Here is a 115,377-nt window from a genome sequence, read left to right as displayed (position 1 = left end):
AATGTCAGTGGTGGCAGGAGAATCTGGGTGCTCCTGGAGCCAGAGGCAGCATATCTGGGAGCTGTGTGTGCCGAGAGTATGTGTGTGTATGGTGCTACCTTCAGAGAACAAATACAGGTAGGTCAATTTACTCTCTAGTGTCTATGTACATGCAGGTTTATTTAAGTACACATATATACAGTTCAGATACGCCATTGATTCTTTATTGCATTAAAATGTACATTAAAAATGTACACTTTTACTAACTACTCGCTATATAAATATGTTGGAAGTGTAGTTTGCCCATTCAAGGTGATTTTCTGTGGGATTTTGGGTGTACACTTGAAGGCCTATGGCTAATTGGAAGAGTGATCCCCGCTCCATCTACAGAAATGCTTAAGGACTATGGTATGAACTGATCCCTTCAAACCATTTTTCCATGCACTTAGCTGAAAGTTTTTTGCACTTGGATTGTATTTGGCCAGTTTTCCAGACAAATTGAAAAGAGAAGTCTTGTGAGCTGGAGGGAGAGTTTCCCGGTGTACACAGCAAAACCAGCCTTGAGGGCTGGAAGCAGTTGAGGGTTTTGGGCTTTGTCTCCGTGCATTCATACAAGCACAGCAGGAGTTTTCTTTCTTTTGGGTTGGAGGAATTGTAAAAAGTGGTTCCATGCAGACTCCCCTTGGCTGCAGTGGGGCTGGCAGGGCCCAGCGCGAGGGGAGGGTGGGTGTTTAGAGACAGGAAAATCAGAAAGCAGTCGAGTTCCCTTTCTAACCCCTGCATTCCTCCTTATCTGCATTTGCTGAGTTGACTTGAAACCTCTGTGAAAGCAGAACCTGAGGGGTTAGTTCTGTGGCCTCATTTCCCTGTCTGAATCTGAGGAGAAGCAGGTGTCATCGCCAAAACCAGGCTCAGGTTTTGGTGCAGGACGTTAGAAATGTGTTCGCATCTGAAACTGAAAGGAAGAAATGAGAGGTGGCTTGAGAGCCCCAGCAGCAGCTCTTCTGGTGGTAAGAGGAAGCATCACCAGGATTCTACACAGTGTGTGAATATTTATCATCATCTAATCAAAGATGACTCTCTTGATTTGAAAGGAAGGGTGTAAGATAGAGATTGTAGCCAGCATCAGTAAGAGAGGGAAATGAAATTCTTTAGCTCCATTCTCTGTGTGGCAGCAACAGGAGTAACCATCACTTTTAATCCGTGTCAATCTTGTTACTTGTGTCTCTGAGGCTGCTTAAATTAAGGGCACAATCTAATTGCTTAATGACCCGACCCCTGATCTGTGCCATACCTGGCCTACTCATGTAAAGAGCTGCTGGTTCTCCTGATGGAAGCAACATCTACTGTATTTGTTCATGTCAGCAGGCCCTGCTGTGGGATTCTAGACGTGGCTGGTTCATTGGGTACCTTGTTTTTCACCATCCTGGAAATCACTTTTTTCTTACTTTCTTTAGGAGAACACTAAACAACCCATATTTTACAGGCTCTTCTTCCCACTTGTCCAAGGAACATCGGGCCTGCAGCACAAGGGCTGCTTCCATGGGTGACCCACAGAGCTCCAGCTGCAGGTACTGGTGTGGCTGCCTGTCCCTTCCCTGGTCACCACCAGAAGCCACCAGCAGAAGCAGTTGCTGCTGGCAGCTCTGATGAGAGTCACAGAGCCTTAACCTGCCTGGGCGATGCTGGTGCAGAAGCTGGAGCTGCTTGGTTAGTGTTTGCTAGGTGTCCCCTGTCTGTTCAGGAGGAAGAGGAGGATGGAGAAGGCTGGGTTTCCACTTACGTTATTTTGAGGTTTAGAAAAAAGAACAGGTTTTGGTCACAGGTAGAAGTGTTGTATTCTGACTTCCCTGCAGCCCCTCTCTTAGAGACACTACAGAGGCAACCTGGTGGGAAGGTGATGTGTGGAGCTGGGTCACTGGGAATCAGAAGAGAAAGATGGTTTTCAGCACTTAGGCACCAGTTACCAAGTTAACGTGATGCTGTACCTTCCTGTCAAGTTGATAGCATTTGAAATGCTTGTAAACTCTCTCCTGTTGCTCAGATAATTTTGGCTTTGCTGTTTTCCAATCAGTCGATGGCCTGGTGTGCTTCAGCTCACAGCAGGAGCCTCTCTTGTCATTCCTCAGTTGATCACAAACCAGCAGGGTAAGATGAGGCAGCGCTACAAACGGAGGTGTAGGGATGAGACACTTGCAAGCTGTACCTTTTCTCTTGGCAAGTTTACTTTCTGCTGTATATTTTCCTGGCAGTGGTCCCTGCCAGGAATGCTGGGTTGGCATCACACAGCTTTAAGCAGAGCAAGGGAGCTCTGTAGCGAAGCCGTGATTTGTGTTGTGGTTTTGTTTCCTTGTTCCTGCCTGTTCCAGTGAGGAGTGCTCTGTTGGCTGATGTTGGCCATATTGTGATGGCACAATTCAAGCCACTTTTCCCCTGTACTGATGGAGGGTGGTGTTAGGAGTCTTGCTTACTGGTGGTAGTGAAGATTGGGCTAGGAATCCACGGCATAGAAAACTTCTTGCTAAAATTGCACTTTCTCTCTGCCCCATCTGGCTCGTGGTGGTGTTATGGGTACGTGGCTGTGATTCCCCTTGCACATACTAACATTGCACTAAAAGAGAGCCTTTGGGAACAGCGTGTTGATCACTTTGTTTCTCAGCAGACCACAAAGTCAGCCGAATGGGGTCTCTTTGTTTTGTTTTTTTATTTTTAATTATTGTTATTTAGAAATCATGCTGGTGCTGAATGACCTGGAATTTTTGCTTGGATTTATCCAAAGGAAAATGTAATTGTAGCTGCAACGGGACCTTTCATAAGGGTGGCCGTGCAGCTAGGGAGCAGAGCAAGGGCTCTGCTGGGTCTTTGTACCGGGGAGGTGTGGGGGGTTCCAGTGGGGTTATTATTGTGTTTTTCTTAAGACCACAGTTTTAGATGGTCACCTTGGCAATCGTGTGAGACAGGAACTAGTTTTTACTTTTGGTAAAGGTTTTAAAGAGGAAAAACAAAAAGTGAAGCTGCCTGTGATTGTGGGCTGTAGCTATTACTAGGGCTAGGGTAGCTTGTACCTGCTATGGAACTTTACCTGCTCTTATTCTGAGGGCAAGAACTCCCTGTAGCAACAATGCCACTTCTGAGAAGTGAACGGCAAGTTTCCCTTCCTTTTGTATATGTGGATGTGAGGGTGGGTGAGGGGAAGAGCTTGCTTGTACAGTTTGTTGAAATGAAACCAGACATTTTTGGTTGTTCCTAAATAAAGAGCGGAAAAGACGACCGTGACTCGACTGGTGATTGCGCTCACTTCAGGGAAGCCCTGGTGATCCCCTGGTGCCAACAGCAGGAGCTGCCCCAGGCATGGGCATGGCTGAGCTGTGCCCCCAGTGGGGAATGCTCCATCACAACCTTCCTTTTGGTTTAAAAGCACAACTTACCCACAGGGTGAGGCCAGCAGTGGGTGACCCGGCTATGTGCCAGAGCCTGGATACCTCTGTCCTAGTCATCCTTCTGCAGCCTGGAGTAGCTGCTTGTCCCCATTCCCATTCAGCAAAGCAGGGTCAGCTGTAGCACATAACCACATTAAATCTAGGGCTGCTCCTGGTTATTTCCCCCTACCAGTAGCTGCAACCTCCCTAAAGCCCGGAGGAAGGATGGAGCAGTGCAGCCCCCTGGCATGGCTCCACACCCAGGCAGGGCTGCAGTGGGGCCATGCACCAGACACCACACACATAATACTGACACTTTTATTGTCATTCAAAGCTAGAGAGGCCTTGTAAATGTGAGTTTCACTACTGGCCCGTCGGCAGTGGCTATACAGGTAGGTAGATGCGATGCCCCCAGGACAGAGGTGCTGCCTTGGTCGCTCATGTCCCCCCTTGCCCGGCGCGTTGGGAATGGCACAGCAAAGGATGATTGCCAGAGGGCCCCGGGAGCTGCACAGGAGTGGGATCGCTGGGAATCCGGGCAGAGCAGCGGTGGCAGGGGCTGGCTGGGGGAGTTCAGGTCTTGTTCTTTGCCGTCAGACAGCTGTGTCTCCCCTCAGCAGCTGGCAGGCAGTGCGCACCCGTGTGCTTTGTTAAGGGCTTGGTGGTGACGGGAGGGATTCGGGGTTGGTGTGGGTTTTTTTCCCAATATATGTTTTTTTTAGTTCTCCACTCGAACACTTCAGCGGAGAAACCGGAGAAGCTGCCTGAAAGGAGGCCATAGCAGTGCCGTTTCCATAGAAACCAGTTCACAGTGTGCCGGGAGATCCACCGGCACTGGAGGTGCTCCCACCGCCGCGATGGGCTACAGCCGGTTGTCCCCGTTGATCCGGGTCCTCCGCAGCGCCCTGCTGGGGTCACAGAGAGGGGACACGGCTCAGGCTGCCCATGGCACGATCCAGGGCAATGTTCCAGTGGCCAAAGCTGTGCCCTACGGATGGCTCAGCACATCCCCATGCTGGTGCAAAGTGCCACCGGCTGGGGGGTGGCAGCTCCTAGTCCCACCCTATGCCCACAGACCCCAAAGCAGCAGCTCCCCAAAGGACCGGCACAACTTCCATGCCGGAATGTAGGGTTTCCATGCAGCAAAAAGGCTGCAGCTCCGCTCTGGGTTACTGGGAGGAGGCTGCCTTTCTCCGCCTCCACCACGGAGACCATGCTGGGGTGGGATATGTCATGGTGGGCACTGCCCTACCTGCGCTCCCGGCTCTCGAAGTGGTCAGCCAGCTGCTCCGGCGACATGCGGAACTCCTCAAAGGGCTGCTGGTACCGTGCCTCGAAGGAGCCCTCTCTGCCTCTGCCCAGCAGCAGCTGAGTGGCAGCATCCACGGTGCGGTCCCGCAGGGCTGCCCCACTGAAGAGGTTTATCTCACCGTTCTCCTGCTTGGATCGGGAAAACAACGGCAGGAGTAAAGGGCCTGAGAGCTCAAAGTGTGTGTCTGCTCATGAGGACAGTGCTGGGCTCATGGGGTCTCGGGGGTTGCAATGGCTTTAACAGCCAGCAATGAAAAACATCCCGCTCTGAAGGAGCTGTGACTATGCCAACACAGACAGCCCCGGGCCAGCCGCGCTCATGGTCCTGAGCTGTAACCTCCCCGGAGCACAGCAGGGACTGGGAACGAGCACATCTGCCCCTTCCCTTCTGCTGAAGGGCTCTCCAGGTAAGTCAATCGCAGCCCAGGCAGGACCCTGCCTGAAACACCCCAACTCGCTGCAGGGGGCAAGTCCAGAGCTTGCCATCCCACCAGCGCTCTGTGCATCGCTCCAGAGCAGCCCTGGCAGCTCAGTGCTGCATCCGACAGCCCTGCTGAGCCCTGCAGCACCATCACCTTCTCCTGCATAGAATCAGGGAGTTATGGAATGGTTTGTGTTGGAAGAGATCTTAAAGCTCATCCAGTTACAACCCCTGCCATGGGCAGGACACCTTCCACTAGAGCAGGCTGCTCCAAGCCCCATCCAACCTGCCCTTTTTCTTCTAATCAAGTGGTCCCTTGCACTGAGGAGGTCAATCAAGCCCTTCCTTGAGCTGCGGTTTGCTAAAGTGGGTAAGCTGTACCAAAGGACTGGAAATCCAGGGCTCAGTCCAAAGCATTTCGCACCAAGAGAGGCACCAGGAAGATGGCTGAGCTCCAGGCTGCTGCACAAAGTGCATGGCACCCACGCAGGAACGGTCAGAGGTGCAAGCTGTCATTTCGCTTTCAGCTAATACTTGAAGATCCCCAACAGAACATAAGCTCCTACAGTTCCCTTTGGAATGGGCCAGCATGCCCCAGCCTTACCTTGCTAGGGAAGATGTCTATCTTAACAAGCAGGGACGCCAGCTCCAGGTTCTCGCTGTAGTTGTTCTTCAGGGGTACCGCTCGGAAGCCTACAGCAGACACAGCCCCAGCATCACTGGCAGGGACACATCTGTCCCCAGCACCCCTTCTCCCACCCACCTCCCCTCAAGTGGCAGGCAGCCCCAGTGGCCATTAACAAATGGCTTCTGCCTTCCTTGGGGCTCTGAGCTGCCATGGGGATGGGAAGGACTGAGCCTGACAGCATCCTCCCACAGCACTCAGCATCTCCCTGGCTAAGGCTGCAAACAGCATGGGGCCACCAGGCCAGCCCTCCCCACCTCGCCGAGGGCTGTACCTGTCTTCAAGCCTTTCACCAGGAAGGTGGCCTGAGCCAGGAAGTTCTCATCGCTGAACATGTCCTCCTCATACACCACGAAGCGCAGGAAGGCAAAGTCGGGGTTGCTGACCTGGAAGTGGAACTGCTTCGGGGTCCAGAGTGGGTTCAGGCCATTGTCCGCTACCACAGGACACCAGAGTCAGTGGGAGCCCAGCCCAGCCCCACGTCCCTGTGCCACCAGCGCTGGCACCAAGCGACATGCCCGCACCAGTCAGGAGGGGCAGTGGGTCACTCTCCCAGCCCTTCACTCACCCACGATCTCCGTTTTCTGCTTGGCATTGTCGTACTCGGCCCCAGACACCTCCACCTCCACAAAGGGACAAACGATTCCCCTCCCGTTTTTGGGAAGGTGCCGGGCCCCCAGAACCTGGGCACAGACCAGAAGACACTTGGTAAGGGATGGGAGCAAAGGGAAAACTATGTGTTTGCATCCCACACCAGTTTCCTTCCAACTAAATCACCCTGGCTCTGCAAATGGGAGAGAGAAGAGATGCTGCAAGCCAGCCCAGCCAAGCCCAGCCTGCCTTGGGGAAAAACAACTCCCACCCCTGGAAATGCTACGGTGTCACCCTGGAGGCTGCTTTGGTGCCACTGAGCACCACTTCGATCTATAAGCCGTCAAGAGGCAAGTGAAGTGTTCCAGGTTCCTGTCTGGTGCCTGCAGAGCCAGACCTGGGACCGCAGCATCCCACCCCATCCCATCCCAGCCTGCAGAGCCATGCTGGACATCCCCTTCCTTGCTGAAACTTGTCCCTCCTGCCTTGGCCTGAGGACAAAAAGGAGCTGTTCCGCTGCTGCTCTGCCTCCTGTTCATAGCACAGCCTGTGCTCCACTCAAATGACAACCTGCTTCCTTGCAGGGACACGAATCCCAGCTCGCTCTTGCAGAGGCCATCTGTCAGCCCGGCGTGCTGCCGGCACGCTGCTGTAGCAGGGGAAGGACGTGCTGCCAACGCTGGATCATGTGCTGTGAGTCACGCTGAGCTCGAGGCGGCTCCTCCATCCCTGAGCTGGCTGCGGTGGGGACACTTTTGCCAGGGGACAAAGGCTGAGCCCTTCTCTTAAAGGAGACAGTGATGGGCTGCGTCGCGCTGACTCGGCGCCGGGTGGTTGCGGCTGCATCCCGAGATGCGGAAGAAGTTTGGAAAGCAGACGGTGCAGGGAAATGGTGCCAGGGATTTTTAGGGAGACAGCGGGTAGAGGGTCAGTGGTGCAGATGGGACACAAAGGGGCGTCCCCATTGGGAAGGGCTGTGGCTCTCTTAGGTGGGATCACTCTGGAACAGAGGTGGCTTCAGAGGAGCTGCACTTTGTGTGTGGTCAGAAACGGGTGAGCAGCTAAAAGCAGGATGTGCCTCCTCCCCAGGAGCTGCCTGAGCTGACAGGACTTGCAAAAGAGACTGGTGACCCAGAGCTCGGCTCTGGGACCACTGGGGATGCCTGCACTGGTACAGGGACAGCCACTGGTCCAAACATGAGAGCCATGGTGCAGCTGCAGCCTCCCCATCCCTCCAGGAGCTCTGCTGGTGAGCGGTCCCCTACCCTGCAGAGCCTCGGCTGTGCTGTGAGCTGACACAGGGACAGGCCAGTCCCAATCCCACCATCCGGGAAGGAAAAGATGCAACAAGCACCTCCAGCCCATCCTCCGGTACCCCCAGCAGCAGCCCCTCCTCTTATCAACACCAGCAACACAGAAACGGGCTGAGAAGCACGCTGTGATCATGAGCATCTTCCCAAGAGAGACCATGACCAAAGGGATATGGGAACACGGAGCCCGGAGCAACCACGCGACAAGGAGGGACCACGGCGCAGCTCTGCGTTATCCCGATGGGAGCCGCCATGCTCTGTTATCCCGATGGGAGCTGTCACACTCCAAGTGAAGGGGACTGGGATGTCACCTCCACAGCTCGTGGATGCCACCTGGCGGCCCCAGGCCCTGGCGGGAGAGGTCCCATGGGAACACTGGGGGATGCTCCTGCTGGTCCTCTCCCGGCACCCGGGAGCAGCACCCATGGATCCCCCCCGCAGTGGGGCTCAGGGGCTGGGTGAGGAGCAGCTGCAGAGGCCAGGAGCCAGGAACACCGTCAGATCACCCCCAGCTTGGCACAACCCCTGGATCCACGCCGGGAGGAGGAACTGACCTCAATGGAGATGGAGAGCGGCTCGACGCCCCGCAGCGTGCTCTTGTCGAAGGGGTCGAAGATGTCATCCCGCATGTTGGTCGGCTGCAAGACGTACCCACACTGGCCACTGGACATGAACAAGGCCTGGTTCATCTGCATGGGCTTGTCTGGAATGCACAGGCAGGAGATGGAGGGAGGAGACCCCATGCTCGTGTCACCAGCCACATCACCAGGAGGATTGGTGCTTTGCACAAGCCCTTTGAAGGGGTCACAGCCCATCCCCTGGCAGTGCCTGGTGCACCAAAGTCTCACTGCAGACTGGGCACATGCTGGGCCCAAGGGGGGCCTGCACAACCTGCCCAACTGCCCACTGCTCCATGGGTCACCTCTTTTCCCTCCCTCTCCTTTCAGCTTTCCGTGTGCAGGCTCTTGTGTTTGCCAAACCACCCTGCAAGATGCTTGAATTCCCCACTGGAATGGCAAAGCCAGCAGGATAAGAGGCACATAGCTCTCTGGTGGGCTGGTGAGCTCCCAGCAGGGGCTGGCAAGGGCCAGGGGAAGGCTGGACAGGGCAGCATGAGCAGGAGTGGAAGCTGGGGCCGCGCTGGACCCTGCCTGTCACCAGGGACCTCAGGGGACTCCCTGCTCCCTCTCCACTTCATCCTGTCCTTGTGGCACGACAACCCCCTGGCTCAGCACGGCTCCTGGTCAACCCAGCCCTCTGGAGCACGTCTGCCCTGCGGCAACCATGGACGTGACCACTGAGCTTGGCTCCTGCAGAGCCCCTCCTGGGCCCCGGTCTGGGCAGGACGAGGGCAGGGTGCAGGCAGCTCCCCATCCCGCTGCCCTCACCTGGGGTCTGGAAGTTGAGGGCCACGAGCTGGCTGCCGCAGATCCACATGGGCAGCGGGTCGTAGTTGGAGGAGTCGAGGCGCTGGCCCTTGGGGTAGATGCGGGAGAGCTGCAGGCGGTTGTACTGCAGGAACTTCTTGCCCTTGATCCTGTTGACGTACTTCTCTGCCTTGGTCTCGGGGAAGGAGGACATATCCCGGTAACAGGCCCTCTCTGTGCCAATCTCTGCAAGAAGACAGCGCAGGGTCGGCCAGGAGCACGTTCCCTTTCCAAACACTTCAACCATCCCAGGCCCCTCCCTAACACCGTCCTCTCCCCCTGTGGCTCAGCACCATCGGGCTGTACAGACCCCGCTCTGACCCGGTGCCCAATGCGATGGCTGAGGCATCAAAGCCACCCCTGGTGATGGGGCACGATGCTCTCCAGCCTCAGCCTCAGCAGCTGCTCTGGATGGTGACAGATCCCAGCATCCCAGCAACACAGGGATGGGGATGGGAACTTCCACCCTCTGGAGAAGTACATTTCTAGAGCTTCAGTGTAAACTGGCTCCGGCTTGCTCCTGACACCACACTGTGGGTCTGTAATGCCTCACTGCCTGCCTGCAGTGGCCACCAGGCCAGCAGATGCTCACTCTCTTCATCAAAGGGCACAGGCCGGCAATAGACCACCAGCTCTGAAAGCTCCAGGGCAATCTTCTTCCTCCTCTCCATCATCTTCCCTTCGGAGAGCTGCCAAGAGAGGGAGAGGGAGGTGTCAGGGCCAGGGGGAGCAGTGGCATTGGGTAACTCAGCTCACCAATTCAGTCAATGGCAGCACTGGCTGCTCCTGCCCATGCTCTGGGAACCATGAGTGGGTCTGCTGGGGGTACACCACAAAAGCACCCTGATGGGTCCCACCTTCCCCCTGAAGCAGGACTGGCAGCGGTACCAATGCAGGGCAGCAGAGCCTTGCCACCCTCCACGGATGGAGATCCCAACCTCCCAAGGCTCCAACACCCTCCCAATGGACCGATCTTCCAGAGATGTCCAGCCTGAACCTCTCAACCCACCACGTGTGGCCTCCACCCCTTGCTCCATCGTCTAAGGTTGTTCTGGCTTTATCGCCTTTGTAACTGCTCTGTCCATCATCACGTGCTGCCATCGCACCAACCCTCCCCTGCTCCTCGTGGGAAGCCCAGGGTTGGGAAGGAGATGTCCCCTGGGCAGGGCTCTCGCTCACCCGTGCATCAGCTGTCTGCGCTGCCTCCCGGATCTTCTTCACCCAGTCCAGCAGGTCCTCGTGTGTATCGGCCGCCACGTCCAGGGACACGCGCGACACCGAGGCCATGCTGATGGAGAAGACGAAGAGGCGGCTGTTCTTCCCCTCGGGGCGGATGGCTGTGGGCAGGGAGCAGAGGGCAACGTCACCGCAGATGCTGAGCCATGTCCTTCACAGCACAGAGGGAGGAAGGGAGAGCACGAGGGGCTCTCGTGGCTGCCCCAGGACTTCTCAGCTAAGAGAAGCTTCCATTTCTGGTTGTTGGAGGCAGCAGATGAAGCCCAGGATAGGTGAGGATGCAGAGTGTTCCCTGAGGGGGCTGAGAAGCCTTTGTAATGCCCTCTTTCTCCCATACCTACATCAGCTTCACTCTGTGCCCTGAAGTGCTCCGGTGAGAACAGCCACCCAGACCAAAAGGGCTCAGGGGAGGCAAGGGGCAGGCAAGAGCTGCAGACCAGACCCAGCATCCCGAGCCCCTGGCAGGGAGATGGACCACACGTATGTGAGGGAGGACCAACCCTTATGGGAAAGGAGGAGCCCACAACATTGGTCTGAGCTCCCTTGCTGTGGGGCAGCTGCCCCACAGGTTTTCAAGGCTCCTTGGCAGGACCCAGATGCTCCTCAGCTGTACTGGGGCTGCAAGGAAGTGCCTGAGCCCCAAAGCCCAAAGCAGCTCCTGTGCCAGGAACAGCAGTGGAGGAGTCTCTGCCTGACCAGCATACACCATAGACTGTGCACTTCCAGCAGGCACAGGGGTGCCCGGAGGCAGTTGGAGACTGAAGCCCTGCATCCATCACAGGACAGGACCATGACCCTTGCTGGCACTCACCGATCTGGCAGGAGGGCACATCCAGGACACCCCCCAGCAGGTCTCCCAGGGGGCTGTTCTCATCCAGCTGCTGCTGGGAAGGAAGCAGAGGCAGGATGGTGCTGGGCAAGGTGCTGGGATGTGCGCACACTGCTCCTCCCGCCATCCCTCCCTGCTCCGCTCCGCACGAGCTCACCTCCCGCTCTGGCTCCAGGCTGCTGGGACCAGTGATTTCCTCCACGTAGTTGGAGGGGAACCACAGCTGCTTCTTGCCACCATAATCTCCTCTCCACCTGGAAGAGAGGGATGGGGCAGCCTCAGCACCCGCATGGGGTCCCAGAGCATCCCGACTGGGGTGACAGGGGACAGGCAGCTCCTCCATCATCTGCTTTTAGGGTTTGTGAGGCTCTGGGGCTGTGCAGCTTGTCAGCAACCCCCAGATGGAGCCACCCCTGGAGGGGACACACCTCTGCATGGCACCAAGGTTTGCACGTGTCCCGAGGGACAAGGGAGGCTCAGGACACACTCACCAGCCTCCTTCCTGCTTCTCCACATTCTGGATGATGGCATTTTTGGTGAAGGTGAGTTCATCCTCCCGCTGCGCCTTGTAGTCGAACAGGGCTTTGACTGCACACTGCAATGAGGAGGGTTCCCATGAGGCCGGGCAGCGGGTGGATACATGGACAAGGATGTGCTTGCTGGGGGGACCATGAGGCACGCTGTGTGCAGGCAGTGCCCAGCCCTGCTGCCAGGCCCTAATGACCTTGCAGAATAAATCAAGGCCCCCATTTATGCCAAACCAGAGGTCACAGGTCTGGCATGGCTCCACATTGGCACTTTCCTTTGAGCTGGAGCCACTGATGGGTTTAGTTTGGAGGGTTCAGGACAAGAAGCAGCCCAGCCCGGGAACCTGCAGCCTCAATCTAGAACATGTCTCTCCTTCGTGGTATAGAAATGAGTGTGCAAAAAATACAGCTCTTGGGCAACAGAGCTAAACCCTGCGGCCCTGCAGGCTGTGCCATGGCAGGCAGTTGAGAACATACCTTGAAGGTGGGCATGGGGTTGGCTTCCACGTAGAACCCGGGGTGGCGTCCCTCGTAAAGGGCTCCATAATCCGGCTCCTGCGGGAGCAAAGGGCAGCAGTTACAGCAGGAGAACAGGTCCCCACCTCAGGGCAGGCAGGGAGAACACCCCAGGGAGGGCACAGACCAAAGGTGATGCTGCACACAGCAAGCAGAAGCCCACACTTGGGTACTGGGTCAAAGGAACAGCAATAAACCTCACTGAAGCCCCAAAGTGCTTCCAGCCCGAGAGGTGCAGACTGTGAAGCACAGAGATGGCTCATACAGCACTGCTTCAGGGCACCAGCTCGGAACAGACCTGTCCAGCATCCTTCCAACAGCCGCCCACACTCACCGCTGTCCCGATCTTCTCCAGTGTCTCCTCGTTGATGGGGTACCTCAGCTTCATCTTGCGGTACAGCGGGTGCTTCTCGTAGTAGCTGATCAAGTCCACCAGGCTCTCAAACTCGGAGTTGCCGAGCAGCACGGTCTGGCCCTCCTGCTGCACCCGGCAGTGCTTGATCTTCCCCTCCGCCCTGGCAGGAGCAAAGGCAGAGAGGAGGAACTTGGCACCTGGCAGGAGAAGGTCTCTGCCAAGGTAAAGCCACGCGAGCAAAAGGAGCACAGCCATCCCTCAGCAAGGTCCTGAAGGCTCTCAAGGGGCTGTGGGTCTTATCCAGGGCCAACAGGAGTGAGAAGAGCTCTGGGAAGGTTCATGCCAGGATCACAGCCACTCTCCTGCTGTCTCACACACTGCAGCATCCCAGCTCCAGCTCCCACAGCCACACCAGGAACCCAGGATCTGCACCCACCACCACGGACACACCTGAAGGAGATGGCGTAGGAGCTGGGCTCGCTCCTCTTGCGCACCAGGAAGGCTCCATCCCGCGGCACCCGCATCAGCATGTGCTCAGCTTGGGCCCGCGTGAGGTTGGCGTGGTACCACCTTTCAGGAGAGACACGTCACTGTGCACGGGTCCCCACACCTCCAGCTCACCCCACACCTCTGCGTGCCACAGGGCTTCCCCTCCAGCCCCTAGAAATCTGCTTGAATCCTCAAAAGGAGGACAGGGAGATCATCATGTACATGACACTGGACAGGGCCCTCTTCTTTCAGAGACCTTTGGTGATGCATGGGTGAGGGCATCCCAGCCAAGCCCAGTACCCCTTGCTTTGCACTGAGCTTCCACCACAATCAATCAGCAACACGAACAGCAGAGCTGGCCAGCATGGCTGCTGTGACATAAAGAGCTCCACAGGGAGCAAGTGGGGACCATAGAGCCCCAGCAAGGAAGGAATGGCTGATGTGGGAGGGTGTCCCAAAAGGTCCTGGCTGCTCAGTGGACACGACCCACCCCAGACCCACACTCACTCTTTGCTCTCATGGGCATTGGTCTGTGGCACCGGCTCCGTCAGCCTCATCTCAAACTCGTTGCACCTCAGAGGCACCTCCTGGTAGTGGGTGATGAGGTCGTAGAGGCTGTCGAACACTAGGTTGTCCGTCAGGAAGAACTTGGGGCTGCCGGCATCCTGCCGCGAGTGGATGCGGCAGTGCTGCACCTTCCCGTTGCGCCTGCGCGAGAGGGAGAACCGGGGTCCTCTGTGGGGATCCTGCACCAGCCTCAGGCACAGCCCCAGCCCGGACACAGCATTCCTGCCCCACCAGAGAGCTGACATGGAAGGGTCCCAAAGGACTTGGCCCTTCTGCATGGACGATGAGCTGGCGGGATGCTGGGGCACAGAAAAAGGGGAGGGATGTGCACTGGAGCACTGGGAGCACACCGCTGCACAGGGACGGGATGAACCCAGGCCCGCAGCGCAGGGAGCAGCGCTGCAGCCTCACCAGAAGGACAGGGTGTAGTCTCCAACGAAGGTCTCGCTCTCCCTGACGAGGAAGGAGCCGTCGGGGGCGCCAGTCTCGATGCAGTACTCGGTCAGAAGCCGCTCCGCGATGTGCCGCCCGTCCCGGCCCGCTCCCAGCTTCCCGTGGAACCACTTCTCGGTGGAGTGAAGCTCCGTGCTGTTGCTCACCTGCAGGGAACCCAGCGCCCTGAGGGCAGGCTCCGGTGCCACAGCGCGCAGGGGTCTTCCCACCAGGAGCAGGGAGCTTCCCTGCAGCAGCTCCCACCCTTCCCACCCCAGGATCTATCTCCCCCTGCAGGCAGCTGGCAGTGCTCAGCCCCTTGGACACGCAAGTCATGGAATCACAGACTCAGACTGGTTTGGGCTGAAGGGACCTCAAAGCTCATCCAGCTCCAACCCTGCCACGGGCAGGGACCCCTTCCACTAGAGCAGCTTGCTCCAAGCCCCTGTGTCCAACCTGGCCTTGAACACTGCCAGGGATGGGGCAGCCACAGCTTCTCTGGGCACCCTGTGCCAGCGCCTCAGCACCCTCACAGGGAAGAGCTTCTGCCCTAGATCTAACCTAAACTTCCTGTTTCAGTTTGAACCCATCACCCCTTGTCCTATCACCACAGTCCCTGATGAAGAGTCCATCCCCAGCATCCCTATAGCCCCGCTTCAGACAGTGGAAGCTGCTCTGAGGTCTCCACACAGCTTCTCTTCTCCAGGCTGAACAGTGCCAGCTTTCTCATTCCTGTAGTCTCCTCTGGACCTGCTCCAACAGCTCCATGTCCTTATCTTGAGGACACCAGAACTGCACACAGTGCTGCAAGTGGGGTCCCTTCTCTATGTGAATGACTGACTGTCACACAAGGCATCCCTCACCTCCTTTTGCTCTTCTTCATCCTCATTTCCTTGGTCACTGGTTGTCTCCCCAGAGTAATAGATCTTGCTGCTGGTCAGGACAAAGTAATGCGGGTTCCACTCCTGCAAGGAAACAAACTCTGGGCAAAGAGACCCCCGAGGCAGCAGCAAGCTGGCCCCCACCACCCATCCATGGGACCAGCTCTTCCAGGTCAGCACGACCAGTGACGGGTGATGGGGTTTGCAGAGGAGTCACCGACGGCAGTGAATCAGCAACACTGATTTCAGTGGAGTCACAGGAGCTCCTAAGACATTGCCCAAATCCAAAGGATGTGGTAGCTCTTACATCCAAAGTGACTGCAGCTCACACTGCCAACACCCCGGCATGTAGCAAAAGGGGATGACCAAATGGAAAGCAAATCAATGCAAAAAGAAAGCACTCTGCCAGGGTCAGCACGGGGCTATCCCCAGTGAGGCTACAGGAGATGGCTATGTGCTTCACTTCCCTGTTCTCCAAAGCTGTGTTTCATTCACACATGACTTTGCCTGACCGATCCCCAGCGAAGCAAAGCCGCTGAGGGAGCGGGCTGTGTGGAAGCAGATGCGCACAGCAGAGGGGAGGGTTGGTGCTTTACAGAGCAGAATGCTTGCCGAGGTGTGGGAGCTCCGCGGGCACTCGGTAGGAGGCAGGAAATGCCACGGCTAGAGCTGACTGCAGCAACAGATAAAGAGGCTTTACACAGCGCAGCTGCAGTGCCTCAGCCCAGAGCTCCCTCTAGCTCAGCTTCTGCCTCTAGCAAGGGCCAAGAGGTGCCTAGGGGAGAGCACAGGAGAGAGCCAGCACAGAAACCCCCAGCCCTCAGGGACCCTGAGGAACAGGACAGAGCAGCGCCTCTTAGCTCCTGTGCACCACAATCTTTCCTATCAGCACCACGCAGCGCCCTGCGGAGCTACCATGGCACCTATGGGGCCCACAGCGCGGGGTTCAGGGCACGGAGACACGTACGTGGTTGATGGGGTCCTCCAGGTAGAGGATCCCGTTCTTGATGGAGTTGCTGATGTCGTTCTCGGAGTACATCACGGACGTGGGTAGCTCCTCGTAAGCGCTGCCCTCTGCCAGCTTCTTGTGCTGTGAGACAAGAGGTGGGTCAGGTACCTTGAGGGAAGCAGGCACCCAGAAAGCAGCATGGGCTGCCTAGTGAACAGCCAGGTCTGCTGCAGTGGGTTCCCCTAGACTGAAAGGACCAGGGTGGCACCCATGCCACAGAGATCATCAAAGGGCACTGAAGTCCCACCCTTCTCCCCAGAGGTGATTCCTGCAGCAGGAATACCAGCATCCCCCAAGCTCTCCAGAAGGGCAGCACCCAGCTGCTGAGCTTATTCCATAGCAGCTCCTCTGAAGCATGAGAGCTTTTTGTCTCCCATTGGGTTGAGCATCACGTCTCCCCTTTCAGCAAACCCCTTCCAGAGGTTAGGAGCTGCCTTTTTTTCCACACCGGCACCATTTTGCCCCCATTGTCTCCACTAGCTGGGGATGGGAGTTCACCTTGATGAGGATCTTCCTCCTGAGCTGGTTTGGAGAGGGAAGGCCATCAGCAGAGATATCCACAGGTTTGGTCAAGAGCATGTCCCCAAAGACCTTCTTGAAATTCTGAGCCATGTTCCGCTGCTGAGCAATGCTGCAGTGGTCCTCAATGGACAGAATGACTGGGAAACTGGGAGAAGGAAAAGAGCTGTCAGGACCAGCACGGTGTCCAGGTGGAACCATCACCTGATGGTCACAGGTCACAGCCTCTGTGCCCTCAAGGAGCACTTTGCATCCGCAGTGATCTGTGCTGCCTTGAACACTCAGTGTAACCACCCTACAGCACAGTGTCCCCCCCACTGCCGGCGATGCACATGGTGGAGAAGGACTGACACTACTGGGGTTTACCCAAAGCTGCTTTGCTCCAGCCTTGGCTCTACCCACTCCTTGCCTTCTTGGCAGCTCTGCTAGCTGCAGGCCAGGTCCTGCTGTACTCACTCGGAGGTGACAAAGGCATGCTCCTTGATGGTGACCAGGACATCAGAGAACTTGATCTTGGTGGTTAAGGTGTGCCCATGGTAAATGACTGGCATGCCATCGGGACCGTCCCAGCAATCCACTGCAAGAGACCCATGGAAGCATCTTGGTTGGAATACAGGCAGGATGAGATGGACTGAAACAAGCACTGCTGGGATCCGCATTGGAAGGTAACAAAGCAGTGAGGCGAACGTCCAGATCTTCCTGGGGAACCAAAAGCTCAGGCACCTACCACCAGTCCCACCAAGCCAACACCCTCAGCCCCTCCAGCACATCAGGGAGGCAGCGGCATATGGACCAGCAACCCGAGCCTCCCCTGACCCCCACCGGCCACCGCTGGGCACAAAGCACAGCTCCAGCACTCACGTTCAATGCAGCGGCAGCCCATGCGCAGGCAGCGCGCGTACGCCTCCAGCGAGGACTCGCTCGAGAACTGGTCCCCGGTCAGGTACCTTCCACGGGAGAGAACACGTGAGCAGAGCCACGCACTCACAGGGGCAGGGGTGCCTGCTGGGCAGAGCCACCCCAGGGGAGGTTCGGTTCTGCCCCGGCTGCAGAGGGCTGCAAGCACCATGCTGAGGTCCCGGGTGCCAGCTCTGGAGATGAGACTCAAAGAGCGGTATCAGCATCAGTGACACAAAAAATGCCCCTGCAGCAGCCAGAGAGCAGGGTCAGGCCAGCTCCTGCAGGCACACAGCAGCTCTCTGCCTGCCCTCTGCGCCTTTAAATTCGGGCTGCGGTGTTGTCACTGCATTCCATGAATGGGGAGTAGAGCCAGAGCTCATCTGCAGTAAAGCAGTTCCTGCAAGGTGCTTCTAGCAGCAGGGAAGGAAAATGGCCAGTTTCAGCCTGCCAGGATTTTGTCACATCTGTCCTAAGAGCCTCTGGAAGGTGATGACGTTGTTAATGGTAAGGAATGGCCAGAGTGACAGCCATTCACTGACCTGAATGCACAGTCTGTGAAGACATGAGCTGCGGACAATGCGCAAAACACAGACGGTTAAATGATAAAGGGAGGACCGGGGCACCAAGAGGAAGGTCTCTGCTGTACTGACCCTGGTTTGGACCCACCACTGGGATTGGGCAAGACGAGGGGAATCCCACCCTGGGGAAGGGGAGGCTGGGAGCAGACACGTGGAGGGAGCATCCCCTGGTCCTTACGTGTTGTGTGAGGAGGAGATCCAGTAATGGGAGAGGGGGTTGTTCATGTTCTCCAGACACACCATGTCCAGCTGCGAGTTCCAGATGCTGTTCTCTTTGGAAAACAGGAAGGTGAGAAACTGCTCAGGAAGAAACAGAAGCATGTTAATGATGTGGAGGAGCCGTTTACCTGCACACACATCCAACCCTCCCTGCCAGCAGCTACCCAGCAGCTACCCAAGTACCCTAAGGGGCATCAAACCAAGTGCAGCCCCTTTCCTCCTGCAAATGAATGCCTGGTGAGCACTCCCAGCTGCACACCCCCAGCACATGAAAAGAGCCCACAAGCCATTGCTTGGCCAACCAGCTCTTGTGCAACAGGGTGACCCACCACGTTCACCTCACAGCAACACAGCTTACAGGAGCTGTGATCCTTCAAGCATCACCCTGACATGTGAAGAGACAGACAGCAGAGCTGTCACCCAGCACACTGGGGATGTCACACATACTCCACCCCGCTCCATACATGCCAGTGTTCAAGATGTCTTACTTCATCCAGGGAGAAATAAGGCTCATCAATCTCCCTCAGAGGGTCTCTCAGAAAGTTGAACATGAATTCCTGTACCTGAAGGGTGTCTGCAGCCCAGAGCTCCTGCAAAACCCCAAGAGAAAGAAAGCATTGCTCAAACCCATGTGTGGCTCATCCAACCCGCATCTTTAACCACGAAGGAGGCAGCTTTTAATGCAAGACCAGCTCTGCCATGAACTGCACTGTCAGCACAAACAGCGGCTCGCACACAACTGCAGGATCTGCCCTGTTCCCAAGTGCTCTTCACTTTCTCAGTACATGCATTTTCCTCTCCAACAGCTCCTCCACATACATCTGCCACCCCTCCTCGCTCAGCAGCAAAAGCCAACCCAGCTTCCTTTGGCTTCTCCCCTCCAGTGTCTTTCATTAGGCCATCACCATGCTGTGTCTCTTTGCTGGTTCTTGCTGTGCTGAAAGACCTCAGATCGCTTCTAAATGGAAGGGGCAGATCCATGGGCTGCTCCTCAGGAGCTGCTGAGACCTCCGGAGCAGAGAGGATGGACCATGATGCTTTGACTGCTCCACACCTTCAGTAACCAGCTGAGGCCATTGGGACTGGGTACACTGCCTTGACCAGTTCCTCCCTCCACTCCTCTCAGACCTTCTGCTCTTCGTCCCTTCGCTGACCAGGGTTCCTGGCTGAGGTTTACCCTCAAGAGTGCCCTCCCTGCACCACCTCCTGCTCTAGGAATCACAGAATCCCAGCCTGGTTTGGGCTGAAGGGACCTTAAAGCTCATCCAGTTCCAACCGCTGCCACAGGCAGGGACCCCTTCCACTAGAGCAGCTTGCTCCAAGCCCCTGTGTCCAACCTGGCCTTGAACACTGCCAGGGATGGGGCAGCCACAGCTTCTCTGGGCACCCTGTGCCAGCGCCTCAGCACCCTCACAGGGAAGAGCTTCTGCCTAAAGTGTACTTAAGGGAGGATGTGCTCAGGCCGTGGCTGTGCCAGGCAGAGCACCCACAACCATCACCTCAGCCCCACTGCAGGGCTGCCCTCAGGTCCCTGCCACTGCCCATCCCATCATCCCTCCCCTGGGCCAGTGCTGCGCTCACCCTCTGGTACTCCAGCAGGAACTTCTGCAGCTCCAGCAGTGACACCCTGAAGTGCTCAGACCTTTCTCCAGCCCTGGCAAGCAGAAAGAGAAGGAGAAGCTTTGGTCACTCAGGCAGCACATCACAACCGACTGCTCCCAGCGCCCTGTGAGCGTGCAAGCGACCACCATGGTGTGTGCGAACGAGATGTGCTCCGAGCAAGCCGTGCTGCAGGGGCAGAGGGGACGAGCAGAGAGCGACAGGGAGGGCACGGCAGCAAACACACAGCAGGTGAGAGTATACATCCACATCCCAGCGCCAGGGACTGCGCCAGGAGCAGCCCAGGATTCACAGTGCCAAGGGGATGGCAACGTGGAGCTCTAGTGACAGGCAGCAAAAATCATCAGAGGAACCGACTTGTACAAGGGTGACAATAACTAAATGGGTGCAGGGCAGTGAAGAGGTGATTGTGACAGGACAGACCTACAGGGATCCAGAGGACATGGACTCAAGGAGGCAAGGCAAGGAACTAAGGTGGGAACTGATTATAGCTAATGATCTCAAAGGACTTGTCCATGAACGTACCAAGCCGCAATGGACAGCCAAGGGCAATGCTGGGGACTGACACCAAAGAAATCAGAAATGAACTGTCAGTGCTGGTCTGCTGAGGTTCCTGCCAGCTCTTTCCTATAGCTATAGGGGAAAAAGCATGGGGAAATCTGTGGACAAGGTCACAGGTCTCCCCCTTCAGCTCCCGTGTCCAGATTCAAGCCCTTTAATCCAGACACCAGCCAAGGTGCACACAGGGAAGGGCAGAGCAGGCACCACAGACGCTGCCTGGAGGGGAGCACCGCTGCAGCCTGCGCAGCCCCTGCTGTCATCGGCAGCCTCTGGGAGGTGGCTCAAGGTCTGGGTGCTCCACATAAAGCAAGGGACTGGTTTGGAGGAGGCTGAGCTGGGCTGGGTCCCAGTCTGGAGGAGGAGAGCCCCCCCTGCCCCGAGCTGGAGCGCCTGCAGCAGAGATGCTTCTTCAGGGTGCAAAGTCACAAACAGAGCGATAGGAAGAGGGACACAGCATGCCTCATCCCCAGCATGCTGCTGCAGGCACCGGAGCATGTCATGGAGCAGAAAACAGCCCCTTCCCCAGCAAACACAGAGATTCACCCACCTGTCCAGGAACGGGACATCCATCTGCAGAAGAAGAAGCAGAAGCATTAGGTTTGCCCTCAATCCAATGTATTGAAAGCACAAACTGATGTGGAAGGCAATGGGGACAGCAGAGCAGCATCTAACCTTTCCTTACAGCTGCTGCTCATCCCCCTGCTAACAGCCTAGAGCAAGGACTTCTTTACTCCCTGCCCTCCCTGGCCCAGGGCAGTGACAGCCATGGTCTGTCCCTCCCCTTCCCAGCCCTGCAGAATCCAGCTCTTACCATTTTCTGGGCGCTGAACATGAGGCTGCGGTAGAGCTGCGCGAACTGCCCGTACGTGATATCCCCGCTCCTCTGCTCCACGTCCTGCAGCAGGAAACCAGAGGTTTGACAGGGCCACGGGCAGCTCTGCGTGGCCTCAGGAGTGTCTCCTCCCACCAGGATCCCTGGGGGAAGAAGGAGGAGGAAAAGGCCAAAACCTGGCCAGACTTTGCCTCCTACCTCTGCACATCTCGGTGGGACCCACAGTGCCCAGGACACAGGCACATCCTAAATGGAGTCACACGATTCCCCCTGCTCCCCAGCCCACATGAAGGTATCAGTGCTGACAGAAGCGTTGCTGCTTACTTGAACAGCTACTAAAGGATCATTTAAACTCATGCTTGCAGAGAGCACCTGGAAACCACAGGACCTGAAGCGTGTGCTCTCCTTTGGCCTCGAGTTCAGTGCTGGTGGACACGGTCACCAGGAGCTGAGCCTTCACTCTTGGCTCTGCGGTGATGCAGTGGGGCTGCAGGACCCAGGATGCAGGAGGCAGCCACCAGCCCCGCTGCCCATCCTCCTACACTTGACCCCACCAGCACAAAGCCCTTGGCTGGGGCCGGGAGCGTGCGGGATGGGGTGAAGGGAAGGTGCTGGCCACCATGGGACCGGGGTGCAGCACCCAGCAGGACCTGGCACCTCTTCAGACCCCTCCCAGGAAGAGCCTCTGATGTTCAAACACTCCATGGGACCCAACCACCACCGGGCTCTGCTCAAAGGCAGGACACGGGCTGCAGTGAACAGGGAACATGGTCCTCCATGCCAGCAAGGAGAGCAGAGATGTCACACACTTACCATGAGTCTCTCCCGCAGGAACCTCATGTTGGGCACCCGGTAGTTGACCTGAGACAGCATGTTCTTCAGGTCCTTGGCGGAGATCCTGCAGGGGAAAGAGGCAAAACACATTCAGGAGGGCTGGGACAGAGGCATCTCACCCTGGGACTGGGACACCCAAAGGGACATCAGCTGTGACACACAAGGACGGATGCATGATCCAGAAGGATGCCGGGGCTGGGACCGAAGGCAGAGCAGGAGAACATTTTCCACCCCAATGAACATCCATGCTGCATGTGGGGAGCAGAGAGGTGCTTGCATGCCAAGGGAACTGCAAACACAGCCCCTGCAAGCTCCTACAGGGCAAGTCCCAGCACCCTCAGCCCACTCAAGCTGATGCCACCACGGGCACACAGTGCCCCCTGCTTTACAGAAATGGCCGGGGAGGGGCATTCTTGAACTGGCTGTGCCCCAGCATGGATGCTGGGTCACCAAACCTGTTCCAACCCCACTCCCTGGCCTGCAGGAGGAGGCGGACATAGAGCAGGCTTTGAGGTGGTTTGGACCCAGCTAATTCTATCAGCAAGAGAGTCTACTCACAGCCACAGCGATGCCCCATCGTGCCCCAGCCGTGCTCCCCCAGTGACTGTCTCACACACCAATGTCTTCCCCAGGGCCCTTCACACCAAACGTGCCAGTTCCCAGACCAGGAAGGGCCCCCTGACCAACCCCAAGCAGGATCCTGAGCTCCAGCAGGCAGAGATGGGCAGCAAGGAGCCCTGTTCCTTGTTCCCCTCTGGGCAACGGCCCTGCAGCGAAGGAAAACAGGAATGTCTCCCATCTGCAGGACCCAAGAAGCGAGAGGTCTGTGTGCCACCATCTTCCGTCAGCTCCTGCCCTAAAAGCAAGTCCTTGGAGCCTGCCCCAGCAAACACAGATGCTGCCTTTGCTCCCACGGAGCATGTGGGGGCTCAGAAACGTGCAGGATGCTCCCTCATCCCAAGCACTGGGCAAGTCTAACCCTGGAAACCCAAACACAAATATGGCCGGGAAGGGGAGGATGTGCTGGGTAGGGGTTTAGCCCAGGCACACGCAGTCATCGGCAGCGATGCGGAGGCGCAGCATGAACCGCATCTCTTCCACTCTTCCCTGGCAAGAGGATGATCTCAAAGGACACAAAGGAGGAGGGACCCCCAAGGAGCAGGCTGGTGTCAGGCGCTGCAGCGACCAGGGCCCCGCAGCCGGCAGCACACAGAGAGCCCTTGTTTGTGGGCTCTGAGCGCGGGGCCCCGGGACGCAGCACGGCCAGAGCCGGACCTGGCCCTGCTCCCGTGCTGTGGCACGGCCAGCACCGTGCAGGCAGTGTCCTGGGTGAGGGTCCTGCCCCTTCCCTTCCACAGCACACCCGGTACCCACAGCCATGAGCAACCCAGGATGAGTGTCCCACCTATGGGGTCCTGGGTGACAGGAGAGGACAGTGGGGCGGTGCTGGGGGGAGTGAACCAGGAGCGCAGTGAGAGATGCCACCACTGATGGGTGTCAAGGAGTGACAGCTCGGGTGGGACCCCTGATGGGACCCACTGTCCCCAGGGCCACCCACAGCAATGTCCCCTTGGTGAGAGGCTGACACTGCAATAAAGCTCCTGGAAAAGGAGCTCCAGATGCACCGAAGACAGTGCCCAGCTCAGGGGATGCTGGGCTGGACCCAGGAAGGGGGTGGACTGAGGCACTGCTCATCACGGTGTGGTGGCACCAGGAGGGGTGAGAGCAAACCCTGTACAAGCTGTGACCAGCATTTCCCTCTCTGCCCCCACAGGAGGATGGCGGATGGAAGGATTTTATTGATGGGGTGATATTAATGACGTGCAAGCGCTGCAGACCTTGGATAAACAGCTTGGTGGTATTTTGAGACTAAAAAGTGAAAAACAAATGAATAAGCTCGTTTTTCCTACGGAAGTTTTTGAGGGTTTCATGACAAACAGGCCAAAGGACTGACCCAGCCCTCACATAGGGATGGAAACAGCCTGCGGTGCCGTAACGCTGCTCCCAGCACGGGCAGCTCTCCTAGCCAGAGGTGAACAGGCTCCTCCGCACCAGTGAGGAAAACCCCAGCATCCTGTTATCCTGCTCTTTCCACCTCACGTCCCTTGGAAAAACAAACACCCAAAGGCCCAGCAGCCAGTGAAAACAGCCTACATCTGCTGGCGTGCGGGAGGCACCCAGCCGGGAGGAAAGGGCTCCAGCACCAGGAATGATCCCTGCAGCTCCCAAATCCTGCCCGTCCTGGGAAGGACCACGGGCGGTTTGGGAAAGAAGCAGTGTCCTAAAAGAACCACGACTCACTCGTCTCTTTTCAACCCCATTTCCAGGCTGAGAGGCAGCAGCAGAGCCCAGTGACACCAAAGTTAATGCTGCAGAGATTCCACCCAGGAGATGTACATACCCCTAACTGCTGCCATGCTCTGCAGACAGCACAGGGATGGCTGTAAAACGGGCAGCCGCTGCCTTGACCTGCATTCCCCCTCTGTCCTGCTCCCTTTGCTGCCTGGGCTGGAGCAGCAGCTCTTCTAATGAAACGGTTTGCATTGAAGCTCCTCCCCTTGGTGGACAGGTAGCAGTGTATTGTGTTTTGTTGCCTTAATTCTGGATGCAAAGAGATGCTAGTAATTAAAACAAGAGAGATGCAGCAGGCTGGCTTTCAGCTCTGCTGAACCAGCCTCGATGATCAGAGGGATGGAGCAGCTCTCCTATGAGGAAAGGCTGAGAGAGCTGGGGTTGTTCAGCCTGGAGAAGAGAAGGCTCCTTAAGGGGAGACTTATGTGGCCTTTCACTACTTAAAAGGGGCCTGCAAGAGAGATGGGGAGAGACTTTTCCGCAGGGCCTGTTGCCATAGGATGGGGGGTGATGGGTTTAAACTAAAAGAGGGAGATTCAGGCTGATGTGAGGAAGGAACTCTTTATAATGAAGGTGGTAAAACACCAGCACAGGCTGCCCAGTGATGTGTGAGCCATGTGTCCAGCACCACCCCTCGGAGCAGGACTGGAGGAATCCCCTTGCCCCAGGAGATCGCATTAACATGGAAATCAATCTGAGAGGTCAAGGGGCTCACTTAACATTGCAGGGGAAAAGCATGTCCCAGGGATGGATGGAGGCAAATAACAGCACCTCAGGATGAGGAGGATGGAGGGGGAATGCAGCTGGGAAAAGCAGCCAATGCAGCAGCAGCGAACAGCGTGGTGGAACTTAACTCCTTGACAGGGAAAACACAATAATAGAACAGCTTGGGTTGAAAGGGACCTTCAAAGCTCATCTAGTCCAACCCTCTACAATGAGCAAGGACACCTTGTCCCTTCTCTTAACTCCTCATGATGGATCTTGACCCAATTCCCTTCCCTTACTTCCATGATGGTTCAAGCATGACATTTTACACTTAGGGCATCACTAAGAAAACCCCACAAGTAGCGGCCCTGCTGCAGCCCATCAGCCTAGAAGCCAAGCAGGGGGATGGACCCATGGTCTCATGGACCTCAGAGAAGAAGAACAAAACAAATGGGGTGGAGAGTAACAAACAGAACCCAGCTGAGCCCTGACAGGGTGGCCAGAGCTGCCGGTTGGCTCCTCAGTGTCTGCCCCCTTGGGTGATGCCAGCTGGGGGTGAGGTGTTTCACAGTGTTCCAAAGCAAAGGCTGGGGTCTCATGGCAAAGAGGAACCCTTCCAGCTCAAACCCTCTGCAGAGGGTGTTCTCTCTCCTCTTACCTGTCCTCTCGGTTGCGATCCAGCGAGTAGAACTGCTTCCGGAGCCACCTGAAGGGAAAGGCACAGACACACACACTGAGCCCCGGCTCCTCCGCCTCCTCTGCTTCACTGCTGTCTCTGGAAGCTTTCAATGCCACTCAACCCACTCCCAGAGCCCTCCTCACCACCAGAGAACGTGGAGGATGAGGACAAGTTCCTCACCTTTCAATCTGCAGAGGGGTGGCAGCCCTTAGCGTGTCAGCCACCAGCCAGTTCAGCCCCTTGATCCACATATTGACCTCATCCTCGGAAGTGGCTGTGGGAAGTGCACAGGAGAATTGGGAAGAAGGGACATAGAAGCCGATCACCAACCAAACCTCTTGGGACTATCCCCAGCATCTTATGTCCCCTATTCCTTCCTTCATCCCCTTCTGACAACAGCTCCCTCCCACACAGATGCTCTGGCTGACTCCTCTCCCGAGTTCCTGCTCTGCTCCCCTGTGATGCCTATGGCTGCTGGACCCCATCCCCTGCACATCAGGCTCTCTCTTCCCTGCAGATCCCCTGAGCTGGGGGTTTTCTTTGTCCCCAGGCCTGGTGACAAGCCAGCTACAGCTTGGGAATGCGCCAGCTCCTCCGTAACCTCCCTGTCAGCAGCTCCTTCCCTTTGAGGGCAGAAGTGATGCCCCTGTCCCCCTGCCCCGCAGCACCAGCCACAAGGCAGATTTGCCATGGGCCATGGATGTTAAGGAGTCGGCATCACTGCCTCCATCAGTGTTGGTCTGCCTGTACACAAGGCTGTGTGCTCATAGCAGAGAAAGGGGTTGTCTGTCAGCTGAACCACCCCCAGCCTGTCCTGTCTGAACAGGAGGAGCCTCAAGGGCACAAAACTCCCCCCTTTCAGGAGCAAAACACAAGGCTGGTGCCCCAAGTCCAGGTTAAGTCAACAGACGGGGCACTGAGGAGAGCTGGGACCAACACCTCGCAGGTATCGAGGCTTCGTGAGTCCCCAGCGTTGTTTGGCTGCTCAAAGCAGAGGTGAGATTTTAACACTTCCTGCGTGGGGCTGACGGACACCAACACGCCCAGCTGAGACAGAACACTCCGTCTCAAGCACACCTTTGAATGAGGAGCTTCAGTTCACCCGACTCCTGGGTTTACCTGCCAAATTAACTGATTAAACTGAGGGGTGTACCCTTCAGAGAGCCGGTGTCACCTGCCTCCAAAGACACCTCCTCAGCTGGTGAAGACAGCACCAGCCCAGGGATACGCTCCTGCACTCGTGGAAGGATGCATCCAAGGCTGGGTGCTGTAGTGCTGAGGTGCCTGCCCACCCCTTCCCTGCACAGCCCCAGGCCACAAGTGCTTTACCTTGCAAGCTGAGGGTCTTCAGCCGGAACTCTGCGCCATAGAGGACAACAAAGCAGTGAGAGTGGTCTGGTCGGACACACGGATCCTCCTGGTACCGGTCAAAGTCACGCGAGTTCCTTCCTGGACGGATCTCTTTGATTTCACGAATATCCACTAAGAGAAAGGGAGAACAAAAAGGAGTTCAGCAAATGGCTTGAAATTCCCGTGAGGGCAGACGAGGAAGAGCACGGACAAAGTGGCTTTGGCCATCTGAAGAGCTGGATGACCACCCCTTACATGACAGTGGATGCTATGGTGCTGGGTACCAGGCCCTGGTGTGTTTCCTGTCTGTGCTGGAAGCAGGGATGGGGCAGCTGCCCGGCCCAGGCAGAGCTCCCAGGTGGCTGGGGACAGTGGTGCTGGGGCTGGTGCCTTATAGAGGGACTCACCGCATGAAGGCAGTGCTGGGGAACGGTTGGACTTGGTGATCTTAAAGGTCTTTTCCAACCTTCTATGATCCCATGACTCCATACTGTGAGCTTTTGCCCTTTAGCTTCACACCTCACGTTTTCCTCTTCCTCCACCCAATGCACATCTGCAAACTGCACATTTTTTGCCCTTCAAGACAGCAGCTCTTCTTTTTCCTTCTTACAGAAAGCTTTTTTAGCAAGATGAACCCTGTGAGGCACAGCTCCTGCCCCACTGGATGAGATCCTCTTTGCAGCTACTGCCTTACAAACACCAGAGATTCAAGATCCACTCCTTTCCAAATCCAAGTTACACACTGAAACTTGAGTTGATTCTTGGTTTAAGCAACCTCATTGTGTCCCTGCCTCCACCATCCCCACTTTTATCCTGAATTATGTCTCCGTTATCTGGCATTCCTCCATCTCCCCTGAGCACCACCCAGGGCAGTCCCCGCCTTCAGACACAAGCCACCTTCACCAAGGAAACTCCATCCTCCCCAGGCAAAGCAGGGTGAAGCTGCCTCTGTGCCCATCACCTCTGGCTGGCGTTCATAACAAAGGCACCAAACAATGCTCAGTGCAAGGATCAACCAAGCCCAAGAGATCCGGTTGTGGTGGATCTGCCACAGCTCTGGAGCAGATTCAAGTGCAACAACACCCCCTCCCACGCTTCCAGGCAGGATCCTGCTGCCCACCCCACTGCCAAACACCTCCCGGAGAGAAAACGTGCGGAAAAGCATGGAAACAGCTCTGGAGCTCATCTGAACTACAGACACCACCAGGGAGGGTGGTATCAAACAGCCTCAGCATGGGCACGGTGCTGGTCAGAACAAGGGCTGAGGGAGGTGGGACAACCGCTCAGGGCTCCCACCTCTGTTTTGTACCACACACGAATCCCGTGGACTTTGTCTTTAAATGGCTTCGTTCTGAAGCTGTGGCAGCAGCAGAGGGGCTGTTGTCGGGGGGCAAGCCCGGACTGCAGAGGAAAGCTCAGAAAGTTGCCTCTCTTACTAGATGGCAAGGATCAGGTCATGAAGGGGGTCATTTGGCTGGCCAGGGCTGTGGCTGGTTATTCCAGGGAGCCGTGCTCATTATCCTCATGCACATCCATAGCGTCAGCGTGCTTCCTCCATGGAATGGCTGAAGAGGGCAAGATGAACTGCAAGCAACCAAGCCATGGACAAACAAAACCCACACACACAGTGCCACCAGGGAGAATCAGAGAATCGGCACCACAGATCATAGAACCATAGATGATCAAGTCCAACCGTTCCCCAGCACTGCCAAGGCCACCACTAACCCATGTCTCTGAAGACCTATTCTACACGAGGGGTGAACAATTCCAGGGTCGGGATGATGCTAGGGCAGGGCAGGCAGCACCACTGCACCGGGCTGTGGGACACAGGGACAGCATCACTCTGAGGACACTCCCTCAGCTTTAGGGCTATGGTCCCATCCCAGCAGCAGCTCCCAATGGGCTAGCCAAGGGTGACCAAGCATAAGGCAGCACTTTGACCATCAGGGACAGCCCAGGGTGGTGAGAGCAGGCAGGAGGAAACCAGGCTGGGGTTGGTGAGGAGCAGACCTGCTGGGCTCCAAGTGTGGGTGCTGAGCCCAGTGGTGCAGCTACAGCATCACCCTGGCTTCTGCTGGGGCTCATGGAGAGGAGGAGCAGGGAACTCTAACCAGCAACCTTGGAGCTGTGTTCCTCTGCAAAGGGCAGTGGTGAGCATGATGGAGCTTTGAACGTCAAGCAAGGAGAAGAGACACTGGTAAGGGAGAATGTCCCCAGAGGAAATTCTGGGAAAGGACTCTCGTTGCCCTCAAACAAAGAGAAACCAACCACAGCTACAAGAAAAAAAAAACAACAAACCCCAAATCTTTGCTTCCTGGAAAAACAGTTCCTTAAACGCTCAGGGGAATCAAATAACAATATCTCTGAGTCACGTTTCCAAAGCAGATGATGCTTCTGAGCAACGCAGGAGGGAGATTACTGCAAACCTGGCGTGTAATTCATCCCAATTAAACTCCACTTACCGCGCTCGCCTTTCACTCCAATGTGCTGCTGTTTAACACGAGGCAGAAATAGGACCTGCTCATCACCTGCAGCAGCACTGAGCTGCAGCACAGGATGCTGCTTGCTCCAGACAAGCACCACAGCAGCCACACACAGGGCCTGACTCTGGGGACACTTGGAGACCCTACACGAGGAATGTGGGATCCTCTCCTGATGGGATGCACCATGCAGCACCATGGGTGTGCATCTGGAGATGATGGCAGCCTGGCACAGAACTTATCCAGACTGATCACTGCAGTAACCCGATCTAGTTGAAGATGTCCCTGCTGACTGCAGGGAGTTGGACTGGACGAGCTTTGAAGGTCCCTTCTAACCCAAACTGTTTCATGATTCTATGACACCCCTCCAAAGCTCATCAACCTGGGGCAAGAACACAGCAGGACCCAGTTCCTTGGGGCTGCAAAGGGAGGACAGACAAGCTTTCAGGAAGCAAGGGTGTGACTCCTTAAGGCTTCACCTACCCTTCAGGAATGAGCTGGCTGGAAGTTCAAACGTTAGCATGCCCTGCTGTAACCTGCCCATCGCCTCCATCCCCAGGGACACAGCGTGCTAGCTCATATCTCAGCTAAGGTCTCAGCATCCAGAGCAGGCAGGGCAGGGCTGAAGTCAAACCCCGCCTTTGAAGGATGCAGGGCTCCACCAACGCAGTGGGGAAGAACCGGCCTCAGGATCTTCATGGCCGCAGCCGCTGCAGGAAGGTGCCAACGCTGCACACCGAAGATCCAGGCGGCGGCGATGCCCGGGGCAAGCGAGGCGCTCACCAAGGGCAGGGGCAGGGGCAGGGGCACCGACTCAAGGCAGTGGGCGAGAACCCACGCGCCCGCTGGGGCCGGCTCCTCTCATCCTCCCGAGGTGCCCGCGCAGAGCCGGCTCAGGGCTGGCTCTGTGCGGCCTCCTCCCGCCGCAGAGCAGCGCAGGAGCCTCCCAGAGCCGCGGCTCAAGGGCCTCAAACCCCTTCTGGTGGCGGGGAAGGAGCTCGCTCTGGGCAGGAAGCGCAGCGAGCACAAATGCCCCCGCTCGCACCAAGCGAGTGCCGAGACGCAGAGCCTGCCTCCAGCGCCCGTCTGCCAGGCACCACGGGCAGGGCAAGGGGCGATGAAGCCGCCTTCCATAGCCATGGGGGGTCAGCCCCGGGGTGACCCCCAGCTCTGCACAGCACCAGCCAGGTCCCGCTGCCGCCGTGGGGCAAAACCTGCTCCAGTGGGTTCAGCAGCTTGGGTTGAGCTCTGCTCAACCTCAGCATTGCTGCCAGCACAAAGACTGCAGGCAACGGAGGCAGAGCCCACAGCCCATCCGCCCTGCCCTCCCCGGGCCCAAACCAATCCCCCTCCATCAATCCAGTGCTGCTCTCCCCATGCTCCCACCGCTGTGGCCAGATGCATTATTCCAGGCAATAAACCACACTCCAACCCATAACTACCTCCACTGCAGCATGTAAGAGCCCCACACCAAGCTCAGCCACCTCCTGATGGCAAACAGCAAACCTGGTGCCCAGCAGCCTCCTGCCCTCCCACCTGGGACACCTTTGTCTTTAAGCCCCCCCTTGCCTGTACCCACCACAGGACCAAACGTTAGGGGCTGCTGATCCCACACACTCAAAACTGCTCATAGTGTCTACAGAGCCCCATAGCTACGCAAAACTGCAGGGAGGAGTGTGGGGGGAACCCAGACCCGCTCTTAAGCAGGGGGTAGCAATTCCAAAGGAGAAGGCAGACAAGTTGGGAGCTGGGAGCACAGCAGAGAATCTCCACAAGTGCAGTGGAAGGAGAGCTGCAGAGTCCGACCATGGCTCCATCACTGCTCCACCATCACGCTCCCCAGGTGAGCAGTGTCGTGGTGACAGCGGCTCACGTGTCCCACCATAGGTCTGCACCTTGGGTCCGTGCTGGCAAAGACCTACCAAGGATGCAGCCCAGCTCTCTCAGCCTGGCTCCAGAGCAGAGCTGCTCCAGCCCTTGCAACATCTCCGTGGCCTCCTCTGGCCTTGCTCCAGCAGCTCCACGTCCCTCTTGTGCTACTGCCCCAGAGCTGGACCAGGGCTGCAGGGGGGGGGTCTCCCAAGAGCACAGCAGAGGGGCAGGATCCCCTCCTTCTGCTGCATGTGGTAAAAATGCTTTCGATGTGCATGTGTGTAAAAATAAATCTATTATACCACAGCGTGCAGAATGAAGCAGCACTGCCTCCCTGTCAGTATTTCAGTGGATATTCAGGCCAGCACAAGGGAATAGGAGAGGCAGAGCCTGGAGGAGGATCACAGCCCTCCTCCTCCTGCCAGCATCATCCCAGCACCCTGCCCAGCCTGGGGCTGCTCCACACTCATCAGCACTTGGGACCTGCTGAGTGCATCCCAGCACTGCCCACCACAGAACCCAGCACTCAGAAGCCCTGCGGTCCCAGGGGAATCCCGAGCATGTGCTAAGTGCTCCACTGGATGGGGGCCAGGCTGCAGCCCTGCTCCTGCCCTGGGCTCTTCACCAAGCCCCTTCCACGCACCAAGCTCAGCCCCATCCCCATGGGCACCGGCGTTGCTGGGGAGTGGGCTGACAGTCACCACCTGAGCTGCAGCGTGGCTGCACTGCAGAAGTGAAGGTGGCTCTTACCCAGCATTATGTTGTGCTCAGCTCATAATGAACACAAGAAGCAGGGTCCTGCACTTTACAGCCCCTCTGCAGGAAGCAAATCAGGAACCCAAACCCACCCAAACCTTTCAGAGGGAAGAGCTGTGTGTGTCTCATAAGTGCAGGTTTTCACAGTGACCATAGCTCGGCCTCACAACCTCCCCAGCTTCCCTTAATCGACAAGGCTAAAGCAGACAGTGCGATGGTGAATTAAATGTCTGTGCACAGACACAGCGATGAGGTTACCGCATCCTCCTCCCGGCCGTGCCATCAGCGCTGCTGTGCATCAGTTATCATGTTTCTGAAGGACAATCCCGTGCCATTAGCAGATGGATTACACAGACAGGACAAGAAACCAGCTGAGGACTCTCATTTGACCTTACTCTTTTTCAGAGGACAGGAAGCTGTGCTGAGGCACCCATGGGGGCCAACATCAACAGCAAACCAGCAGCTCCCTGTGCCCCAGTGAATCCCCCATCCCCTATGAACTGAAAGTGGCCATGCTGCCCTGCCAGTGAGGCACCAAAACCCCTGTAAGAGGCTCTGTCACTCCCACTGCTGCCCCAGGGAGGGACACAGCCACCCTGGTGTTCAGGACCCCCTTGTGTCCCACCGCTCTTGCTGCTGCAACACGCAGGTACTGCTCTTGCCTCAGGAGAAGATGCAAGTAAAGCTATTTCCCCATCCAGACTCAGCTCAATCGTGCCTCGGGTTGCTCCAGCAAGTTGCTTCATCTCAGCTGCCACCAGCATCAGCAAGCAGCAAGTTTCACTCTGAACCACTGCGTTTTGCCAGGAAGCAACTGCTGGATTTAGCTCTACCCCAGAAGCAGCGACATCCATGCAGAGAGCACCCTGGGAGAGAAGGTGCTGGGAAACAAACAGCTCAGCGGGCTGGAGGTGGGATTGGAGCAGTTAGCCAGGGAGCCTGGGACAAGCCTGGCTCCCAGCTCAGACCCTGGCTCGCTTCTCAAGGATCTCAGTCACTGAGCATGGAGCAGAAGGACCTGGAAGAGGTGAAACTGCCCTGGGAGCGCAGCAAGCAGCGGGGCACACTGGGACACAGCGGCTGCTCTGCGGGCACCCCCGCTTCCTGCCCGTGTCCCCGCTGCCGCTGCACCCTGCACCACGTGTGCTGTGGCTTCTGCGCTCCAGCTCCTCCCTCCTGTCCCCCCCGAATCCTTATCAGCTGCAGAGAAAGACAGAGGAGATGCACAGGGAGATTAGAGATGCTCGGCTGCTGCTGCATCGCTCTGTGGGTCATAGTCACAGCCTGGTTTGGACAGGAAGGGACCTTAAAGATCATCTGGCTCCAACCCCTGCCACGGGCAGGGGCACCTTCCACTAGAGCAGCTTGCTCCAAGCCCCTGTGTCCAACCTGCCCTGGACCACTGCCAGGGATGGGGCAGCCACTCATGGTTACTTAGAGGGTGGTGGAGAGGATGGATGGAGGAGAAGATACAAGGAACTGCCCTTCCTCCTCCATCCCATGCATCCACGTTACAGGCTGGAGCAGGGAGACAGAGGTCTTGCCCAGACATCACACTGCTCCCACAGGGCACTGAGGACCTCTGCCCAGGCCGACCCAGGCCTTTCTGCTGCACCAGCTTTAGCCTCATGCAGGTGGCCTTCAAGAGCTCACGAACATCCTCCAGATGCTAGAGGCAGAGGTAGCTGTGGGCTGGGAGCTGCCTGCCCCGTGTCATCAGCACATCTCTCCTGCTCGCTCAGCTGCAAGAAAAGGCGAGTGAAAACCCCAGAGCTGATCCCCCACATGAGCGGAGCAGGATGTGCTATCTGAGAGCTCTCCACAGCCCCACGCCGGCGGGATGGCAGGGCTGGCAGCTCCCACTCTGCTGGTCCCACCACAGCACCCATCACCACCACAGTGCAGCTGAGGAGGTGGTGCTGGACCCGTGTCTGCCTCTGCTGGGCTGCACGGCCTTAGGCAAAGCACTCCAACTCTTCTCCAGCCCCCTTGGTTGTAGCCCTGGAGCTGTGGGGATGAGGAGAGCGTGTCACCGGGTGAGCGCATAGCCCAGAGCACTCTCTACCCAGTGCCAGCGGATGGCCAGCAGCTGAGCAGCAGGGAACGATTGCACCCACCCCAGAGGGACTCTCTCTCCACTCTCCCCCTCTGCACCCCGAGGTTGCAGGATGCAAAAAGCAAATGTTGCCCCAGCCCCACATCCAGGCTCTCCTGCCCCAGCAGATGATCTTCTCCCATGGAACGCTACGCTCACACCGGCTCACCCAGTTTCTCGCATGGCACTGGAAAGGTAACATCCCATGCAAGCTGGTCACAGGGCTCCCTTCACAGTGCGCGCTTCAGTCCAGCTCCACTCAAGCGCACAAGGGAGGTGGGAAGAAACCTCTCTCCCTCACCTGAGCCATAGCTCGTCACTGGGGTGGCCAGCAGGGAACACGGTGGAAGGAGCAAGAGCAGGGCGAGCCTATTTGGTTACCTCCCACTGCCCAGACCTCTGCAGCTGGGGTCTCTCTTAGAGGTTAGCATATCTGACTACAGCAGGGTGCAGGCACCCAGTTTTGGGACAGCCACTGAGAGCAAGGGTGAACCCCAAGCAACACAAATAGGCTGTGAAAGATGAAAGCAGAGTCACAGCTCATGGTGCAGAACTCGCCCAGTGCAGTGCTGGGCCTGGGAGCACAAACTTCCCGCTGGCTGGACACCAGCAGCCCTGTCCCACCAGCAGAGCCCTGCGAGGGCAGCTCCATGGCAAACACCCCTGAGGGCCCAGCAATCCCCCTCCCGGGATGCCTCAGGGGTCCCTCTTGTCCTCCATGGAAATCCCATCTCTGTGAAGCTGGGGGGTTTTGTACCAGGATTTCGGGATTCTACTAAACCCCAAGCTGGGCATCCAGGGTTGCTCAGCGCATCCAATCCCATGCTCAATCCTGGCAGCCACAAGAGCACCTTCACCACACGGAACACAGGAGCATGTTTCCACCCCAAACACGTGCAGAGCTGCTCCACGCAGGGTAAAGCCCTGGACTTTGCTTGCACAGATGCTGCTCTGAAGAAGTCTGTGTCCTTCCCCTGATGAAACCAGGCCATGGCAGCCACCCTGCAGTCACCAGCCTCCTCATTTTGAGAGGCACAAGCTTCCACTGACTCAACTGGAAAGGGGAAGCTCAGCACTGGTGCCTCTGGACAGACAGTCTGTCCAGGGATGGCTCCACGAGCCACCCCAAGGTGACCTTCTTCCTGCATGGCATCAAGGGCTCCATCCCCCTCAGCCCTGCCTGGTGGATGGAGTGACCTTACAGCAGTGAACCAGGAGGATGGGGAAGATGAAGGTCTGCGAGCTCAGCTCCTGCAGCCCACCTCTCCCTCTGGGGTGGACACACAGCACTCAGGAGATCCAAGAGGAACCGCAGAGGGCAGGGATGGATCGAGGGACACCTGCACAGAGCCGTGACTCGGCACAGAGCGGGATGAGGAAGCTGCTCCACAGGGAGAACGTCTGTGCCGCATCTCTGCGTCCCTCTCCTTGAGCTCTTCCTCCTGTCCCCAGTCCTCAGCACGCGTGAGGACCCCCACCCACTGCCAGCGCTGCCGGGAGGGGACGGGACCGAGCACACCAGCATGGAACAGGCAGGAAAAGGGGCAGACACGGCCACGCAGCAGTCCTGAGTGCACAGGCAAGGGCACAGCTCACAGCTCTCAGCCTGACAGCAGGGCTTGGCTGGGCCAGAAGGGAGGCTCTGGGAAGCCCTGGCAGAGGTGGATGTGGGGACCTGGGTGTCCAACAGCAGCAGGAGCTCCTGGGAGCTCCTCGGGGACTTTCACACTCAAGAAAGGCACCTTCCCGACTCCTCCATGCCCGGGCACCGTGCCCCATCACAAAGCAAGTGCAGACGAGGGTGACCACGCACTGCCCTCAGGAGAGGGCACAAAGGCAAGGGGTGAAAACTGAAGGACACAAAAGCAAATGGCAGTGCTGCTGCGATGGCTCAGTTCTCAGCCGTGCCACCAGACGATGCAGTCAAGCTCCTGTGACAGCAATTTAAGAGCAGAGATCACTGCTCGGCCAGGACATTCACCGGGCAGCAGGGAATGGCCCAACCGTGTCCCTGCCAGCGCTTGAGCTCTTCAGTGTCACAGAACAGCTGGGAAGAGGACAGGGTGAAGATCCCACGTGCTGCTGAGCCATTCGAGGTCACCACAGCAGCCTGACCTCTTCCCCCACCACGCTCAACGCGAAAGCTGTTTTGAGCCAGCAAGGACTGAGAACTCCCGACAGCACAGATGTGATTTCCAGATGTGTGCCATTATCTGCAGGAGAGGCCCCAGAGGGCTGCACCGGCTCCACTGATAACACAGGGAAAGGCAGAGGCACCTCCTCCTGGAACTCTCCATGCCATGAACGAGGAAGATGCCATTACCAAAGCGGCTGAGGGTGGAATCAAACCTGCTCTGTCCCAGAGTGCTGAACAACGGAAACACTGAAGGGAAAAGGAAAACTCCTCTTCCCTTTTCACCAGTTTTGCTCTATGTGCACTAACCATGATGGGACCACTGGTGGTGCTGGCTTCACCTCCCATCGCCCAGGCAAGATGGAAGATAACCGTGGCATCTTCTTAACAGCACCATCCAACTGAAGGCACTGAGCAGACATTGCCTGAGCCACACACCACCATAGCAGGAGGCATTATCTTCAGTTTACGTGGCAGAAGCAGGAGCTCCTGGTGATGGTCTCCACACGAGGCTCCTCTACCACTTGGGGTTGGTGTTTCCTTAATGACCTCACCTGGGCTTTATTTGGTGCCCAGAACCAGAGACCTGCTCCTGGTGCCACACACCAACCTGCTCCGGGGCCTATGGCAAACCACGCTTCAAAGTTCCATGCTCTCATCTCCAGGCCTTTGCACAGCATGCCCCAGAGCCCGAGCTGCTGGGGACCACAGGGGCGGAACTCCAACAGCAGCAAGTCCTTGAGAACAGGCTGGCACAAGGCATTAATATGGTGTGATTCAAGGCACTACTCTGTGATTCTACAATTAAAAGATAAACCAATTCCTGCTGCTTTGCTGGGATGGAGAGGCCAAGCTGTGTCCCCAGGGCCCAGGCAGCCTGCAGAGCACGGCACTGCTCAGAGCCTGCTCTGACCCGGGACAGCTTTTTGGTCTGGAGGGCTGCAACCTGGCAAGGATGAGCAGGACAAGGATGCAGCTCAAAGAGAGGGGGGTACCCAGAGCACCTGGCCAGCGGGACCAGGGCTGGATGAGTGATGCCTGCAGCACTGGCAGAGGTACCGGGACGAGGTCGCAGGCTCCCTGCTTCTGCTCCTCTGCAGCCCAGGAGCCGCGTCCTTCGCTCACAGGGAGCAGGACCACGTCAGGCAGCACCTGAGCGCTCAGCAAACAGCAGCTCCCACCCTGCACCAGCTGGGAGGCAGCTTCACAGGGCAGGGTGCCAGCGGGTGAAAGTCCTCTTGGACATCCCATGCCCCAGCATCGCAGCCACCCCCATTCTCTGACCCGGCTTAGGGCTGGGGACCGCATGTGCGGGGACAGCCCCTGGAGAGGGCGAGGAGGGATGAAGGGTATCCCAGCACACGCAGGAGGGTGTCCTTCAGTCACAGCAGTGGCACTTCTGGAAGCGAGTAAACAGGAAAGAGCTGCTCAAGCAGCTGCTCTACCCTGCAGGGTACAGCTGTGACAGCCATCCCCGATGTCCCCGCTCAGCGACAGCCATTCCCAACCCCGGCTGCTCCGGTCGATGCTCAAACGGAGCAGGACGGGGCCCTGTGCAGCACAAACCTGGGAGGAGAGGCACAGAGTGAACTGGGGGAGCTCCAGCAGAGGTGCAGAGCAGGACAGCGCTGTGCTGGGGCAGCTCACGGTGTCAGGAGGCATCAGAGCAGCCTCTCCCGCTCCCATCCCTGCACCACAGTCCTGGATGGACCGCAGCACGCTGCCGCTGCGTCCAGCTCCTGCCCGGTGGGTTTGAAGGTAGAGGGAAAAGGCAACCCCAGTTCTCACGGACGATTTACCCTGCAGGTCACCACCCCACGTGGGAAGGCGCACAGCCCTCATGCACCTCATGCAGGTAAAGGCAGGGGGTGAGCAGAGGGGCTGAGCTGCACACACGGGGCAGCACAGCTCCGGGTGTGATGGTTCCGGGTGCGAGGGCAGGAAAACAAAAGGTCCCATTCCAAGAAAAAGAAAACAAATACGTTTGTAAAGAGCTGGGGAGAAAAATCACCCCGGAAGGAGCAGTGCTGCCCTGTGCCAAAGCCAGCTCACCCAGCAGCCCCTCGGGGCACCGTCACCAGGACACGTTCAAACACGAGGTGGGTTTGCCACCCGCGGGCACTGCATGGGCAGCACGAGGCTCCTGCAAGCACGAGGCAGGAGCTGCAGAGGGAAGCACGGGAGAGCCTGTCCCATCCCCTGGAGCTTCCCCACGTCTCCAGCCAGCCCAGCTGAGGAGCCCCAGCTCCCAGCCGAGCTCAGAAGCCACAAGACCACACAGGCAGCAGAGACGAGGAGCAGTTGGAGCAGCCAGAGACGTTCAGAGCTATGGGAAAGCTCTGCTGACTTCCCCAGCTGCAGAGCTGCGAGTCCTGCTGCAGACGCCAGCCCTCGGCCTTTGGGGGGCTCATGGTGCTCCACAACCATGTGCGAGGTGTTTGATACGGGATGGGCATCTGTCAAGAGTGCCCAGAGAGCTGGGGCAGGAGGGGTGAGCCCGGCACAGCTGGTGGCAGAAGCAGACAGCCCTGCCTGCAGCTCCGAGCGCTGGCCCATCTTTAGAAAGGCAGGAAACCTCAGAAATCAGGATATTTCTAATTTAAATCAATGTCCAAAAGCTTTTTCCATGTAAAAGAGCTCTTTGTGCCACACAAAAATCCTCAAACCTTAAAGATTAAACCCATGTCAAAGGAAGGCCACCTCTAGCACTGCAGAGTCACTTTGCAATGGCCATTGTCACTGTGTCCCCTCCTGATGTGCCACCTCCAGCAGGGAAGCCGCATCCACCATAGGGATGAGCAGCGCTGGTGGAGCCATGAGGTCCTCCCCACCTGGCAGGATGCAGCCGCTGTGCAGAGGATGTGCTACAGACCAACCCCATTGCAGAGGTGATAGCACAGGAGAGCCCAGCACACACCAGGGGCTGTGTTTGCTGGGGCAGTCACAGGTTCCTGTGAGCTTGCACACACTGAATCATGTTCTCCATATGGCTGCAGGTACCTGGGGAACAGAAACCTTTCTTCTTCCATCCTTCTCTGCAGAGGCATCCTTCTGAGAAAACCCATTTCATCTGTTCTCAGAATCAACCAGGTTGGAAAAGATCTCTAAGATCACCAAATCCAACCATTCCCCAGCACTGTCAAGGCCACCACTAACCCACGGCACCAGCAATGGGCATCGCTACCAGCCGGCACATCCTCAGGATGCTCACAGGGCGCACATTGATGAGATAACTGCTGCGATGAGAGCAGCAGCCCCTGGGCTACAACAAAGAGCAGGAGGAAGGCCACAGGTTGGGCTGGGCTCAGCCAGGGATGGAGCACATTAGCAGTCCTGTACACAACAAAACTGCTCGGTGCTCCTCTGCAAAGCCAGATGTTCAGGCCCAGCTTACGGAGATGCTCCTCTCACCACACATGGTATGCAGCCAACTTGGCTGCCTGCAGGCAGGGGGAAAGCCAAGGCACATCACTTCCACCCTGACAAACCTGGAATCCTCAGGCCCTCGGCAGAGGTGAGACAGAACCAGGCCAATGCTACACAAAACCTCTCCAGTTTTAATTAGTGGGTTAAACCCATAAGCCAATACCTTCCACGTGGCTGACTGGTAAAGGAAGGAATGAGATGGATGGGCAACGTGGGCACAGGCACCACAGCGGAGCATGGCTCTCCCAGCCTTTGCTGCTCTCTGGGTTGCAGAGAAGCTTTTGAGATGCAAAGGGAGGAAGTAATTCGTGATGTGTCTTATGCTGCATGAGCAGGGGACTTGTGACCCGTTCCTCCTGGAGGGTGCTACCAAGGTGAGAAAGGAGATGACAAAGGGACCTAAAGAAGGGGGAGAGGCGGTCCCGGTTTGGAGGTAAAGGCAGGGCAGAGCACGCTTGCTTTCCCAGCTCAACACAAACACCCTGTAAGCAGGAAGGGGAGCGGTAACGACACAAAGCCCCTAACCTCGAGAAACTGCCTCAGCAGGGGAGGCTTTAACCCCGGGGATGCTCACAGCCATGCCCTCACCCTCCCACTGCAGCAGTTCCCTGCCCGAGGCACCTCAGTGGGAGCAGGAGGGACCCGCGGTGCAGGAGCTCCTGCATCCCAGAAGACCCAATGCTGAGGTTGGTTCAGTCTCCAAATCCATCCCCAGCTTGCTCCTCATTGAAAAGGCCTCAAAATAATCAAATTCAACCCCAAAAGCAGGACTAACAGAGGGCTTGGGGGGGAAGGGGAGCACGAGCCACCCTTCAGAGCCACTCGGTATCAACATCTTACAGCCCCTGCCTTTCCTTGCACACAACCAGCAGCTTTCCTCCACCTCCACAGGCCGACCTCACTTCACTGAACGCAAGACCACAAGCAGGGCTCTGCAGAGGGGGATTTTCCTCCCCTCTCTATAAAACCAACATCTGCTCCAAATTTCCAGCTCGCTCTCGAAGCAAGCTCTGGGCTTTCTGACGTGTTTCAAGGCAAACGGCTCAGTGAGGCGCCGGCCCATGCCCCCTGCACGGGGCTCCGAGTGCTCACGGTGAAAGGAGTAAAAACACATAGCACAGCACAGGAAGTTAAGAAAAAGAGGCCCAAAAGACGTGAGGGATCGGTGCTGCTTTGCTCTGGGTGAGCAACAGAAAGAATGGAAAACTATGAGAGCTCTTGCCATGGTAAGAGCTGGGCCCTGTGCAGAGGGATCAGCAAGAAGCCATCACTGGTGACTGGAGGTGGCTGAAACCCTTTGGATGAAAACGATGTTAACTGGGGAAAACGGTCATTTTTTTTGCACAAAGCAGGATTGCATTTGGCACAGTGTCAGTTCAGCAGGAGGCGGTGAGGAGGTGACCACCTCCCAAAGCAAAAAGCTTCTTTGCCCCTTCCTCTCCACTGGTTCTGAGCCACGGCTGCTGGAAAGAGCTGAAGAGGTTAACAAAGAGCAGGAGATGGGTCCTCTCCAAGGGAGAGGGTCTTCACTGGGAGCCCACTGCACCACGGGCACAGAGGATGCAGGTTTGCATGGACCCTCCTCCTGCCTCCTCCTCTCCACTGGTGGGGTGCCCTGATGCCTGCTTCTGCTCTGCCCCCCCGTAAGCTCCAGGTCAGCAGCCACCAGAAAGCCAAGCACCACCAAAACACAGCTTTTCACGAAGGTGAAGGCAGACAACGGCCATTGCAACCAACAGGCTGCCCAGAGAGGTGGTGGATGCCCCATCCCTGCAGCCATTCCAGGCCAGGCTGGATGTGGTTCTGGGCAGCCTGATCTAGTTGAAGATGTCCCTGTGCTCACTGCAGGGGGTTGGAGCTGGATGAACTTTGAAGGTCCCTTCCAACCCAAACCAGTCTGGGATTCTATGAACCACCCAGAGTTCAGGAGAGATCACAAGTACTGCAGACAAGCACTCACAGACCTATGGAGGCAGCAGCTCCTCCCAGCAGGGTCAATAACAGAGCCAGGTCCCACAGCACTGCCCCTGGGACAAACACGTATCTCCATCTGCAAACCCACCAGGTGCAGAGAAAGGAGCACAGACCCCCCCATGCTGTGGTGTTTGTGGAGAGAGGCACCTCTCTAAGACATGGCCATCAACACAGGCTTGCCCGAGTCAGAGACCTCCACATGTGATGTATTGTGGATACACGCCCCTTCCAAAGTGCCTAAAACCCCAGGATCATTCCTACCTGGACAATTAACTTGTGTCCAGGGCGGGCTGAAGCTCCTTGCTGGCCCGCATGTCTCAAGAAATATTATGCCTTATCCCTTGCAGTGTTCAAGGCCAGGTTGGACACAGGGGCTTGGAGCAAGCTGCTCTAGTGGAAGGGGTCCCTGCCCATGGCAGGGGTTGGAGCTGGATGAGCTTTAAGGTCCCTTCAACCCAAACCAGGCTGGATTCTGTGAAACACAAGAACATTCATTACTGACCATGAGCACAGCAATCTTTGCTCTGTAGGACACTGCCTGGTGGGGATGCCACTGCAGGTGAGGGAACATCTCCCCTCCTGGCTGCTCTCCCCTGCTCGTGCCCTCACTCACATTGCCAGTCAGGGCCTGACCAGAACCACATCCACAAGCAAACCGCACTCTGCCCCAGCCTCCTGCTCCCCACACCAGTGGGGTTTGTCTGCATGGGGAGACCTGCATCGGTCGCTGCTCGTGGCTAAAACTACCACTAGTCAACTCCAGATGACTTCTGCCTGGTTCCCCCCCATCCACGTGAAGCCTGGTCTTGCAGGAGGACGTGAGCAGGAGGGGGTACATCAGTGTATCTGCCACGGGAGCTGGAGCCGTCGCACACCTGCGCTTTCCCAGGCATCCTTTTTCCGCACATCCCGACAAAACTCGGGCAGTTGGCCAAGAACCCGGATCCTGCTGGCCATTGACGGCGTGGCTTTGCCTTGCCTGCCCAGACACAGTCACCATCTGTGTGCATAAGCCAGCATTCCCACCTGGAGCTCCCATCCTGCTGCCCAGGAAGCACTAAAGCAAAGCCCTACCTCTCAGCCCTGTGAAGGAAATGGGTAAGAGGACAGGTGCTGCTCAGGGTGACAGCAGAGGAGGGGACCGAGGACAGGGCGAGATGCTCAGGAGCAGAGAGGAGGCCATAGGGAAAGCACCCAGCCCCACAGAGGTGGGGCTGAAGATGCAGCAGGCCTGCAGGCTCCTGTCCTGTTTCCACCTCGGCTCTCAGGGGGCTGTGGAACACCACGTGTGGCAGGAACGTGCTGGGAGCCCAGACCCACGGCCACCAGCCCGAGGCCTCACTGCAGCACCGCAGGGGAGCCCCAAGTCATTTTCACTGTCACATCTAAAGGAACACGAGGGAGGCAGCTGCCCCGCGTTGCCCAGCTCCTGGTTTCCCTTTGCTAGAAACCTGTGGATCCTATTCCCGGTCCTGGGACCTCTCTGTTGTTACAGATCTACAGAGCACGAGTCCTGGCGGCCACGTTATCATCGCTGTTACCACCGTGGTTTGGTGCAGAAGTTAAAGTTCTCTCATCGTCCCCGAAGTTACGGTCCCAGCTTCACAAGGACAGCAGCACAAAGCTTAGGTCTGTCCATGGGAGCAGTCACCCATGAGGACATCAGTGGGGACCTCTGTCCTACTATGGGCCCATGTGGTCTCTGCAGACGCTGCCAGAAACCAGCGCCTGTCCAGCAGAACAAACGGGTGCTCTGCCTTAGTTTGAGAACATCTTAAACCCAGGGACCACGAGCACAGCATCTCCTTCCTCTCCCACTGACTCAATGCTCAGGAAAGCCATGGGGCAGCTCCACATCCTGGGGATGCTGAAGGAGCCCAAGGCTGCAAGATCTGCCTGGAGACTCCAAGGGTCTCAAGGCAAGCCGAAGCCCCAAACCAGAAGCACCAGCACTTTGCGGTCCTGCCATGGACACAAACATCTTCTCCATCTCCTTTCTTCTCCTGAGCACCCCTACCACCATCCAACCTTTCCACTCTGAGCCAGCAGCACAACAGCTCCTCCATGGCCCCAGCCACATCCCTCAACGTGGGGAAGGGCAGTGCCAAGGCCAGCACCAGGACTTGCATCACCTCTCATCACCTTTGTGCCCTCCTCCTCGCCTCCAGCATCGAGCAGGGCCCCTGTCCCGTGCACGCTGATGAGGAGCAGCAGTGACCTGGAAGCCAGCGCAAGGTTTGGAGTTTCCCGGCCGGGGCCTCCCGCGCTCTCCCCCTTCCCACCCATCTTCCTGGTTCTACACCCACATCTCTTACGCATCTTCTCCTGTCCCTGCCCCTGGTTCAGGTCCACGCACAGGGCAGAGGGAGCCAGGAACGCTGCTGTGCCCGTGGCCGGCCGAGCCGCTTCCCAAGAAGCCGCCAGCCCCGGGCACACACACGGAGGAGACGAGGGAAGGACATCCCCGGGTTCGAGTTCTCTGCTTTTCTCCCTTTCCGCTTCACCCCATCTGTTGCTCCAGCCCCGAAACGGCTCAAACGGATCCCGCCTCCTTCTGAGCCTCCCGACGGCTCTTAGCCGAGGTGCCGCCCGGGAAACGGCACCTCGCTGATCCCAGGGGAAGTCCGATGCCGAAAGGGATGCGGAAAGTTGGGAGGCGGCGCCGGCCATGGCGGTACCCGGCAGAGCATCCCCCCGCTGCCGGGTACCGAGCGGCGGGAGCCGGCCCCGGGCAGGGAAACCGGGCACTTCCCGCGGGCACACTCACCCCGAGCCCGGGATTTACCCGTCCAGTTCCCCCCTCCCTCTCCGCACCTCTCGCGGGCCGGGGCCGCCCCGCACCCATCGCCCCGGGGGACCCGCAGCCCTTTTCCTGCCCTCCCCCGGCCGCTCCCGCACTCACCCGCGCCCTCGGTCTTGTCGGAGCCGCGGCTCCAGGTGAGCTGCCGGGTCTCCAGCTTCACCTGGAAAGTTTTCCGCTCGGGTCGCTGCGACTTCTTGGAGTAGAAGAGGGTCATGACCGTGCCCACCTCCAGGCTGCGGCAGAGCTGCACCGCCTCCGCCTCGCTCGGGGCCCCGGCGCCGCTGCCCGGCCCCGCCGCCATCGGCGCCGCGAACAAAGGGAACGGGAAAGGGAATGGGAATGGGGAGCGGGAGCGCCCGGAGCGGCGCCGGCTCCGCGCTCAGCACCGCCCGCCGCGCCCCACGGCCGGGGGGGAGCGGGAGGAGGGGACGGGGGAGGAAGGAGGAGGAGGAGGAGGAGGAGCGAGGAAGAGGAGGGCAGGGAAGCGCCGGGAAAGGGGCGGAGCGCGGCCCCGCGGGGCGGGCGGGAGCGGGAGGAGGCAGCGGCGGGTGCTTGGGGCTAAGTGAGGGGTCCCAGGGCGGCATCAGCCCCGGCCCGTCCCGGGCAGGGTACCCACTGCCCCACAGCACTGGCACCCTCACCCTGCAGCACACCCGCAGCGTCGGGGCGTCCCGTACCCCACAGCACACCCAGGACACCGGGACACCCCGTGCCCCACAGTACGCCCCAGGCACTGGGGTACCCCCGCACCCCACACAAAGGTCCCCAATGTTCCACCTCGCACCCCCCAGCACAGGGCACTGTGGGGCCCTGGCCCCCCGCAGCAGTTTGTGGGGGGTCCTGCATGTGTGGCTCACACAGTTGAAGCCCGTGATTTCCCATCTACATGTGTGTATGTATGTGTGCATACGTATGTGTATGTGTCTGTGCATGTGTACATGTACACACACACGTGTGCATCCGCAGGCCCGTGACTGAGCTGCCCTTATCTCCCCCTCCAGCCTTCAGGCAGGTAGGGAAGGGGCGTCATTTGCTATGTCACCAAGTGCACCCCACACACCAGAGCTTCCTCTCCCCCACTGCTCCCAGGACATGTGCACACACAAACACACACATGCACACACATGTACAGACATGTACACACACACATGTATATACATATGTGTACACACGTGCACAGACGTGCACAAACATGTACACACCTGTGCACAAACATGTACACACATGTACACACACATGTATGCACACACATACACCCATGTGCACAAACATGTGCACACACGTGTGCACACGTGCACAAACATGCACACACATGTGCACAAACATGTACACGCACGTATGCACACACATACACACATGTGCACAAACGTGCACACACGTGTGCACACGTGCACAAACATGCACACACAACACATGTACACACACGTATGCACACACACACATGTGCACAAACATGTACACACACATGTACATACACATGTGCACAAACATGTACACACACATGTACATACACATGTATGCACACACCTACACACATGCACACAAACGCACACACACGTGTACACACCCACGTGCACACACACGAGGGCCCTACGAGGCCGTTTAGGATCCTCCCCGGTGTCTGGAAATGGACGAGACGAGGCCGAACACAGCGGAGCTGCTGGTGCCCGGTGGTGGCCCAGGACCCTCGGCTCCGTTCCCGCCGGGCTGGCTCCCCGCTGGACACCGGCCTCGCTCGGGACCGGCAGGAAGCAGCCGGCTCCCAATGGGCTGAGAACAGCCGAGCGCGATGGGCACCCCCTTGTTTTGGAGGGCGAAACCTGCGGAGGGAGCGTGGCATCGGCCCCGGTAACCGCTGCTCCCCAGCGCCTGATGGAGGGCACCCGTCCCAGCCCAGCCCAGCCGCGCCGCGCCGCGCCGGAGCCGCACATGGACAGGATGGGGTCCGCGCTGGAGGTTTCCTCTTCCCGGAGTTTGCCTTCTGAGCCCCGCATTGCCCCTGAGCGCCAAGAACCGCTTCTGCCGGCCCGGCCGGTGGCCCCGGCACCCACCAGGCTGCAGCGATCGCCGCCGGCCCCGCCGGGCACTGGAAACCTCCATCACCTTCCTGTCATCCCGCTCGGCGCTTCCCGGGATTTGCTCCGCAGCGGGGCAGACCCGTTCCGCTTCCGAACACGTTCCCCGGACCCACCGCACGGCGGGGTCGCTTGGGAGCCCCTTTGGGATCAGCTCCGGGAACAGGGGCTTCCCCCTCCGAGCGGCTCCAGCGCCTTCCTCTGCGCAGCGAGGGGCTCCCGGGCGGGCGGGCAGCGAACGGGACCGCGGGCCGGAACAGCCCCGGGTGAGCGAAGGGTCCCCACAGAGCAGCGCCCCCGGCTGGGAACGGCGGCTCCAGGGGGCCCTGTGCAGGGAGGAGGAGCCCGGGCCCCATCCCAGCATCGCGAACCCCCAGGAGCCGGGCAGCGCCCGGGTTCGGGTCCGCTGCTGCTCTGCGCTGCGCGCTGGGGACAAACGGGAAACCAGCCCCGGCGCTGGGGAGAGCTTCCCCTGGTCCTGCGCGGGGCTGGAGCTGCGGAACGCGGTGCCGGTGCTGTGTGACCGACACCGAGCAGCGCCCATCCACTCCTCCTCCCGGCCGGAGCCCGGCTGGTCCGTGCTCCTTGCTTCTGCTGCCTCTGGTCACTTCCTATTTCACTAAAGCAATGGTCTCCACTTCCTAGCACCTCAAAGGGCCCCAAATGCAGATGTTAAACCATGTTCCTGATGTTCCCACTAACCCACAGCAGCACAGCCAATGTGTCCCAGGCAGGATCTTTCCCCAGTGCGCGCAGCCGTGCTGCAGAGCGAGGGCAGGCAGCAGGCTGCTGCGCAAAGACAGGCTCCAGTTACGGACCAAGGAGATTTTTAGGAGGGAGTGAAATCCCTCAGGCAATTCCTGCTGGGGTGGGAACAGGAGCTGGGCATGCTCGGGGAGCCTGGAGGGTCAGGCTGCAGGTTTAGGGTGCATTATTCAACCACGCATCCCCTGGGGCTGCACAAACCAACCCAGAGCAGCGGGAGGGATCTGGGAGCCAGAGCTGAGGAACCACCCCCAGCCCCAGGTTACCGTGAGCTCAGGAGCAGCAGCAGGACCACGGGTTGATGCGATGCTCCATCAGCTCCTGGTGCCATGCCAGGGCTCCAGAACACTCCTCGTGTGATGCAGGACCAGCTTCTGCCCCCACCAAGGGTCTGGCTGCAAGAGCACAGAGCCACCAGGCCTGTCATTAGTTACCAAACCATGAAGGCAACATTGGGCAATGGCTGCCCAGAGGAGCTGTGGCTGCCCCATCCCTGGCAGTGTTCAAGGCCAGGTTGGACACAGGGGCTTGGAGCAAGCTGCTCTGGTGGAAGGGGTCCCTGCCCGTGGCAGGCGGTGGAACTGGGCGAGCTTTAAGGTCCCTCCCAACCCAAATCAGTCTGTGGTTCTGTGATCAGCAGCCATAGAAGCATTTTCCCTCCCAGAAGCCTGGTGTTGTTTCGGATCAGGGGCATCCCTGCGAACCCACGTGTCCCAACTCAACCTGCTGAAGCCCCCAGTGGGTCAATCCTACCCCCTGTTCCCTGCCATGGCCTCGACCTCCTTCCTGCAGCCCCGTGTGAAGGGCTCGGGGCTGCAGGGAGCCGAGGGGCTCGTGGCACAGACCAGCCAGACACCAGAGCACAGGTCAGTTGTAGGAATTTATTTTAAATAACCTACAGTTGATTAAAAGGGAATTCATGATAAAAATAGAAGATACTTGTTGAGGAAAGGCTGCGGGAGATGGGCTTCGCACACACACTACGCTAACAATGCCTCTAAGACTAATGATTATAGCAAAAAAAGGTTTCACATTAAAATTCTGCTTTTTAATTTTTTAAAATTTTTTTACACAATTACAAAAGAAAAAAATAAAAGCCCTAAAATCTCGATTTATTTCCTTTTTTTTTCTTTTTTTTTGTGGTTTTTTTTTTTTTGGACCAATGCTCATTTCCCTCGAAATTTATTGACCTGTGAAACATCTTTTTTACATGATAAAATCTTTCAAGTAAAAGAGGGGAGCGGGGCTTAGAAAAAAAGGGGGGAAATAAAGGACACACAGTCTGACCGAGCTAAGTAGAGTCATGAAGCGTTCAGAGCGTGTTCAGAACAAAGGGTGACGGGAATGTCCTTTGCTGCCAATGTCACTTCTCCTCAGCCCCACACACGGCCCTTCCCCCCGTTCCCCAAAGCTACAACTGCTTGAAGAAAACAAAAACAACCCCCCCAAACCTATTTAAATATTTTTAATAGACTTAAAAGAAATAAAAATTCACATTTGAGAAAGGAACACTCGAGTTGAGAGGCCGCCTTCCCGTCGCGCTTTGCTCTGAACACGGGAACACGGGGGGAGGTTTGGTATTCACGTGCCAATGGCACGACTGCTCCAAGTGACAAATTGGGAAGGATTTGGGAATTCCCATGACCATGGTGGCAGCTCTAAGAGGTGCGTTGGGTTCCTTACATTTTGTTTCTTTGTTAAATCCTGGAATGGGGCGGGGGGGGGGGGGGGGGGGTCAGGAGTCCATTTTCTATTAAAATATAGAAGTTATTGCAAAACCCTAACTGTAAAAACGCACCAATATAACTGGAGTTTGTATACAGTAGCTAAAGAGTCCCACGCGCTCAGTGTGATGGTGAATTTGCCTGGCGGAAGGTTGACAAATCCCCCATCCACTTGCCCTGCCTCCAGAGAAAACCCACCCAAACCAGACAGATAGAATTTGGATCTCTGAAACATGTTAAATAAGTTGTCCATAGGACAACTGGCTCAGCAACTTTATTTCCAGGTTATGCTTTCTGCAAGATGTTGGCTGTCGTATCTGATGCTCACTTGCCCCTTTCCTCCCCCTTCCCCAGCATCCAAGGACAAGTAAGGCTCACAGTTTTATCAATCTCCCTAAAAACCAGGCTACTCCCTTTTCCCATAAAATTCAGCTCATTAAAAACAGGTTAAAACTCATAGTCCTCCTCTGCCATGTCGATAGCCCACGCAAACTTCTCCCGCTGGGTTTTGTTATAAATCTTCTCTATAGGAATTCCCCACTTCTTACACCTGCAGGAGAGGAAATGCTGTTAGAGTCACATCACACAGGCACATCCCAGTGCCCCAGCAACTTCCTAAGCTCTGCTCATCACAAACACCACCCAGCAGAGCACAACCAGACAGCTCTCCCACCCATCACCTCCCAGCATGGTGCTGGTGGTGGCTGCCATGTCACACTTGCATTAAGAGACTTGTAGCCTCCTAGAACCATCTGAAGATACAAGTGAAGGCCACAGAGGCAGAGGTGGCTGGCAGCTCTGCCACAGCCCTTGCCTCCTAACTGGGGGGGACAACACAGAAGTGAAGGGATGGTTCCTTCCAGCACACCCCAGGCAGATTCTTACCAAGCAACAGAGATCCTGGGATCCAGATAGTTGAGTTTGGAGGTGCCCAAAGCAATCTGCTTGTTCTCTTCCCTATCTGTAGCCTGAACCTCCAGCTTCATCAGTTGCTCCTCAATCCTCTGCACTGCTTTCTTCTTGCTCTCCAACGTCCTAGGGTGGGAAAGAAGCAAATCACTTAATTCCTCTGGGCCCTGCTAGGCCAGAGCTGGCAGCACTGTGGGAACCCCAAGGGACTCTGCTCAAGGTAAGCAAAGCCACCAGCCACAAAGGGCAGCTGTGTAAGCACAGATGGTGACACAAACCACTCAGCACATGCAATGAAGAACTGACATGTTCCAAGAGGCACAGCAGAAATCCTCAGCAGCAGTTTTGTTTTAAAGGGTTGGAAGCAACAGCCTGAAGTGTACTGGTGCTATATCCACTTCAAACCCCTCCTGCAGCAACAGCCACGCTCTCAGAGTTCCCTTCACTCAGCACCCCTGTAGCTACCCTGCAGAGCCCCATGCAGAGTCCATCATCTGCACAGAAATGTGCATGTGCAATCGTGTACTCATGGCTCTCCATTACAACAGCAATGCTGTACACTGGAGACAGTTCTCTGGCTGCTCCTCAGCAGCAGGGTGCTTGAGCACTGGCTGGTGCTCAGCTCAAAGGGCTGAGACACAGAGGAGATGTCCTGGGGGAGACCAATGCCAGTGACCATATCAGGAACTGCAGCATCAGCATGAAGGCCATTTCTTCACAAACAGAGCGAGGAGGGAACAAGAAAGCCTGAGGAAGCCTTCCCAGATCACAGTCTGGGCAAACAGAATACAGGGTTAAAGACCCATTTGGAGCTGAGAGTACTGGGAGCAGTGCACAGCCTAGTTAACAACAGCCTTACTTTTTAGACTTCTCATCCCTCCGGACCTTGGCATCAGCTTTGGCGCTTTTCAGTTCTCTCCTGGCATCAGCTAACTGCTCCTTCTTGGCATCGATCTAGGAGAGGCAAAACCAGACAGCAGCAGTGTGAATAAGCTGCTGACAACTGTGGCAGCATCACCCAGGGAGCGAGTCTGTGACCACGTTCAGCATGTAGCAGTGGTCAGACACACTCCTGCGGGACAGTGAGGCCATTTGCCTTCACAGCAAAGCCTGGTGTGGTGAAAGATTCCCCTCACAAAACAGGGCCCCACTCGTTTCTGAAGACAAGGTGGTGCTGGGAGCTTCCTCACACCACTATAACTAAGCAGGTGAAGGAATTGGCTTGGCCTGGGACTGGCCAACAGCCCTTCCTTGTCTCCCTCCACTGCATCCTGCCAGTACCAGCTCTCTGACGGTAGCACAGGAGGATGACCCCTGTGCCCTCAGCAGGAATAAGTGATTGCCCCAGACCCTACAGGCTGAAAACTGTTCAGGCTTCAGGCAGTTCTTCTCCAGTAAGTTTAGGATTCAGGGAGATTTAGCATTTTGCATCCCCTTAAACATCCCCAAGCTCTATGGTCTATGGTGAAGGCAGCCATGTTAGGTGTTACAGAAGCAGGGGACACTGCAGTGCCAAACCAAAGTCCTTATTGTGAAGGTTATTCTAAAGCCAGACCAGGAACAGACCTAACCCCTTTGGACCTCATGGCCTTCACCAGAAACAATCTGCAAAGGAAGAGGTCAAGTCAGAGTGGCATCATGTACCATGTACACAGCCTGCCCTGATACCGGCCTGGGAGCCACGCAACAGGAGTGGGTGCCCACTCTGGGTTCTTGAGGGGACACAAGTCAGAGCTAGAGGCTGCTGCTCTGAAGCTTCAGTGGCAGCAGAACACAGCGATGGCATGAAGGGCACAGACAGAGGGCCTGGTCTTAGTCTTTGTAAGTAAAAGACAACTTCAGACTGGAAGGTGCCCCTTTCAGCTCACTGCTCCTCTCAAAGTAGGCCCAGCTGTGGCGTAGCACTGACAAACTGCCGACAGGAAAAAGCTTCACCGCAAGTGGAAGGAAATGTGACCCCCAAAATGCAGCCCTCGGAGCCCTGCTCCAAGCCAAGAGCTGGGCAGGAGGGGGGTACCTTGCTCTGCAGGTTCATCATGGACTTCTCGAAGGTCTTCGGTGGAGCCCTCTGATGGTTACACAAGATGGCAACCGCTCTGTTGGCACGGTTGTAGGAGAGGATCTTGGCTGGGATGTTGTCGTCCGCTGCAAAGCACAAGGAAGTGGTGAGCAAGTGGGTCCTGCAGAGCTATGCAGCCTCAGCCAGGGTCCCACTGACTGCAAGCTCACAGTCACTGCAGAACTGACCTTCCTCTGATGGGCCAGTCTCAACTCTGCACTCTAATCACAGTCAATGAACCTGAACACTTCCATACGGGGCCCTGACTCCTTCTGCTATGGTTTATTCACTAGTAACAAAGACACCATTTGCCATTCGAGAGAGGGGAAACACTTCCATGCTCAGCAGAGGACAGCAGAACCATACTGCTCAAGACACTGCTGGGCCTCACAGATACAAGATGCCCACACTGTAAAGCTGTGAAAGTGCTCAACAGAGAAGTTGTGAATGAGCAGACAAGAAACACGCAGCTGTTGCAGATCCAGCTGCCCTGCCTGCCACCTACACCCCAGAAAGCAAGAGACAGGGTAAAGAACAGGGACAAAGCAGCAGGCACACCAGGCCAGCTCTGCCCTGCCCAGTGCTGGGTTGTTCCATTACCCCACAAGACTGTGTGGCAGCAGATTTTGGCAGATTTGAGCTGACCTCAGCTGTCTGACATTTGCACTGGAACGTATGATGCGCATGAGGAAGTGGTGTAGATATAAGACTTGTGGCTAAATCAAGGAAGCCAGGTCTGTGTGGCAGGGTAAGATCTGTTCCCCTCACAGTTTCAAGGGCAAGACTTACGATTGGTGAGCTCCTTGAGCTGCTGCTGTAGCGTGATGGAGGCATTGTAAGTACGGAATACCTTGGCTGTCAGTCCCTCCATAAGGTCTTGAAGGTGTTTATTTAAGATACTGGTCTAAGGAAGCAGAAAGGAGATGACAGTTAGCAGTACACTTGGCCACATTTGTGAAATCTCTGCACACGGCTGACAAAGACATGTAGCTCGCAGCTGAGGCCTGGTGCACACAGAGCTGACCACAACAGAATGGCCACAACATTACTGAAACCACAGGAAAAGTGAACAAAAAGCCATCAAGTATTAGATTAGGTATCAAGTAACCACAAATAGCCAGAAAAGTCTTCTTCAGTGCGGAGGTTTTGCTTCCCAGTAGGTAGAAATGTGCCCGTCCCATCCCAGGAAAGGTGCCTGAGCCACCACCATGCTCCCATAGAGGGAAATGTGCAGATGGGGATGGCATCTGAAAGCATCACCTCACACAATCATCACGTTCCAAGTCAGAGCCAGCCATGATCAGCAGGACCAAAGCCATGGATCTGTGGGCACAGCACAAAACAGGCACCACACTGAGACACTCCCTGCTCTGAGGTCAGCTCTGGAAGAAAACTGCCACTGAAACCACTGCTGGAATAGATCAACTCCTACTGCCTTGAGCAGAGTGAGCCTGTTCTGGTGCTCTACCCCATCCCTCACTGTTAACCACATGCTTACATTGAGGCGGTCAAACAGATCATCCTCAGGCTGCTTGTTCTCCATGAAGAGCTGAAGATTCTTAAACACCTGCAGAAAAAGCAAACCAGACACATGGAACAGACAGCTCTTGGGACCAGGAATACATCAGGAACAACACTGCTGGGAGCCACTTCCACTGCTTTCAGGAGAAGTGACGATGCTGGATGTTACTTCCCAGCAGGCAAAGACCCATTTTCTCAGTACAATGCTTGCGTTGAAGGTTGCTCACCAGCAACAGGAGTCCTGAGCATTCAGTGCCCTTTATACTCATCCTTTAGATCAAGACTGCAGGAGACCCAATTCTGCTTCAGCTTAGCTGCCTAACAGAGAGAGAGACCCTGAAGCTACCACCCTTCCCCATCATTATTCCAGCCAGAGACCCCAGAGCCATACCCCATGGAGTGAAGCTACCAAATCCCAACCCTTCTCTCTGCTGCATTTTTCACAGTTTCATTCTGAACAAGTCTCTCTGAGGTAGGGACAATAATCAAACCAGCTTTGATTATAACAGAGACCACAAACCCCAGCTCTGCGTGCTCCAAATCCCCAGACCCAGCTTCTCAACAACACTCATTTTTCTACTGTAGACACCTAATATACAAAGATTTGTAGTTCTACAATAATCAATTCCCCATTGTAAGCACTGAAGACACCAAGAGATACCAACACCAACAAATTTAAACAGGAAAAAAGTTTTCTTCTTTAATCAAGGAAGTACAAATTCCACTCTATGGCAGCCACAGTTTGGGTCTGCTCCCCAAAGGCTGACATTTACTGCCAACTGTCCTTACAGCTACCCCAGCATCGTACCTGCGGTATTTAACACACTGTGCTGCCCGCAGAGCTGCGGGCCACATGCAAAGCTCTTACACCCATACAAAGTCTTTCTGGATGGTGCCCTCCAGGTTCACACTGCTGGATGGGGATTTATCCTGGGAGGAGGTCAAGATCACAGCAAATGTGACACTGGTGAATGACCAAGAAATAAAGGAACACTGCCTCAGAATGATGTCCTGGTTGGCAGATACCCAAGTTCATAGGCCAAAAGTATCAGTGCATCTATTCTGTATGCTCTGGAGCACCTGAGATCAGGATCTCAGTGAGGGCTCAGCTCCAACATAAACAGAACTGTGACAGAGGAGAGAGTACCATGAAAGCCCAAGTCAAAAAGCTGCTCCAACAGTGACACCCAGCACTCTGCTTCAGAACCTCTTATGCTGTTACTTGTCATATGGGCCTGGAACTCTCCCACCTACAGGTGACAAAGGCAACTCTGCTGATCAGAACAAGACCCAAGAAACTCATCTAACAGAGCTGTAAGAGTTATGTTATGCCAACTCTTGATACTGAGATCACAGGAAAGAGGAGTAAGATCTGTATCTCATCTGCTGAGTAATGTCACACCGCCTCGGTGTGTGTGCAGGTTCATCTTCTATGGCACTGCCAATAGACAGAGAAGGACATTAACTGACTTATTTTCTGGCTAGGAATCTGACCAGTGATGAAGCACCTTGCTATTGCCATCAAAACTGTGCTGACCGCATTACTGCACCATTCAGGCTGTGTGTATGTTGGTGAGGTGCCTTACCCTCTTCTCAACAGGGACTTTATTGTAGTATCGGATGGAGTCTTTTCCGAGGAAGTCAAACTCAACCACGTATTCCTGGCCATCCAGTTCAGGATGCAGCTTGATGTGTTCTACTCTCAGGGAGCAGCAGCCCACGGTGTCAGCTGTCTCTCCTTCTTCTTTTTCATTACCAGCTCTCAGGGCAAGCTACATTTATATTAAGGCAAGAAAAGTCAGAAGCATTCCAAACCATTCCTGTAAATGTATAGATGCTATAAACTTTCTGGGATCAGCAGTGTCCATAGGAGAAGGGAAAGGGAGAAAATGCATTTGAGTGGATTAAATTGACACTTGTAAAAATTCTAATAAAAACAACCTCAGGTTATCTTTAAATCTGTCTTAAATAATCCCAAGGCCACAAATCTACCAATCTACCAGAACAGAACAAAGGGAGATTCAGGTCAGGTGTAAGGAAGCAGCTTTTCCCTGTGAGGGTGCTGAGGCGCTGGCACAGGGTGCCCAGAGAAGCTGTGGCTGCCCCATCCCTGGCAGTGTTCAAGGCCAGGTTGGACACAGGGGCTTGGAGCAAGCTGCTCTAGTGGAAGGGGTCCCTGCCCGTGGCAGGGGTTGGAGCTGGATGAACTTTAAGGTCCCTTCCAATACCAACCAGGCTGGGGTTCTGTGATTCTACACCTCATTTTTAATTTCAGTTTAAAGCAAGATCTTTACTAACTTCTGCTCGTGAGGTAACTCAAGCTGTGGGACAGCTCTTTCAATTTCTAATGGAAATCCATTTCAAAGCACTTGGTGTGTTAAAATCCAAACTCACTTCCATGCGAACTGAACCTGATGCAAAATCGCACAGTTCAGGTGTTCATCTTCTTGATCCTACCTCTGCACTGCATGCTAAATATACACACTTTAACTAGCATACAGAGCACTTGGAGTTAAGATACGTCACTTAAAGGCTACATTTGGCTGCATTAACATTGTTTAACAGCAGTGGACAAGCCAATTTCTCATTATTTTTTTTTTTTTAGGAATAACCTTCAGTGTTCCTATGAAACCACAATTATTCAAATCCAATCCCCTGGTTTCCAGCAATTTAAAACAAAACTGGTTAACTCAGGTGGTCATCACACCACCAGGGCAACAGCTCTCTGGGAACCAGCTTTAAGCAGCTTTAAAGCATCAAGACAACTGCATTATTATGAAACCTCACAAGTGTGACCTCAAACTGAAGAGGTGACAAAGCAGCAGAAATTCCCAGCCGGAAAACTGAAACAGCTGGAGACAAAAGGTCCACACAAACCTCCCAGTAATCCAACCGGGCGGCTCTGGAACCAGGCTGTGAATTTTGCCTGAACTAAAACAATGCTGCCTGAAATAACCACGCTCAGTACAATAGTTTAGTGCTCTGGATTCCAGGTAATGGGAAGGAAAAGGAGACGGGAGCCTGCCCACCAGGAAGTCTCAGGATACCTCGGTAACTGGCTCAATTGTGCCTTAGGAGCTGCCCAGCAGCGTTCCAGCAAGCCAGGAAGGTAAGAGGGGTGCGCTCACTTTGTCGATGAAGTAGAGGGCCACGGCCCGCTGCCGCACTTTCATCTCTTTGGATTTCCAGTCTTCTCGATACTGGTTTCGGATTTTATCTACGCACTTCTTCAATCTCCGAGCTGTCTCATACTTCTGCCAGTCCTTCTCACCCTGCACAAGACATTAGAACACGGTGTTAGCAGGAAAAGGCCCAATTCTGCTCTGAAGCTCAAGCCTCTGCAAGTCTGCGTGTGGCAAAGGGGCTCAGAGGACAAAGCACAGCTCAGCTTCAGACTGTGCTGCCACGCAGCTGTGGGGAATGCTGATTTCCATGATATTAAATGCTTCCATGGAAGCCACTATAAAGACACAAAAGATATTATGTCTTTCCTGCTTCTCAGCATATAAATGGTTTCCTCTGCTTTATTCAGATGACACTTATGCTCTTTCAGCTGTGTAATTAACATCCATAAAATGTAAAAGCAACTTCAACAGTTCATCATCATTATTATATATTCGGGCCATGGCAAAAAGAGGTCATGAACCCCCAGGGAACAGAGACTTTCCTTATATTTGCAGGAGAAACCCCTTGCTTCCATCCAGGAAAAATTCTCTTCTAAAAAGACTTAATGAGAGGAATTTCAATCCCAGCCCTGATACTGAAGCCTCATCATCTTCCAGCAGGTTTTCAATGCTTGTAAGGAATTGATCCATTGACTGGTGACCTGCTCCCACAGCAGACTTTGCTTTCCTTCAGTCCTTACAGCCTTCTCAGCCAGCAGCCTGGCCACATCTTTCATTTTACAACTGACAAATGAGCAGCCCATAGTCAGAACTTCACCACCTGAGCAGGCAGAGGCGGTCAGGGCCAGAAGTAGGTGAAATATCCACCAGAGCAAGTCTGTCCTTGGGTAAATTGCTTCCTTTTACATTTACACAGGGCAGAGATTTCTACATGGAATGACACAATGCTGCCTTTCAGCTGCCATCCTCCAGATTCCATCTGCTCTCCTGTGCAGGAACTCTTTTCTTTCTTTTCAGAAGAACAGAAACTTTCTATGTTTTTTAATCAGAGGAGGACGAAACAAGCCAGCTTTACATCCTGTCCCTGTCCCAGCCAACAGCTACATTTGCTTCTTGGAGACATGACCTGTAACACTGAACTTAAGTAGATCCTTACCTTGATTCTTGAGCTAGGGTTCAACATGATGTACTTGATAGAGCCTTGGATGTTCTCAGTCCACGACACCAGCCAGGTAACCTTGTTGTCATGCCGGACCTCCTTCCATTTGTGTCCTGGTGGAGGGGGAGGGATCTTGGAATCCCTGCAAAACAGTAAATAACTATTTAAAGAGACTTCCATAGCATCAGAATGAAGAAAGTAACAAATACCACCACACAAAGAAAGCACAGGGGAAGAAGCCTGAGGCAACTTCACTCCTTGTTCCGCAAGCAGGAAATCAATGAATCAAAGTGAACAGTCAAATCTCAGGTATGTAACTGCTATCAGTGTGTGCCTGATGTGTGTAACATAAGTGGGAGCACACCCTGCAGGGACCAGCTTTGGTCTGTGCACACTGTGAGAGAGTGGACACTTATCAGGGCAAGACTGAAGAAAAGCCCAGCAGAACTCAGCCTTCAGCATCAAGGAAGACAAAGTATGGCAACCTACCTAGGTGAAAACTCCTTTCTGGAAATACCAGCAGGAGAGGCTGGGTTAGCAGATTAAGCTGTAGGCATGAGGAAGAAAATATGTTGACAGAGTTCTACATGAAACCCCTGATAGCCTTGTTCAGTCTTTGCTTGTGTGACTCAGGTTTTTATCCATGTAAGAGTTAAGATAAGCAGCATGTGTGCTGTACATGCTTATCAACCCATGCAGGGGTTTAAAACAGAAGCTATTCTATCTAGAAAGCAAAGGCAAGGTGAGAAGCACCCAGTGCTCACTTGCTGCAGTTAATGATGATGTCTTCTGGCATGATGCGTCTCTTCAACATGCCCATTTTGGGATGGTTCCCACGACCTCGGAAGAGACCTGGGGGTTCAATCTTGAAGTTGGCAATCCTCTCCTTGTGGTTGTCCATCACACAGTAACCATATTCCTTCAGTAGCCGCTCATTCTCCTCTTTGATTTTCTGGAAGAAGCCAAAAGCAAAGATGACCTGGTATACCCAGCACTACACACATCTCTACATGCCAACACTAATGCTGAAGACCCAACTCAAAAGCAGATCCTCATCTTGCCAAGTGCTGCATCAACACCCAGAGCAGCAGACTGCCCAGAAAAGCATTCATAAAATGCAAGCAGCACAAACAAACTGGGAAAAGGGAAAGAATGTGGAAAAACTCTCTGAACACTTGTATTTGAGAGAAACAGATCAGTGCTGGTGCAGACAGCTACAATTTTGCCCCAGCAGAGACAAGTACCTCTGTCCACGTATCACAGCTACAAGGGCAGCCCCAGCACAGTACTGCTGCTTTATGGTCTCTATTCAGCATTTGACACTGGACTTTACATCTTGTTGTTTATGTGTAAAACCTCAGACTTGAGCGTCTGAACTCAGCATTGGAACGCAGGCAGAGGAATGTCTCCGGTCTGCCGCATGCCCAGCCTGTGTCAGCAACTGGGCTCGTAAGCAGAAAACAGGCTCCCAAGTAAAAAATGCGCTGAGATTTCAGTGCATACCTCTGTGCTTGAACTCTGATTATACAGAAACAGAAACACCGCAGCTCAAATGAAACATCTGACCCACAGACAGCACTGGGGCGCCAGCTAAGAATCTGAGATAGAAAACCACTGCTGCTTCCTCACAGCAACTACCACAGACAGCAACTGAGAAGGGCTCACCCCATGTTTATCAAATGCAAGCAGCAGTAAGACATGGGTTCTCTATTTTGGTGGGACTCCTCTGACCCCAAAGGCCATGATTCCAAGCTACCAGGCCCCTTGTTCAAAGGACAATGACTGAAGCATTGCAAAAGAGAACTTGGGGCGAGTTTCTAACTTCCATTGCAGGAATCTCAGTCATTTCATTCTCTCCCCACAAGCCACTGTAGCTTTCCAACTGAAAAACAGAGTTTATTCTTATTCAGAAAACTGCACTACCTGGTATTTACGATTTGTTCTTTCATTTTAATCACTAATATCATTGCTGCATCCCCTCCACCATCCCAAATTCCGTCCTCCAGACCCAAGAAGCTTCTAAAATTATAATCTGTCCTTAACTGAGTGTCTGCTGCTCACTGCAGGCCAGGGACTAAGGCTCCAGTGGAGGCAGTACCTCTCATTCTCTTGATCAGGAGCCTTAGCCCTAGCAGTATCATTTTAAGTCAGGATGAAGATTCAGCTGTGCTTTGCCATACCTGGGCTGCACAGTAATGACTCTGACAGTTCACATGAAAGCTAGTGAACACTGACCTACAGGCAGCAATGCAGGCAGAGGAATGATTACATAAAGATGTTTACAAGCCAGCTAAGAAGCAAGATGTCTCCTAGAATTCCCTCCCATACCTGTTTCTCCTCCTTGGACATCTGTTTCCTAGCTTCCGCCTGAGCTTTGAAATACTGGCTCATGTGGGTGAAGTCACACTTGCTGAGGCTGGTGATAGTGCTCTTCTCTTCAGGGGTCATTTCCTTGCAGAAAGAAAGGAGCACATTCAGTTTGCATACACACTAAGTTTTTACACATGGTAGAACTTACCCCACAGACAGGTTCTCACAATAAACCCCCAAACTCCTGCACATGCTGCTTCTAGCTGAGGCCAAAGCAAGAAGCTCAAGAACCCAAGCACGTGGTGTGCTGGTCCTCCTGCAGTCTGATCTCTGCAAGCACGGGGCAATGCCACTCCACCTCCCAGAGTGCTCTCACTGAATAGTGGCTGGGACTATTGAGGCATAGGGAGACAAATCCAGTAATCCACCTAGGAAAACTGCATCACCTGATCCCAGGGTTTGATCTCACAGCTGATGACTGAGGTGAAGTTCTGAGATTTAGGTCTTTGGAAGGGGTTTCCTTCGAATATAAAGCTGGCTCTTCAACAAGGGAAGTAACATAAGAGTTATACCCCATGTCGTACAGAACAAGCAAATTGGGTTGGGAGAAGTATGACTTGGCTGGTTTAGAAAGTATTTATGACACGGTCCTTGTGGTGAAGCTCCAGATGAACTGAAAACTCACAGCTACAGTGAACCTTCCCGTGCATGGAGCAGTTGTCCCTTTTCCCTGCCTGGTGCCGAGGGGACCCTGGCCATGCAGAGCCACTGCACCAGGACTATGTGCATACCTTCCTCCAGTCTTTGAAGAAGTTTTTCCTGAAGATTTCCTTTGTAGTGTACTCGTGATCAAGCATTTTTGCAAAGAATGTGGCAACTTCTTCTGCTTTGGTACTCAGCTTCATGACTTTACCTACGAAGAAAGAAAAGATTTCCATTTTTAAAGCAAACGCAAACCAGGAATTGAAGCCAGCAAGAGGCCACAATAACTACTTTAAAGGACTCTCTATTTTTACCACAGGGAGGTTTTGCTTAAAAACGTTGCATAATAGAGCAAATGGGATGGCCAAAGGAAACAGAGGAGCACAATTGCTTGACTTTCATCATAAACATTTGGAGAAAGGTTTCCTCTGGAATCCAAACATCACAAAAAAGCAACAGCAATCTGCAGTGAGAGCGGGCTGAGAGACGCAGGGCAGGAAAGGGAAAAGGCCTCCTGCAGAAAAGCCCATGTGGGACACCCCAGTGGTGTGGATCTGCTGTTTGAAGTGAAAGAGGCACAAGGTTCTATCACATTTCACATTCCAGCACTCAGACCTAAAGGAAATACAGTCTCTGTGTTCCTCTTTACCCACAGAGGGGCTCCGCTCTGGAACACCCCTTCTAGCCTTCAGTTGTTTCTAGCCAGGAAGAGCCCTTCCTATGGATATACCGCGAATAGGCTGTAAAGTGATGCCAAATATTTAACCCTCCTTCACTGCAGGGCAATGGTTCCCTCTGCTGCAGGAATGCCCTCCTGTGCCTCCAGACCAGACTCAGCAGCCTCTGTCACTCTAAAGACAGAGGGAGCTTTCAGTGAATGGAGAGGTCACATTTCAGCTTATCTGCAAGAGTGCAGTGCACAGTGGAAATGCTGGGAGGGAAGATCTCAGAACACAAGGAAAAGAGACTGCAGTGACATAGAAGCCATGGATCCCCATCAAGCACCTTTTTGGTACCCAGACCACATTCCTGCCGACACGGGAAGTGGCAGTGATCCCCGGGAACGACTCTGCATGCAGCTCACATCTCCAGCTAGCTGCAAGAAGTGTCTGAAGTGCCACTGTGCAGGCAGGCAGCACCTGGGGACTTTGTAACGCTCACTGCACTGCACAAAGGGGAACACAGGAACAGCACTGCTGCCTCTGTGCTCCTGGGAAACAATACCCCACTTCTGATTTACTACGTGTTTGAAAGGTTGCATCATGGCCCATATGAAAGCATGGGAGTCAGCCAGAAAGCCTTAAGATCTGCAAGTCCTCATAAAACAGGACTTAGCAAAGGGTCCTCCCAACAATCTGAGCGCATTCCACATTAAAGCAACAGTAACTCTGCCAATTTTTAAGCTGCAACCTAAAATACAGCATTTATTTGCTTGTAACAGGAAATGGGGGAAGGCAAACACTTTTCCAGGCTGTGAGTCCAGCTCAAGAGAGGCCATCAAGTCGGTAACATGTTATGGGGCTAAAATGACCGGTATTGTACCCAAGCAGCTGAAGGCTCAGTCCCCTTTTTCTAATCACTTTAGAATTTATTGCACTAGATTCAGTTTCCTCCTTTTTAGAAAGCTTTCAAAAGGCTCTTGGTGACTGGGGTGTAAAAAAAATGAGGTTTATTCCAGTCATGAATATCAGTAACCTGCCTCAACAACTGAAAATCAGAGAGCAACCAGGGACATCAGGAGCAGGAGAGACACCACATGGGCCAGGACTGAAATGCAGCACCACCATCTACACTCTCACCTTGCCCCTGGTACAGATAAACAGGCAAGTTCAAGCCACTTCCAGGGTATGAGCAGTGCTTGTTAGCCAACCATCACTCAATCATCAAACCTTAAGATACAGCTTTGGCTGCTTCTTCACTGCCTCTGCTATTGCACCAGCAGCAGCTGCTGCAGTCATTATGTTCGAGTCATGGAATCCCAGCCTGGTTTGGGTTGGAAGGGACCTGAAACCTCATCCAGTTCCAACCCCTGCCACAGGCAGGGACCCCTTCCACTGGAGCAGCTTGCTCCAAGCCCCTGGGTCCAACCTGCCCTTGAACACTGCCAGGGATGGGGCAGCCACAGCTTCTCTGGGCACCCTGTGCCAGCGCCTCAGCACCCTCCCAGGGAAGAGCTTCTGCCTAAGAGCTCATCTCAGTCTCCCCTCTGGCAGGTTCAAGCCATTCCCCTTGGCCTGTCCCTACAGGCCCTTGTCCCAAGCCCCTCTCCAGCTTTCCTGCAGCCCCTTTAGGCACTGGAGCTGCTCTCAGGTCTCCCCTTCAGGAGCCTTCTCTTGTCCAGGCTGACCCAGCCCAGCTCTCTCAGCCTGGCTCCAGAGCAGAGCTGCTCCAGCCCTCGCAGCGTCTCTGTGGCCTCCTCTGCACTCACTCCAACGGCTCCAGATCCCTCTTGTGCTGCTGCCCCAGAGCTGGATCAGGGTTACGGGGGGGGTCTCCCCAGAGCGCAGCAGAGGGGCAGGATCCCCTCTCTGAGGGGGTGCAGCCCAGCACACGAGGGGGTTCTGGGCTCAAGCGCACACTGAAGCTGAGTCATGGGGAGCTTCTCACCCAACACCCCAAGTCCTTCTTCTCAGGCTGCTCCATCCAGTCTCCCCCAGCCTGTGTTTGTGCTGGGACTGCCCCGACTCAGGGGCAGGACCCTGCACTTGGCCTTGCTGAGCTCCATGAGGTTCACATGGTTCCACCTCTCCGGCCTGCCCAGGTTCCTTTGGATCCCAACCCTTCCCTCCAGCACGTCAACCACACCACACAGCTCAGTGTCATCACCAAACCCACTGAGGGTGCATGGAAGCAGGGATCTCACCACGGTGCAGTCACTAGGAAAGGGAAAGACCCCTCCAGTGAGAGCTGGCAGCTGGCTGGGCAGCCACATTGTGACCTGGGCTCCACAAGTTAGCCTGGGGTAAATCCTGACACCAGACAATGCCTGGGGAGCAGAGAGCAGCTCTCAGCAGCTGCAGGGTAAACCTAGTTTCTCAAGGAAGACAGCCTTGCCCCCATTCCATCCCATAATTGTTGAGTCAATTGATGAATTTCTGCCATGACAGAGACAGAAGCTGCAGAAATCCATGCATTTCCTAGAGGCTTTGTGAAATACACAGCCAGATAGGAGGCTCTTGCTGCCTGCACTCAAGCAATAGCTACAGTGCAATCTCCTCCTCTTCTCCAGATATCACACATTCTTCAGCGGAGGAGGGGAAATCCAACTTCGTATCAAATTCTTATCAAACCCTAAGAAAGAACCTGGTAGACACTCCTGCCCACTGTGCTGCTTGCTTGGAGATAGCCCATAATAGGATGCAATACACTTGCTTCACTAGATTGTTGTTGAAAATGAACGCCGCCTCTTTCTCAGCACTGAAAAGCACTGTGTCATGTCACATGAAAGCAGCACATTGCTCCAGGAAGAGTTCCAGATGTCCCCTTCACCAAAAATGAGGTTTTCATCCATTCAAATGCCTCCCACTTAATTCAGTCCTGGGTTAATGTGCTCCTTCATTTAACATGATCACAGCACGAGAAGGAAGCACACGGGTCATCACACCTCGTCTCCAGCAGGCATCACATTGTGTAATCCCTTCCACAGGAGCCTCTAACAACCATCCAGACCAGTGGGTTAGAAACCCACATCAATTAGTTCTACCACACAACATGCTCAGTGAGTGGGACCATAATTGACACCAGAGGACTGTGTCCTTGATGCCAGGCTCATCCCATGCATTCCTACAAGATTCTGCTCATCTGTATCCCAATTCAATTGTCTCACGCCCCCAAATGACCACGAATTTCATCACAGATGACGGAAGCTCCAATTAATAAAGTTAAACAAGCTTAAAGGTGACCAGTGATGAAGTAGCTACAATTACGTACTCTACCGTTAGACACTGCTACTTGCAGGTGTAAGACACGCTCACAGTGTTAAGTAACCTGAGAGATTTACCACTGTAAGGGAGTGAGAATAAGTCCATCTCCATGTCAGCTTGGTTAGCAGAATCCAGCAGGCTGCTCCTTTGCTTCCAGACATTGTTCCTTCACTGCTGGGGGAACTTCTTTTAAGGTAACCACTGAAGTAAAACCACCTCCTCATCTCTCAGTCCCCGGAAGACCACCACAATACCCTGGGAAAGTTTACTTCTCTTCACAGCAAGTGGAAACATGGAGTAACTCACCATCGTAATAAAACTTGACATTTTCAGGCAGAGGTTCATATGGTGGAGCAAATACAGGACCTTTGTGCTCTAGGAACTTCCATTTAATGCCTTCAGGGTAGCGCTCTTCTTCCCACCTTCAAAAGAGAAATAGAAACCAATACAGTTTTAAGCTCCTGGTCTTCATTTGATTACTATGTGGGTATAAGAGTATGATAATCAGCAAGCAGTCACAGCCTTGCCAGGCACAGACCAGGTACAAGTGTGCAATGCACTCTCTACCATGACTTTGTTTTTCCCCTCTCTCCTTCTTGTAAAAGAACACAGCCACATCCACGCACAGGACACTTGGGTCACAGGTTATCTGATGACACCATGCTCCTCACCTCCCACTGCTGCTCTTGTCACTGAATCCCTCAGCTGAAAAAGCTTAGAACTTAAGAAAATGAGGAAGTCAATCATAAAAGAGCTGGGATCATGCCCAGTGAGAACCAGCTGTGATCTCCCAGCAGGGCCAGCATGCCTGCTCAGCAAAGGCAAGCAGTTGTAGTGTTACGCAGCTGCTTTCAGATGGGGCCAAGTCTGCCATTAAGGGCAGAGATAAAGAACCAGATGTTCATTTACAACTTAACTGAGAACAAACCTGCTTGGACAAGAAAGCCTAAAACCTGCTCTGTCATGTGAAATTCATTCCAGTTCTTGGGTAAGAAAAGCATACTTGAAGAAAAGCAGAGCAGCACTGGAAAACTGTAAACCTGCCTTAAAGCACCTCTCTAAAGATGTTGTGCACATGCTGCACTCGTGTCACACACCGGGCATCTCCACTCCTGTGCTGCAAGGGAACAACCTCCCAGGATCACCCTTGGCACCCTCCGCCCAAGCCACTGGTTCCACACTCCTTTCATGATCACCAGAACATCACTGCTCCATGCTGCTGGCACAGGATCCCATGCAGAAAAAAGCTGTTCTACCTTAGTGATCAACCAACTTGCATTCAGCCTCTGAATTGCCCATGCAACTCTGTTGAGCAGCCAAGACAATAAAAAGAGGGTTTCAGCTTCCCTCTAGTGCCAGCCCTATGGAGCAGCCCCACTCTGGGTACAACAGCAGCTGGGAAAAGATGTACATATCCTACATGTGTCCCAGGAATAGGGACACACCAATGCAACACTTCATCCCTGCCAGGATAACAGGAAAAAGAGCTCCTGCTACAAGACACTCAAAATGCTTCACTGGTGCCTGCACAAAGCCAACTGCCTGGGTCGCAGCACTTGGCTGCAGTTAGAAAGGCACATTCCTGACCGCAGCAGCAGACCTGCCTTTTTGTATGGGAAGCACAGGAACATCTTCCCCAGCAGAGCTCACAAATCCCAACTCTCAGCACAAAAGCTGCCCGGCAGATCGCAGTCCCCACGTGAGAGGAAGGCTTGAGTAAACTATGCTGATACAAGTACCTAATAGTGACATTTGAACTTTAGATCCCTAATATTTACATTCATATGGACTGTTTCTGAAATCCATTAGAGCTACAAATGGAAATGTTTTGTCAAACACAGGCCTGACTTCTTCCACCCAGAAGCTGCTCTCAGCAAAATGAACTGAAACCGTTCTCCTCTCCTCCCAGCCAGAACACAGTGATCCTCTCTGACACTGAATGGTTTTACTCCAGTAAGAAAGAACGAGGGGATGATTCGAAGTAGCTACTACTCTTACAGGACAGGTCTGCGGCTTTGGAAGATTCATCACTCTTGTATTCACTTGATGAGAAATCCTGTTTCTCTACCCTGTCCTTGTACAAAGGACACATGTAAAAGGAGTACTAGAAAGGTAATAGTCTAAACAGAGAGCTGAAGCACACTGTGCCTTTTGGGAGGGCTATGAGGACACATGGGATCCGTGGGATGGTTTCTAAGCCCAAAGCCACCAGAAAGCAAGAACCACAGAATGATTCGGGTGGGAAAGGACCTTAAGATCATCCAGTTCCAACTCCCTGCCATAGGCAGGAACACCTTCCACTAGAGCAGGTTGACACACAAAGATCATAAACCATCCCAATCCCACTTCCACCTTCCTAAGCTTTGTACAGCAGCATTTAGACAAAAGGTTCAAGTGAGCCTCCTGAGATTGGTCAATTTTTCATACTCCTTTGGTTTTAAACAAAGCATTTACAGCAGCACTGCCCAGGGCAGCTCCTCCTCCTAAAGCAACGTTCTACACATGCTTTTGTGGGAGTGAGGAGAATGCTGCCTGTCAGGAATACTGCATTACTGACATCAGCACACACTGTGCTAACAGCTTCCTCGATTAAATCCCATATCAAACCTTTCCAAGGATGCCAGGGTGCTCAGGAAGACAGGCTTGGGGAGGGTTTTCAAGTGAAATGAAAATAGAGAAGATTCTTAAGGAAAAAAAAAACCAAAGCAGAATATACCTCAGGGATATGTTATTCCAAGGAAATGAACTTGCTGTAACACAAGGTGGGAGAAGTGCTCGGAAGGTATCCTTCTGGATCACATATTCTTCACACACCAACAGGGTGTGAAAATGACCTCTAAAAGAGCTCCACATGGTGATGAATGAGGCCAATGCCTTGGGAATGTGTAGCATCAAGTATTCACAGAAGTGAGGAGGGAAATGCTCAAGGCAAGCATGTGAGGTACCAGACACCCAGCAAATTGACTCAGATGAACACCAAATGCCCTTAAGAGACGGAAGTGAAGTGCAGATGAAACCCTGTCCAGCAAAGACCCACTGTACAAAGCTGCAGATGGATGACAGGACATCAGCAGAAGGATGCAGGTACCTACTGCGAGGTTTTGAAGCACATGCTTTCAAAGGCAGCTCTCCTCAGCAGGAAGCGATCACAGAGCTCGACAGAGCTACCTGGGGCTCTGCTGCCAAGGCAGCTGAGGGGGAGCAGGACAACTTCCAAGTACAGCTTTGCTGCTGAAGGATACAGACTACAATACAAGAGAGCTGGGAAAACAGAGTATTAAGTTAGACAGAACCAGCAAGAGCAGCTGAGCCAAAGCCCGAAAGACAACAGATTAAGGCTTATAGAGACCTTCTGTAGCTTCCACTTGCTTTGTGTCCCTGTGGTTTGCTAATGGCAAAGCACATGAAAAATACTGTGTCAAAGGGCTGAGAACAAAGCGGAGCGCTCAGTAAAAAAACCCAGGATAGTTTTGGGGAAGTGCCTGAAACCCACATTTCTAACAGAACACAAGCATGAAAAGCCATGCAAGTGCTGATGTTCTGAAGAAGCTGTGACAATCAGAGAAATAAGCAAAGACTATAAACACAACAGAAGAATTTTTCTTCTTAAAGGCGGATCAGTAAGAGTGATGATAAAAGGGTAAAACAGTGACTCTGAAAGGACTAAGATTGCAAAGGCAACACAACAGGTCTATTAAAAATACAAGAAACACTCCTGTAAACATCATCCCCAAAAGGTCCTAAAATACATCACAGGAGATTACAGGAGTGCAGAAAACACACGTGCTCCTGAAAACTAAAGATGCATTAAACTGAGGGAAGCGCCAACATCCAAACTTCCAAACACACCAGTAACAGCTCCTCAATGTAACAGTAGCTTAAGTCACTGTGGATATCTAAAACCAACCCAGCACATTTCTTACACAGAGCACTAGTGACGCAGCTCAGGCCTGGTTTCCAAAGGAACCAGAAAGCACACATGTATTTAAACAAGGTTCTAAAAACACGTAAGAGTGAGTGAAAGCACAACTTCAGCTGCTCTGCGGTGTCGCTGTGGGACCCTGGGCAGGACAAAGTGTGCTTTCCAGTTCAAATTTGTTTGCAAAAGTCATTTCCAAACAGCCCAAGTTTAACTGGTCGCTTGACCCAACCGTCATTTTGACCTCAGAGGCAGGAGCAGCTCTGGGAGGCACAGAGCTGACACGCTGCTAGAATAAAAAGATGGACACTCACTCATGTTGTACCCTCTACAGAACACTATCAAACACTAGTTAACACATCTGCACTTCTTTATATATTCCTGCTGATATCCCCAAGCCTACAAGTTTTCATATAGGTCTGAAAAGTGTCAGCAAGGAGCAGGCTATGGGTACAATACTAATGGTGCTAATTACAGGTAGCCTCTACATACAGTAGATGGAGGGAGGGCAAAGAACAACCCCACAAAAAGCTTCTTTCTTGTTTCAGAGGATGAACACAGCGACTGAGATGTCCGTTTAGAGCTTACCAGAAGGTAAGCCAATTATTCTGAACAAATCCTCATGAATCGAGGGAAGAGGAAGCCAGAAGTGCTTCCTCAGCACGGGAAGTGAGGAGAGCCCAGGTGCAGAGCAGCCTCCATCACTGATATATAATTACCATTTCCACTTCTGCTCCTCCTCTTTCTTCGGCTTCTTTCTCTTGTCCGCTTCAGGGACTTTCTTATCTTTGCTCTTGTCTTTCTTTGCTTTGCTGTCCTGCAAAACAAGGAAGAATCTGTTAGAACCAGGGACTGTATTTCCCCTCTCCCTGAAAACATGCTTTAAACCTAAAAGACTGATTCTTGGGGTATATAAGTTTGATCACAAATAACTGAATTCCTGTGGCCTCACCATGTAAATAAGCTCTTTGATCATCTTGTCAAGCTGAACTGCTGATGTCCCACTTCTGGGTTAAGTCACATTCTTTTTATTTTATACCTGGGACATGCTAAGTGCACACAGTCAGTTATTCTGCCTCACCTGATAGGTGGCAAGTCTGGGCCATAGTAATGTGATTGCTTGGTTACAGAAACACCCTCCTTGGCCTGCATCAGTGTACCCAGTCTGGCAGCTGCTACAGAGCTCACCTGCACCACTGTGAGGAGGCTTCTGGAAACCTGCTGGTGTAAGATCACTGTATAGACACTTTCACTGAAGGGAAAATTAGCCTTGTGGCCAGGAGGTGCTTGCAACATGTGCCTCACAAAGGCAGCTTTGCTAGATGTGGAGTGTAGTTTGTTGGTCTCAAATGATGGATAACCTCTGGGCCAAGTCCCTCTCCAAAGACATTTCCAACCCAGGCTCTGTCTAAAAGCTTTAAGCATCTTTTTAGCAGTTCATCTCAGTTTCATCTCCTCTGCTTCTGCACTGTGCTACATCATCTGTGCAACTACCAGATGTCATCAGTGAGGCTCCTCTATCTTCTGTGAGCTACTCAACAGGAGGACTGTGAATTGCCTGGAACGTGCTGACAACCTGGAGGCACCTTCTCCATCGTGTTTTAAGAGTGGGAGAGGAAAAGTTCTCCTGGCTACTTATACAAAACAGCTCAGACAAGTTAATCCGCACTACAGGTGGGGACCTGCCACATGCACCTTTGTCCCAGGCTGGCCCCTGCCTCTTCACTCATGAATCAGATTACCCCTGCTCTACATAATCCAACACCAACTTGCTTTTTTTTGACCACAAACTCATCTTTCGTGTTACCTCTTCTTCCTCTTGTTTCCTTTTCTTTGCTTTTTTGATGTCTTCTGTTTTGATTTTCTTGGGTTTGTAGTCAGCACTGCAAGAACACACAGACTAGCTGATGAAAATGATCAAATAAAGAGAAGTCATACACAGACTCATACATCTTCATTGATGAGGAATTGCTTCAGAAGCATGAGTAGCCACCAGTGATGGGTGGCCACCAGGGATGCGATAAATGGGCAAAAGTTTAGTGGCATGTTCCACCCTCAACTCCTTTCCCAGTCATTGGTCTGGGATCTGCCCACGAGGCTCACTTTTCTCATCCCCCACCAGTTTAAACAATAGCAAAATTAACTACTGGCGAATTCTTAATCTTTCCATTGCAGACATGAGATGGGAGGTCACCAAAACTCAGCAGAAGGCAGCAATGATTACACAAAAGAAGAGGTGTCACACCCATCCCTCCTGGAAACAGAAATACCACCCAGGGACAGAATGTCACCATGGTTAAACCCTTCCCACCTCTTACCTCCAGACTGCTAATGGGGTCACACTATCTTAAGGAGCTGGATGCACACAGGTGGTGACAGATGAGTGGGATGGAGCTGGGCTTTTATTCTTTAGGGTGGGTCATTGTACCAGCAAACATTATGTGTGCTCCTCAGTATAACCCATGACACGTTTCAGCTGTAGGTGAATCACACCAAGCAGTGCAGGCAAACCTCCCACCAACAACAGGCTGATGCTTTATTCCCTTGTGCAGTCATCTCCTCACTCGACAGAGACCACTGAAGCCACTTAACCAGCACTAATACCTCAGGTTTCACAATCTTCACTGATCTCTTTACCTACCTTCTGGGGTTTGGGGGTTTTATTTATCATTATCCTATGATTCTATTTACCACCTCTGCAACATTTCACAGCACCACCTGCAGAAGGTGTGTTAGTAACGCTATGCCACCTTGGACACCACAAATACCATTCCTGCCCTGCTCAGAAACCCTGTAACAGGATCAGAATCCTGGTCTCAGACCTCCAACCACCCCCCTCAATATTATCTTCCTGAAACTAAAGGCAAGCACCCAAGTCACCAGCGCCCATGGCACTTACTCATCGTCTTCTCGAGGTCTCTTCAGGGGTTTGGAGTCCTCTTTAGGAGATGTGTAAAACCCATCATCATCTGGCTCATCTTTAATACGTGGTGGACTACAAAAGAAGCAAAGAGAGGTGGTTCTAGCTTTGAAGAAGAAGTCTCTTGGAAACCAGCGACAACTCAGTTTTGAGAAATTCCCATCTGCAACATCTTCCAGTCCTGGAAGAGCCCGAAGACCTGAGGTGTGTCATTCTCTGAGCATCCACAGACAACAGAAAGAGTCACTCCCTGTTCTCCATATTTGCCATTTCTCAAGCAACACCAAGATCAACTCCAACTGCTCAGACTTCACTGCAGTTCTTTGAGGTTTTGAGTAAAAACAACTGCAGCTTCCAGCCCTTTCAACTATCCTTAAGCCAAAACTGAAATGCACGCGTACATCATTTAGTTTCAACTCAATACCGTCATCAAGCCTGGTAAGAGAGAAGATTATCAACTAAGCAAAGATTTGAAAGCCATTCCTCTGAATCTTTTGCCAACTCAATAATGAGGCTTGTGAAACCCAGAAAAGGAAACAAAGGTCTGGCAAGGTTCAACTGATCCATCTCTTCTCACTGGCCAACTGTGGGAAGATACAATCCCATCCCTCTCAACACACCATAGACATCAGGTTATTTTTTTAGCTGTAATGTCCCAAGACATCAGGAATAAGAGTCTGCAAGCAAGAGACACTATCCCTTTAAACAGACTCATTGTTTTGAGACCTCACAGACATATTTCACTTATCTTCATCAAGAGAAGCATGTCTCAGAGTCCAAAATTACACTGTGAAGCACTTAGTGCTGCTCCACGCAGGTAGAAAAAGTAACAGTGCCATCTTGGGCTTTCCTATTCATATTCAAGCAGCTCCAATTGACTCACTTTCCAAGTCAACATGTGGACTCTGCCATTGGATGAAGTGGGATTAAAAAAAAGCAGCAGCATTCTGCTTTGTAGACTGCAGTCAGCAAGAGACATTCTGGAGCCTGATTTTAGCTGGTGATGTGTCCATGAAGCAGAACAAGCAGTTTGCTTCTTCACAGCTGTAAAGCTCTGCAGTGCTGGCAGATGCAGCTCAGGGGAAGTGGCTACGTGCTGCTCTAAGAAGCCATTTCTGTGGCACTGCCTCTGATTAACTCAGACACGAGTCTGCAGCACAGAGACAGTTGCAAAACACTGATGGAAAAAGAGGTATTTATCCCATTTCATTTGGTCTCCCTTCCAGGCAGGAATCCAGAGCTACTGTTGCTGAAGCTGCTGCAGGAATTTTATCTCATCTATTTTAACACTGAAACATCTCACAACGTTTTGTAATAGAGGGAAATAGTGTGGTTATTAAAAGAAAGGAGCTGTGTGACCAAGCTGAACCCTGACTTGCCTTGTTTCCGAGACTGTAGCATTGCTCATCCGACCAAGTCTTAAGGAAGAAAATAAAAACCATCTGAGTGAGAACATCTTGTAAAAGGATATTTCAGCAGGGAAAAAGAAGAAGATCATTACTTTGCTCTTAGGCAGCTTTTAGCCCCGAGGGAGGCACAACTGTGATGGCTCCTCCAGGCTTTCCTCAAACACAGCAGACAATGCTCTTGCACGTAAAGAGGACCCAGTTATGACAGCACCCAATGGCCCCGGTAAGATTAGCTCACATGTGAAATGCTGCTCAGCAGCAGAGGCTACAAAGAATTATTATTAGCTGGCTCCCACACCATGGAACAATGGGATGTCATCGCTTTGTGCTTCCAGAGCATCCCCAGCAAGGCCTGGAGAGGGCGCCTCGTCCCTGCGCCTCAGACAGCCACAGACTGCGGGTTAGAACTAGCTCGATGGAAGAACTGGCGTCAAGAGGAGAACTCATGTCAACAGGGCACATTCAAAACACAGAGAATAACTACAGGCATGGATCAGACTGGGGGCTTCTCCCAGCCTCTCTGCAGCCACAGAAAGTGGGTATGTACAACTGGACACGACTGAAAGCACATGCAGCCACCACTGCACAGACCTCCAGTAAGTCAGTGCACCTGATTTACCGCCTTAAAAATAACTGATGGCTGGATTTAAAACAAGCCACAAGAGATCTTAGTGGTTAACTATTAAAAATGTACTCTTGTATTAAGTGCTCACTTCAGGTTTTTAATAGGACTACTTGGTGACGCCTGGTACCACACTGAAGTCCAGGAGGCTCTGTCAGGAGCAGGAATTCAGCAGACTAGGCACCTAGGCATTTTCTGCAGGTACTTCTGATTTTACACAAGCACCCTCCTTACTCATCACTCCTCTGCAAAGGCTTTAGGCTGTACGGGCTTAGAGAAGAGACTTGGAGGCAGTCTGGGCTGTCTTCACAATGCCCTGTCTCCAGAAGACTGCCTGCAGGCTTCAAGTACTAATGTTGCAACAAAGGTTCTTTCTACTCCAGCTACCAGTGTTCCCACAGTTCAGTGTGTCCTCAGTGGAATCCTATTTAATACTTGGACAAACCCAGCATGTGCAGGCAGACACCAGCAGCTCCCACCTGCAGCTATCAGGTAGGCAGATTGATTACCAAGACCGTAACTGAGATGAATGCATCGTCTGGAAGGGCTGAAAGTGTTCCAGTATCTACCCAGAGACCAAGTCCAACACTGAGCACCTAAGAAAAGCCAAACTGCCACCTTTTACAGATCATAGACCTGATTTCTTACCTGGAGAAACCATTTTCCTTTTCCTTCTTTATTTTTATATCACCAGAAGATGATTTCATCTGAAAAACATAAGAAGTAGTTGCTAAACAGCACTGCCCAGAGCACCTTGTTTTCCAACATGCAACACAGGCAGGAGATTTAACTTGGAAAGGAACCAAAGGGCACTGTGACTGTATCTTCATCCCCTGCAGCCTTCAGTGTCCTACATGACACACTAAAATGGTAATATTTTATGAAAATCTTGGTCAATTCAGTATTTTCTGATCCTCAAATTTCTTCAGCAGATTTGAGCTGAGTGTATAGTTTGTCCCTGCACGGAATGAACATCATCTAACAGATTTATCTCCCTTGTCTCTGAATCTAAGCTTGGTGCAGTGAAAAGTAACAGAGGAAGAAATGTGGAGTCAGCGGACACAGCTTCACTGTGGAGGTGTTTCCACTCCCAATACCTGCAGATAAAGCCCTGACAAGTTCATACCCAGCACTCCACAGACCAAGTCTTGGGGTTAGCCCTGGGCTAATTCACTGCAGTTTGATAAAATCTTGGAAGTATAAACTACATTTAACCCAGGAGTTTGCCCCATTCCGTGGTAAGAGACCAGAACCATCCTCTTGTCCCTCCTACAGGATTCACCTACCTTCTCTTCCTTTCTCTTCTCCTTGTCTTTATCTTTGTGTTTGTCTTTGTGTTTCTCTGAGCTGCCATCTTTGTGTTTGGTTTTCTCCTTGTCTTTGTGTTTCTTTTCCGAGGAATCTTTGTGCTCACTGCAAGACAAGAGAGTGTGGTTGAGAGGGGAGCAGGGGGAGGCAGGACTAACCCAGACAGCTTCCAGCGGGGAGAGTCACAGGTTCTGATGCTTACAACCCCTACAGAATAAAGGACCACTGTGATAGGGAGATCCACCAGTCTCCTGTCACATGTTCCCCATCCTCCTTGGGAGGAAGAGCTACCACAAAACCACAGCTGCCAAGTGCTCTGCTTGAGGAAAGCCCCGTCAGCCTGGATTGCTGTGGGAGCCAACAGCTCCTGCATTTAAAGCTCAACATTCCAGGTTCAATTCCCACTCTCTTTGCTTCTCCTCTTTTTCCTATTCCACATTAAAGGTCACTGGAACAGAGCTGCCAGTCCCGTCAATGTCAGCTTTTGCTCAGACAACAACAGTCTGTCTCTGTAGCAGCTCTCACCTCAGGAACTGGAAGAGAAAACCGCTGATCTCTATTATTCCCAAACAGATGGGAAAAGCAGAGCAAACAGGAGATGTGGTGTCCTTGTGCTCATGCAAAGTCAAACAGAAAGGGCAGGGATGCCGCAGTCCTCAGCTAAGCCTCACTGCATGGCCAGCCCCAGCTGAGCCACCCTGCGCATGGTGCTGCCAAATGAGACCCTGCTCTGCTGCCTCCCAGAGCCTGGGGCTGTGGGTTAAGTGCTCAGAGCTCAAATACTCACATCCTTTGGTCAGAAAAGGAAAAAATGCCCCCAAGGAAAACAAAATGAACCTTTTTTTATTCTGTGTTGACCCCCTTCTGGTCTCTGAGGCATTTGGGTAAGTCTGGATCAACAATGTCAAGTTTTTCTTATCAACCAGAAAGACACATGCAGCTGCTTCAAAATGCAAATGGTCTTCTCATGGAATGATTGACCCTTGGAGCCAGAAAGTGAGGAAACGCTCTCAGGAGTCTCACAGTAGGAACTGCATGAACTGTCCCTGAGGATCAGCAGCACTGCTGTGGAAGCCAAGCACAAGCCTGTCAACATCCACAAGGTTGTGTGGACTCTGAGGTCACCCTGAGCTAAAGCAAGACAAAGGCGTGGTGGAACTGGGCTCTCTTCTACTGGTCATGGTCAGGCACCAAGCAAACTGCCCTCCTCATGCTGGCAGTTCACACTTCTCCCTCCTCAGCACTGGCCTCCCATCACTACTGCTCTCTGGGACACTGCTTCTCCTTAGAAAACGCAATGCAATGCAAAGCTTTACTAGAAAAAGGCAGCTTCCATATTTCAGCTATTTCAACACTCAAGTACAAGCCCAAGCCAACCTGGGGAAACACAGCCCTGAAAACAGGCAAGCCTGGAATGCCAGGTAACAGAATCATCTAAGCTTCTAGCCTTCTTTCTGTCATGAAAGGGTTGGGTGTTAAAGGGTGAGCAGCTGTCTACCTTGCCTGGTCTCTCAGAGGATCCTTCTGTTCTGGGGCTGCTGATGGTCAAAGAAAAACAAGTGCCAATCGCGACGATAACAGTGCACCAGCAGCAATATTGCACCAACCAAGACTCCCGGATTCCAATCCTTAAGCTGATCCGTAGACTCGAAAGTCAAGGAGTGATCAGTAGGACCCGCTCACCCTTTAACAGCCCCACGCTGGGCGCCAAAAAGAACTGTCGTGGTTTAAGTCCAGTCAGTAATTCAGAATCACTTAGTTGCTCGCTCACTCCCCCCCTTCCTCCCCCCCACTCCTGGAGGGATGGGGGGGAGAATCGAAAGAATGTAACTCCCACAGGTTGAGGTAAGAACAGTCCAGTAACTAAGGTATAACACAAATCACTGCTGCTACCACCAATAATAATAATGATATAGGAAATAACAAGGGGAGAGAATACAACCGCTCACCACCCGCTGACCGATACCCAGCCCTACCCAAGCAGTGATCTCGCCCTTCCGGGTAACTGCCCCCAGTTTATATAGTGGGCATGACGTGCTGTGGTATGGAACACCCTTTGGCTAGTTTGGGTCAGGTGTCCTGTCTCTGCTTCCTCACAGCTTCCCCTCCTCCCTGGCAGAGCATGAGACTCAGAAAGTCCTTGGTCAGACTAAACATTACGGAGCAGCAACTAAAACCATTGGTGGTATCAGCACTGTTCCCAGGCTGAAAGTCAAAAACACAGCACTGCACCAGCTACTAAGAAGGAGGAAAATGACTGCTACTGCTGAACCCAGGACAGTAGGCTACAGAAAGCAGCAGCACACTAAGCAGCTCCCATACAGCTTGTGCTAAAGAGGAAGCAACCACAGTCACAAACACACCAATCCACACCCAGCTGTACAACTGCAGAGTAAAGTCCAGTGTGGAGCATTCCACAGCCTCATGAACACTGCCGCAACTGGACCTGAACCTACAAGAGATCTACGTTATTCCAGCTCAGAACAGAACGGACTCTACCAGATACATAGCTGCCTTCTAACCCCAGGCAGCTAAAGCATGAATCCATCTCTGAAGGAAATGGGTTCGTGCACATACTGCATCACATTAACAGAGATCAGTAGGAAGATAAACCAGTTTCATTTTATCTCTCTAGCAACCTTTTTATACTCCATATAAAACTGTAAAGGAGCATCAAAACCTTAACAGGGAACTGACGTTCCAGCAATTCTTGTAGATAAGACTCACAGCACCACAGGTTGTCTCAGAGTAAAGATTCAACAACTGCAGGCTATTCTTGTCATGTCCTGTGTGATCAGGACATGCAGTACATGCACAGCACAGCCTGGCACTGGGTCTTGGGAACCCAGGAGGTGCCTCTTGCTCAGCTTTGGCACCCCACTTCTGTACCCTGCTTATTCACCAGCAGCTCACGCTTAAGTCACCAATTTCATTTTCCTGTGCTCCAATGAGATTCACCGACTGAAAGCACAAAGCCCACACGTGTTACTAATCCTCTTTGAACTCAGGAAGGTCTGGAAATCCTGACTTCATATCTTGTGCTGTTACCTGGATGCTAGGAACCTCATCTGCCACAGACTGCAGCTATACATACAGTCATACAGGAAACCCCTTTCCAAACACGCGCACAAAGCTCAGACCCATTTTGATCTCTGCAGTTCTGCTTGTTTCTGGTTTCTGACTCCTTCTTGCTCTTATTTTGTATTTAAATCCTACCTGAAATAACATATTTTACTCAGACAAGAATTTGGATCCTCAAAGCAGGACACACACTGCAATGGTTCTCTAAGGGAAAGTTCATGGCAGTGCCTGTGGCTTGGGAGCACAGAATAAGAAGAAAGGAAAAAGGCTTTCAGAATCCCCACACTCATTCTTGCTACCATCCATAAGCACCGGCTGTCAGATGTGACTGACAGAGCCCTGGGATGTACCCAAAGTGTGACTAAAGGCAGATTAAGAGATGACGATCTACATCTGCAAAGTAAGTAGTGAAACAGGGAGAAAGTCCCACTGACCTAGAGAAGCAGAGACAGATTTACACAGCAGGGCTGGGATAAAAGAGTGCTACACCTCAGGTTTAAGTGGAAGCTCAAATGACATTGCTCTCAAAAGAGAGTGAGTGGCCACCACCAACAAGCTGTCATTAGCAACCTAAAGCCAAGTTTGTCATCACTGGAGTCAGAACCAAGAGCCTGGATTCCTGACTCAGTGTTAGATGTTTGGGGTTTTTTGTTTTATTATTGTCTCATCACAAGACTCTCCTTCCCCTTCACTCCGCAGACAGCAGTAACTTCTCACCAACCCAAAGTGGAACCTCTGCCTTCAGTTTGAACCTGCAGCTTCACTGCCAAACCAGCACAACTGGTTGTGAGGCCCCACGTCCTGCCTCCTCCTGCTGCTTGGGAGGGGAGCCTGCAAGAAACCCCGCCATGAAAATCTGCTTCCACGTGCTGCTGCTCCAGTACTAACAAAGGAAAAAGAGCAGAGATTTCTTCTATCCATTTGTAAGCAGATTACAGCTTGTCAGCTGCGTGTTTCTGGCCATGGACCACAGCTCTTGACTTCCACATCTCAGTCCAAGATGTTCCAAGAGGCACAGTAAAGACAGCCTAGAACCTGCTCCTCCCAAAGCAGCTCATGTGGAAACAGGAGTCTGCAGGAACAAAGGCTTCAAGCAGCAATCCTGAGAGGAGTAACTGTTTTCCTCCAAGTTGCTCTGATATTAACTTCAGTCCAGCTGAGCTGCTTTGGTCTTTCATTTGGCCAAGATACTGGTGTGAGTCTCCAGGGGAGCACAATTTAACCACCGCACTAATCTCAAACGAAAAGAGAAAGCACCAGGATGCCATCCTCACCCTGAACAAAGAGTTTCAGCCTTCTACCAAGAAGATATTTCAGACAATTCCAATTCTGCACATACCCTCTGCCAGCAAGCCAGCTTGAACTCACTGAGGTAAGGCAGGAGGAAACTTCAATGCACCTTAGCCTGAGGAAAGCTGGATCATCAGCCAGCTGCTCACAATCTGTTCTGGGAATGCCCAGCCTTGCTGACAAACATGACCTTCCTTTTCACCCAGAGCATTCCGCTGAACCACTGCAACAGCAGAAGGGGCTTCATGCTGCCGACCTGCCCAGACTGTGGGCTTGTGAAAGGTAACTCACAGCAGCCTTCCAGTGCCTAAAAGGGCTACAAGAAACCTGGAGAGGGGCTTTGGCCAAGGGCCTGTAGGGACAGGCCAAGGGGAATGGCTTTAACCTGCCAGAGGGGAGACTGAGATGAGCTCTTAGGCAGAAGCTCTTCCCTGGGAGGGTGCTGAGGCGCTGGCACAGGGTGCCCAGAGAAGCTGTGGCTGCCCCATCTCTGGCAGTGTTCAAGGCCAGGTTGGACACAGGGGCTTGGAGCAAGCTGCTCTAGTGGAAGGTGTCCCTGCCCGTGGCAAGGGTTGGAACTGAAGGAAATTTAAGGTCCCTTCTGACACAAACCAGTCTGGGATTCTATGATTCTAACAAGGTACAACAGGACACCATATTAATACAGTCAGGACCAGGGACTGCATCATCCAGAGATGCATCGTGATATTACTGGCTTAGTTCAGACAAAGGCCAAGTGAGTACAAAGACATCTCCTGAAGCACTACAACCACTTTGCTAACTGTTCACTGTCTATCAGCAGTTCTGCTCTGAACAAGGACACATGAAGGCCTACGGAGAGCTGCGGCTGGAGTGCAAGAAGCAGTGCATGCACAGAGGAGCCATTTCCCTGGCAAGGACGGCTGCTTCCCAGCGAGGATGCCTGCAGCAAGGGAGGCAGAGCAGGCACGTGGGAGCAGCACAGCCTGTCATCACACAGGAAGGTCACAGGTGGAAAGCGTTCCTGAGGAATGGCAGATGTGCAGAGCACAGCTTCCTTCTTCAAGCTGCACCAGCCTGGCAGCAACCTAACACCGCATTCTTCAGGTGCCTTTTCTGCACATTAATAAATCCTTCCCAGCCCTTTCCACTCCAGCTTCACAGCTCAGAAGCTGGGAAGGATGCACTATCTGAAGTGTCTTTTATTTCATCTCTCTCATGTTCTCGGCTGTAATTAGCTCACGCCTGGGAATCTGTTACTAGCGAGCAGCAGAGCCTTCTGCCAGCCCAGCCGTGCTCGGGGCTGCTGCAATGCAACCGAGCGTAGAGCAACAACAGGGAGCTGTGATTTTAGCGCAACCTATAAACCCAGCAGGGGCAGAGCCCAGGTTACACAGCCCACATCCTGGTTGATGCAACTCGGTATTAATGGAGAGCTGTAATCACATTCAGCCTAGCCCAGGCAAGGAAGAGCTGACTGCGCAGGGAGCAGACAGGAGGCACAGTGGCGAAGGGCGAGTTTTCAGCTGGCTTGCAGGATTTTATGCTCACTGTTAGAGAGCTCTCATCTGCTATTACAGGGAATGAACACGTGAGCTGCAACGGTTCTGCTGGGATTTCAGCAGTACAATAAAACCCCTGCAACCACTTATCCCAGAGCTGAACGGTGTCTTTGCACCAGTTTGCAGATAACAGATGAAGCCTTCAGCACGATGAGCAAGATAAAACTGGACTAATCCACAGCTACAGGAAGTGGACCAATATTCACACAATGAACCAAGGATAAGGTGTTGCAAACATCTTCTATGGCTGCGTGAGAATCAGGTGTGCTACTAAATGAAGAGCAGTAAGTTGTGTTACTGGGAGGCAGTATCACGTTATGAATCTGATTGAGGTAAACTGCGCACTCAAATGGGGAACAAAACTAACACCACCACCACCCATCTGGGCCAGGGAGCAGGGGGTACAGAAGTGTTTATTTAAAGCTGCTTTTCCCCATGTCAGCTGTCCTGCCTCTTCCCGCCTGCAACCCATGCAATGCTTAGTTTGGGATAACGTAATAAATCAGAGCAAGAAGTCTAAGCTGATGCTTAATGCCTGAAATCTGTGTTTTTCCTAGCAAAACCGTAAAACTCAGAAGATGCCAGTGAAGGTCAGGTCTATAAATCTCTTATGTGTCCCACACTTCAGGTCATCTCAAGCTGTGATCACAGGAAATACGCAATGTGCAGAGGAGTGTTCTTCCTGCGGCTGGATGCAGTGCTGCTCAGCACTGTCACTATGACAAGCAGCCTCATTGCTCCCGTTCCTCTGAACACTACTGGCACCCACACTCCACACGCAGCTCGAGACGACTCCAGGATAACACCGTTACTGCCAACACTGTTGAACCAAGCTCTCAGGTCTTGGCTTCAGAGGACCCATTACTTCACTATTGTACATGGTCTGCTTATTTGAAATGGTCGTCTCCCACAGACAAGACTACTGCAGCAATTGTTTCATTCCAATTTTTTAATCACTGACATTTATACTTAATAGGTATGGATTAGCTTTTCCTTTTCACAGAATCCCAGCCTGGTTTGTGTTGGAAGGGACCTTAGAGATCATCCAGCTCCAACCCCTGCCACAGGCAGGGACACCTTCCACTAGAGCAGCTTGCTCCAAGCCCCTGTGTCCAACCTGCCCTTGAACACTGCCAGGGATGGGGCAGCCACAGCTCCTCTGGGCACCCTGGGCCAGCGCCTCAGCACCCTCCCAGGGAAGAGCTTCTGCCTAAGAGCTCATCTCAGTCTCCCCTCTGGCAGCTTTGGGGATTGGGAAGTACAGGGCTGAAAGGAGCAGAAGAAAACACTTCGCTTGACAGCGATGTGGACTTATTCTTTGATATGTATTTTTCTTAAGTGGGCTTTAAATTTTCCTTCCTTGAGGGCGACAGAGATCTGAGGCATTCCAATGTTCTCTCCCAGTTTACTACGGCTGTAAACAATCGGTTAAGACACGCAAGTGTCATCTTGTGAGTGGGAGAGCAAGAAAGCAAGAAGCAAGTTTCAGCAGTTGCATATACCCCTCCACACACTTCTGCCGTATGAAACCCAAATTATTTTAGGTATTTCTGAGACTTCTCTTGGCAGTTTAGATCCTTCAAAGTCTGGATACAGGAAACATTTATTCTCCTGCACTGGAGTTCTTTTTCTTTTCAAAGCCTTTTTTAAAGTCCAGGGCAGGAAATGAAGCTGTCAAAGTGCTACACACAGACATAAAAAGGATGCGCCTCAAACCCCAGCAGACAATGCTGTGCCCGTGGGCCCTGCCCAGCGCAGCACTGTCGTGCTCAGAACACAGTTAGGGGACCCCATACTCTGTGTAAAACCCCATCGAGGTGCAAACCAAGTCCCAGTGACACCAGCAGCTGGGTTTCTGCTGCAGCACCCTTCAGCCTCTCTGGAATTAGCCAAGATCCAGCACATCTGCTGCAATAACACAGCAGCTTTTGTAAAGGCAGAATGGATTTTCTGAAGATTTCCAAGCAGTTCTATTGATCTCAGATAAACTTTTCTAAAGGCTTTATCTTCAATTTCAGCAACAGGGGACAGAGCTTTTATCAAGTGTTTTGTACATTCCCCATACAGGTAAAAACCACTGGAAAATCCCACATTCCTGTTACCTTGGAAAGTTTTTACTTAATTTGCAGCAGAGTCATAGCTACTTTTCACTCAATTTTCACTGTCAAAGGAGAAACTTCAGTACAACCAGGCAGGTTTTCCCTTCAACCTCCCACATGGAAACAGCTGCCACAGCCCCCAGTGGAGCACAGCCTCTCAGGGGCTACGGGGGGCTGCTGGGTTCTGCTGCAGAGGGAGGCACTGGACGGTCACAGTGGAGAGACAGTGACATGGTGGCACTGCTGCGGGCCTGGGGTTTGGAAAGGGCCTTAGCACAGGAAAGACATGGACCTGCTGGAGAGGGTCCAGAGGAAGGACACAGAAATGAACAGAGGGATGGAGCACCTCTATTGTGAGGAAAGGCTGAGAGAGTCGAGGTTGTTCAGCCTGGAGAAGACTTCATGGAGACTTTACTGTTGCCTTTCAGTAATTAAGAAGGGGCCTATAAGAAAGATGGGGAGAGACTTCTCAGCAGGGCCTGCTGTAACAGGACGAGGGGTGATGGGTTTAAACTAAAAGAGGGAGATTCAGGCTGGATGTGAGGAAGAGATTTTGTACAATGAGGGTGGTAAAACACTGGCACAGGTTGCCCAGAGAGGTGGTGGATGCCCCATCCCTGCAGCCAGTCCAGGCTGGATGTGGTTCTGGGCACTCTGATCTAGTTGAAGATGTCCCTGTGCTCACTGCAGGGGGTTGGACTTGATGAGCTTTGGAACAGTCCATGATTTTAGGATGGATGATTCTACGATTTTGTCACATTTGGTACAAAAACAAGACCTTCAAGCCAGTGGAGTCTTTACAACAAGTTGTAATGAGATGGGCAGCGACCATGGAAATCTCTTGTATCACAGTCTCACCACTCATCTCGCTGCAAAGGGCTCACAAGAGCTGCTGAACCTAGAGTTTTATTTTACAGAAAGCCAAGTGCTGCAAACCTGCTGTCAGGAGTGTGCCACCAAGCAGATATTCCTCAATAAAACACACGCACTAGAGGTGCCATCTGAACAAGGGGTGAGAAAGGAAGTGATTTTCCAACTTAATTGGTGCTATGAAGAGAACATCATGGAAATGGGTCTCTCAGTATGTGATTGTGCTGCCAAACCCAATTCAAGTGTCTCTGAGGAAACCCCTCCTGGCTGCACACCTGAAGAACTTGGAATTTCTATCCTGTCTGGAAACCTTCCAAGTGAAGAGTTCCCCTGGGTTTTGAAGCCATTTGCTCAGAAACTGCAACCCCTGTGAGGAAGCAAACCCAAGTGCCTGACACTGGGGAAGGCGGACATCTGCCAGCTCAGTGTCAAGAAAACCCTTCGCCTAAGGAGTGGCTGGGTTGAGACATGAGTATCCCTGCTCAGTAACACAGCCAGTGCTGCACATCTTACATCTGCAGACACACTTCTGTGAGAGGAACTTTTTCTCCCTTTCTGAAAGAGAATTCCCCAGTATTTCCCCGCAAAGCAATTCCCTCCCTTCCCACTGCTGGCAAATGAAAAGCTATGAACAAAGTGATCCAATACCCCTCACCAGTGCAACCCCTGCTCAGCAGTGTGATGGGATGGACATTGGCACTCACACAGCCCATCCTACAATCCAGACTTCTCTGTTCATCTTGGCTCTGTCCAGGGAAGTATTTTGGTGCAGTGACTGTAGTAACTGAGCCCAAAGGGAAGCTTAGCTTGCTTCAATGCCTCCTGTCCACAGCTCACCAGTGTGGCCTCTGCCAGCCCTGGATTCACACCAGCAGTCACTGTCGCCTTAAGCATGTGCTCCAGTCAGGTCCCCTCAGGCTCAGCACAGGTCTCCCTTCACCCCTATGCTTCGAGCTACCAGCCTATCTCCTTCCCAAGACAATGGTCACCTCAAGTGCAATCCTCACACAGACAACTTCCATTCATGGAATCACATGGATGACATCAGAGTCAAGGATTTAGGGAAAAAAAAATGCTCAAATGCCAATTATGAGGTCAACTATTTCTAGGTTTCAGCTGCCTTTGCACAGCAAACATCCACATGCTCTGGGCACCACTGAGCACCAGGCAGGGCAGGGCACCAGGCACTAGAATCCAGTCCGCGTAAGGTGGCAGCTTTGAGAGGCAGGAAGCACACAGCAGCAAAGCTCTGCAGGCTGCACATGGCCTGGGGAGGTGAAGTCCCACCTTGTGCAGGGGTCTGAGGGGCAAAGCAGCGTTAGGGCATCTCTCCTCAAAACCACACTATGAACAAACCCCATGCACATGCACACAGTCGTGCCATCCACATTGGTGCACCCCACTCTGGGACTCGTAAATGCACTACATTGTACCTATAAGAGAGATAAATGAGGGCGACTGGGCAGTCGCCCACAGGGATTTAAGGACAACACTGTAGGGATGAAGGCAATATTCAATGTAAAGCATGATTATGTATCATTTCATGAGCTATCCTCACAAAACACACTAGCCACTCTTATCTCCTGGCCACTGTTAGGCATGTATTATATACAGAAGCAGCACCATGCAGCTCTGCCTTATAAGCCATAATTAGTTCTTCTATTCAAAACCACACTGACCATTCCCAACCCCTACAGAAGTGAATCCAATCATTAATGAATCCTAGAAATTCATCCAACCTGGCCTTGAACCCTGCCAGGGATGGGGCAGCCACAGCTCCTCTGGGCACCCTGTGCCAGCGCCTCAGCACCCTTGTAAGTAAAAAAGGTTCTGAGGCACTGGCCCAGGGTGCCCAGAGAAGCTGTGGCTGCCCCATCCCTGGCAGGGTTCAAGGGCAGGTTGGACACAGGGGCTTGGAGCAAGCTGCTCTAGTGGAAGGTGTCCCTGCCTATGGCAGGGGTGGGAACTGGATGAGCTTTAAGGTCTCTTCCAACCCAAACCAGCCTGGGATTCTATGACTGTATGAAATCTAAAGATGGTGCTTACAGTGCTCCTTATGAAAGGATGTACTTGGCCAAGGCTGCAGGAGAATGGTTTTTCATGGGAAACAATGAACATCTGGAAACAGTAAATTTGGGGGTATATACCCGAAATATCAGAAAAATGAAAAGCTGGCATCAAAGCAATACAGAAATGAGAGCAAGAAGAGTGCAAACCATGTGCCCAAAGCATTCCAGCTTTGCTGATGAAGCCAGTAAAGGCTGAAGTGACCTGGTCTAGATCTTCTTACCCTATCAACCATTTGCTTTCAAAACAGAAGAAACAACATACTGTGGAGCAGGAAGGTTGTGTAACTTCTCGAAAGGTCACAGAAAACTCAAATCCAGAGTGACCCCAAATAGCACAAGCCCACTGCTCAGCACAGCCTCTCTCCTTTAAACATTCGTTAATAGAAACCATTGATACACAATGGTTTTATTCAGTTTAAGACAGTATTATCACAGTTGCACAGCAATTAGCACTTGCGTGGTCAAAGCATAAACTCTTATCTGCATTCACCAAGAGTCACAACAGAAACTTACCCTCCAGTGTCTGGTTTGTTGTCCATGCAGGCTCTGTGGCACTTGCCTGTCAGGAGTTACAACAACTGGAAAGCATTTCCTGTGTGTGATATACCTGCCCTGTGCTCCATCACACCAAATGACCACAGCCAGACCTGCACACCCTGCTTCTTGCAGTTCACAGCCTAGACCAGGGGATCAACTGGACCATGGCACTCAACACCTCAGCAGCTCCAGATCATCACAGAGTAAATGTGTGTTTATGTTCAGTGCAGATGATCTGGCAAGTGACTGATATGAAGCACCTTCCCCATACAGTGGCAGAGTGTATCAATCACATCAGACAAAGCAGCATGCAATCCATTCACACTCATCAGCTAACCCAGCAGAAGTTCCTAACTGCCTCACAGCACTGAGACATCCAGCCCTTGTCTTGTTTTATATCTAGTTTAGTATCTTCATTGCTGATCTGGATGAGGGGACTAAGTGCACCTTCAGTGGATGTGCACATGACACCAAATCGGGTGGGAGCATTGATCTGCTGGATGGTAGGAAGCTCTGCAGGAGGGCTCTGGATAGGCTAGATATATGGGCTGGAGCCCATGGGATGAGGTTCAACAAGGCAAAGTGCCGGGTCCTGCACTTGGGCCACAACAACCCCCTGCAATGCTCCAGGCTTGGGGAAGAGGGGCTGAAAACTGCTCATGGCAAAGGAGCTGGGGGTGCTGACTGATGGAGCTGAACATCATCAGCTTGTGCCCAGGCAGCCAGGAAACCACCAGCATCCTGGCCTGTACCAGCACCAGTGCAGCAGCAGGGCCAGGGCAGTGGTTGTGCCCCTGCACTGGGCACTCACTGGTGAGGCCACACCTCAAATCCCATGTTCAGCTCTGAGCCCCTCACTACAAGAGAGACATTGAGGTGCGAGCGGGGCCAGAGAAGGGCAGTGGAGCTGGAGCACAAGTGCTATGGGGAATGGCTGAGGGACCAGGGGGGGGTTCAGTCTGGAGAAGAGAAGGCTCAGGGGGACCTGATCGCTCCCTGCAACTGCCTGATGGAGCCAGGAGGGGCTGGGCTCTGCTCCCAAGGAACAAGGGATGGGACAAGAGGAAACGGCCTCAAGCTGCACCAGGGCAGGTTTAGATGGAGCTGAGGAACAATTCCTTCTCCAGAGGGTGCTCAGGCATTGGAACAGGCTGCCCAGGGCAGTGCTGGAGCTGCAACTGTCCCTGGAAGCGTTCACACACCATGCAGACAAGGCCTCAGTGCCATGGGTTAGTGGAGGCCTTGGCAGTGCTGGGGAATGGTGAGACTCGATTTTAAACGTCTTTTCCAACCTGGCTGATTCTATGTCTGTGGTAGGAAGCCAAAGACATCACCATCATTCTGGGGCACCATCTTTCAAGACTCTTCTGATTTTTCACAGGCTGAGGAGTCACATCAGGTTCACCTGTGCTGAACCAGTGGGGTTTACACAACACACAACAATTCCACATTTTTGACAAACTGGAACCACACAAAGATTATGAACAAACCTGATCAATCTTCATGCAGGTGGGGTTAAACTAGTTCTTAACACTTTTAATAACACACTAAGCTACAGTCACTTCTTACACACTAGCATTGGCTCACATCTGCAAGAAACACTACTGCAGCTTCACGTATGGAGATGTATGCAATGAACCAAGGTAGGCTTAAAGCACCTACACTTGCATAAGCCACACTTAAAATGTAGCAATTCTGCCCTCATGTATTATCAGAGTAATTCCTGTAGGACTGCTTGTGCAGAGCTGTTTTAGCCTAGGAGGACTTCAAGTTTTTCCTCACCTATTACTGTGCTTGAACTTTTCCCGGTCTTTTTCCTTGTCCTTCTTGTGCTCTTTGTGCCGGTGTTCTCGGTCTTTGTGTTTGTCTTTGTGTTTGTGAGAATCTGCAAGCAGAGAGGCAAAAAACATTAAGAAATGAAGCTGGTGAAAGCTCCACCCCCCTCCTGACCCTCTGCTTTCCCCCCACCCCACACTGGTCTGTTCTGGGATCCAGCAGTTGTAACAAACTCCTCCGTGTCAGGGCTCCTCAGTGCTGTTCCTGCAGCACAAATGAACTCATCTTTGCAACATGCACATTTATATGGTCTTTAGCTCAATGACCCTGAAATGCTTTACGGACTCTGAAGAAATGCTGCCCTACTTACAAAATAGGTAAGAAGTGGCTACAGCAAGTAGCAAACCTGCCTTCATATGCCTGAGTATTTCATGTCATATAGATTATAAGGATACAGGAACAGAGCACAAAGCTCTGAAGTTAAGCCTGTTGAATCCTAGAATTTAGACTGACACCTCCAGAGGTATCTAGTCCAAACAAAGCAGCCCCTTCTCCTCGGTTAAAATCATCTTACCCCCTATCCTCAACACTACCTGGCATGAGAGGCACACAACAAGGGAAAAGGGGAGTAATGAGGGAAGAGGAAAAGAAAAAAACAAAGGATAGGAATTCCCTCCTCATGCTCCTCTTGTGCAGCAGACACTCACCTTCTTTCAGCCCCCCCGCTAATCCCCATGGCACTGCAGTGAGTGTGCTGGTGGGCACTCACCTATGGGACCAGGGCTGGTCCCAACTGACTGAGAGGTCACACATGGGAGGTGGCACTCGAGTAAAGCCACATGAACACAGTGTTACTGGTATCAGTATCCACTGAGTGACGTTTCCCACCCTCAGTGACACCTGTACTGTACAATAAAGCCCTTTAAAGCACAAAGGAAATAGATCCAGCACAGAAAAAGAGCAACAGACTTGAATTGTAAATGAACTCATTTATAAGCATTCTCAGGTCTTTAAATGTTCTTTGTAAGTAGAGCAAACAGGAGCTGAGGCTGAACTAGCACCTCAAAGGCACCTATCATTTATGGGAAGGTCACTGCAGCACTGGGAAGAACCTGTGCATACTCAAAGACTCCCCCCAGGTTTTGTTCTGAACATGCCTCTCAAAGCCACTAAAATCAAGCTCTCTCCTCAGGATACCCCAAAGCCTGTGCTGACTTTGGCAACTGTTTCCAGCTAATAGTGCCAGAATTCCCACCAGAGACCTTAGATGTAAGCTATTAATGCTTCACTAACTGTAAGGATAGTACTATGCCTTTAAAAAGGCCACTATCCCCCCACTAAGAACAGGAAACAGCAACCAAAGGATGTTTTGATGTATATGGGACAGGCACTGCGAGGCCAGGCCAGGCCTCACCCTCCTGGCTCCAAGTCTTTGGCCACCAATTCATTCTTCTCCTTAACTCACACCAGCTCTTTCTGTAACCTCAAAACGTTGAGCTGGTTTTAGCAAACACCCACAGAGTATGATTTTCATCCACTGCTTTCTCCCAGTTCAGGTACTGTTTTCAGACACCAGCAGTGAGACAACCTAAAGCAACCTCTGAATCTGACACTTGAGCCTCCAACTTGCCTTGTGCACCTTTCCTCCATCCTCCCGAGCCTGCCGACCCTTCCTAGTGCTTTGGTGTACACAGGATAGAGATGGAAAGCACAGGATTTAGATGTCTGTATTTGGAGATGCAGACACGTGGCAGGTCGTGTGCAACATTTGGTGTTACAGAACAAAACAAGTAACAAGAGCTTTCAAGCAGCTCAAAGTAAAAGCTGTTCTGCAGGAGGCAGAGCTGTGTGGGAATGCACACCTCCACCCCGAGCTGCCGAGCAGCAGCTCCTCAGAACCCTTCTGCCCACCAGGACACACACACTCCCCTGGCAAAAGGGTCTCTGCAGCACATTTCACACACGGCAGTGCTGAGCTGAGGCAGGAGCTCGAGCCCAGCCTGTTTGCAAACCGCCTGGGCTTTATTCCACAGGGAGTTTACTCACTGCTTCCAAAGCACCGGCTCAAGTGAACAACCATCTATTTACTCTCCATGAATAGGTAGATTGCTAGGAAAGCATCCTGCTGCTATTCATAGAACCATGTACACTCACTTTGTAATGTTCTTTAAGGAGGCACGTACCAACATGGAGTAGATTTATTCTACCCAGTGTTGGGAAGCGATTGCAGCTGAGCTCAGTGCTCTCCTCTGCAGAGCTCAGAGCCACAGCATTATTTCACAAAAGAAAAGAAAGCAGAAAACTGCGCAGTGTTTTACCTTCAGCACCAAATCCCCTTCCAGCTGACTCGTGCTTTCCAGCTGACATTAGTATTTGCTCTTGAAAAGGAGTTCCAGGGCTGTACCCTGCAAACACTGGACTCACACATCCACCTCCCCAGTCCTCTGCGCTGTTTCCCATTAGCTGTGATTTCCAGACAACTAAAGCCCAGTACAGAAGCAGTAAGTGCCTGAGCAGTTAAAGCAGCTCTGCTTGCCCACGTGTGGCACAGCTCAGCTTCCTCTGCCATGCAACCAAAGCACTTCCAGCAGGAAGGTCTGTCCCCGAGGTGTTCTGGCTATGGATGAAGCACCCGGGGAGCTGGCAGGAGGGTGTTTGAGTGCTGTCAGGGCTGGATGGGTTTGTCCTCCCACACCAGACAGCACTTTAAATCCAGGACTTCCATGGAGGTCTCCCAGGCAGGTCTCTCAAGGGTTAAATTATTGTGGAATATTGGCCTGGTATTCCAACTCAGTGCTGCTGCTTCCTGCCACAATGCTAAGGTTAACAATAAAGACATCAAACGAGTTTATCGAATACTCTTAGAATCAGAGTACTTTGGGTTGGAAGGGACCTTCAAAGCTCATAAAGTCCAACCCCCTGCAGTGAGCACAGGGACATCTTCAACTAGATCAGAGAGCCCAGAACCACATCCAGCCTGGACTGGCTGCAGGGATGGGGCATCCACCACCTCTCTGGGCAACCTGTGCCAGTGTTTTACCACTCTCATAGCACAAAATCTCTTCCTCACATCCAGCCTGAATCTCCCTCTTTTAGTTTAAACCCATCACCCCTCGTCCTGTTACAACAGGCCCTGCTGAGAAGTCTCTCCCCATCTTCCTTGATATGACATTTTCTGGGTTCAGAAGGCACTAAAGCTCTTGGTGTCTCTTTTGAGGATGGGGCTGGATGAAGCTCAGGAGATGGGCTCACTGGGTCAGTAAGGACAGAATTCGCTGTTCATGGCATCACACAAATGCTCTGTGCCAGACTGGCTCTGAGAGTCCAAGCTGATGGTTACCTGGCAGCTGACATGACACAAGTTTAGGCATTTCACTCCAATGTGTACCCACTGCACAGAGACCTGTACAGCATCGCCTCCAACTGAATTACACAGGCACAGATGACCCAGCTTGGAACTGGGCCACCTCACACCAAACCTCATCAGCACAGAAGCAATCCAAGAAGTGTTCCTGTCTGCAATCTCTCTTCCCTGACGTATTTAGTATATTGATTCCTAGATGAACCTTCCAGCTTCCAGTAACTCTCTCCCAGTTGCAGCTGAAGGCCCAGCCTCTCAAGAGCCAGAGTGAGCTCTGACATTGTCACACATTCAAATTTATTTCCTGCCTCTTATGTCTTCTATCAAGTACGTCTGCTCCCTGAACAAGGAGATAAACCACTATTCCTTCTCCAAGAGCATTAGCAAAATCCACTGTGAGCAAAGTTCAAACCCCCCAAAGCTTGTGCAACATTTAAAAAGCTCAGAAACTGCAAAGTTGCTCTCCAGCATGAAGGTTACAGTGGGGATGGGGTTATGCTCACTGGGCACGGATCCATTACCCCTAAAGGCTCTCCCTTCACTATGCTCTGACTCAAATACAGCTTTTGGCACCTCTTCTGTTCTAGAAAGCTTGCTGTCCCTGGCACTGGATCCTTGTTAATGCCTGGTATGCCTCCATCAGCTTACTGCAGCCCCAGTGCTATTCCTGCCATCCCCTGTACCTCCAGCAATCACGAGCAGCTCAGCATTTTTTTACGTTGATTCATCTTTCAACTCTGCTTAATTCCAAAGACGCCTGACCCAATGATGGGAAATTCTAAGCACTTCTGGTCTGTGGCTGCTTGATCTGTCCCAGCTGCCAAGTCCCTGGGGAAAGGCTGAGTCATGCCCTGCCTGCGATGCCTGTGTTACACACATCACTGCAATGGGGCAGCTCTACTACCAGGAGCAGAGCTGTAAAGGTTGGGCAACTCGACAAACAGCATGACAAGAGCAGGGATGCAGTAAAATCAAACCTTCCTCCACAGGCAGCTGCAGCCTAGAGAAGAAAAGGAAGAGCACCATGGGACAGCAAAGGTGAGAGCTGCCTTTTGGAACGAGAACAGCCCCTGGCGTGAGAGCACAGCCTGGTGCCAGAACTATTATGTGGGATCAGAGAATCCCAGACTGGTCTGTGTTGGGATTCTCTGCTAATTCTCTGAAACTGAAGCTCATCCAGTTCCAACCCCTGCCATGGGCAGGGACCCCTTCCACTAGAGCAGCTTGCTCCAAGCCCCTGTGTCCAACCTGCCCTTGAACACTGCCAGGGATGGGGCAGCCACAGCTTCTCTGGGCACCCTGTGCCAGCGCCTCAGCACCCTCCCAAGGAAGAGCTTCTGCCTAAGAGCTCATCTCAGTCTCCCCTCTGGCAGGTTCAAGCCATTCCCCTTGGCCTGTCCCTACATCCCTTGTCCCAAGCCCCTCTCCAGCTTTCCTGCAGCCCCTTTAGGCACTGGAGCTGCTCTCAGGTCTCCCCTTCAGGAGCCTTCTCTTGTCCAGGCTGACCCAGCCCAGCTCTCTCAGCCTGGCTCCAGAGCAGAGCAGCTTTAGTTCACAAGATGTTCATTTGCTTCTAAAATACTTTTAATCACCTTTCTCCTCCCCTCAACCCCACCCCAAATTCCTTCCCTATCACACTCAAGGAGATCAGGCCTACTTCCTACTTTAGTAGCTCAGTTTTGACAGCAACTTTTCTAATAAACTACTACAATCACACACAGAGGTCCCTTCTAAACTGAAGCACCACCTCCAAGTCAGACGTTCACAAACTGCAGCCTCCTTCCACCTCGGGCTGATGTCCTTCTCGCCTGCTGTGATGCAGAAGCAAAGCAATAGACTCTGTACCACCCAAAGGAAACAGTTTTACTCTTGCCCCACAGGCTCTCCCAAAAGCAGTCACCTGAAAACCACACATTAGCAGAAAAAGGCCTCTTAATTTCAAGTTACTAAAGTTTTATCATTTGTTACCATTTATTTTACAAATCATATCACTTTAGGTCTTTATTTCATGCATGCAGGGTATAAAAGACTTATTAAAATGATCAATGTTCAGATGCTGAAATGATGCCAAGAAGGGCTATGAACGTTCAAACATGTGAACGTAGTTCAAGGTGACAATACTCTTCATATTCCTGACAAAGAACATGTCCCTTTGACTTAGGCAGCTGATCACAGTGGGTTTAGTGTGGCACCACCTTTTACAACACATAGATCGTATCAGCAAATAGAAAGAGTGTAACCTTTAGTGACTGTCCAAGAGCTTTCTCATGAGCAGTGATAGGCTAGCAGATTACCTCACAGGCCACAGTAAAGGCTGTGAGGTACACTGTTCACCGGAGAAAGCAGCACCTGGAGGAGATGAAAAAGCCAATCTGCAGAACACTTATGGACCAGAACAGCCATATGGAGAAGGTGGCACAGCCTGAGGCACAGGGGGTCAGGATTCACTGTTCTGTTCACAGGTTATGGTTTTGGACTTCTCATCTGACTTCTCATGTTCTGATTTATCAGTTTTAAAGGCATGTGCAATATTTCCACATAACCAGTCTGGAAGAGGTTTAAACTTCACTGAAACATCTGTATTCCAGTTGGAGGAAGTCACAGCAGGATCCTGGTGTTCCACCACTTGAGCGCACTGTTTGTGGAGTTTGTTGGAATTGCCATTGCTGTAGCCCAAACACGGAGGGAGGAAAAGCCAATGAACAGAAACCAGAGCTGCACCTTTCCCAAGCAAGCAGGGCAGGCTGAAAGGAAACAGCAGTGGGTATGAAAGATACAGACCTTGAAGACATCTAGATGCAGCTTGAAGTGTCAAGAGCAGAAAACCATACCCAGAAGGCACTGTTCAGAAAGGAGGGTATCGTGGGTGAAACACTGGAACAGACAACCATCACCTAAAATAAACTTCCCATCAAACTGGCTGTGTCACTTACTGGCCTAATGGCCCTGTTTACACAGCTACAGAACACACACAACACCTCCCCTGGCAAGGCACCATGGCTCTGTTTGCTGAGCTGCTTTAGTCCAACTGCTGACTGCAAAACGTGGAATCCTGAGCTGGGAGTGACTGAAACACCCGAGACCACAATGTGAGCTCCCCACAACTTACACATGGAATTCCATGAGAAGCAGGACCTGGGGTTTAGGAGGTGTCAGGGACCAGACTACAAGGATACTGAAACAAGCCTTGGTCAGAGTCTTCACGGCACAGACAGACCTTTCGAAAGCAAACTGACGCCCAACCCTTCACCAGTGTTGAAGGACATCTCCACAATCAATACTGCTACAGGAAACGGTTGCCAAATCCTTAAAATCCTTCTTGCAGTCAGATACAAATGAAACAATTACTGGGGTGTCACAGGCTTGTTTCCCTACAGGTGCACCAGGTCAGGTGCTGATACTCCAGCAGCGTCACTGCTTCCCTCCATGAGCCAGGAGGGAACCTGAGTTGTAAGGTTTACTGCAGAACAACTATATTAATTTTGACTAAGCAAAAGGAGAACACACACACCAGCTCTTGGCTGGGAAGCTCAGATCCTTGCTCATTTGTTTTTCCAATCATACAAAGGAAGAAATAGGAGAAACAAATGTGTGAAAGCTTCATAGAATCTCAGGCTGGTTTGGGTTGAAGGGACCTTAAAGCTCCTCCAGCTCCAGCCCCTGCCACAGACAGAGACACCTTCCACTAGAGCAGCTTGCTCCAAGCCCCTGTGTCCAGCCTGGCCTTGAACACTGCCAGGGATGGGGCAGCCACAACTCTTCATGAGGAAGGAACCTGGCAAAGTGCAGCAGAACACCCAAACAGCTCAACCTGGCTAAAGCAGGGACTTTAGTACTAAAAGGAAGACTCCAGAGTGCGTCCTTCCTTTGTAAGGGTTCAGATGAAGAACACGTCATTGCTGAGATCTCAGTCAACCTATTTTCCAGGCTACAGCTACTCCGAGACCAAACTCCCCCTGGGCTGAAGCCAGAGCTGACCACACCACATGTGCCAATGCTGCCAAAGCTTGACAACAGTGAGGCTTTGATAGAACACTAAAACCAATGACCTTACAACCCCTCTCCACACTTGAGCAGTTACTTGAGGCAAATGCTACTCCAGGGACAGACAGATAACTGTGTCTTTTTCCTTAAAAGGGCTGTTCTGAGAAACTTGGCTTCAGAACAAGACAGACCCCTCAGTTACTGCATTCTCCATTAATCCTATCATTTGAAGGCCCTGTATTCCTTGCTGTTGAATGGAAGGAAAGTAAGAAACCTGTAGGATAACTTGGTGATGAGTAAGGGAAATAGACAGATACATAGACAGACAGATCACCTCCAGCCATTCTCTGTCCTTTAGAAGAGCAGAACAGCTCCTAACAACCTCAAACTATGAAAGCTTATCATGGATAGGTTAAGGAGGCCAGAAGCCCAGACCAATCACTCCAATCTTCTGTGACTGAAGCCTCTAGGACATGAAGTTAACCTGAAGCAAATGTCATGACTGGCATTTCATCAATCTAAACCAATGAGCAGGAGGTGAGTAGGTAGCAAGAGCCTATTCAGACAGAGATCTTCCTTAGTGCATGTTTGGAGCCACACTGGATGAACGGCTCATTTGCTGAGGACCTCAGTTTGTCACCTGCTGGTGAAGGATCCAACACTGCGGGTGTTTAATGCTGTTTAAAGTCATTAAGATAGCAGCTCTGTGGCATCAAGGGGTGCTGGCCTTAAACTGCAACGCTGTGAAACTAGCACATGGTGTAGACAGCAGCAATGAGTGTGATGACCTGCCAGTGCCTTTCCCATGGCCTCTTCTGAGAGATGGCACAGCACATACGTGGCCACAGCAGATCCAGGATGCTGTGCAGAAATACATAAACCCACCGCAAGCACAATTGCAGGAGATGCTATTACAAAAGGACAAGACTGAAGAAGTCTTATAAAGCATGAAAACGTTTGATCAGTACGGACAGGCGAAGTTAAGAGCTGCTTCTTACACATGCCAAAGGGCTCCCAACCGAGAAGCAACAATGAAATTTCAATCCATTATTTGCATTCAAAAACAAAAGTTCACTGTGAACAGAAACATGTGTTTCCAGGGATCCCCCAGATGTAAAACATTCTCCTGTAATTTTAGAAATCAGAGTCAGACTGAAGCCCATTAGTATGTTTCCATTAACAAAGCAGAAGAGCATGTTAAACTTCAGGGACATGACCAGCATCAGTGTGCAGCTCAAATATTGCTGTGCTGGCCTGGGGAAGAGGGAGACAGAGGCCATCTCTCGAGGAAACAAGGCAAGAGAAACCCAGTTCATCACTAGTGATACTGATTCTTACAAGGCTACACTCTTGCAAATAGAAGCACTTGTTTTCCGTGGCCTCCTCCATTCCACATTTGAGTACCTTGTGTGCCAACTCTTCCCTTCCCTTAGGGTTTCAGCAGGCTTTTCTGCTGCTTTATGAGTGTACACCCACAGAAACACACCAAGTCATGCGCTGCTCTTCACAGAAGCTGCAACACTGAAGACACACTTCTCCAGCCTCAGTAGCCACGGCCCACCACCTCTCTGCACATCAGAGGCCAGGATGAGGCGGAGAGCAGGATCTAGGGAAAATCCACCCAGTGAGCACTGTGGGACTTGGGAGAGCTCCAGAACTCTAGGAACAAAGCTGTGCTGGAAGCAGGTGAGTTTCTATGGTGTATGCCTGCTTTCCTCCTAGCTGCTGTCAGGGCAACAACTGCCTTGCTTTCAGTGAGCATTTAATCCTCCTCCTCCCACTTCAAACTAGTCCAGAAAGGGTCTGAACAGGTAGAAAAGTGGGAAGTTGGGCAGCTGCAGTAGACAGTGACCCTTTCCAAAGCCAACTGTGCCTGCATCCGAGTATCACCTTTTGCATTTTGGATCTGGATGCAAGAGCAAACAAAGGACAGCCCCAGCTGTAGCTCTGGGTTTCAAAAGCCGTCTGTCCACTGCAACTGAATCTGGCTTCCAAATTTGCCACTATATGCACAGACAGGGCTGAGCCCCTGGAGGACTTGTAAGGAACAGTCTACATAAAGCCAAGCAGGCAAGGACGTTCCCCAGGGATTTCTTTTACATCCGCTAACACCAAACAGTTTTTACTAGAGCATCTGATCTCCAGCTCTCCCAGATCTGCCCATTTCCTCCCCATCATGTGAAAGGCAACTCGCATACAGCACAGGAGGCAGGACAGGCTGGATGCTTAGTCACAAACCAGTCCAGCACCCAGGAGTGTAAAACTGGTTTAAAGTTATGAAAGGAGGCAAAATCTATGGGCATTCAAATAGCTAATGTAAGGGGGACTAATCCTATTTGCAGAGTTAGAAAGCAGCCAACCTTCAGCACAGATCCAAGGCTCAGCACAGAAACCATCACACACCATACTGGGAATAGGCACAAGAGACCTGCCCAAGGTCACCCTGGCCTCTGCCCTGCTTCTCCAAAGCATTTCCTATAGAGGGACTCATCATTTCTATCATGCTTAGACTGGAGCTGTCAGGGACTGCACAAGCTAACCTATCCCTCACTTCAACACAATCCAAAGCAAAATGGTTCACTTCACCCTCATTTTCCTGGTTTGCAGAAACCCTTTTCCATAAGGGGTTCTTGGGCTGCACGATGTTTGGACCAACATAAGCCTCTTCATCGATCCCCTCTCATGAAGGATGAGCAAGTCTCACTTCTGCTTGGCCACTACCCATCCCACAGAGATGCTTTTGCTCTTTGGTTGCTCCACAGCTCAGAGAGCCCCAGCTCACGCTCAGCCGCAGGGTCCAAGTCAAACCTAGGCCCTCAGCGAGGGGTAAGGAGCCTGCCACAGGTAGCTGGGCTGTATCAGCTCCTGGAGCTGTCTGACAAAGCACTGCCCAGGGAGCAGCTCCAAGGGTTCCTTCAGCAGCCTGGGTCAGTAGCAAAGAACATGTTCTGGTGCAGCCTTTGACAGAGCCCCACTGCAGACAGGAACTTCACGTTCTGTGCTTCATACACAGGCTGAGTCAGTGGCCCCAGCAGAAGGCTCTGCCGCCTCCAAATGCTCTTTGTGCCATCACCAGAAAGGTGCAAACACTATTTCCAATGCAAAGTCACCATCTGCTTACTGCACACAAGCTTCCAGACAGGTCACCAGGAGAACACAGGGGCACGCTCCTTCTTGGAGAGATTAATAGAAACTTAGGCTATTTCAAGAAAATTGAGATTGATATGATTTTGAGGCATAAGTAGTTTCAGTTTAAAAACTGCAGTGGCCAAGAGAACTGCTGTGTTATCAGGAATCATGCACTGCAGTGGTGTCACCCGTTCACTTGCTCTGCTGTGCACATCACCAGCATTCCTGGATTCACTACAAATTAGTTTGTAAAGACCACGTGAAATCCTGACACTTCCTCAGTGCAGGAGTGATGCCGCAGAGCAGCTCCCAGCTCCTGCTCTCACACCAGGACACGGGGCTGGCGTGTCTGACTGGCCTGGGTCTGACCCAGAACAAGGGCTGCTCCCGAGCACAGCTCTTGGAGCAGCTCAAAGCCCAGCAGGCGCACTGCAACGCTGCTGTGGCAGTGAGCAGCTCCTGTCAGCAGCCTGGATCACACACACAGCTCTACACATGGAAGTGGTACAGGCTGTGCTCAGCGGCCTCAAGAGAAGCTCCGATGGCACTGCTTCAAAGCCTCTTACTAACCATCCCCTGACTACATGATGCGGCTTTGGCCAGTGCTTCTCTCCTGCCTGCTGCAGGGAGGGAAGACTTGAGGAGGCAGCACCCTTGGGAACAGCGCATGGCTTCCACAAGCCCCACTATTAAGAGTATAAATTGAGTCTGCAAGACAGAAGTGCTTGGTACAAGCTTTACATCACCTCTGACAAACAGCCCCACTGTTTCACAACCTGGAGTCAGAGGGTTCTCCTACTGCTTGTTCAGTGCCATGCCTAGAACCTGAACTGATGGGGAAGCATGGTCAAAGCCTTACAGGTTTGTCTCAGCACACCAGGCACTTATACTTTTATCCCACTTAAGCTGGTTCTTCACTGCAGGTGCAACTCCCAGAGACTCCAGCTACTCTGTTGTTGTTTTTCCTACCTACAATGGTTTCTTTCAAGTGTAGGGCTGCTCTGGATGGAAACAGCCAAATCTCACCTCTGCACCCATTATGGGTGAATTCAGTGATTTCTCACCCACTCCAGGCTGTCTGCAAGCATCTTATCACCAGTCTGCTTTGTCCCTAGCCCACTCTCAACACAAGGGAGGGAATGCAGTTCCCCTGCCCTAAGGGGACATTAACACCATTAGCATAGAAGAAGATTACAGCTAGAACACATCCAAAAGTGAGTAAAAGATAAATATTTAAAGACAGTTGAGATTCCTGCACTTTCAACTGGACTCCTGAGGCTTCTGGAAGGAAGGGACAGAGGATGGAGAAAGCAGCAGTACCACAGCAGTGCAGGTCACAGTAGCTTTAATAGTGAGTTTTACAATAAGGCTGTTACTGCAATACTCAAATGCACCAAGTTCCTCTGCAAGGCTGCAGTTCACATCAGCAAAAACTGGTACTTGAAGTCACCTATTTTAATCTGGTTGTGCACCTGTAATCTGTTTCCACTGGCAAATCCAGGTCAAGTCTTACTAGTGGCAGTTGCTGCATCACACCCAGACACACACCTCAATGTAAAATGCCACTGGTAATGCAGGATATAACACATCATGGCTACTTTGCTGAGTAGAACTAACTCCTCCCTTTGCAGTTAAAAGGCTCATGCAATGTGTTATCAGTCTGGGGAGGTCTGTTGCTTGGGTTTGACTTTGGGTGGAATTCACTGCCAACACCTCCAGGCACAACTCACACCTGCCTTGAGAATGAGACTTGTGAAGGAGAGAAAAACAGTTGCTTCATTTGGTTTGCATCTGAAGTTTATTCAAAGAAAGCCCTTGGAAACTGAACTGAAAAAAGTGCCCTGGTGATCTGGTTCCTCAGTTTCAAGAGGAATCCTTTCTTACCCATGCCCAAATAGCCAGGTGTGGAAAGCAAGCTTGCTCCCTTCAGCTTTCAAACAGCTTCCCCCATCCCAGTCACTGCGGGAGCTGCTGGAGCTGAAGGGAAGTCTCTGCAGATGCAGTCACGCAGAGCTCACTATCACTGCACTCCATTCGCCAAGTGCTTCACTAGTGACATCCCCCCACACACGAGGCTCTGCTCCAGAGCTGCTGCAGCCCCACCACACTGCCTCTGCCCTGTGAGCTTCCTCAACGCAAGCCTAACAGTATCTAAGTACGAGGTTGGTTGGTGGGTTAGAAACAGGCCCCAAACTATGAGCACTACAGAAGTAACACAGGGATTTGAGACTTCAGTTTTCCTCTTCAATATAACCCCAAATGAGAAAAACAACTTCTCTTGCTTGTTTCCAGGAGTATTCCAAAGGAAGAATTAAGAAACGTCTTTCCACTTATTATTTGACAGCAAAGGGCAAAGGAAACCAGAGGAACATTGAAGAATATCTACAATCTCATGATTTGTTCCTGACTGACCCACCTCCAAGGCCAGGGAAAAGCTATTTATAAAAGTTCCTTGGCTGCCAGTTTTGTGCATCTCAAGACCATTTTTTAAAAGTTATTATGATTCTTATTAGAGTTAAAATTATATCAACGCATCTGTTAAAATTTATGATGAATTCTACATGAAGGACTAACTGCAGCCTGACGTCTGCAGCCTCTCTCTCCAGCTGATGTAGCTTGCTCCTATGCAAAGAGCCCCATGCAGCAGCTCTGCAGCTCCCTCCTGCCCTCCTCTTCCCGATATTCCCAGCCTGGAAGGGGCAGCACATCCAGGTACCTGGGAGCAAAATGCACTCACCTCCCCAGAGCAAGTTCTGCCCAGACACAAGCACAGCAGCCCTCAGCTCCTGAACACACTGGCCCGGGTCTGCCTGCACTCAGGGACAGCATTCCACAGGTTTGGAAGTGCACCAGTTGATTTCTGAACTTGGATCTGGTTTACAACAGCCAGGATCTCACTTCCTGCACTCCAGTCCCCAGCAGAGCACAAAAAACATACACCCCCCCCCATCCTGTGATCACCTTTTACTGTCAACTGTTAAAGGCACTGATACTGAAACACCGGAGCCTCAAGCTCTCATTAATGACTGTGGTAGTACTAAGGGAAGTGGGAAAACTATGTAAGTAGCCCTAATAGCATCAGAAAGAATTAATATGCATAGATACTCTGAAAACAGAAGCACAAGTTAGCATCAAATAGCACAAGATGCTTCACACGTCATTCCAAAACTAAGAAGCCGTGGGGACACAGCAAGATCCTCCTGGAGAAAGAGGTATAATACAATTGAAAGTTAAGTAACAGCTTATAACAGTAACATTTCTTGTCTAGTGGTGGTGCACCAAATACCCCAAACTTGCTGGGGGCAATCTAAGTTCAAGCTGATTTCCCAAAGACAGATGTTTGCATCCAAGAGGTGAAACAGTTCAACAGTCCCTGTTCAAGAAAGGACCTACCACCAGGAAACCAGTTCAAGGGTTCCACAAGAGACTTAAAGTACGAGTTACCTTGAGATTAAAATATAAACCAAGATACTTTCTGCCACTACAATCTGTGACAAGGACTGAAGACTCTGCTGCTGGCACTTCATAGTAGTACAACAGCCACCCTGATGCAGGAACAGATTTAATGAGAGCAATAACTACAGACAGTAACACACAGACAATGCTAATGCCAAGTGTCACATTCCCAGAGAATCCAGCTTTGCTGCAGTGAAAAGTGTGCAGTTAAATGCCAAGCAGCATTTGTTCCATCAAGGAGAGCATTATAACTTGCTTGTGCTGACATACAAGAGTAACTCTGGTGCGATCAAGTGCAAGGGAAAATTGGAGCAAGCACAGGGAAGAATCCTCACGGGGCTCCCAGTATACAAAGATACCCAATGACTTGCTCCTATACCAGTGCCTTTCTGGAGTTCCAATCTCTTCACACCATTTGATCTGTATTTAATTCCGCAGAGAAACAAACACATTCAGATCACAGGACTTGGGAAATCACATCCCTGCCCCTTAGCAGTAACCACACTGCCTAACAGGACACCACTGGGATACCTGCCAGAGCTGGGGAGACTGTTCAGATCTGAGGTTTTATGGGACCAAGAACTGACACTGCTGTCACTGACACTTGCTAACCAAATGACACCAGCTTCAGAGCCTGGAATGAGACCTGTGAGAAACCCAGAAATGACACAAATTTGCATTCAGCTTTAAGACTCCATATACCTCATGGATGCTCACACGAAAACCCTTCCGAGTACCAAATCTGGGCCGAAAAGTAGTGGAGAACTTTCCAGTCTGAAGCAACAGTGGTAACAATCACCATTACAGTTGTCTGTAGTCCATGTACTACAAACAGGGGAAAACCAACCAAAGTGAGAGCTTTGACTGTTCTTCTACAGAGCTCCTTGCCACAGACTCATTCCAGAGCTCTGCTGAGATTAAACTGTTAATACACTCAAAAACACACTATAAACTCAGCTTAGGAAAAAGAAAAAATCATCCGCTAAGGAGTTCCCTTTGGCATTTAAGGTTTCTTAGTCTGGACTGGAGTCCAAGCTTGAGGCTCCTGTGCCTGGGTGGGATATTTACAAAAAAGGGAGAAAAAACACAACGACTGAAATTAAAAACAAACTAATTCTGCCATTAATAAATAAGGCTCACATCTGTTTTGAACCCTGTTTCATGTTCTTGTGAAATACAGCTACAGGGGACTTGTTTCACAGAACAATGCTCCACAGCTTCATTCTCTCTAAAGGAATTTGTTTAAAAACACACACTTTAACTTCAGCACACAAAGACTTTGTGAAGCTCCTTCAGGAACATGGCCAGGGCGTCCGCATTGCCTCCAGCCCAGCCAAGGACTGAGGAGCTATGGGCACAGGCCAAGCACGCGCTAGCTCCTAGGAGCTCCAATCCCCTTGCTGCCAGCATCAGGTGTGACCTGCCTGCTGACTGCACACACCAGGTTCCAAATGACTGCGAGAGGCAGCTTATCCCCAGTCACAGCCTCCATCCACTGCAAGAGCAGCTACAGGCTGGGGCAAACCAAACTACACAGTGCTGGGAGAGCCCAAGACCGCCCACTGACAGCTGAGGCAGCCAAGATAGAGCACCAAGTGCCAAGCTGTGCTTTCCTCTTTCCAACATACAATCAGAACAGTCTAAAACCTAGAAAGAAGCTTCCTTTAGAGACAAGTGATGCTGAATAAGCCTACTTGATGATAAAAGAAAAATGCACTTTATGACAGCTACCAAACTCCAGAGCAGCAGGTTTTAACCCATAAAAACAGGTATTTCGAGGACAGCTTGCTTAAGAGGTGACATACACAGCTACGATATTATGACTCAGACAAGATGCCAGCTTCTCTGAGAGGCTTCCTGGGATTGGAGGAGGAAGAACATACGAGGAAATGAGAAGGCAAAAGTGGCAAAGGCTCTTGAAAAATGCATGTTATCCACACTCATGTCCAAAGGTATCCTGGGCAGCTGGAGATGTTCCAATCCACTAGAGCAAAACAAAGCAACCCAAACATCAACACAGCCCCACTGAGACAACTTGCCAACAGCAGAGTAAACAGCATGGACAGCCTGGCTCTGATCTGTGCCAGTGTCTGCTTCCTGAAGAGACGGAGCAAGATGACACCTACAACAGGACCAAGCCACACTGCACAAGTTAATCAAGGTCACAGTTGTTAAGAGTTCATCTCATGCACTGTATTTGTGCTTACATGAACCTACTGCCTCTGGATCTGACAATCTGCACTTGTGCACTGAACAACACACACTTTATTCTTTCTGCTGCCAGGAAGCACTCAAGACTCTTTGTCTTTACCACCAAGGTGCACGGTTACCGAGCTGAATGAACCTCATCTTCAGTCAAAACCAATGCCAAAACCTAAGTGTCAAGCGTCACTGCACTAGCACAGAAAGCTTCCTCTGACCCACACAAGCGGCTTGCTGTGCACATGCAGCACTACCACAGCCCCAGTGACATTCTCAGTCCTCAGAAGAAGAGCAGCAGCCTTTTATTGCCCATCTGGTGGCCATTAACTCTAGACTCCAAACCTCAGAGTACGTCACTAGAGCTGCTCCATCCCTCCATTTTACACAGGCAGCTTGTGTTGCAATGAATCATTCCCTCACACACAACCCAAAAGAGCTCCTGCTTCCCGCTTCCCAAAAGGCTCCATTAAAATGGAGTGTGCTTGTCTAACTGGTAAGTGTACCTCTGCAGGCAAGTTAAAACTAGAACCTGACCATCCCAGCTGTTTTATCTCTCCAGTAACTGATCTTACTCTCACACTTGCTAGCATTTACAAACTGGCAGAAGACATACTATGCTCTTCCTACTGCTCAAGGCACAGTTAGGAGACAGTCACACCAAGGCTAACAACTAAAACCTGGATACCAGAACCCCACATGCAGATCAGGGACCCTACTGCAAAGGCAATGACCTCACCCCTGCAAAACGCAGCAGACAGCAGCTTAGTCTGTGAAATAATGTAGTACCAGAGAAAAAGCAGCACTCTTTAAGTTCCAGAGATAAGTTCTGCATTTACAGCACACATCACACCTGCAGAGCCCCTCTGTCCTTTCCTTCTTGCCCTGCTTTGCTGACCTCAACCTTCAATGCACAGAGAATTAAAAATCAAACTGAATTCCAAGCTGAAACTGAATCCCAGCCCAGCCAGAGTTGTACATCCACTACCGTACTGGCAAACATCACTCCCCCTCTCTTCTTGCTTCTCCACCTCTGAGAAGAGCACAGTACTCCTTGTTCTCCCACTGTGTTCCCTTTTTAAACAACACAGCCTTAGGACAGGATAACAACATGTAGCACAAAGGACCTTAATCCCAGGCACAGCATCCACGTGTTACTGTCCCTCCCCAGTGCTTCCTCTTGGGTTTCAGCGGAGCCTCTCTCCACGTGGCCTGCCCAAAGCCGGAGCATTACAGGCAATGCTGACAGCTGGCAGCACAGCACTGCACAAACCAGAAACAGGAATTGCCAGCTTAGCTACTGATGTCCCTAAGGACAGAAAGAACTCCATGCACTCACATCCGCTGCAGAGGATGGAGGCAGACAGCCCTCCTCGGGTCACACAAGTGCAGCAGGGTGTCCCGCTCCAAAGGAAGAAAACAACGACACAGAAGCCAAGAGCCTACTTGTCCCTCACCCTCATCCCCAAAAGGTCTTTCCAGGCCACCTTTCAAAACAAGAAGCTGCCACCTCAGAGGAAGAGGAACAGCTGTTTTGACAGACCTGGCCCTTGTTCAAACACTGGAATATACGCCTGGATCCACTGCCATCACTAAAAAGTTCAACTCAAGTATATTGTCCTGGCCCTAAACCACGGGTCACTTATTCCATGTTACATACGACATCACTGCTCGAACTGGAAAGGTGTGCAGCAGAACAGAAGATAAAAAAAAAGATCTCTGCAAGTTCCTGTTCTCATGTGAAGCAGCATTAGGCAATAGGTCAGAGTAAGCGACAAATGCCAGAGGAATTTAACAGCCACCTCTACTTGGGGATTGCTCCATTCCTGGTCATTATTTTCGTGACTTTTTACCATTAAAAAAGTCCCTGGTCTGTGTCTGAAAATCACCTTAAAAAGTCTTAAAACGATCCCATTCAGACACTGCCACACAGCTGTAGCTGCAACAACCTGATAAGACATCTGGATGGGAACAAGATAACTTTTAATGGCATGCAGCGTGCCCTGAGCAGTGGAGTGAGCCCAGGGCTTCAGGAATGACAGAGCACTGGTAATGCTCATTCCAGGCAGGCAGGCAGTGCTCATGCAGTGGGCTCTAGCCCGGACAAGCTGCATGGAGTCTTACCCATGCTCAACACGAGACTTCACGTTTCATTTGCTCCCATCATTTATTCCCTGACACAGCAAAACGCTCTATTACTGCATCCCAGGGGCTTGCTGCAACTACTAACACTGTGCAAATCAGCGACTGAGATTTCAAACTGAGGAGCAATAGGAAAAGTCACCAGGGTTTATTTTTAGAAGTCTCTGGAAATTGGCATTATGGGAGGAAAAGGACATTTGGAAGCATCAGAACTGTCTCTTCATTAAGGATGTTTCTCCCCCAGATAAAGCTGTACTATCTGCTAAATGCAGTGTGTAAGAGACCATTTCAGCTGCACACTGCAGCTGATGAGACATAGTAGGCACTTGGATAGCTGTCTGAGCAACTGAAACATCAAGTGTGTTATCAACACGATTCTCACACTAAATCCAAACCCACAGCACCAGCTACTATGAAGAAAATTTCTCCTATGCTAGCCAAAGCCAGAACACTGGTACAGACCCACCATGGAGCATGTCTCACATGGACACAGCTGACCAAGCTAAAGATGAGCTACAGAGACTGAGTGTAGGGAAGCTACAAGTACACCCCAAGCTTTCCTGAGGCAGAAATCAATCTCTCTCCAGTCATGGAAAGATACAGCCAGCTGCAGCACCGCTCTGCTCTGAACTGAATTCCATGGAAGTCCAGCTGCCTGTAACACACATCCGTCTATGCTGGGTAGAATGAGGAGAAAATCTTCACCATTGGTGGGCACTGTGAAGCTCAGCTCTCTGCTGGAGAAGGAAGCCAGTCTTTATAACACTCCCTGAAAGCCCCTTCTTTAAGGAGGGTGTAAGATAAAAATACATACACGCACACTCCTGCACCTCACACCTGCACAAAGCATGTGGTGAACTTGTGAACATGAAAAAATAAATACTCATGTCAAAAACACCGATAAGGAATTCAAAAAGATGTGCCCATTAGAAACTTCCTGGGAAGTCTGAGCTCTAAGCCTGACAGGAGACTTACGATAAACCAGCTTCCCACAGGTCTGATGCTGCCCCTCTTTACCCAGCAATCACCACAACTTCCAAAGTTACGACCTTCAGACTTACAAAGGGATTCACTTACTTCAGGTGGAGACACAGGTTTCTGTCAATGAGGTACTTACTGTCTGCTGAGCCTGCATGACAAGCACCTCTCTCCCCTTCCTGCTGTACTCCAGGAGCTGAGCCTGCACTGCCCCCAGCCCACCAAGAGCTGCATCTCAGACATTCCCCAAGCCATGAGCAAAGCTCAGTGCTGTCCATCCCCAAGGCTCTGTGCTGGGGACCAGCAGTTTCAAAGCACAGCAGCATCAGTGCAAGTTAATTGTCTAAACTGAACTACTGCCACAACCATCTTCAAGTGAAGCTATTGAGATTAAAGCAAAAGCTATGAACAAAGGCAACTTCCCCCAGGCAAAGCAAATGGAGTATTTCTGAGCTGTCTGGTCAAGTTGTCTTTTTTGCCCAGAATACGTTATTCTGGTGGACAAACAGGGCTTGAGTTGATGGAAAACATCACTAGAACTTTGTGATAACACTCCAGCAAACCCATGATGCAATTCTTATTTGAACACTGTTCCTCTTCTGCTCATCCTTCCTTACTGCAGGACTCCATCTCTAACATCAGATATTAAAAGGGTACTAACTGCAAAGGTCTCCCACTTCCCCAAAAGCACCAAGCCTTATCTCCACCAGTTGCACTGGAGGATCTCCTCCCAGAATATCATTTCTTGCAAAGTCTGCCTCAAAGCTGTGTACTTCACATCACGACTCCTGCTGACACAGGCTGAGCTTTAACAAAACATGCTTTTAGCTCAAAGAAGCCCAACTGAATCAACTGACATTACGTAGGTCTAAGAAAAGATCATGTCTCAGGAAGCCTGACAGCCGCTCTGCACTCTCCGCTCCCATTCTCAAGTCTGGAGCTCTCACTTGTTCATCAGCTGAGGAGCTAGAGAGGTCAAATGTAGAAACCAAATTTCAACCTGAAAATATGCATGCATGCTCGTGTTCCTATGGCCAACAGCAGCTCTCCACTGCTCTTCACACCTTACAGGTCACAAAACACAAAGGAATACAAAATTAACTTCATCCTTTCTTTTCACATCACCTTCCAGATGTCACACCTCTCACTGTGAAGCCAGAAGGCACCACTGCACTGTTGAAGAACAGCAAGCCTGTACCTTCCCGCTTTCTTAACAGGAGGAAGTGTTTTGAGACCTAATGATACACATTTAACCCCCGACAGTGCTGAACAGCTCAGAACCAATAGTTACGCAGGGCCAAGGTCCATCAAGGCAGAGCTGTCATATGAAAAATCTCCAGAGAAGCAAGGAGAGAAACACTGACTGCTACAACTATCCTCCCTCAGGTCTGGAAACCCAAGACACTGGAATACATGATGCTCAATTGCATTTTGCTCCCACATTTTAAAGAGTGAGGTTTCCTATAAAACTTGGGGCAGTCTCTATAAAGGCATCCAATTTAATAAGCCAACAACTATTTCTGAATGACTGCATGTCTTACAAGGAGCTGAGACATTATGTTAGCACAACCAGGAAAAGCAGACTCGAAACTATCCCATCGTGAAAAGGCACATAAATCTTCAGTCATTTCTTACGTTTAATTGTCCTTAAATAGTCACTGTGTCATTAAAGCCCATCCCTGCAGCCCAATAACGAACAGCAGATTTGAGCAGAACTGCAGCAATTCAAAGCACCAGGAAGACTGAGCTGGAGCCTCTACCAGGGCAGTGGCTCTGCCATTTCAGCAGGTCTGACTTGAACAGGAACCCAGTGAAATCATTAACAGAGGAATCTGAGTCAATGAGATGTTAAGTACTTGCTATAATTACATATTATTGCAGTTTCTGCTGACATCGCAACTCAGGAGCCTGGAATTCAATGAACTATCTAGCAAATATCTCAAGTCCCAGCTGTAAATGAAATTACACCTGAATTTGTATCTGCTCATGTTCACGAGCTGGGTCCCTCATTTAGTGAAGCCGTGTAACAGACACTTGGACACTGGTCCCTGGTTAAGAGTTGTTCATGTTTTACCAAGTAAACAAGGCAGCCCTGGCAGCACATTAATAACAGATCCTGCTTAACACTGCAAGAAAAGGAAAAACAAGTGCAAGAAGGGAGCACATAGGCCATTAACCCCCCCAAACACAGCTTCCAGCACATTAGGTAATTGTGCTGAGTTCTAACAAACCCAGAAGTTGGCTGCAGCAAGCAGAAACACTCTGATCTCCCACTCGACACCCATTAAGCTTTAACCCAGCTGCTGAAGGTGTCACAACAATTAACACACAGACCTCAAGGTCTTTAGTAAAACCCTTCTAAGGCTACTGCTGGGAACATAGCTGCAAACAACTGCCACAGCACATGATGGTGAAGAGCAGCATACCAACAGTACATGTATTTCCATTTGAGAAGTGTCAAGCAAGCCACTTACTCCAGAGCAGCCTCACCTGGCACAATCTGACAATACCCATGGCAAAGCTGCACTGACATGCTCCATAAGCCCTGCAACAGATAGCTGTTAACACACTGAAAACCAACACGAAAACGAGAGTAAGGAATTCTGCAGAGGTTGGTGTGTGACGTTCAGTATTTCCACAATAAAAAAGCTAAATGGTTTCAGCCTTAAAACTACCCCAAGTATTGTTCTGAGACTGCGGGCAGCACTTCTCACAATGCAGGCTCCTCACCAGCACCGCAGCCTGGAAGAGAAGTCAGGGAGCAATGCAAGGCTTCTCTGGGAAGGAACAAACCACATTCTTCAGGATCCACATCTCCACATCACAAAGGAAAGGAAACTTTCAGTGAAGATATCAGTCTGCATCTAAATACCACTAACTACCTTTTGTATTTTGGAGCCCCTGCCAAACATTTGACATTTAAACGCACTGGTGATGACAAGTTCCCAGGGAACTTAAAAGCCGGTCTCACCCTGACAGGCACAAGAGCCAGACAGAGCAGCGTCTACCTTCAAGCTTCTCAACCTCCTGAGGCTTGCTTAGTGCAGTGGCTCTGCCACAGCGTTAAGGTACACAGGCCCAGCAGCACAAGTGGCCCGGCTCCCCTTCAAAGGGTTCTCACCACCAAGAGGGTACCAACAAAGGAGCAGCAAGGGGGAACCACACAGGCCCCCAACAGGGAGGGGTGTGAAAGACTCCAGCCCCCAAAAGATTGCTCACAACCACTGACAAATCTTAAGGCTCTCTATTATATTGCTTTTCAGACTGTCTCCATTTAATTCCTCCCCACCTTTTACATGTGCAGCTCTATCACACTGACACATCAATTTACTATAAAACACAAAATGTGCATGAATTCCTTTGTTTGTGAGGTGCTCCTGCAGTGCTCTTGCTATTGAAGTTTCCCTCTTGCTCATTCCCCTTCATATCTCCACCTGATACAGAGGTGCCACAGGAGCCAACATAACCTGCCAGTCTGTGATAAGATGCTGCAGCAATAAGGGCTGCTTCTTCTTGTTCAGAAACATTCCCTACTGAAGTAAAGCCACTCCATCAAGGGGGATCAGCTTCCAGAAGCCAGCCTCTGATGCTGGACAAGCAAATTCACACTTGACCCCTGGTAATACACTATAATGATTGCCACAGCAATACAGACTTCAAACTGCATCTTAATGTTACTGGTCAAGTCAACCAGAGTTAAAAAACTCACTGCTTGGGATGATGCCTGCACCTTCTACACACAAGAAGTTCTGATCTGAGGCTGATGAGCAGCCAAGACAGCACCAACAGTCTGTGGAACTTAGTAGCTCTGGATAGCAACTGGATTATTTTGCAAACAAAAGCAACTTTTATCTACTGCACTCTGCAAACACAGTGGGAGAACTGAAAGTCAAGATAAATTGCTTTTAGTCTCAACATTGTCCTCAATAATAAGAGGTTGTTAAGTTCAACCTTAATTAAAGCTCTTAAAGGCGAAACTCAACAGAATCCAAACAGATATTGCTTCCCATGTGCAATTTTACCAAGTGAGGGAAAAAAACTTAAGAATTATTTTCTCCCCAGGTCCATAGCTGTGTGTGAAGGGGTCATTTGCAGTGACCAAGCTTTACTGGAAATAAGAGTTTCAGAGTGCCATTTCCCTTCTCCAACACTGAAGATAGGGAGGGTGCTGCCTGCAGAAAGGGCTCAGTGTTTCAGCACCACTCTGCTCTCAGGATGGTTTGCAAACACGCACTGCTGGGACTGAACATGGAAAATTCTTTGCAGTGCGTTCTGATACTAAAATACAGTTAAGGTGAAAAAAATACCCACTATGGCCAAATTAAACAGAAGGGAGAAACTGGATATTGAGACGGAATGCAATTACCCAAGTTGGAATTTGCCCAGGACACTCTTGCTTAGAATGATCTGGCTATTTAATGACAAAAAATAGCCAGGAACACATACCTTCTGCTGGTATCCTCTCCCATCCCTAACACTACCCTGCTATCAATCGAACAGGGGTGTAATCAGATCCAAGTCCTCAGCTACAACCAGGGTGCTCCTGGTGACCTGCAACGGGTGAGCAGATCCACCGCCACCCACCTTACTCCAGCTGCAACAACTTGTGTGATCACAACCTGCTCCATCGACCCAGATAGGAACATGAGTAACAACAGGAAGCTTCAAAGTGCTTCAGCTGCTCTATTACTGGTAAACTATCCAGAAGTCACCCAAAACAGCCTTTATTAACAAAAATGTTTACTGCTGGTACATTCAACATTTAGAATGAGTCAGTACCAGCCCCCAGAAAACCTCCCTTCCCCCAAATGTAAAAGTAAAGGCAGCCTAAAAGGAGACTCTGGCTGCACTGGTAAGGACTGCCTAACAATAATCAAAGTACAGACCAATTCCAAACATCTGGGGAAAGAAAGTACATGAAATTCCTACCACCCACTCCTAATCTTTGCCACTAAATAGGATCAAAACAAGAATATAAGAGCTAGAGCCTCACTGCTACACCTAAATGAGAACTGCTGTTCTCAGATCCATGCCTGACACAGACATGCAAAGAACCCCTGTGTGGAGGCAAGCAAAGCTCGGAGCAAGCAGAGGGGATGAGGCCACGGGAGATCAGCCACGGTCCAAGGTCGGAGAGGACAGTGTCTACTCAGCACTATTCCCTTCACAAGACTTACAACTTTCTGAAAAGCATTTTGGATTTTAGGGGCCTCTCATCAGCCCCACTGATGTTACACGACTGCCACATAGTAACTCCTAGAGGCAGCAAAGCCTGCTGGCTTGGGTTTGGGGGACATAGGCTTGATTTACCAGGAATTCTTTTTTTCCATCAAGGTGCCTTACTTTGAATTTCTGTATTAAATTCCTCCAACACATGGTAGAAATAAAAACTGGAGGAGTCTTAAGGACTGTGCACCTAATACTCCTTACAGAATGAAACAGCACATGGTCACAACAGAGGAGAAAAACCCCTTCTCAGAGGTGCACTGGAAGCTGAAAGATCAAATATGCATCATTTCCCCTATGGAAAGCAGGACATAACAAAAGCTTACCAGAGAGCACATTTCCCTGAAGATGATCCTTAAGCAAATACTTCCCAGCATAAGACGACTACAAATATTCAAATACATGCTCCTATTTAAGTTGCTTCAAGAGCAACTCCTGAACTTGGGAAAATCCACTGTGCCCTTCTACTAATTCAAAGATTAATTCATTAATTCTATCTAATTCACAGAGCCTTACTATAGATTCAGAATAGAAATACAAGTTCAAAACCTTCATATTCATTACTGTCTGCTTCTACTGAACACATACAATCACATTCCAATGAAATGACAGGAAGAAAAGTGCACCCATAGACTTGTCAATATTTACATACAGTAGTCTACAAAGCACATGGACATCATTCAGAAAAGCATGCTAAAAATCACTCCAAGTCATGGTATCTCCAACCATTTCTTGCCTTCTACTACCTCCCCAGCCAGAGGCCAGCTCAGAGTCCCTTACACACCCCAACAGCGACAACTGCACATACACACAAAGGTGGATTGTACATCCTCACCTCCCCTCCACCCTAAGCCTTTCAATTTGACACCTTCCAACTTGAGGGGGGAGTAGAAATGCAATTAGGAAATGAATAAACAAGCAGAAGTTAAGAGTCTGATTAGAAAATACAGCATTATATGGGTATATAAAAAGAGCCACAGAGAAGTGTATATATTAATAGATATATATAAAATGACAGAGCAGCTGTGTTTCTGAACAAAATGAACAGTTAGCTTGCAAACTTTTAGAAGTGATGCTGTCTGCCCTTCTGGAATTGTCTACGCTGCTTTTTGGTTGGGTTTGGGTTTTTTTGTGTGGGTCTTTTTTTAATGAGGGGTTTTATTTTAATTAACCCCCCCAACAAGGTGAAATAACATCAATTAAACCGCAAGGGAAGAACCAGACTGATCTTAAAATGGATGCAGCAGATTGTTTTAAAGAGCAACATGTTGCAATCACCTTTCATTTTAGGGGAAGGGAGGGATTCCCTGAAAGGAACAGAAACGGGGAGGGGGGGAGGCTGCGACTGAAAAAACACGGCTTAGGGGTTTATTTTAACCAAAACCTTCGCTTTCCCCTCCGTTGGCAGGGGCTGGGGCCGGGGATCGAAGCCCGGTGCCCCTGTGGAAGGCTCGCTGCCGGCAGCTCGCGAGGAGGCGAGGAGAGAAAGGCTCACAGGGGAGAGAGAAAAAGAAAATGGCGCAGAGACTAAGTCCCGACCGTCGACAAGGCGACTTTCCAGGGAGGAATCTGGGCCCAAAGGAGACCCCGGCAGAGGCGATAGGGTCGGATCGGGGGCCTCCGGAGCCCCGTCTAGGGGAGGAGGGGGCCGCGGTGGGGCGAGGCCGCCGGGAAGGGGCCGCTTTTGGCGGCTCGATGGGAACAATGGGGCCGGTGAGCGAGGAGCCGGGACTTAGTCTCTGGGACGCCATGTCTGTGCGCGGCGAGGCGAGGGGCGCGCCGCGGCCACACTCACCGTTCGCTCGGAAATCCGCCTCGATCTGCGGGGAGAGCAGACAAGGAGACACGGTCAGCACCGACGTCCCGGGGGAAGGGGGGGGGGCAGTATTTTTGGGGAGAGGGCCCTGGACTTCCCCCACTTCTCTCATTCTCATTTGTAACAAATTAAATACCAAACGAGAAAGGACCAGCGCGGTGCCCTCCATAATGGGGGCACAGAAGGAACCGTCCCTCGCCACCCGCACAGCTCCGGGGTGACCCTCCCCAGCCACCCGCTCCCAGACAGGGGTCACACACGGGTCCTCTCAGCCCCACCGCCGGGAAGGAGCGGGCCCAGGGGCCGGTGGATGGGGCGCCGCGGCTCGCTGCGGGGCACAGGCCGGGCTGACAGGGCTCCCCCCGGGGGCAGGGGGCAGCAGCAAGGAACTGCTCCCCTCAACGAGGCTACAGGAGATGGGGGGGGGCGGCCAGGCGGGCCGGCCCTGAGGGGAAGGAAGCACCGCGATGGGCCGGGGTCCCGCGGGAGCGGCGGCGGAACGAGCTCACCTGAGAGTCGTTGTGCAGCTGGTCCCCGCTCATGCCGGAGGCCTGCGGGCGAGGAGCGGCGGGAGCAGCGGCGCGGGGGAGCAGAGCTACAGCCGCGGGAACGCGGGAACGGGGAGGGCGCAGCGCAGACGGCACGGCGGTTGTGTAACTGACTAAGTCCGCGTCCCTCCGCACTGCGCAGGCGCGAGCAC

At 52.1% G+C, this 115,377-nt stretch overlaps 2 protein-coding genes across 9 annotated transcripts; both read right to left on the bottom strand.

Moving 5' to 3' along the window:
• Nucleotides 1–4,011: 4,011 nt before the first annotated feature.
• Nucleotides 4,012–45,115, bottom strand: PLCG1 (phospholipase C gamma 1). 7 transcript variants are annotated; one of them, XM_057428916.1, is made up of 32 exons: nucleotides 44,773–45,115; nucleotides 27,113–27,265; nucleotides 25,964–26,057; nucleotides 25,763–25,810; nucleotides 22,027–22,111; nucleotides 21,193–21,276; nucleotides 20,929–20,951; nucleotides 19,782–19,854; nucleotides 18,689–18,790; nucleotides 18,160–18,278; nucleotides 17,365–17,450; nucleotides 16,960–17,080; nucleotides 16,483–16,651; nucleotides 15,943–16,065; nucleotides 14,958–15,059; nucleotides 14,074–14,261; nucleotides 13,603–13,803; nucleotides 13,057–13,176; nucleotides 12,586–12,766; nucleotides 12,213–12,290; nucleotides 11,700–11,803; nucleotides 11,366–11,462; nucleotides 11,191–11,263; nucleotides 10,323–10,480; nucleotides 9,736–9,832; nucleotides 9,105–9,329; nucleotides 8,271–8,419; nucleotides 6,384–6,498; nucleotides 6,090–6,251; nucleotides 5,735–5,823; nucleotides 4,651–4,838; nucleotides 4,012–4,306 (listed from the first exon to the last, which is right to left on the bottom strand). In XM_057428916.1, the coding sequence occupies exons 1-32, from the start codon at nucleotides 44,972–44,974 to the stop codon at nucleotides 4,261–4,263; spliced, it is 3,855 nt and encodes a 1,284-aa protein (XP_057284899.1). In that variant the 5' UTR covers nucleotides 44,975–45,115; the 3' UTR covers nucleotides 4,012–4,260. The 7 variants fall into 7 exon arrangements, with proteins under 7 accessions (XP_057284899.1, XP_057284901.1, XP_057284902.1 ...); XM_057428918.1 differs by having other exon boundaries at nucleotides 4,012–4,303; XM_057428919.1 differs by having other exon boundaries at nucleotides 4,651–4,835.
• A 3,259-nt stretch (nucleotides 45,116–48,374) lies between these two features.
• TOP1 (DNA topoisomerase I) lies at nucleotides 48,375–115,347 on the bottom strand. Of its 2 annotated transcripts, XM_057428933.1 has the most exons (21): nucleotides 115,187–115,347; nucleotides 114,657–114,681; nucleotides 88,393–88,495; nucleotides 75,102–75,228; nucleotides 74,464–74,522; nucleotides 71,764–71,859; nucleotides 70,672–70,747; nucleotides 69,584–69,681; nucleotides 65,252–65,367; nucleotides 61,112–61,233; nucleotides 60,339–60,461; nucleotides 58,775–58,962; nucleotides 58,008–58,152; nucleotides 56,855–56,998; nucleotides 55,313–55,498; nucleotides 53,704–53,772; nucleotides 52,995–53,109; nucleotides 52,164–52,291; nucleotides 51,006–51,100; nucleotides 50,123–50,272; nucleotides 48,375–49,787 (listed from the first exon to the last, which is right to left on the bottom strand). In XM_057428933.1, exons 1-21 carry the CDS (start codon nucleotides 115,217–115,219, stop codon nucleotides 49,685–49,687), a joined length of 2,301 nt encoding a protein of 766 aa, XP_057284916.1. In that variant the 5' UTR covers nucleotides 115,220–115,347; the 3' UTR covers nucleotides 48,375–49,684. The 2 variants fall into 2 exon arrangements, with proteins under 2 accessions (XP_057284916.1, XP_057284917.1); XM_057428934.1 differs by lacking the exons at nucleotides 74,464–74,522; nucleotides 75,102–75,228.
• Nucleotides 115,348–115,377: the final 30 nt, after the last annotated feature.

The sequence above is a fragment of the Pezoporus wallicus genome, unplaced genomic scaffold (assembly GCF_028554395.1).
Source record: "Pezoporus wallicus isolate ANWC-B61680 ecotype Strahan unplaced genomic scaffold, APGP_CSIRO_Pwel_v1 contig_8088, whole genome shotgun sequence".
NCBI classification, from domain to species: Eukaryota; Metazoa; Chordata; class Aves; order Psittaciformes; family Psittacidae; genus Pezoporus; species Pezoporus wallicus.
This window is presented reverse-complemented; position numbering and strand designations above follow the sequence as displayed.

Bases quoted from the DNA above. Each gene is read 5' to 3' on its own strand.
- TOP1 (XM_057428933.1), bottom strand. From the start codon at position 115,219: ATGAGCGGGGACCAGCTGCACAACGACTCTCAG. The intron at 61,234-65,251 runs GTGAGTTACTCC...CTTTCTTCGTAG, and splicing joins TGTCAAGTTTTATTACGATG to GTAAAGTCATGAAGCTGAGT. The intron at 58,963-60,338 runs GTATGGGAGGGA...GGCTTCTTCCAG, and splicing joins TGTCCAAGGAGGAGAAACAG to AAAATCAAAGAGGAGAATGA.
- PLCG1 (XM_057428916.1), bottom strand. From the start codon at position 44,974: ATGGCGGCGGGGCCGGGCAGCGGCGCCGGGGCCCCGAGCGAGGCGGAG. The intron at 10,481-11,190 runs GTGAGTGCCAGC...CCCTGCCCACAG, and splicing joins TGTGCCCTCCTGCCAGATCG to CCATCCGCCCCGAGGGGAAG. The intron at 5,824-6,089 runs GTACAGCCCTCG...TGTCTGCTGTAG, and splicing joins GGTGAAAGGCTTGAAGACAG to GCTTCCGAGCGGTACCCCTG.